The sequence below is a fragment of the Ovis canadensis genome, chromosome 19 (assembly GCF_042477335.2).
Source record: "Ovis canadensis isolate MfBH-ARS-UI-01 breed Bighorn chromosome 19, ARS-UI_OviCan_v2, whole genome shotgun sequence".
NCBI lineage: Eukaryota > Metazoa > Chordata > Mammalia > Artiodactyla > Bovidae > Ovis > Ovis canadensis.
Genome location: NC_091263.1, coordinates 44,022,275 through 44,166,453, shown reverse-complemented (window position 1 = coordinate 44,166,453; position 144,179 = coordinate 44,022,275). Strand labels below are relative to the sequence as shown.

The 144,179-nt window shown below is 48.3% G+C and overlaps 1 long non-coding RNA gene across 1 annotated transcript; it reads right to left on the bottom strand.

The window, feature by feature from the left end:
- Nucleotides 1-29,042: 29,042 nt before the first annotated feature.
- LOC138424320 (uncharacterized) lies at nucleotides 29,043-138,433 on the bottom strand. Its single transcript, XR_011250751.1, has 5 exons — nucleotides 138,252-138,433; nucleotides 137,481-137,566; nucleotides 36,414-36,812; nucleotides 35,549-35,689; nucleotides 29,043-30,301 (listed from the first exon to the last, which is right to left on the bottom strand). It is a non-coding gene; the product is annotated as an uncharacterized lncRNA (long non-coding RNA).
- Nucleotides 138,434-144,179: the final 5,746 nt, after the last annotated feature.

Sequence of the window (144,179 nt, the reverse complement as noted above, 5' to 3'; positions counted from 1 at the left end):
TTAAATGCCAAGTTGGAAAATCATTGACCATATTTATTAAAACTTGAAAAGGCCTAGGTACTCAAAATAACAATAACTTAGAATTTTTTTCTCACACATAAATAAGAGATATCCAAAGCCAGATACTTGAGAGTTACTATGGAAACTCTTGGTGTTATTAACATTAGACAGGCATGCTCCTATCTTCCTGCTCTGCTAAACTCAAAGGGAGCCATTTCTATCCTTAGAGTTACCATATGGTCCCAAGATGGCTGTTGGAGCCCCAGCTACCACACGTGCATTCCAGGCCAGCAATGGATGATGGAGGGAAAGACAAAGGAGTCCGTCTCCCAAGTGCATCAACTTTTTTCACGATTTTTCCCCAAAGTCCTGTACAACATTTCCATAGTCAGTCACACTTCCTAACTGAAAGTAAAACTGGAATGTTGTCTTTTTGTTGGGTCCATTACCACCTCAACTAAAATTGAGGTTCCATCACACTTTAGAGGATTCAGTTCAGTTCAGTTCCGTCATTCAGTCATGTCCAACTGCGACCCCATAGACTGCAGCATGCCAGGCTTCTCTGTCCATCACCAACTCCTGGAGTTTGTTCAAATTCATGTCCATTGAGTCAGTGATGCCATCCAACCATCTCATTCTCTGTCATCCCCTTCTCCTCCCGCCTTCAATCTTTCCCAGCATCAGAGTCTTTACCAATGTGTCAGTTCTTTGCATTAGGTGGCCAAAGTATTGAAGTTTCAGCTTCAACATCAGTCCTTCCAATGAATATTCAGGACTGATTTCCTTTAGGTTGGACTGGTTGGATCTCCTTGCAATTCAAGGGACTCTCAAGAGTCTTCTCCAACACCACAGGTCAAAAGCATCAATTCTTCAGCACTCAGCTTTCTTTATAGTCCAACTCTCACATCCATACATGACTACTGGAAAACCATAGCTTTGACTAGATGGACCTTTGTTGGCAAAGTAATGTCTCTGCTTTTTAATATGCTGTCTAGATTGGTCATAACTTTTCTTCCAAGGAGTAAATGTCTTTTAATTTCATGGCTGCAGTTACCATCTGCAGTGATTTTGGAGCCCAGAAAAATAAAGTTTGTCTCTGTTTCCCCATCTATTTGCCATGAAGTGATGGGGCCAGATGCCATAATCTTAGTTTAGAGGATTAGTGTTTAACAAATCACACTTTGGGAAACTGTGGACACTTTCCTATGGGAAAGAACTCTTCATATTGGCACTACTGACATTTTGGGAGGGAAAATTCTTAATTGCGGTGCTGTTCTGTGAATTGCAGGATGATTAGCAGCATCCCTAGTCTCTACCCCATAACAAGTCCTTCCCTATCCTGTTGTGACAATTAAAAATGTCCCCAGACCTCAGCAAATATCCCCAGGGGCAAAAGTATCCTCACATAAAAACTTCCCCATTTATTAATTTACTTACACAAACTTATAGATTCTTAAGCTATTCCATGTTGTTACACTTGTTTACTATTCATTCAAATGATCCCAGATTTGGCCAGTGGGAACACTGTAAACCTGGCTCCTATGTTCTTTGGACGTGTCTCCATCAGTCTTTAAGTACTTGATTTCAGAACTTTTCATCTGGACAAGTTCTGGAATTGAGAAAATATAGTGACTATTCAAGTGACCAGTCTCTCTTAGAATATGAACACTTAGCCCATTTTTGCAGCCTATCTTAACAACACTTTTCATACTGTTCATGGGGCTCTGAAGGCAAGAATACTGAAGTGGCTTGCCATTCCCTTCTGCAGTGGCCCACGTTAACAACACTATTATTTGTTAAAAGGGATAGTGTTACTGGTGAGGACTCACTTCAAAAATTGAAATGGCAATAAAAGTTGCCGTTTCTATGAGAACTAAGTTATGGGAAGTACAACGATAAGAGAATAAACTGTATGATTTTAATATCTTTAGATGATGAAATTTCTGCACCTTATTATGTCCCTGGATATAGTCCAGTGTCTCCTAGTTTATAGTCTATGGCAACTGGAATAAAATTTGTATCCTACTGTTGTGTGAAAATTGTATAAATCTTAACTATATTGAATTTGTTCATGAGGTATCCAGGTCTACTATATCCTTCTCCTTTTCTATATATTCATTCTATTAATTTTTGAGAGTTTGCTATTGAAACTCCAACTAAAAACTTAATTTATCTACATAAAAAAATTTTTAATATATAGTAGAATTATATGTAACTTTGTTCTGTATTTTCCAAGTTTCCTGTAAATGTGTTATCATATTTTTATAATTTGGAAAAAAAATGGAAATTTATGAAAAGAGTCCATAAATTAAATTTGCTTTAAAAATGTTATGGAGTTAGGTGTAGACAAGATAGCTTCATTATTTTAAACAGAATTTAATCCCCCTGCCAACTCCACATTTGTGCACTGTTTCAGGAAAACACTGACTGTTGAAAGTCAAATTTAGCATTTTTATAGGTTGTAAAAACCCAGCGGGGATCGTCTTACCAATGCCATTCACTAAAATTTTCTTCATTCAGTCACGTCAGCGTTAAACTGTGAAACTTCTTCCCAGGAAGTGTCAGCCCCAACATATTTCAACATGCCTAACGAGAGATCTGAGCCTGGAATGTCTTATTACCCCAGAAAGTAAGGAAGTGATCAAAGATTGACGGAGAAACATCCAGAGAACACAGGAGCCAGAACACTGGCCAAATCCAGGATCATTTGAATGCTAAACAGTCAACAGGAGTAACAGGTAGGATTAAGATGATGAACACAAGTTCACCAAGAATCCATGAACTTGTGTAAGTAAATAAACAAGTGAGGAGAAGGGGACGATCTCCCTTACAAAAAAAAAAAAAAACAAAAAAACCTAATAATGACATCAAAGGAATGATGAATTAGAAAATGACTATTTGGCAAACATGGTAATAATAACTGATTCCATCAACAGTCATCATCAGATGCTGAAATTAGTTTCAGCTTAAAAACTTTTTCAGGTAAATGTTGGAGGAGGAATAGTATTTACAAAGTCCCAAAGTCTCTTATCACAACATAATGAATGACAGAAAGTAAAATGGAACTTTCCAGTGGAAAAACCTGGCAGAGAACATCTTAACCAAGTGATGGAGGTTAACATGACCAGTAACAGGCAAGGGCAAGTGCATCTGGATCTGATATACTAGGAGGACTCGGTATCATTTCAGGGGTATCCCTGCCAAAGGTACATAACCTGGGTTCATTCATGAGAAGACGTCAGACGAACAAAACGAATACACACACACACACACACACACACACACACGCGCGCACGCATGTACATAGCAGGAGAGCCGGAAGTAAGAGCCACAACTGTGATAAAATGTTAAAGTTTGAGCTAGGAAGTCTGAATGAAGTATATAAGAGAATTCTTTGTACTATTCTTACAATTTTCCTGTAAATCTGAAACTATGTCAATATTAAAATTTAAGGAAAGCTGTGAGGTTCAGGACTGGCTTCACCTACCCTTCCCTCTAGACTGAGTTCTGCCTTCTGCTTTATCCCCTTCGCCTTCCACCATGCAAAGACCTTCCTCATCTGTTTTGTTTGAATGGTTTGGTACAGATAGGTTCCTGGGTCCTGCCCCCAGAAACTGTGACTCAGGACATCCTGAGGAGTAGTTTTCTACAATGCCTGAATCCCACCCCTAGAGGTTCTGAATTGATTGGCCTGGAGTATACTCCAGTGCTTTTTCAGTTCCCCAGATGACTCTAATGGGTAGCCAAGGATGAACATGAATATGAGTCACCTCAGAAAAAAAGTGAAACTGAAAGTGTTAAGTCACTCACTCAGTCCTGTCCAACTCTTTGCAACCCTATGGACTGTAGTCTACCAGGTTCCTCTTCCATGGAATTCTCCAAGCAAGAATGCTGGAGTAGTTTACCATTCCCTTCTCCTGACGAGGGATGAATCCGCGTCTCCTGCTTTGCAGGCAGATTCTTTACTGTCTGAGCCACCAAAATGCAGAGTCTGCTTTGCTAGGTCTAGGGGAGCCGGTGCTGAAATGTCTGCGTTTTTGACAGTCTCACTGAGAATGCTGTATGGACACACCTTGAGCAACAATTGACTCGTCTAGAGTACATTCCTGTGGCTTCCCTGGTGGCTCAGATGGTAAAGCACCTGTTTAAAATGTGGGAGACCTGGGTCGATCCCTGGGTCGGGAAGTTCCCTGGAGAAGGAAGTGGCAACCCACTCCAGTACTCTTGCCTAGAAAATCCCATGGACGGAGGAGCCTGGTGTCCATGGGGTCGCAAAGAGTCAGACATGACTGAGCGACTTCACTTCACTTCAGAGTAGATTCCTAGTGTTCTTTGCCAACAGACCTTTACCATCTTAAGTTCTGACAACTCCAAGAGCACAGACTCACCATCTGGCTTATTCTCTGTGAGTATCTAACGCTGGGTGTTCCATTAATAGCCACTGAGTACGAGTATCGATGAATGAATGAAAGTTTCCCTAATATGCTAATCTCCGCTCGTACCTCCCAACCACTTAATATATTTAAAATCATCATATTTTGCATGAGAATTGCCTCCATCAGATTTTGAGAAATCAATGGTTTTTGAAACTAAAGACCGCTTTGGGTCGAGGAGAGTTGCCAAGATATCACTCGCCTTCAGGAATCGCCCAGTGCAGGTGCACGCGACCACAGCAGCCTCTGAGTCAGCTGCTTCCCTTCCTCTCCTCTTCTCAAATCATTTTCGGATTAGCATATCTCTAAGTGCATATAATTTTCACATCAAAGAGAGTAATTTTTTGCAGAAGTGGAGGAGAGAATAATTTATCCACTGAAGTATCTCAAGTAGCAGTCTCTCTAGCGTGACATACAAATTACACAGAAGACAGACGTTTAGGAAAATTTGGTGGCAGAATTTGTATTGCTGAAGTAGATGTGAAGAAAATTCACCCACTGAAACTAACAAATATCTATTTGGGGGACTAAAAGTAGGCTCCCAGTCAGTGATGAGAAGCCAGTCTGAGTTGGTTGCCTGCTTCCTGGCTCACTGAATGGGGAGAGTCCACAGTGGGTCTTTGCTTCTGGGGGTGGGAGTGGGGAGCACCTACAAACATCGGATTCACCAGTCCTGCCTGCATCCCCGGCATACCAACACTCCGTTCAGGATGGGTGCAGCCACCTCAAATCCCTCCCAGAGTAGACCCCATTTCGAGAAACAGTCTTGCCTGGAACAGAAGACATACAGAGAACCCAATCCATTAGATTTTTTGTGTAGCCGGCTAGGTGCTGAACTCACAATCCTGTTCTAAACACCAAGTTCGCAGCACCCTGCCCTTTGCCCCAATTATCCTATAGTTGGATAACCCCCTTCCTTTGCCTGGGTCTAGAACCCTGTCCACAGGGGAGCCCTTGACTCCATACACACACTGAATACATAAACGTACCTAACACACAGAGACCTGTATACAGTCTAACACACGCCTAATATATACACACACCTATACACAAATATACATACCTAATACACACCTCTTATGCATACACACTTCTAATATATAGACACCTAACACACATACACAATCCTAAGACATAAATATACCCTATGCTTACACACACAATACCTACTAGGCCCCCCACACACACCTAGTACACATACCTGTACATACACACACTTAACTAACAAATATACATACACACACTCAATCATACACACATCTACACATAAACACATACCCAACACACGCCCCTAAAACATACACACCTAATACACACACACATATATACCTAAACAAAAATATACCTCTCATACACAGATTTTAGTGAGAGAGAGAGGAGGTTTGTTTCTCTGCCCCTAGACAATCTACCATGCAGATGGCTAGATTTTTTGTCACTTTCAGATATAAAACACTTTAATTCCTAACTTTAAAAGTGCAGTCCAGAACACTGGAATGTAGTCAGAAAGAATGGTCTTCTCAATGGATGCTGGTAGGTCAATTGGATATTTCCAGGAAATAAAAAATCTGTCTTCCCCCTCCCTTAATTCCTAATGGATGACAGACCTAAATACAAAAAGGAAAACAATGAAGCTTTAGAAGACACGGTAGAAAGAACATCTTGGAGAAGGCAGAGAATTCTTCAACCAGACTCAAATATGGGATAAGATAACAATGGCCAGTAACACTACCTGTAAGAGTCCCATTGTGGAAAGCACCCAAATGTCCATCCACAGTAGAAAAGATCATTATGATGTATTCTCACGTTGAAATGTACTACAGAGGAGAGGATGCCCCTCCATAACCGCATACACATAAAAAAAAAAACAGTCTCACAAACAAGTTGTATGAAAGAAATAAGACACACAAGAGTAGATACTCTGTGATTCCATTTATGTAAAGTACAAACACAAGCAAAACTAATCTCTGCTGTTGTGGTCGGGGTAGTGGTAACTCTCAAGCGCTGTCAGTCTGGGAGCAGAGGGACTCCTCCTCCTCAGACACTGGTGGACACGTTGGGCACACGGGTGTGTTTATTTTCTGAAGTGTGCAACACATATTGCACACTTAAAATATTTGGAATTTTCAATGCCTACACAGACTGAATGACTTAAACAATAGAAATTCATGTTCTCACAACTGCGCAGACTGGAAGTCCAAGATCAAGGTGTCAGAGGTGGGGTTTCTCCTGCAGCCTCTCTCCTTGGCTTACACACAGCCACCTTCTCTGTGTCCACACACAGCCTTTCTTTTGGATGTGCACAACTCTAAGTGTCTCTCTGTATATACAAATTTCCTCTTCTTCCCTGGTGGCTCAGATGGTAAAGATTATGCCTGCAATGCAGGAGACCCAGGTTCGATCCCCGGATTGGGACGATCTCTTGGAGAAGGAAATGGCAACCCACTCCAGTATTCTTGCCTGGGAAGTCCCAAGGACAGAGTAGACTGGCAGGCTACAGTCCATGGGATCACAGAGAGTCAGACATGACTTAGGGACTAAACAACAACATAACATCACCAATTGGATTGGCTCTTTTTAACTTAATCACCTCTCAAAAGGCCCAAACTCCAAATACAAGCACATTCTAAAGAACTGGAATTTAGGGCTTCAACACATGAATTTGAGAGGAGACAAAATTCAGCCCATAACACCCTGCCCCAGCTGTATTGCTTGGTTGTCCTGATAGTACTTATTCACACAGGGCAAATCTACAACAGGCAAGAAAGAACTTGGGCTTAAAATCAGAGTGATGTGGGTACTGGAGGTGGGAGAGCTATGGGCAGAACCAAAATGCACCCAGTGGTACATCACGGGGACAGAGGGCAGGTGGGAGAACATTAGCAGCCCCTTCTGTGCCTTTCCTGACCATCTTGTCTAAACCAGCACTTCTTGTCACTTTCTGGCTCTCTACCTTGCTTCATTTTTTTCTTATTTCCTTAATTTTCACTAAGACATAAGATATTTTTACTAAGATATAAATCACATATGATAAACTTCACCCATTTAAAGTTTGCAGTTCAGAAGGTTTTGACACATTCACAGGGTTGTACAACCATCACCACCATCTAATTCCAGGTCATTTTTATCACCCCAGAAAGAAGCCTGTACTCATTAGCAGTCACTGACACACCATATTTTTATTTTCTCAATGACTATCCTCCTTGCCACTAGAACATAAACTTCTTGAAAGTAGACACTCTGATTTGTTCACTGGTCTGTGCTCAACCCTTAAGAAAGGGTACATGGTATCATGTTGGCCAAAAAGTTCATTTGGGTTTTTCCATGACATCTTACGGGAAAACCCAAGTGAACTTTTCAGCCAACCCAATATGTGACAGTAACTCAAGTAAATATTTAATTTGGTTTGATATAGGAACCAGAAACTGACTTGAGATATTGAGTTTAAAAAAAAAAAAAAGACCAGAAATGGTATGTCCTGGGTTTATTCCACCCACCATGAACCTTGTGCTGACGACACAGACAGATACTCCATGGCTGGCCTTTGGTGGCCAGCCAGAAACGCATGAGGCCTCTCTTTAGGGCACTGGCTCCATAAACTGGGTTAGGAGGCTTTCAGATTTAGAGGCCTGCAGTTGAAAAGTTTTCTTTTGCTGTGAGTTACACTGGCTGCAATTGAATTCTTCTCTTGTGTCTCAGTGAATTTTAACACTTCTAAACTTTAGAGTGAGTTGACAAGGTGATGGCTGCTCAGCTTATGAGACAGTACAGGCTCAGCTATCAGCCTGGTCAAGCAGGGCTTTGTGGGGCCCTCCCAGGTACAAAGTGTTTCTGTAGCCCCCATTCCTTATTTGTAGGCCTTCCGCCAGAGTTCCAAAGGGCAGATTCAAGCAGTTACTTACTGGAAAAGAGAGGGAAAACAGAAACAAAGGAAAAGCTGTCAAGAAACAACTGTGCGGTAACAAAGCAGAGTTGTACTTCCTCTTTAAGGGGTGAATAACAACCTGATCCATACCTGTGAGTTCTTCTACAGGAGCCAAGGCCCCCACCCAGGTACAGAACGGGAACTTCAGACTGAACACGGGAGCATTAGGCCTTACACTGGTTGGAACCAGAAGGTTGATGACTGAGATTCCTGAACCCCCACCCTCTTAGCTCACCACCAACCAGTCAGGAAACCTACACATCTGATAGCCCTTACTCCAAAATTTGCCTTTAAAAATTGTTCCCTAAAATCATGGGTGAGTTCAAGTCTTTTGAGCATGAGCTGCCCGTATAGTTGGCCCTTGAAATAAGCCTTTCTCTGCTCCAAACTCTGACATTTCAGTTTGTGTCGCCTCACTGTACGATGGGCACAGGAACTTGGGTTTGACAACAGTGTGACCTCAAAGCCATGTAAGCCACCTCCCTAAGCCTCAGTGTTCCCATCTGTAAAATGGGGTGGGGAAGGGGAGATAACAGTACCATCTTACAGGACTGTTGTGATGGTAAAATGAACAAAAGCTACATGTTGACGTGTAATAAGCATTCCTCGGCCATTAGCCATGAACACTGAATGAGACAATTATAGCACCCAAGACGGGATACGAGATAAAGCACAAATCACACACGTCATTTGGATGAGTCAGTCTCCTTTTTGCTAGACATTCTGAATAGTCACTACATTCTGGGTATCTGGCCAGGAAAACTAAATGCTATAATAATATCTGTTCAAAAGAATATAAAGATTAGTAAATATGCTATCTCTGTGTCCTTGGGCAAATCACTTCTTTGAACTTTGATGTTCTTATCTGTTAAATGAGAACAATCTATACAATGAATGTCCATGTAGGTTAAAAGTGACAACACATGAAAAATGCCTGGGATGCTGCGGGTTTCAACAAATGACAGCTACGAATATCATCTTTATCCTAAGTTTCACAGCGCCTTCTCTAAAGCCCTAGGCCCCAGAACTGTTTAGGGAATCAATAAAGGGGCATATAAATGTACTTTGTGATATTCATAGTGGGTCTAGGGAAGTAGATGATCATTAAACACAGCAATACTTCTGCAGTGGGATCTGTGAAAATTCACAGAAGGGTGATCAATCATGTGGATTAACCAACAGTGCTAGTAGGGAAAGGTCAGGTTTAGCCAAATGACCAGAGGTCAGGGCAGCTTTCAATGCCAAATGAGCAATGAAAACACTCAGTTTTCAGAATTTACAGACTTGCAGAGAAGGGATAATGAATTTGTACTTCTGTCTCAGAGATCAGAATCTTTAGTTTCTCACTCTCTTCCCTGAAAGGGGCAATGGAAACAAACATCTTCATTTCCCAAAGCATGGCAGGCTTAACTATTTTAAAAGGAGGGGAGTGGGGATGAGGGGGTGGGGAAATGATGACACTATCCCAATAAGAATGATAAGTGCAAAAGGAGGAAGAGAAAAAGAAATTGGCCCAAAATGGAAACTAATTTTAGTAACAGCAATGGATTAAAAGGAAGAAAGTCCTTGCTTACAAATTCAAAACCAAAAACTATCACACTGACGTGTCTTCCCAAATTTGGTTGAAACATCCCTCCTGGTTTTGGAGAGGTCTTCTCTTGAGCCGCTGCCAAGAACACATTCCCACGGCCAAGTGAAAGACTTAGAATTGCGGATGCGAATGCACGCACGGAGCAGCCGTCCCAGTAACAGCCAGAGCGTGACTCTGGTGGTCCAGACACCTCCTGGACGACAGAATTAGTTCATCCCGCGAAGGTGTCCCCAGTCTTTAGTTGGGTCCAGAAAGCATTTCAACTGCCAACAGTATATAAGTGCTGCCAATTTCACTGATTTGTTCTGAGCTCCCTGTCAAAATAATTACTGGGCATCCAAAATACAGGGACAGTTTCCATGCACTGGAGCTGAGCATCCTCAGAGAGAAAAGGATGAAGCGCTGGAGCACCAGCTGACAGACAGACCACCTCGGCAATCCGGGCAGATAACAGGTGTCGTGGAAGATGTTGTTCCTACTTAAGGCTCCAATGCAGCTGAATTCTGCCATATAAATTATTAAAGACCGTGCAGAACATTACACAGTTCATGTACTTAATGATTATAGTTCACAGTCTAGGTCAGATATAATTAGATGTTACATTAAAATAGCTTCACAGAGCCATTTATTCTGATTTAATTACTTAAAATGATAGCATAATGAGCATCGCTTTCAAGGAAAAAAAGTACTTTTTTAAAATGGGCTCATTTTAAGTTAATACGAAGAAAATTAATCATTTAGCTGAATGGAGGAAGACGAGTCCACGTCTTCAGTGGCACTGTTTCTGTGTCACAAAGGTTATTTCCCTCTGATGACATGTTGCAAGTGATAGGGAAATAGACTCTTTTTTTCTCGTGGGAATATAGATTCTCATTTTTACCATTCCCTTTAAATCTTCCTCTCTTTCACACGCGCCTTACCACAGGCAACGATGACTTTTAATGCCAGCACTGAGACACAAACATCCCAATGAGAACACCTCTGTGAACTACAGGGAGTTACGAACAACGGTCCACATCTATTTCACAGATTGCATTAGCATTTTGTCAGAAGCAGCAAGAGGCACAGTGGTTACATACCCACACTCTGTCATCAGACAGGGACAGGGTTTAAGGCCAGCTTTGCCACTTACACCTATGAGACTGTTCACAACTTAATATGGCTTGTCTGGGCCTCAGTTTTCTCATCTTGAAACTGGGGATTAAAACAGCACCTATCTCATAGGGTTGTTTTGAAAATCAAATGAGATTGAGCATGCAAAGCACTTGGCATGGAGAAGCTGATAATAATTCTTAGCTCTTGTTATTATAAATAGAGACAACAAATATTTTGCTGGCTCTTAGCCCCCACCCTGTACATACTCCTCAAAGATTTTAGGCTCCAGCTGCATTTTTTCTGGTACAGATTATAAAAGACTTGAAAGAAAAAGATGGGGGCTCCTCCAACCCAACTGCTTCCTTCTGTTTTTAATAACTACAAATGATAAGAGACCCTCCTATAAAGCTTTTGAGAGTAGTATCAGTTAACTCAAAAAAAAAAAAAATCCTACATGGTTTTAAAAACATATGGCAATATTTATCTGCTATTTCTCTGTCCTGAGTCAGGCTTTGTAGTGAAAATATTCAATGCTGGGCTCAGGGGAAATGGGGGAAATTTTTTAAATCAGAAACCTTCCTATGAATACCCTCTTCAGACAGCTGTAAATACTACTCAGGGGATGTGGTATTTATGTGAATCCTGGGACGCTTAGCAAAGGTGATGACAGAAAACACTGGCTTATGGATACAGGGGGCTGTGGCAGCCAAAATAATGTGTCAAACTTGGCCTTGCATGAGTGAACACCATCCAAGAGAGAGCTGACACAATCTCCCAACGTATAACATTCTGGACGAGAAAAACCCAAGGAGCCACAGGGTTTTGAGACCATGGGCTGTCACTTGCTTGTATTCAAAATGAGCTTTACTTCCTTGGGAAGGGGATCTTTGTGCCACTGCTGAGTTGAAAAAGAGAATGATGTAGAGGTTACTCTGAAAGCTGACTCTAAAGCAAATGTTTAGGCACGTGGAGTTTATCTGGGATGCATGATAGCCAGTTTTCTGTGTCGGTGTGGCTAGGCAATTGTCCCTGCTTATTCACTTAAACACTAATTGCTGTGAAGGTATTTTGTAGAAGTGATTAACATCTACAATCAATTGACCTTATACAAAAGAAATTGTCCTCTATTACCTGGTGGGCTCCACCTGATGAATTGAAAGATCTAAAGAGCAGAATTGAGATCCGGGTTCAATCCCTGGGTTGGGAAGATCCCCTGGAGAAGGAAATGGCAGCCCACTCCAGTATTCTTGCCTGGAAAATCCCATGGATGGTGGAGCCTGGTAAGCTGCTGTCCATGGGGTCGCAGAGAGTCGGACATGACTGAGCAACTTCACTTCAACGAAGAAAAAATTCTGCCTGTGACTACAGTGCCAACTTCTGCCCAACGGTTCCCAGTCAAACCCTCCTGCCTTATGGAATGTGAACCAACCACAGTCCTAGTCCGTACCATCAAAATCACATAGTCAGTTCTTGCCAATCAATCTCTTAATATATACAGAAAGAATTTTCATTTCCTTCAATGAGTTTTTTCAATTTTTGGAATGAATTACTTTCTTTGTGTTTGCTCTGGAGTTTGCTATATACATCTGAATTTCTCAAAATCAGCTTCAGATTGCTATTACCGTAATTCCAGTGAGATACAGAAAGGTTATTCCCATATGGCTCCATTCTCCTTTCTCTTTTGGGGGTTATTTTGTATATACTAAGTCAATATGTGTTAGAAATGTGTAATAATGCATTGTTCTAATTAATATTACAATTTTCTCATTCTATAACTTTTATAATTTTATATCTTTTAAGTATTTTAAAGAAACTAAGAAAAGAATGGAGAATAAACAAATATTTATAGTGTTTGTGACATTTGCCTCCTTTTTTTTTTATCATTTCTGGTTCCTTTCATTTGTTCCTCTGGATTTGGGTCACCATCTGGAATCGTTTCCTTAGTCCAATACAGCTTTGCTCTAAACCTGTCTCTTGAGCTATTATTGGCAAATATATCACATTTCTACATCCTATAAGCCCCAACAATATATAATACACACATTGTCTTAGACAATGTCTTTTTAAATTAATAGAGGAAAGGAGATGAAATTTGCATTTATATATCATTTCTTATAAATGACCAACCTAGACAGCATATTAAAGTTATGACCCAACCTAGCCAGCATATTAAAAAGCAGAAACATTACTTTCCCAACAAAGGTCCAGCTAGTCAAAGCTATGGTTTTACCACTAGTCATGTATCGATGTGAGAGTTGGACCATAAAGAAAGCTGAGTGCCAAAGAATTGATGCTTTTGAAAACTGTGGTATTGGAGAAGAAACTCTTGAGAGTCCCTTGGACGGCAAGGAGATCCAACCAGTCCATCCTCAAGGAAATCAGTCCTGAATATTCATAGGAAGGACTGATGCTAAAGCTGAAACTCCAGTACACTGGCTACCTGATGCGAAGAATTGGCTCACTGGGAAAGACCCTGATACTGGGAAAGATTGAAGACAGGAGGAGAATGGGATGACAGAGGATGAGATGGTTGGATGGCATCAACGACTCAATGGACATGAGTTTGGGTAAATTCCAGGAGTTGGTGATGGACAGGGAAGCCTGGCGTGCTGCAGTCCATGGTGTCCCTAAGAGTCAGACAAGACTGAGCAACTGAACTGAACTGAACTGATCATTTCTTATAATGAACTTTACTAGTAGTTTGTTTTGTTTTGTATGTGTGCATTCAAATTACTATCCTGAGTTACCTGAAGAACTTCCTTTAATATTTCTAAAGTGAGTCTCAGTCAGTTCAGTTCAGTCGCTCAGTCATGCCCAACTCTTTGCTACCCCATGAATCGCAGCACGCCAGGTCTCCCTGTCCATCACCAACTTCCGGAGTTCACTCAGACTCATGTCCATTGAGTCAGTGATGCCATCCAGCCATCTCTTCCTCTGTCGTCCCCTTCTCCTCCTGCCCCCAATCCCTCCCAGCATCAGAGTCTTTTCCAATGAGTCAACTCTTCACATGAGGTGGCCAAAGTATTGGAGTTTCAGCTTTAGCATCATTCATTCCAAAGAACACCCAGGGTTGATCTCCTTCAGAATGGACTGGTTGGATCTCCTTGCAGTCCAAGGGACTCTCAAGAGTCTTCTCCAACACCACAGTTCAAAAGCATCAATTCTTCGGCGCTCAGCTTTCTTCACAGTCCAACTCTCACATCCATACATGACCACTGGAAAAACCATAGCCTTGACTAGACGGACCTTTGTTGGCAAAGTAATGTCTCTGCTTTTCAATATGCTATCTAGGTTGGTCATAACTTTCCTTTCAAGGAGTAAGCGTCTTTTAATTGCATGGCTGCAGTCACCATCTGCAGTGATTTTGGAGCCCCAAAAAATAAAGTCTGACACTGTTTCCACTGTTTCCCCATCTATTTGCCATGAAGTGATGGGACCAGATCCCATGATCTTCGTTTTCTGAATGCTGAGCTTTAAGTCAACTTTTTCACTCTCCTCTTTCACTTGCATCAAGAGGCTTTTTAGTTCCTCTTCACTTTCTGCCATAAGGGTGGTCTCATCTGCATATCTGAGGTTATTGATATTTCTCCCGGCAATCTTGATTCCAGCTTGTGCTTATTCCAGCCCAGTGTTTCTCATGATGTACTCTGTATATAAGTTAAATAAGCAGGGTGACAACATACAGCCTTGACGTACTCCTTTTCCTATTTGGAACCAGTCTGTTGTTCCATGTCCAGTTCTAACTGTTGCTTCCTGACCTGCATATAGGTTTCTCAAGAGGCAGTCAGGTGGTCTGGTATTCCCATCTCTTTCAGAATTTTCCACAGTGTATTTGATCCACACAGTCAAAGGCTTTGGCATAGTCAATAAAGCAGAAATAGATGTTTTTCTGGAACTCTCTTGCTTTTTTGATGATCCAGTGGATGTTGGCAATTTGATCTCTTGTTCCTCTGCCTTTTCTAAAACCAGCTTGAACGTCTACTAGCAATTAATTTCTCAAATTTTATCTGGCAATGTCTTCATATTTTGCCTGTATTTTTGAAAAAACAGCTATGCTGGATAAAGAATTCTTGACTGACTGTCTTTTCTTTGAACACTTTGAATATGTTATCCCACTGCCTCTAGCTGCCATTGCTTCTGATGAAAACTTAAGCTATTAATCTTGTTGAGGTTTCCTTATAAGTGATATCATTTTTCTCTTGCTACTTTCAAGATTTCTCCTTATTTTTGGCTTTAAGCATTTTGATTATATCTCTGGATTCTTTTGAATTTATCCTCCTAAGAGTTTGAGTTTCTTGAATGTATAAAGTTTTCTTCACATTTGGGAAATTTCAGTAAGTATTTCTTTGAAAAGAAATTTGTTTTATTCCTTTCACTTCCCTCCTCTTGATACTCCCATTACTCATGTTTGTGCATTTGACAGTGCCTCCCATTTCTGGAGAGTCTGGTCATTTTTCTCATCCCCTTTCCTCCCCCTTCTATTCTTTGGTTTGCATAATCTCTAGTAATCTATCTTCGAATTCACTAATTTTTCTGTCAGTTCAAGTATACAGATGGGCCTTTCTAGTAAAATTTTCATTTCAGTTATTGTATGTCTCAGACTCAAAATTTCCATAAAAGTTCTTCTTTATAATTTCTATCTCTTTATTTACAGTCCATTTGATGTGACATTTCATCATATCTTTCCTTAGTCCTTTCATCATGATTTCCTTTAGCTCTTTGAACAGATTTTAATAGCTACTTTAAAGTTTTTTTAAATCTAATATCCAGTCACTCTCACAGGCAGTATTTTTACCATTTCTTCCCCAAGTATATGAGCCACATTTTCTTATTTCTCTGCATGTCTTATAATTTTTAGTTGGAAATGGGACATTTTAGATTATCTATTGGAACAAGTCTGGCTATGAGTCCACTCTTCTCTAGGGTTTGTTATTATTATTTGCTTGTTTACTTGTTTAGTGACTGGCTGAATTTTTCTAGTTAAGTCTATTTCAGCCTGTACTGTAAAATCTCTAATGTTTCTCCTCAGGGAGAATCTCAGGGGTCACAGCTTAGGGGATGCCCACCTTCACCCTGGGATGCCAAGAGTTTTAGCAGACTCTTTTTAAGTTTCTCTTTCCCTGACCACTGCCGGCTGTGTGTCACTACCGCACCCAGTGGCATTTGCCAATTAGTATTGCTGACTGGGCACTCTATTATTGTCAACAATGCCCCTGGAGCATAAGTTACTTCATGGATTGATTCAATCACATTCCATTTCCTTTCAAAGGATAACTGTCAGGGTCATTGTTTGAGATTTTTTTCAGAAAAAAACTGCCAGCTCTTTCCGTTTCTTGCCAGCAAATTATTGTAGTTTCGGATAGTTTAACTTGTACCTCCAATGAATGGAGAAGGCAATGGCAACCCACTCCAGTACACTTGCGGGGAAAATCCCATGGATGGAGGAGCCTGATGGGCTACAGTCCATGGGATCGCTAAGAGTCGGACACGACCGAGCGACTTCACTTTCACTTTTCACTCTCATACATTGGAGAAGGAAATGGCAACCCACTCCAGTGTTTTTGCATTGAAATCTCAGGGACGGGGGAGGCTGGTGGGCTGCCATCTATGGGGTCGAAGTGACTTAGCTGCTAATGAATCTATCAATCTATCAATTTATCTTTCACCACACCTCTATTTTTGAGAGGGCTCTTTGACATGAACTTTTCCACACTATGCTGCAAATGAAGTCAGTTCCTTTGGAAAGATGTTTGGAGCTCTCTCTTCTATATCTTGCTTTCAGGCCCACCGTCCCACCCCCTCCCACCCCACCCCACCCCGCCACACCCTGCTGACAGGCAAAGTCTCTTTAGCTAAGGCTCTGGTGCTTGGGCATTGACAATCTCTTTGAGCTAGAATTCTGTGGAGGGAGGGCCAGCAACTCCAGGGCACCCTATCTTATCTCTGTCAGTATGGAGCCCATTATCTCACAAGCCAGATTAAGGGCTAGGGCCCCAGTAGCCTCAGTGGTGCTCCATCCAGTGTAGAACCTCCATTCTATGAGAGCTGTCTGGGCAGAAAAACTGAGCTCCCACTGTTACCTAAAGCACTTGGTTTGCCTCTTGGTGAGTATCACGTCAAAAGACACAACCAAGCCAAAGATCAAGAAAAGGATTACTTACCGCTTGCAGCAAGTAAGGAATTATCAGGGATCATCCCCAAAGCAATGTCTCCCTGAGCACCAAAACTGCCCTTTAAGCTAAGTGCTAAGTCGCTTCAGTCATGTCTGACTCTGTGACCTGTAAAGAGTCTGTAGCCCGCAAGGCTCCTCTGTCCATGGGATTCTCTAGGCAAGAATACTAGAGTGGGTTACCACTTCCTACTCCAGGAGATCTTCCTGACCCAGGAATCAAACCCACATCTCTTATGTCTCCCTCATTAGAACATGGGTTCTTTACCACAGGGCCACCTGGGGGGTACATGAGTGTTGATGACAGGGTCTGAGAGGGGTGCCACAGAGTTCAAGCTTTAGTTGACTAAAGACATGATGGTTGGAAAAGGTCAACAACATCATCTTTTAGGTTCCCGTTGATCTGGTCATTTAGCACTTCAGGCTAATGTTTACCACTGAAACAGAACAGGGAGTCTCTACAAGTGATATAACATCTTTTCTTTAACATATTGCTATTTTTTCTTCTCTTGCCTGTTTCCACATTCTTTCACTCCCTTAAGATCATTAATCACTGAGATGTGTTCAAGGGTAAGCACTGTGGCCATGCTTAGGTCACAAAATGGCTTAGGCTAGAAGTGGCTTCTCTTCTGTCAAGAAAATCATAACTAGTTCTCTTTCTCTGGGGACTCCCTGCTCTCTCAGCTTACATCACCTCTCAGCTTCACTTGCCCAAAAGTTTTCTCAGCAACAGGTAGTGGCAGGCAGGCTTCAAGATGCTGACAAGGGGAAGCTCTGTGCTCTTGGCTTCATCAGTCCGGAATGGGATTTCTGTTTCAAGACATCAGAGATTCTCACCATATTCAAGCTCTTACTAAATATTAGATTTTCTTCAATAAATATTTCTTCATTTCCTCTGTGTTCTTCGGGTCATTTACAGAGATGCATTTTTTTTTTCTTTTATAGTTTTGACAAGTTTCACTGGGGATGGGTCAGCAGAGGCTTCTATGCAGTTATGCCAGAAGTCAAAACTCAGTTGAGTATTTAAATATTAATTTGACTCATAATCTTCCTGGAAGAATGACGAGGGGATGTATTCTGAGACTTATTTGAAAGTATATTGCATATCCTGTTTCCACTGGCTCAGAAATTTCAGGCAAATGATTTTACCTCTTTGTGTCTTTGTTTCCTCACCTGTTGTGATAAGAAAAGTTGATCCCTACATGACAGAGATGCTGTGAGAAACTGAAATGACCTATCCAAAGTTTTGGACACAAAATGGGTTTTAGGAAAATGAACTGGTGTTTATCATCATGAGAGTGAGCTCAGAGAAGAAATTGCTGGTCAGGAATACCTGATGTTCTTTGATCACAAATCAACCCTCCCTTGATGATGTGATCCCCCACTCCCCTACTCTCTCTCTGTCTCTGTCTGTCTCTCTCACACGCACACACACGCAGAGTGTACAGTTCATTCAAGCAGAAAGAGAAAAACAACAGCTGACCAATTATTCTCTTTAGGAATCCAGTTTATCGATATAACATGCTCACAGGAAACCCTCCAGTACTCCAGGGACATTTACAAAGTAGATAATGACAATGTTTGAATTATTATATTCATAGCTTATCAACAGAGTGGGAAATTTAGTGGGTGCATTCAATGTACCCCTAAACCAGTGCTAACATGACTAGGTCCTTTCAGCGGTAGTTCTCCAACTGTGGGGAACTTAATTGGAAATGCTCACTCCTGGTCTCCTCCCCTTCTTCCTTTGGAAATTCTGATTCTGGATTTCTGGGTCAGTCTGTGGAGCTGGCGTTACTAACAGTCCCTAGGGGATTCTGATGCAAGTGATCTTGCTACAGTGAGAATCAACCCATCCACTGGAAGCTGACTCAAGCATCTATAACAACATCCAGGATTTTTCTGAACCAAATATGCAAAAGATTCATGTATTGGGCCCCCCTTGAGATGCCTGTAGGAATTCTTAATTAGCTTTAGTTGTTAATTCAAGCCCCTCTCTCAGGAAAATCTGACGGCAGCCCAAAATCCCTGTGCACAACCAGAATAAATCCACATCTTCCTTCCAGCAAAAGAAGAGACAGATCATTCCAGGGGCTGTTTTCAGAGTTGTTTCCCACCCTTCCCCAGCTCTGCTGCATGTATCAAAGGTGCTAACATTTGTAGCTGCACTTCTCAAGTCCCCGGGTCATCTGACTTCCTGCTGAGCTATTTTGCCCAACTGGAGTTACTGGGAGTATCTCTCCCTCTTCACTGTGTCCCAGTCAGCAGCAACATCTCCTGCATGCTCTAGTTCCCATGGGACAGATCCCCCAAGTGCCCACTTTCTGGATGACCTTTGCACCTGGGATCCTGGAACCCCACCTCCTCCTGGGGAGGGGGCTCACCCCCTTTGTCTTCTCAGCTCCTCCAGTTCCCTGCATTCAATGCCCTTCACTGCAAATAGTTGAGAGGGCTTCTGTCTTTTGGCTTAAATCCTGAGTAACACAGCAGGTCTGGCAAATACAGGTGAGACTTACAGTGGGGAGGGGAAGGTATACTTTACAGAAAACAAGGAAGAAGAGGGAGACAACTAGAGCCCTTCACCCTGAAGAACCTTCACTGGTCAACCTCCTGCTTCCCACCTGCAAAAAAAAAAAAGTGGGGAAGGGATATGATAACAAGGGGGCTGGAACTAAAGGAAAGCAGTAAGTGGGTTCAAAGCAGACCAAATCATGGGTCACTTTACTGCAGGTCAACACTTCTCAAGGTTAACTCTACTGAGTCTTGGTCAGCTAGTTCTTTGTTGTGCGGAATATTCCATGCATTATAGAGTGCTGAGCAGCAGCCCTGCTCTGTATCCACCAGATGCCAGTAACAAATTCCCTCCTGAGTTGTGACAAGGCAAAAGGTCTCCAGATGTTGCCCACTGGCAAATGATCTACTCTGCCCACAATTTGGAAACTGGACTGAGACTCAATGGCAGAATTCATGGGCTCCAAAGCCATTCATCTGCCGCATTTCTTGGATGAGGCCGAGAGCAGTCAGCTTAGATGAGGAATAAGCAGTTACTGTCATCTGCTCTAAAAAAAGAACCCACAACTAGGACAAGCACTCAGAGCCGTCACCAGGAAAGACAGCGCCCCAACAAACCTCTCCGCCACATTCATCGTCTTTTTTTCTTCCCCCAGTAAATCCGGTGAAATCAGGTACAAACCAAAGAGCAGACTAGCCTCAGAGACGAGAGATAAAAGAGTGGGAGGGGAGGCAGGAAGATCTTTCCCTTTGGCCTAAATTTCATCAAGATGCCAGGAGTGTTGCCTTTTGGTTCCAGAGCCTCGAGTCTTTTGGGTACATGGAGGCTAAGGAGTCAAATAGACCAAGATTTCAAACCCCAAGCTGTACTTAATTTGGACAAGTTACTCAATCCTCTGAGCCTCAGTTTCCCTACCTGTCAAATGTGAATCACAATACCCTCCTTTCTGATGTTTTCTGGGAATCGAGGGCATGTTTGTCCAGAGCTGCTCTGAGGCACTCACAGATGAGAAGCTGGGGAACTATGGCCCACAGTCACATCTGGCTCACCTAAGGGTGCCAGGTTTAGGAAATAAAATGCTTCATCTGGCAACCCTACCTGCTGACCACATGCTTTCGGAAATGAAGTCTTACTGGACACAGCCTCGCCTGTTCCTTTGCTGTAGCAGGTAGAGTGGAGTAGCTGCGAGGGACCATGCCATGTAGCCTGCACGGGTCGTTGTTGTTCACAAAAGCAGGTGTCCCTGTGCTGTCACATGGAGACATGAGGAGCAGTCCGCAGCGTGATTATGAGCAGGACCCTGCAAGCACTCACATTTCGGGGTTTAAATCCAGGTTCCACCATGGAGCGTTGAGCAAGTGCCTTGGCCTCCTAGTGCCTCAGTTTCTGCTTCTGTCAAGGGCTGCGACATCAGAGCTGTCACAAGAAACTAAAGTGCACTCATGTTGGTTCGTTTTTCTGGGCTTATTCAGATAAAGCTGAGCATCCTCTCATGTGGTCCTTGTGGAGGTTCAACAAAATAATGTAGGTGAAGGTCAAGAGCAGAGTTGGCAACACAGGAAGTGCTTAAGACAGTTTCATCGTTACTACAAAAGTTTGAAAGTTTGACAGCTGCTATTTTAATTACTACCATTACTTTTTCTACTTACTACTACCCTACCACTGCTAATGCTTCACTCTACTATTATGTGGATTTAATGAGCTGTGGGTGGGAAAGTTCTGGCCATAGTAAATGCTCAATAAACACCGTATTTTTTAAGTTCAAAAGATCTCTTCAATCAGTATGAAATAAAATTCTCTTTGAAAAGCATTTATTTGCAGTGTTTTTCTTTCCTAGCACAACAAAACTTTTGGCACATCTCATAGATGACAGCATCTTATGGTTGACGAATTATAGTACTTAGACCCACTATTCTCCTGAGTCCCTGGAATAGGTGTGCCCATCAAATTCAGTGACCTTCTCAGTGGTCAATGTCAGGTAATCAAAGAGAAAATCTGCCCCTAACACCTTCTAAAAATGGATTACCAGAAACACTTAATTACGTTTAGAATCCACACATTTGCTTTATTGTCCTCTTCCATTCTCCTGGGTCCCTGTCCATCTGCCCAGAGCAGGGTCTTGAGCCCTGGCCAGATCTGGCAGCTGTGCTCAAAGACCAGAGAAACTCAGGAGGGTGTCCCATTCCCCATCTAGCTCTGACCCCGGTGGCCCCTCAGTGCCTGGAGACTTCTCCCCCGATCCTATGTAGGTCAGTGCAGCCTGAGGCAGTCACTACATCTCCTTGACTCTCCCGATGGTCTCTCGGTTCCCCAAATCACACCCGCTCACTAAGGGTAGGCAGCAGAAGAGGGGAAGAGCTCTTCCTTGCTCCATCTCGGCCCCTCCCTGGGATGTGGCTGAGAATCCTGGGCCTCTGAGGGCCTGGCAGAGCCCATAGGAGGCAAGTATGCTAATGGTCCCATGAGGAGAGGGCTTTATATCATGTTACCTCAGTTCCTCTTCTTTTAATGAGGCTGGCTCCACCACTGCAGGAAGAGGGGCCCTGACAAACCACAGCCTCAACTTTCAGGCTGTGGCTGTGAAAAGTTAGGAAGAATTTGGTCCTCCATGGGGGTGATGGCAGGCTGAGGGGCAGGAGCCAAGGAGGACCTGGGACAGAGCATGGGAACCCTCACCTCATGCCCAGGGTTGAAGAAGCTACAGTACCTTCTCAGGGGAGGCACTGAAAAGCCAGAGGCATTGGTGACTCTGCCAGGCTCCTGACAAGTGTCCATCTCACCGACCCTAAGTCCTTTGACTCACAACAGACTGGTTCTGACCAGAGACAGGCATGGCCTTCACCAGCCTCAGCTTCTGATCCGTGATGAGACAAAGTTGGCTGGGAAAGATGGACTACACTATGGCAACATAAGCCTCTTGAAGGGAGTAACAAAGGTGTGTCTACACACACTCTTCGGCCTCTACCCTCCCTCTCCCCCACCCCAGGCCTGAACTGCTTCTTCTGCAAATATACCCTGGGGGATGGGGTAGATCCCTGGCTTCAGATCCCACCCCTGCCACTTGCTAGCTGCCCGGCCTGCAGCAGCGGCATCATCCTCTTTGGGCCTGACTTTTCCATCTTTAGAAAGGGGATGCTGATGCTAACAATACCGATGTCATAGGGTGATTGGATTAAGCGAGTGACAAGCATGGCCAACATCCAAGGTAAGCATGGATAAACTGAGACTATTTCATCAGGACAGAGTGAGACAGAGTCATGTTGCCTTGACTGTGGGCTTGGATGCATGGGAGCTTAACTAAAGAAGCTGGAGGAAGTTCAAGTAACCAGCGGGGCTTGAAGGATTGGTCCTGGTCCCTCCCTACCATAAACCCTTTCACCCTAACTCTTTGCCCCTTCTCCAGATACAGCCACAAACACTGATTGACTATGTGCCAGGCACCAAGAGCCGGGGTTCCAGGCCAAGCAAGACTCCTCGCCTGCCCCCCAGGCTCTCCCAGGCTCCCGTCACAGAGGCTCTGAGGAGGGGACAGTTATTCTCAAGGACCTATGGCAATAGGGCAGTGCTGGCTGAGGCAGTCAAGGGCTCCTCAAAGCAGAGAAGGCTGACACACTGGGCTGTATCACATGGGGAGGTGCTAACTGCTACCTGTCTCCAGGGCCCCACCTGGAGGTCCCCCGCTTCTGCCTCAGGCCTTCTCTGGCGCAGGGAGTAGTATCCAGTTGGGGGTGGGTGTCGGTGGATGTGAACCTCAGCTTCCTTGCCCCTCCATGGTGTGCCCTGCGCAGGACCCCAGAGGTCCCAGGGGGATGGAGCCCAGGTGTCCCCAGCGGTATTCTGCTCAGGGACTCCCCCGTATGGATCCGATTTCCTCCCTTCTGTCTCATTTCCCCACTCTCTCAGCATGCCCCCTGGGATCACCTCCCCAGTAATCATCCACACCCAAATGCTGGTGCCAGGTCGACTGTGGACACAGAGCCGAGCCCTCTGTGAAGGGGCTTGCAGGCTTGTGGGCGGCACAGCTGGCCCTCCCAGCTCAGGCCATTTCAGCCGCGCTGACAAGTAGCTGACAAGTAGCGCTGTGCCAAAGCTCCCCACCAGCTGGGCTGAACCCGAGGCCTGTCAGGCAGGCATCACCTCTTGCTCCTCCCTCTCCCAGGTCCTGCTTCCTCCCCCTTCCTCTCACAGGACCTGCTCCCTAATGAACTTCTGGCACCCTGAGCTCCATCCCAGAATCTGCTTTGGGGGAAACCCCACCTACAAGGCTCCCCAAAGGCAAACCTGTATTTCAGATCTCAACCCAGGCTGAGTGAGGGAGAGGGGAGACCAGCAGCCAATGTAACCCTCTAAGCAGAGATGGCAGCCAGGGCAAGCGGGAGGAGAGAGGGGCGGTGGAGCGGTGGAGGGGGTGGGGGGGATACGGGAGAGAGAAGGGGGAAGAGAAAGGGAGGAGGGACGGGGGAGGGGAGAACGGGGAGGTGGGGAGAGAGCTAGCACAAACCGAGGGCTGCTTTCCTGTGTGCTCGCTGAGGCTGACCTGGACCACACACCCTGTCAAGCTGCCAGGTGGGAGGCAGGGAAGAGTTAGGATTGAGGACGGAGAGAGAGATGGCTGGGCCTCTTCCCAAGGGCTACGCTCTGCTCCCAGCACTTTCTGGCCTCAGAGAAGGGAGAAGGAGGGGAGAGAGGACCCTGCCCACAGGGCCATGGGCTTTTCATGCAACGTCCCCACCCCCTTGGAGAAGGTGGCTCAGCGCTTGCCTTAAGGCTAAGTAAAAAGGATAGAGGCACCTTGAAATCCCTCCCTCAGAGGCCACGGTTCCTGATTTTGTCTGTCCCGGAATGGTGTTCTTTCAGCCTGTGAGTGGCTCTTGGAGGTTCTGCCAAACCCAGTAAACTGGGGTCCAGGAGCCTAGCTCCACCCCGGCCTCTGCGTGCAGCATTCGGTCAGATCCCTGGAGAGCACCCGTGTAGCCCCCAGAGACACCTGCCTCACCAGCATGTGCCCGGTCAACAGTCATCATGTTAGTAAGAGAGTGACTGGTCATGTAGGAGACTCAGAGCTGAGCCCTAACCCTTGGCGAGCTTGAGAACTCAAGTGAAGAAATTACACAGACCCAAGTGACTACAGGACTGAGCGACAGATGCTAGTTCAGTTCAGTTCAGTTCATTTCAGTCCCTCAGTTGTGTCCGACTCTTTGCGACCCCATGAATCACAGCACGCTAGGCCTCCCTGTCCATCACCAACTTCAGGAGTTCACTCAGACTCACGTCCATCAACTCCATGATGCCATCCAGCCATCTCATCCTCTCTCGTCCTCTTCTCCTCCTGCCCCCAGTCCCTCCCAGCATCAGAGTCTTTTCCAATGAGTCAACTCTTCGCATCAGGTGGCCAAAGTATTGGAGTTTCAGCTTCAACATCATTCCTTCCAAAGAAATCCCAGGGCTGGTCTCCTTCAGAATGGACTGGTTGGATCTCCTTGCAGTCCAAGGGACTCTCAAGAGTCTTCTCCAACACCACAGTTCAAAAGCATCAATTCTTCGGCACTCAGCTTTCTTCACAGTCCAACTCTCACATCCATACATGACCACTGGAAAAACCATAGCCTTGACTAGACAGACCTTTGTTGGCAAAGTAATGTCTCTGCTTTTCAATATGCTATCTAGGTTGGTCATAACTTTTCTTCCAAGGAGTAAGCATCTTTTAATTTCATGGCTTCAATCACCATCTGCAGTGATTTTGGAGCCCCAAAAAATAAAGTCTGACACTGTTTCCACTGTTTCCCCATCTATTTGCCATGAAGTGATGGGACCAGATCCCATGATCTTCGTTTTCTGAATGCTGAGCTTTAAGCCAACTTTTTCACTCTCCTCTTTCACTTGCATCAAGAGGCTTTTTAGTTCCTCTTCACTTTCTGCCTTAAGGGTGGTGTCATCTGCATATCTGAGGTTATTGATATTTCTCCCAGCAATCTTGATTCCAGCTTGGGCTTCTTCCCGCCCAGCGTTTCTCATGATGTACTCTGCATATAAGTTAAATAAGCAGGGTGACAACATACAGCCTTGACGTACTCCTTTTCCTATTTGGAACCAGTCTGTTGTTCCATGTCCAGTTCTAACTGTTACTTCTTGACCTGCATACAGATTTCTCAGGAGGCAGGTCAGGTGGTCTGGTATTCCCATCTCTTTCAGAATTTTCCACAGTTTATTGTGATCCACACAGTCAAAGGCTTTGGCATAGTCAATAAAGCAGAAATAGATGTTTTTCTGGAACTCTCTTGCTTTTTCCATGATCCAGCGGATGTTGGCCATTTGATCTCTTGTTCCTCTGCCTTTTCGAAAATTAGCTTGAACATATGAAGTTCGCGGTTCACGTATTGCTGAAGCCTGGCTTGGAGAATTTTGAGCATTACTTTACTAGCGCATGAGATGAGTGCAATTGTGCAGTAGTTTGAGCATTCTTTGGCATTGCCTTTCTTTGGGATTGGAATGAAAACTGACCTTTTCCAGTCATGTGGCCACTGCTGAGTTTTCCAAATTTGCTGGCATATTGAATGCAGCACTTTCACAGCATCATCTTTCAGGATTTGAAATAGCTCAATTGGAATTCCATCACCTCCACTAGCTTTGTTTGTAGTGATGCTTTCTAAGGCCCACTTGACTTCACATTCCAGGATGTCTGGCTCTAGGTGAGTGATCACACCATTGTGATTATCTTGGTTGTGAAGATCTTTTTTGTATAGTTCTTCTGTGTATTCTTGCCACCTCTTCTTAATATCTTCTGCCTCTGTTAGGTCCATACCATTTCTGTCCTTTATTGACAGATGCTAAGTGACATGAAAATAGTTTCTAAAGAAAAGTGCCTGTAAGAAACACCTCCCTCAGTTGGAACGGTCAGGAAGCTTTGGGAAGGAGGAAATATGACTTCAAGGACCAGCCCTCTAAGCCAGTGCTAGCCAACAGACATATATCATGGAATACACAGGCACACCCTGTTTTATTTTGCTTTCCTCTATTGTGCTTCACAGATAGGTTTGGCATGTTTTATCATTTTCTTTTTATTAAAAATTTGGGCAACCCTGCATTGTCAGAGTATGTTTAGTATTTTTTAGCAATGAAATAATTTTACACTAAGGCATGTACATTACCTTTTTAGACATAGGTTTTGTACACTTAAAAGACTACAGTGTAGTGTGTAAATATGACTATTACATGCACCAGAAAACCAAAACATTTATGAGACTTTCCATGTTGCGATACTTGTTGTATTGCAGCGGACTGGAATCAAACCTGCAGTATCTCCAAGGGATGCCAGTGATGTGAGCCATGTCTCTAAGTGTTTTAAACTTAATTTTTTTAGCAGCCACACAGAAAAGGGTAAAAAGGAACAAACTGAAATCATTTTAATCATCTATCTTATTTGAGCCCTACATAATTCAAAATACTAGTTCAACAATAATGAAAATATACTAACTGATGTTTGCCATCTTTCTTTCGTACCAAATCTTTATACTTCCAGTACACCTCAGTGCTCACTGAAGCCCCCAGTGGTCACAGGGGTTAGTGACTACAGTGCTAGAGAATGAAGCTTTAAGTACTCACCCTTCAGGGCGTACGCATGGACCAGCTGCGCTGGCATCACCTTGGAACTCATAAGATGTGCAGAATCTCCAGCCCTTCCTGGGCCCCTTGAATGAGAATCTACGTCTAAGAGCTCCATGTGATCTCCCATGAAAAGTTGAGAAGCATAGCTCCAAGCTTTTTCCTCTCCCTCACTCCACACATCCCATCAATCGCCCAGGCCTGATGAGTTTAACTGTAAAATATCTCCTAAATCCATTCTACTTGTCCCCTGGCTCCTACCAACTCCCTGATATAAACAGCCACTCTCTTATTTTGTTCTTGGTTAAACTGTATCTCAGCAAAAATGTTCAAGTCCAAAACCCCAATGTCTATGACTTAGACCTTCTTTGGAAACAGGGTCTTTGTAAACGATGAAGATAGGATATGGTTACTAGGTGAGGTCCAAATCCAGTAAGACCCACACCATTTATAAAGTGTCCTGAAAAGGGGGCATCTGGACACAGAGACAGACGCTCAAAGGAAGAACCCTGTGTGGAGATGAAGGCAGAGATCGGAGCAATGCAGCAGAAGCCAGGGGCCATCAGTGATCACCAGCCAGGCTTTCATGGTGGCTCAGTGGTTAGGAATCCGCCTGCCAATGCAGGAGTCACAGGTTCGATCCATGGTCTGGGAAGGTCCCGTACGCCATGGAGCAACTAAGCCCGCGGCCACAGCTGCTGCACCTGTGTCTAGAGCCTGGGAGCCGCCCCTGCTGAAGCCCACGTGCCCTGCAGTCTGTGCTCTGTATCAGAAGTCCCCGGAATGAGAAGCCCACACACAGCTCACCACAACTGGAGAAAGCCCATGAGCAGCAACAAAGACCCAGCAAACATTTATTTACTTTTTGCCAAAAGTAAATCAATAACGATCACCAGCCAGCAAATCCCCAGGAGACAGGCGAGAGGCATGGAAAAGACTCCCTCACAGCTCTCAGAAGGAACCAATCTTGTGGACACCTTGATTTTGGATTTCTAGCCTCCAGAACAATAAGGTACATTTCTATTGTTTTATGTCATCCAGTCTGTGATAGAGTACCCCAGCAAAGGAATGCACAGCCAAATCTTAGTAGCTCCTAAAGCCTCTTCCCTCTTCCACTCATGCCAGCCTTCAGCCTGAAACCCCGACCTGTGAAGAATGCTCTAGTTACAACCAGAAGGACCTTCTTAAAATGAACATGGGAAAAGATCATTCCCCGAGCCTTGCTCCTTCTGTCACTCTGCATTCCATTTCTGAATGACACCCGGTTCTCAACACCACACACACAGATACACATACACACACACACACACACATATATGAGTCTTTCCTTTCCATGACAAACTATAACTTTTTCCTTCCTCTGGGCTTTGACACATGCTGTTCCCTTCCAGAAACACTGGTCCCTCCACTTCCCCCCTCAGCTGTCTCTACCCATCTTTCGGGTCTCACTTCCACTGCTAGTCCAGTCTGGATAAGGCCCCTGTTACTTTCTCTCCTAATACCATCTCTTGTCCTTAATAGAGACCAGTGCTGGGCCATGAACAGATTGCTTTGTGTCCATATCAACCTATAGAATGTAAGTGTCTAGAAATTGCTATTGCAGATTGACATGGCTGTGACAAGCAAGTAAGTGATCAGTAGACTCAACTCATTGAACAGGCTTTGGATGGGTTCAAGTATGACCCAACTTATATGGTAGGAAGTACACACAAATCATGTACACACAGGAGGGCCATGTATTGATCAGTGATTGACAATAAACAGAAAATGACAGGTCCTTTACAGATATTAGAGAAGTACTGCTTCATACTCACCACTGCTCATATTCATATTCCCCACTTCATATTCACCACTCGACTTTCATACAGATTCTCAATTTCAAGATGGTAGCAACAGAGACTTGCCTGGTGGTCCAGTGGTTAAGAATCTACCATGTAATGCAGGGGACATGGGTTAGGTCACTAGTCAGGGAACTAAGACCCCAGACACAAGGGGGCAACTAAGCCTATACTGCAACTCCTGAGCCCACATGCTGCAGCTAAGACTGTGTATGTGCTTAGTTGCTCAGTCGTGTCCCGTCTTTACGATCCCATGGACTGTAGCCCGTCAGGCTCCTCTGTCCGCGGGAATTCTCCAGGCAAGAACACTGGAGTAAGTTGCCATGCCCTCCTGCAGGGGATCTTCCCAACTCAGGGACTGAGTCTAGGTCTCCTGCATTGCAGGCAGATTCTTTACCATCTGAGCCACCAGGGAAGCCCAAAACTAAGACTAGATGCATCAATAAATCTAAAAAAAAATTTGTCTAAGTATTCTAAAAAAATCAAACCAAGATGGTAGCAACTACTCATTCTGCTCACTCTAACCAAGACATAGTATAGCTCAACAGTAACAACAAAAAGAGTGTGATCAGTCCTGGATCATGATAGGCATGGGTGAGGAGGCCATTCTAGGGCAACGGAGAGTCTGAGGTCAACATTTGAAGGTGAGAAACCACTGGTAAACCAAAGACTGCCTGCAGCATTTTTAAAGCTTGATGACTCCACATTAAGGAATTCCTCAAATCTTAATATGAGGCCCAAGCAGACAGATGGAGAATTCCAGAGGAATGGACAGACTCTTTCGGTCTCGGGGCTGTGTTCTGTTTGCACAATTGTTTCTGGCAGAAGCCGAGAGAAAAACACAAACCAGATGTGCAGAGAGATTTTCTTTGTCAGGAGAAAAAAGAAAAAGTTGCTTGTCCTGCTCTCACACTCCTGCCCCTCAAATGCAGGCCAGATTCCCATCCTTTATCTGGAAGAGCTTCAAGGGACTCCAGAATCTTCTCCAGCCTCATGTGCTTGGGGGAAACTGGGAGGCCAGTGCTGAAGTGGCCCCTGGCCTCTCTCTTGAGCTCTCGAAGCTGGAGGAGCAGATGGAAATGTGATGTCTCTTGCCCCTGAAGAAGAGTGGGCACTGGGGATACATGATGAACTTGGAGCTGAAATAAATAAGGAGAAGGCTTGTGTAAGCAGTTTGGGCAGGCTGCAGGGAATTTGTCTTTCTCTTGGATTCTCCAGAAAACACCATCTCCTGCTGGGGCCCCACTGATCTTCCTCTGGGTCTTAAACATTCTGTCCCAACTGCTGTTGACCTCACCCAGCAGAGCCAGCTTTTGCCAAAAACAAAGAAGCAAGTCAAATGTACCTCTGGCACCCCTGACAAGCCCTGAAGTGGTCCCAAACCTCAAAAGACCTCCTGGCTAATTAGACTGTCCCCAACAGAGCTGCCACCACCCTCCCACCCCCATGAAAACACATCTTACAGGCCATTCCCAGAACATCTGAGAACCTCATTCACGGCATATGAGAAGGGATGCTATGGGGAAAACGTGCTCCTTCGATGCCTCTCAAAGAGTGGTCCATAGGTCAGGGGCATCAGCATCACCTGGGATGTTAGAAGAATTGCAGGTTCTCAGGCCCCACTCCAGATCTCCCATATCCAAGGTTCTGCAGGTGAGTCCAGAAAACTATCTTAACAAGCCCTGAGGGTGGTTCTTACATGCACCCAAGTTTAAGAGCCACCATGCCACTGATTACCCATCCTTAGATTCTGCCACTGAAACCCCTAAGGGGCAAGGCTGTTGCTGCTGCTGCTAAGTCGCTTCAGTCGTGTCTGAATCTGTGCGACCCCATAGACGGCAGCCCACCAGGCTCCCCGTCCCTGGGATTCTCCAGGCAAGAACACTGGAGTGGGTTGCCATTTCTTTCTCCAATGCATGGAAGTGAAAAGTGAAAGTGAAGTTGCTCAGTCATGTCCGACTCTTAGCGACCCCATGGACTGCAGCCCACCAGGCTCCTCTATCCATGGGATTTTCCAGGCAAGAGCACTGGAGTGGGTGCCATCACCTTCTCCGAAGAGGCCAGGAGGGTGATATAAATGACAAAACTAGATCCTCCTGAGTGACGGTCAGCCAGCAAATGCCAACCCAACGGAAGCCAGGTAGAAGGTGGGCCTCATTTTGCCAGATCTTTTCATTCATTTTTCGAGACTGGAGATATGGATTTTTTTTTTTAATCTCCCAGTTTTTAAACACTGGCTTCATTTTTTTCTAGACACAGTGCAAACCTAGCCATCTCCATTAATGACAACTTCATCCTTCGATTTCCATGGACCAAAAGTTAGCCTTGATTCAACTCTCTTTCTCTTTCCCTTCCTCCTATCTTTCAGGACAGTCTGCTGGCTTTATCTCCAAAACGCATCCAGTATCCAGTGACTGCTCCCCACCTCCACCTGTTTACAGTGCTACACTATTCCACCAAGCATCTCTCCCCTGCAAAATGCAAAGCCTCACCCCTGGTCACCCAGCTTTCACGCTGGGCCCTTGCATTCAAGTTGAAACAAGCAGCCAGAACCCTCCTTTACAAATGAAAGGCAGATCACGTGCCCTGCTCACACCTGCCAGTGGCTGCTCATTCCTGTCAAGGTGAAAGCTAAAGTCCTCCAGGGCTCTACATGACCTGGCCCCACAGTCACCTCCCCCAGCATCAACCCTCTCTCCCTGGCTCACCCCATCCAGCTGCACTAGCTCTTGCTGTTCCTCTTTGACCCCATAACATACAATCCACGAATATATTTACTTGATCGTCTGCCTCCATCTGCTAGAATTTAAGCTCCACAGAGGCAGGAATTTCTGTCTGACTGATGGATCCCAAGCACCTTGAACAGTACCTGGCACATGGTAGGTATTCAATAAATGAGTGCTGAATGAATGAATGAATGAATGTAAGATAGAGATGGCCTCCAAGCAATTCTGCATTTACAGTTCAGGAGGAATTCCTTGCAGATTTCCTCCAAGCTCAAACTTGGCCCTTACTCATAAGAATTTCAATCCTGTTGCTGGTTGTAAAAATACAAAGTATTTCTGGGATCTTGAATCAAAAACAACCTCCCTTTCCCGTGTATAGCCCCAGCCCTAAGCATATGTAGATAAGCACTCATGCCTTTGCAGAACTTTTTCATTCTGGAAAGTGACCTCCATGAAGCCTGCACAGTAATTGTTCTCTAAGCCAATGTTTTCCAAAACATTCTTCGCAACATTAGTCCCATGAGATGCTTCAAGAGAAATAAGGTCTGGAAACACACACACATTCTCTCTCTTCTCCTTGGAGCTGAAAATGCATGTTAGCATTTTAAAGGCTTCAAGAGGTCTGGTAGTGAATCCTTTATCTCTCTGCTTACTCCCATGTTTCTCAAATTTGTTGGACCACACAATCCCTTCCCTAGTGAAATACCTATTAATACTCCAGGGCACTACTACTCCAAGCAAGAAGTTTCAACTTCAGCCTCCTGTGCAGCAGGCAGGGTAGGCAAGCTCTAACATAGTATAGTCTTTTTCCAGTTGGATACATATTATGAACTTACTGAGATACAGAGACATTCTCATTCCCATACTTTCAGGCTCACGACATATTTCTCTTTGCACTTCTTTTCCCAGCTGGCACCGTGTGGCCACCCCCTACCTTACTTATATCAGCTGGGGCTGTCACCATTACAAGTGACAGGAAAAAATGACTCAGACTTAAGCAAACAAAAAGGGAATTTACTGGTTCATATAGGTAGGATTAGCTTCAGGTACAGCTGGATCAATGATCAAAGCATGATTTACTCAATTTCTAGCCATCCTCCACTTTAGCCTTACACTCCAAACTCTCCCCTCATGGTGACAATATAGTTACCATGGTACCAACCTCAACTCCACAAGGTCCAAATCCAGCTGGATAGAGCCCAAAACTTTTCTGATACCCTCTTAAAAATTTTTAGTTCTATTGTGATTAAATCTGCTTAGGATATGTGACCATCTTGACCTGTGATCAGAAGCATGGGGAGCATGGACGGGCTTAGGCTTGGGCCCAATATTCCATGCTTGGAGCTATGTTTAGGATCTATAAACAGTAAGGACTGAGAATTAGTAATAAGTGGCTTATCCTTGCCCCCTGAGTGTGTGTTAGTCACTCAGTCATGTCTGACTCTTTGTGACCCAATGGACTACACACCAGGCTCCTCTGGCCATGAAATTCTTCAGGCAAGAATATTGGAGTGGCTAGTCATTCCCTTCTCCAAGGGATCTTCCCGACCCAGGGATGGAACCTAGGTCTTCTGCTTTGCAGGCAGATTCTTTACCTTCTGAGCCACCAGGGAAGCCCATTCCCGCCCCTCATTCCTCCCCAAACCAAGCATTATTACTGGAAGCAGGAGGAATGGACGCTGAGAAGCCAGTGCTCAAATGTGCACTATTCAGCCCTCTGAACGCACATCCATATAGTGTGCCTCCTCCAGGAGCCCCAAGCCAGAACGAAGCATCCCTCTTAAGGAACTGACATGAACAAACACCTGGAGAGCATAGTAGGACATCTTCACGTGCCCAGGAAGAAGCACAGGCAATAGGAGTACGCAAGACCCACAGTCAGTCAGACTGGGACTCTTGGCCTGAATGCACGACCTTCAATAAGTCACTCAAACCTCCCTGAGTTTCAGTCTCTTCATCTGTAAGGATGTGAGATGTTCAGCTGTTCCCACTCATGGTGTGAAATGTGGATGACAGTATAAAGAGTAAACCCAAGCCAGCAGTCAACCCGGGTTCCGGTGGCTGGATCTTGCCCATCTCCCACCTCCAGATCCCACTGTGCTCACGTCAGTCCCAAAAGACAGGGTCATCTCTGCCCCAAACTTCTCCAGGGACCTCTGCTCCCTGGTAGCTTGAGGCACATCTCCCACTCATACTGCTCTGTCCACGTGGGGCTGATCCTGCCTGTTACAATGGAAGTCAGCTCCTGCGTTCTCGGCCCAGGCCTCCCCCACCAGGATGAGATGCAAGACCAGAAGCAGAATATTCCCAGCAGCTGCCAGGACTCATACAAGCCAGGCAAGCTCTGGGATAAAGCAAAAGTAAATACTAGTATTCAGCTTCAAGCCATACAAAAGCCCTACTGACTTGAGATTAAAATGGAAGAAAGGATGCCAGGCACCAAGCCTGCAGCTTTTTTTGTTTTTTTCCATTAGGAGACAACCAGTCACACAGAGGAGAGTAGCAAAGCTCATTCTCCTCGAGCAGAGATGAACCATGGGGATGGGGAGGAGAAATGGAAAAGGGAAAAGGAGACATGAAGGAAAACAGGGGCCAGGGTAGTTGGTCATGGGGCTCCACTTTCACAGGTGGGGCTCGGGGACCAGTGTTTCAGGAGATGGGGGTAACCCTGAGTTTGAGCCTCGGAGCATTGAGGAAAGTGGACACACTGTGGAACTGTCATGGGGGGCTAGATGTACATCCATTCATCTATTAGTCAAACATGTATTAAGCACACAGTGTGTGAGGGCACAGGATACAGGCGAACCCAAACTCCTCTGGCCCTGCCCATGCTAAACTCAATGCAGACAGAAAGACAGGTGATAAACAAACCAATGCTTCCAATAGATATGTAGCTACGAACTGTCATCAACACTAAAAGAAAAACACACTGGAGCCATAAGAAAGGGTAACAGGTGGGCATGCTCAGGGCATGAAGGAGGGGGCCCCCCAAGAAGGTAACTTTTGACATGAGCAGGGAGATACTGAGGCAACAAAGACTGGAGCTAACTTACCATGTGATGCGGAGAAATGAGCAAGGTAGGATTGGAGGAGGAGGGAGGGGCCAGACCACGTAGGAACACGTGGGTCCCGAGAGAGTTCATCTGAACCAGAGGGCCAAGTCTCTTTTCCAAATCACCTCCCTCCAATACTGTCCTATTCATGGCAGCTGCACAACACCTGAGAAATGTAATTTGCATATGGCCTCACGTATTTGGGTGCCAGACAGCACCCACACGGGTATTGGGGCCTTACAGTAATGCCCCCAGCTCTCTCTTGCGGGGAGCTGTAGTCCACAAACCAGGAAACCCCCTGACTTGGAACATATCAAGAAGTCAAGAAACACCCAAGGGACCTCAAATAATCTCTGTCTAGGGAGTTTATGAGAAGCTTCCATGGAAGCCAGCAAACAGCTCTCTCCCACATCCAAGTCCTCTTGCTTAGAACATATCAAGAGGTCAAGAGACACCCAAGGGACCTCAAATAATCTCTGTCTAGGGAGTTTATGAGAAGCTTCCGTGGAAGCCAGCAAACAGCTCTCTCCCACATCCAAGTCCTCTTGCTACTGTAACAAACTACCATGAACTAAGTATCCAAAGCAACACAAAGATATTGCCTTACTGTTCTGGAGGTCAGGAGTCTGAAGCAGATCTCATGGGCGAAAACCAAGCTGCTGGTGAGGTGGTATTGCTTCTGGAGCCTCCAGGCTTATACTCTCCACCTTCCAGGTCTGCCCACAGTCCTTGGGCCACGGCTCCCCGCCTAATGTTTCCAAGGCCAAAAACAGCACATTGGTTTCCCCACTCTCACCTCTGCTTCTACCCCACCCCTTCACATTTAAAGGCCCTTGTGATATCATTGCTTCTCTGGCGGCTCAGCTGGTAAAGAATCTGCCTGCAATACCGGAGACATGGATTCAATCCCTGGGTTAGGAAGATCCTCTGGAGAAGGAAATGGCAACCCACTCCAGTATTCTTGCCTGGAGAATTCCATGGACAGAGGAGCTTGGAGGGCTATAGTCCATGGGATCTTAAAGAGCTGGACACTACGGAAGCGGCTGAGCACACACACAGGAATGTGATATCACTGGGCCCACCCACATATTCTAGAACAGGGGTCCCCAATCCCCAGGATCTAATGCCTGATGATCTGAGGCGGAGTTGATGTAATAATAATAGAAATAAAGTACAAAATAAATTGAATGCCCTTGAATCATCCTGAAAGCACCTCCTCTCCTGCCCTGGTCCATGGAATAATTGTCTTTCATGAAACCAGTCCCTGGGGCCAAAAAGGTTGGGGACTGCTGATCTAGAATATTCTCCCATCTCTAGGTCAGCTGATGAGCAGCCTTAATTCCATCCACAACCCTAATTCACCTCTGCCATGTCACTTGCATATCCACTGATTTCAGGGACTTGGACGGGGACGTCTTTGAGGGCCCATTCCTCTGCCTAATGTAGACTCTGGGGGCCCACTCCAGACTTACCATCAGAATCTGCCTTTTAAGATCTGCAGGTGCCTGAAATGCACATTCAAGTGTGAGCGGCCCCCACCTGGGGCCCAACAGGGCAGACATCTCTCAGGCTCAGGGCTGCCAGGTGAGTCAATCAGGTGTGAGGACCCCTCCTGAGGTCTGGTTTTCTCAGCTCGGTTGCCACAGTTGCAAACGTTTCATCTCCTTGCAGGTGAACCCCAGCCCTTCATGGAGCATGAGGTCTTTTGTCCAGAAACATGAACCGAGGGGCAACCTCTCATAGGTGGTTTGAAGGTTCAGAAATATTCCCCAAGGGTGAGAAAATGGGCTTCATGTCTGAGTGTGAGACTTGCATGCCTCTCTGAGGAATTACAGTTTGCTCTTTGGCTGCAGCTCTGAGAATGGCTGGTCCTGCGAAGAAGTCAGAAAGCTTAATGAAAACCGTGACTCAATACAAACAGTTGGCACCACTGGCCCCCAGAGCCAGGGGAGGGGTCTTGGAGGTTCCCCAGGTGAGGTCACTGAGGCTCAGGGAGTTTGGGACCTGCTCAAGGTGTCACGAGTGAGGACTGGAGAAGCTTGGAGAACAGGGAGCCAAGCTAGTGGGGTCAGACCCACACACCCTGTCTCTAACTGGCTGCTATGTGGGGGCTATACTGCAACTGAGGGCCAACCCCTCACAGGAAGGAGAGAGCAGGGCTTAACATCGCCAGACCACTGGATCCATCTGTGCTGAGGGAAAGTTGATGTTCACAACTGTCTGGACTTGGCCTGATCTGGCCAGTCCCTCAAAGCAGCCAGCCAAACCTGGAATTTTCCAGGCAGCCAGTTAGCTGTGGAAGGGAAGTGCTCCAGCCATCACTAACCTGGGCTCCACCTGAGATAAGGCCTGGGAACGCTGACCCAGGGCACTTCCTCCCTGGAGCAGACCTCTCTGAGCCCCGGCACGTGCCCGTAGCCAGCAGCCAGTGTGCCACGTGCTGCTGGGGCTGCAGACAGGTACCAGGAACGGGAAACTTCCTGGGAGTGTCCACTCCCAAGGCACAGCCTTTCCTCTGCCAGGTCCCAGAGACCCCCAAGGAGCTGACATCTGGAAGCCTCCTTCCATACCCCAGCAATGCTCAACTTCCCTGCACTGCTGAAAAACATCTGGCTGGCTTGGCACCTAAGTGGGGTAAAAATAGCATGCCATCTTGTGAGCGGGCACCACGCCATCTCAGCAGATGGGCACCCACGCTGGCAGCCAAGAGCCCGCCAAGCATTATGGAAGGCATTTGCAGAGGGTAGGACTCACAGCTGGAGGGGGCACAGAGGTGAGTGCCAGGCCCCTAGGGGAGAGGGGCCAGGAGGTAAAACAAGAGGGCCGGAGAGAGGGACAGGACCCCTCTGCCCTTCACAGGAGGGATGTGGCAGGGGAAGAGAGAAAATGCACCTGGACACTGGAAGGCAGCACGGCATGATGCTGAAGGTCTGCTCTTGAAGCCAAATGGCCCCACATTTGAATCCTGCCCCCACCTTCACTAGCTGTGTGACCCTGAGCCAGCGATGAGCCCCTCTGAGCCTCAGTGTGAAATCCACGGTGCAGGGCTCTGGTAAGGCTACTCCTCATTCTTCATTCACTCGTACTGAGTGTCCACTATGGCCTGAGCACTGTGCTCAGAGTGGGGGTGGAAGCGACCAGGTTGCATCGAGGTCTCTTTCCAGCATAGGAAATAGACATTTTTAGGAAAGTGACACAAATAAAAGGCTTCCCTGGTGGTTCAGTGGTAAGGAATCTACCTGCAACGTAGGAGCTGCAGAAGATGCAGGTTTGACTCCTGCGTCAGGAAGATCCCCTGGAGGAGGGCGTGGCAACCCACTCCAGTATTCTTGCCTAGAGAATCCCATGGACAAAGGAGCCTGGCAGGCCACAGTCCATGGGGTCACAAAGAGTCAGACATGACTAAAACGACTTAGCAAGCATACACGCACACCACAAGTAAAAGCAAAATGTCAACAGAGATAAGGCCTCAAAGGGAAGGTGTGTGGTGTGATGAGAGCCTATGATGGAGGGGGGAGCACAGGAGAGTCGGAGCAGATGTCCCCACGGAAGGGACAGTGAAGATCTGAAGGAGGCAGGGAGTTAAACAGGGTGACATGAAAGAGGGGACATTAAGCTCTTAGCACAGTGCCTGGGACCTGATAAATATTGGTAAGTGGAATGATTATTAATGAATATCACTGAAAACAGAATTGGACTGATAGCAATCTCTCCCATCCAGGGTAAAAATGCCAGACTTCAGCTGGAGCAGTTGCGCCAGAAGAGAGGCTGACCTCTTTCTTGTCTCCACTCGGAAGAGAGCCAGAGGCCAGTGGACTTTAAAAATAAAAAGCTATAAAAATAACTCAGACCTCCATTGAAGCCATTTGGAGTCTCTAAACACCACTGAGTTCAAGCAACAAAGCTCCCGGGACCCTCCTCTCCCGCGAGCTTTGGACAGTTTGGCAGGGGTCCAAACCAGGTGCCAAGCTCAACCTCCTCCCCTGCATCTGGAACCAAAGCCAGGCAGCCTGCCTGCCCGAGCATTTGGTGACCTGGCCCAGCCGGCGCTTACCCCAAACACTGTCCCTGAGGACGGCAGGCCCCTGCTGGAGAGCACTGATCTTCCCCCTGGGGCAGAGCCTGCTGACCTTCCCCCCAGGGGCAGAGCTTGCTTGACCAGGGAGCAGGATGCAAATTTCATCCTCTGAGTACGTTCTGCAAACATGCTGCCTTTTGAAGAATGTTAAAGTGCTGGGAAAGCAGTGTGAGGTCCCCAGGGACACATCTGCCACTGAACAGCGAGAAGCACTCTGCTGTGCAGCCAGTCAAAGGTGGTACCTTCCTCATGGGCCAGAGCCCCCACTTGCCAGCATACAGACCCCACTGGGTGAGCCCCAGGCTACCCGAACATCAGGTACTTTGTGTGCACATCGGCCTCAGGGAGATGTGGCTCGGGCAAGTGCCAAGGAGTTTGGTATGGGACACCTCCCGTGCCCTGCCCCACGTTTGCCCCACATCCTTCCCGGCCACCTGTGCCTCCAGCTGGTGCTACAGCAATCACCTGGGCCCAGGTGGACCTGACCACATCTGATCTCAGCAGCAGCCCCTCTTCTCCACTTTCCACCCCTGGGGATTCCCAACTGCCACGTTGTGTAGGAACCCGCACAGTCATTCGGCTATTCGCCAGGCTGGGAAGCACAAGCCTGCCCACGCACCAGAGGCAACCTTGACCCTCGAATGAAAGGCACCAAAGTCAGGCTGGGAGCACTTCCCTCTTCTGTACTGCAGCTCAGCTCTTCTGGGTGCTGTTCTACATGACTCCTCAGAGGATCCTTGCCAGTCGATGGTCGGCAATGATGACTGCCTCAGTAATGTACCCCTACGTTCCCTCATCCCCTGTCCCTAACTCTGTGGGGGTCAGTCCCCAAATTAAACTACCTGCATGCAAGCCTTCAGTCTCCAGCTCTTTTTTCTCAGGGAAACCTGAGCCCAGACAGTTGCTCTCCTGCCCTCTCCCCACCAGCTGGCAGGAGTGGTGAAGCTTTCAGGGGCACGTGTGGCAGTTCTGTGGCCAAAAACAAGAGAGTTTCTGCTCCCCCCTCTCCCAGCTGGAACCCAGACAGCTGGATGGGATGAACAGCTCAGAGTGTCACGCAGGAAGGACTCTTAGCCAGTGCCTTTCACATGGATTAATGGTGGAACTCTTCTGCAAGCAAAACCTCACGCACACAGCGGGTATTTGGTATTCGGTCCTGCTCCTTAAAGAACTTGCTTTACCTCTTGAGAAATACATTGTGCCAATTTGTGACATCTTGGCTGGAAAGACTCTTAAGTGACCCCTGCCCAGTTTGGAATTCTGAGAGGCAATGTCTTTCCTTTCTGTCTTACAAGCAGGCCTAATCAACTGGACATCTTCTTTCGGGAGTCAGTCTTGAACAAGAAACCTAGGGCAGGCATATTGATTGGAAGGCAGTCTTCATGATGGTGGAAAGCCTTCTCAAACTCTCTCAGTTATCATCCCCTGATCCCAAGCCTGGTCCTCCAGACTTACTGAGTCTTTGAATAACTATCCCTGGCTCTAAGATCCTCTTAATACATTTTTCTTTCTCTTTGGCTAGGAGACTCAGCTTTCTGATACTCACAACCAGTAATGCCTACAGATCCTCACCACATCCCAATATTTAAAGTGGATAAAAGTGGAGATTCGCTGTTGAAATGGAGGAGGCTGGGCAAGAGTGCCCCCCTCCTGCACTTGCTCACAGTGGCTTCTGTGTTTTCTCCAAAGGGGCTCTGAGGCCTGAAAGGGCTCTGTTTGAAAAGCCTCCATCTCATCCCATCACTTTTGTACAAATGAGGGAAGCAAGGGGAGAGAAACTCATTGATTTGCCAGGGCCCTGGCACTGCTTGGTGATGGCTGGCAACTCAGGCCATCTGGCCCCCGAGGCAACAGCCTTCCTACCACAGCACAGTGGCAGGCTGTCTAGAATCTAAGAGACATGTAGATGGCAAAATTAAGCTAAGGACCCACGTAAAGATCAAGTGCGTGGCAGGGTCTTTCCTACACTTCTCCAAGGCCACAGTTGACAGGCGCACAGGACAGTTGTGGAGGGCTCCTCCTCACCTGCGCCCTTCCTGTCTGCTGATGAGAACTGGTCCCTACCAACAGATGTGTGTTGCAAAGCAGGGTGCCAGCCTTTCCCAGGGCACAGCTCCTTGAACCCTCATCCTACAAGATGCTGTAGAAAAAAAAAAAATCTTGTGATCCAGTATCTTACTTTCTAGATACTTCTGATGCACTTTCTTATTTTTCACATATTATAATGAAATGAGAGGGACTTCCCTGGTGGTCTAGTAGCTAAGACCCTTCACTCCTAGTGCAGGGGGCCAAGGTTCAATCCCTGGTCAGGGAACTAGATTCTACATGCCTCAACTAAGAGTTCATACACTAGAACTAAAGATCCCACATGCTGCAGCTAAGACCCGGCACGGCCAAATAAATGAATAAAGATTTTTAAAAGAATGAAATGAGAAGTTGTGTGATGAAGGGGTTATGAGCATGTACTCTGAAAATTGACGAACTGGGTTTAATTATCAGTTCTTCCTCCTTCTAGCTGTGTGCCCTCAGTCAAGTAACTTCACCACTCTGAGCCTCAGCTTTCCCACAAATTGAGAATAAAGCAAATGACCCAACTGCGTTCAGTGAGGTTCTGCAAGAAGCAGATGCCAAGATGAGATGTGTATGAGGGAAACAGCTGTGAGAGAGTGTGGGAAGAGGCTGCAGGAGGCTAGAAATGCTGTGAAACCTCCAAGCAGATTGAATTCCTGCAAAAAAAAAAAAAAAGAGAGAGAGAGAGAGAGAGGAAAGAAAGAAAAGACCTCAGATTGCAGGGCCATTCTAAGAAAGTTTTGAGGAGTTCCTAAGTCCCCATCAACTGTGAGGAATCATGCATCACCCAGGAAAGGGCCTGTCTCTATACCCCTGATGCGCTGGGTCACTGGAGGCAACAGCTCGTACAAAGTGAGGTCTCTGCCCAATACAGAGATGGATTCAGAGTCCAGTGGCGGGGGCCCTCAGCCAATCCCACCCCCAGCAGTAAGAGCAGCACATCCCCAAGCCTTTCTGAGCCCTATACCAACCTCAAAAGGTAGGATTAACTTACATAAAACCTCTTAAAGTGGTACCTGGTACAGTGAGAACTTATGTGTTGCCTTCAAACAAATAAACACGGTTCTGAAAGCAGGTTGCTTCTTCAAATCCATTTGTATGCCCGATGTGATAGTTAGCCTTTTTGGTTTTGAATCCTAGAAATCTGTTATTAAACTGCTGATCCATCTTACAATCAGCACATTTTGGAATCCAAGAAATACGTTCAGAAAGCTTTACAAAATGTATATCCCCTCTGAGACTTGCATTGGCACACTAAAGATTTTGAAAAGTTCTGCAATACATAGCCCTATTTTACTTTGCTCAATTCTATTTCCCAAATGGCTTTGCCCACAGATCTAGGGTTTGCATATGCTTCCAATAAATTCCTTTGCTCTTTAGTTAAGAGAAGTTGATTTCTGTTGCTTGCACCCAAATCCCAACTGCTGCTGCTGCTGCTGCTTCTGCTGCTGCTGCTAAGTCACTTCAGTTGTGTCCGACTCTGTGCAACCCCATAGATAGCAGCCCACCAGGCTCCTCCGTCCCTGGGATTCTCCAGGCAAGAACACTGGAGTGGGTTGCCATTTCCTTCTCCACTGCATGAAAGTGAAAAGTGAAAGTGAAGTCGCTCAGTCATGTCCGACTTTTCGCGACCCCATGGACTGCAGCCTACCACACTCCTCCACCCATGGGATTTTCCAGGCAAGAGTACTGGAGTAGGTTGCCATTGCCTTCTCCAAATCCCAACTGAGACAAACTCAAAATAGCAAAGAAGTGAAAGTGGAACTGCCCTGGATGAAGAGGTGAGGAGGAGCTCTAATTTGGGGGAATTCACTCTGGCAAATGTCTGTGCTTTGCAAATGCTGATGGCTGCTGTTTCAGATGATTCTCAGGAATTAGATAGTGAGACTATTTCCCGATATGCACAAGCCACCCCATCCATCCCTGCAATTTTCCCCACAAGGTCCCTGGAGGATGAATTTGGAAAAGGCTCATCTAACCCAGCCCTTTATTGACATTAGCTCCACCAGCCTCACTCAGTGAGCAGAGAATCTTCTCCCTCCAGGCTCCAGAGAGGTATAAAAGCACCATGGATAAGAGCCTCTGGCCACTCCGATCAGAAGCTGATGGCCGTGAACAAGCTCAATGGGAACATTTTCCTCATTTCTCATTGGTTTACTGTCTGCTCTGTGCCAGGCACCACGCTCACAAGTGGGGATTCACAGATGACAGAGACAGCCTTTGTGGCTGGGTGAGACATTTTTTACTCGGTGTCTCTGATTCTTACCATCCACCTTTCTGTCCTGTCCAGACACTTGGACCTTGAACATCTGAAGCAAGGGTGCCTCACTTCAGCACACGGCGGGGGGGGGGGGGGGGGGGGGGGGGGCGGGGCTGCTGTTTACTGCAGGCCTCAACGGCAGCTCTGCCATGGGGCCCCAGGTATGTTTAAGTGCTGCCCCCAGGAGCAACCTTAGCCAATGTGGGAACAGATACTCCCCTCTGTCATGAGTAGACCATGCTGAGGTGCTCTCATCTGCTCCCCAGAGATCATGTGCCCACAGCAGAGGCCTCTTCCAGGCATTCTGGCCTACCAGCCTTCCCTGATGAAGTCTCCAGCCCCCCACCCACACCCTTTCCCAAGAACCACATCATCAAAATACACTATCTGCACACAAGCTCTTATCTCAGTTGATTTAGTCCTACCCAACTCTTTGTGACCCTACGGCCTACAGCCCACCAGGCTCTTCTGTCCACAAGATTTCCCAGCCAAGGATACTGAAGTGGATTACCATGCTCTCCTCCAGAGGATCTTCCCAACCCAGGCATTGAATCCAGGTGTCTTAGGTCTCATGCATTGGCAGGTGGATTCTTTACCACTAGTGCCACCTGGGAAGCCCTCTATTTTTTAGAGAAACCCAAAGTAGGACTTCTTTTTTTTTTTTTTTTAATAACAATAGTACATTGCATTTGTAGCAATTTAAATGGTAATAACTTCTATGAATTCATTTGATCCTCAAAGCAACCAAAAATGATATACAAGCCAAACAGAAAGCTCATTTTAGAGAAGAGGAAAAACTGAAGCTCAGGGAGGTCAGTTAACTTGCCAAATGTTACACAGCTAGGAAACAGTGAGAGTCAGGGCTCCTCCAGCTCAGCCTGAGCTACTTCACTAGAGGCATCAGTTCAGGGCCTGGAACATCAACCCAGATGCAAAGGCGGACCATTCAAATTCTCTTAGGCTGAATTTGGAAGGATACTTATGAATCGGCTGGATGAAAAATGGGATGGACAGAGACGGGGACAGAAATTCTGACAGAGGGAACAATAGAAGCAGAAACCCAGAAGCTGGGGTCATTCATCACAGATGCTTCTGGAAACTGTAGGAAACACAGCTTGGCAGAAACATAGGGTCAAGGAGGCACCTGTGGAATGAGTAAGAAATAAAACAAAAACTCATCCAGGGCCTGTGGACTCAGCGACTTGATTACTGACACAGGAACACAAGGAGGACATGGTGGGGCACAATGCAGAAAGGAGGTGAGGCTCGCTGGGGAGGTGTCACCTGATCCATATTCAGAGCCTCAGCTGCTGGCAACCAGGATTGGCTTGTTTCCCCCAAGAGCTCAGGACTCCATTCCTGAGAGACAGCCCATGACACTGCCCTTGATAGCCTAAAAGAACTCGGTCCTTTTCTCTTGGGAAGCGGCGCATCTTGATTCTCTAATGAGTAAGTAATCAAGGCCAGCGAGAAGCTAGACAGGAAAGCAGCGCCCATGGGTAAAATCAGAATCAGCAGCCACTGAACAGAGTATCATGCCCCTCACAGCAGCATCTTCAAGACATGGTCACTTCTGCGGAGAAAGGCTGAGACTAGCTCTCTACTCAGCCAAGACAGTTGCTGACGACCTCAGACCTTGTCTACACGGAGTACAGAGAACCGTGCTTAACAAGTCATCTCCCCTACACAGACACCCCAGCAGAAATAGTCTCTCAACAGGCAGACGCCATCTTCCTTGCTAGTGGGAGCATAAACCAGGGGGAACTCTCTAGAGAGAAATTTGGCGGTAGGCATGAGAAACTTAACAATGCTCAGAACTTTTATTGCGGCAATTTCCTTTCTAGGAATTTGTCCTAAGGAAAGAGTCAGACAAATACAGTGGGATGCTTGTTCCGGCCTCATTTATATTAGGAGAAAATGAAAATGAACCTCAACGTCCAGCAGTTGGGGCTGGAGTAAATAATAAGCATTGTCCGCTCAATGGAAAATGATGCAGCCATTAAACAGAAAGGAAGTGTGTGTAGAGAGATTGCAAAAATAGCCACAGTTGTGCTCCTCTGTGCGTGCCCCTGGCAACGTGACTCTGCAGCAACTCTCATCAAGGGAGGGGGTCTCTTCTGGACCCTCCTGGCCACCATGCAACTCCCTTTGGTCCACAGAATACAACGTGACAGTGCATCTGTTCTGAGCTGAGCTTAGGTCCTACGAGAACTTGAGCTCTCCTCTCTCCCTGCCTCCCTCCCCATCTCCCTCTCTACCCCTCCCTCTCTGCTGGGCAAGCAGCCATAATGGGGACTACCAATCCATGTGGTGCATTTGGCACCTGGCCAGCCACCCAGTATATCTAGAGGGAAGAGATCCGGGTCTTTGCCTACAGCACTAGAGCGGTGAGTGCAGCCCAGCCCATCCCCCTGCCGTGGCTAGCAGGAGGGACTCACGGCCATGAGACACTGGAGATGCTGAGCTTGCTGCGTTTCTTTGTCCATCTGTGAGTAAAGCATTGCTCCAACCAGCGCCTTGTGTGCAGAGTCCTCCTTGGCAACTCCTAACCTCTAAAGCTCACAGAGGACCACGTCTGTGGGCTCTGACTTCTGGCACTTGGTGTTGCTATGATCTTTGCTATCCTCCATACAGTGGGAATCCTCGCCTGGGGTTGGTGGCCGCATCTTCCTGCTTAAGGCTCTCTCTGCATCTCTGGCTCTCAGGATCCTGCCCCCTCCGTGTGCACATGCTCAAGCTAGCCTGTTGGAATATGAGCAACTGCGTGACAGACAGCCCAGTTGTCTCAGCTAAAGCCATCCCTGACCAGCCTCAAAGCAGGTGACCTTCAAACACAAGAGAGTTTGACCAAGATCAAGAAGGCCGCCCGCCAGCCCCAGCTGATGAAGGACACATCGGGCAAGCCCAGTTAAGCCCTGAAGAACCATCTAGTTGGCCTGCAGACTTGTGAGCCACAGTAACTACTGATTTTTAAATCCAGCATTCCTTAAAGTGAGGTCCAGGGCAGGGGTACCTCAAGGGTGTCTCTAAGATCCTATAAGAGAGTCTGCAAGGTCAGAACTCTTTTTGTGATACCAGGAAGACCTTCTTTGCCCTTTCACTGTCATCCTCTCATGAGTGTACAGAGGGCTTTTCCAGAGGACCCATGACATGTGATGACATCTTCACTTTGATAGCAAGTAGGATGTATGCTTGGGGGCTTCCTAGGTGGCGTTAGTGGTAAAGAGTCTGCCTGCCAGTACAGGAGACTTAAGAGACATGGGTTCGACCCCTGGGTTGGGAAGATCCCCTGGAGGTGGAAATGGCAACCCACTCCAGTATTCTTGCCTAGAAAATTCCATGGACAGAGGAGCCTGGTGGGCTACAGTCCATGGGGTTGCAAAAAGTTGGACTGGACATGACTGAGCGTCTGAGCACCACAATGTATGCTTATGTATGCTTGATTTCAAAATGCTCTTGGTTTTAATTTCCAATATAGGAAACACTGATCGATAGAGCTGACATAAACAAAAGCTCTGTGAGGTCTTTAGGGATTTCAAATATTTGAAAATGCCCTGGGACCAAAAAAGCTTGAGCACCACTGTGCTAAACCACAGAGCTTGGGGGTTAGTTGTTACACAGCAGCAGGTGCCTGACACAAGGTGGGTACATGTGACTGACAAGGAAAGAGGTTGGTACCATAGTGCCTTTTTCACACAATTTCAAGATACAGTTTTTGTATCTTGCTTTTGTTTTAAAGCTTTTATACAGTTCTATGTCTATCCAAAATGTTAGCAGTCACTATCTCTGAAGGATGAGATGATGGGTCATTGGGGTAGAATTTTCCCTCTTTTGTTATACATATCTATGTTTCCTAAGGTTTTGTCAGAAGTCTAAGCTTTATATATATATATATATATATATATATATATATATATATATATATATATATATATATGTATGTATATATATAGCTTTAAAACAAAGAAAAGAGTCTTTAGAAAGAAAAGAGAGCATCCTCTCTTTCTCTGTTGCCACAGCCACACTTACAGGGAGGTTTTGGTGGGAGGACCCCGGAGAAATGAACCGGTCACTCTCTATATCCCTTCTCACGCCCACCCAGGGAGATTCAGCCAAGGAGCTGGAATTTCCACTGCCTCAACTTCTGGGGGCCAATAGACCAGATTTCTCTCAGTGCCCTCTTTTCAAATAAGAGATGGGGACACTTAATGCCGACCCCGCTTAGAGACGCCCCCAAATGAGAAGCGAGCATGGGCGAGCACGAGCCATTTCACGTTCCTGAGCGCAGAGCCCCTAGGAGCTGACTGCATGCCAGCAGCGGTTGCCTAGGGAACACCAGTGACAGAAAGGAGACATGAGGACACTAAATAACTTTAGCAACTATTTGCATTTGGCAGATGCAGCCGGGGGCAGGGCCCTGCGTGCCTCCTTGTGGAAAAGCCACGGGAAGCCCAGAAGGAGCCAGCACCTCCCAGCAGGAGCAGGAACAGGGAGGCCGGCCGCTGAGGGAGGGAGGGGACCTCTGGACTCTTTCACAGTCTCTCCTCCAAAGCCTGCTGGAGCCAGAGATCAGGAGCCGCCTGCGTGTTCTAAAAGGGTCCCAAGGCTCTCTGCGTTCTGAGTGGTCCGACCACAGGCCAGGAAACCCCAGAGAGGGGCAGCCTCTCCTGAGGACTGACTCCCCCCACACACCCCTGCCACTCCCCCAGGCTCCTGCTGCTGCCCCCACCGCCCTGGCAGGCAGGAGACAGGACGGGCTGTGAGGCTGCAGGGCTGCTTTGCTTTGCTGATGTGCTTAATTGGGAGCCTTTTTACCTGACAGGTGAAAAGTCTGGGTGAGGGGAAGTCAGCTCTCTGTCAAACCGGCTCCCTCCCTCTCTTATCTGTCTCCCCTCATTAGGGCTGAGTTAGGCCCCAGTGCCCCAAAGAAGAGCAGGCAAATGAGCCAGGCCCTCCTGCCCTGGCCTGGGAATTGCTGCCACTGTGACTGAGTCACGCAGGGATCCGTGGGGCTCCTTGGCTGAGACCCTCCAGGGCCCCCAGAGCCGCAGGGCATCCCACTCTCTGGGTGGGATAGAGACACAGACCCTGAAGACAGGCCAGAAGGGGCCCAGCCTGAGTCTGGCTTGTCTCACTGGCCCCCCTTCTGAACCTTCTAGTCAGATCGGATTATATCAGAAATGATTGGCTCTTTTATTCTCCCCTTTGCTGGCAGCCCCCGCGCCCCTACTCCTCTCCGGTCTGACCACATCTGTAGACTCCAAACAGAGCCAACAGAAACAAAAACAAAGCAAACCCTGGCGGCAGCCGGTGAGGGCGGGGAGGTGCCACCCATCTGGGCTGGCCACGGGCAGGCGCGGGCTGCCAAGGCAGTCTCCTGCTGGTGAAGGCTCTGCACGGAGTAATCAGCCGATCGGGAGTTGGACGGGCCTCGGTGAGGGAACAGGACCTCGTAGTCGGGCCAGGTAATCGGACAGGAAGGCAGAAGGACTTGCCCGCTGAGCAGGAAAGCGTGTGCAGACTGGAGGACCCTCCTGAGCGAGATGGCCGTGGGTTGGCAGTGTCCCACAATGGGGCTGCCATCATGCATCTTCCAAACTGCTTCCCAGTCTGAATAGCTTCTGGACACTTCAGCTTCTAAGCATGTATGCATCAGGAGGATCCACTTAAACCCAGGCAGGGTATTTTTTTCTTTGTTTTAATTGAGCATGTTCAGGGCTGCAAAAGCAGAAGAGAAATAGGCAATCTAGTAGACTGCTGGTGGGGATGACAAGTGGCTGACATTCTGGAGGCCAGTTTGGGCTCCAAGACTGCTTGTATGTGTCCCTGAGAGAGACTCAGGGACCATGGTGCTGGCAATTCTGGATTTTGCAGCCTCGGAATTTTGTGCCCTTTGCAGTGAAACTGGGTTTCTCACTGCTGGTGCTGGTGAGGCTGAAAATCCACCATCCTTGCAGCCCCAAATCTCTACTGACACCAGTTCCTGGTGGCCAGCAATTCCCACCACCATAGGAGCAAGATGAATGGAATGCCTTTGGTGCTACAGTCACTTGGAAGGATCTCACAGCAAGGTGGTTTACGTCTCCAAATCTTTAGAGTTTGGCAATAGCTCCTCTTCGGGTGACAGCTAAGGCTCCTTTATTCCAGAAAACACACATGCCACCACCAGCTAGGGTAGGTGCTGGTATTCTTTATAAAGGAACCGTATCGCCTCTTCCCTTTGATGCTATGCTCTGTGAGACGTTTGGGGTCCCACACTAGACTCCATTCCCTATGATAAAGGTCCTTGAAACTGTACCACCATCCGAGCTATCTAAATCTTCCAGTCCCATCTGTACCGGACATTCAAACTCAAAGGTGGATGAGACAGGAGGCCTATATCTCTCAGAGATTGTGAGCAGACACCCAGGAAAAGAGTTCTCATCTAAATCTGTTCACCTGGTCATTCAAATTCTGGTTCCTGCTCAGCCAGAACACCATCATGAAAGTGAAAGTTACTCAGTTGTGTCCGACTCTTTGTGACCCCATGGACTATAGTTCAAGGAATTCTCCAGGCCAGAATACTGGAGTGGGTAGCCCTTCCTTTCTCCAGGGGATCTTTCTAACCCAGAGATCAAACCCAGCTCTCCCATATTGCAGGTGGATTCTTTACCAGCTGAGCCACCAGGAAAACCCAAGAATACTGGAGTGGGTAGCCTATCCCTTCTCCAGCAGATCTTCCTGACCTAGGAATCGAACCAGGGTCTCCTGCATTGCAGGCAGATTCTTTACCAACTGAGCTATGAGGAAAGCCGAACATCATCACATGAGCCTAGAAAATGACTAGATGGTGTAGATAAATATCAATAACACATCCAGCTGCAGGGCAGGATTAAACTGATTTTCATCCCTTTGCCTCTTTCTTTGCATTATGACAGACTTCCTGGTCTCCAAAGCAACTGTGAATTTATTATTTCATGGGTCCTGCAGATTACTGGCAAAAATGATGCAGACGATTTCCCTCCCTGTAATCACACCTCTTTACAACATGACTCTACAGGTTCACCCACGGAGAGGTGGAGTTTGTTTCTCCACCCCTTGAATCTGGGTAGCCTGTGACAGGCTCTGACCAAATGAATAGAGCAAGAGTGACAATGTTAGTGGGGCAGGTCATGGCATCAGGAGGCCATGTGCACTTTGCCTTTCTCTCTTCGACTCCAGGCATCACCAGAGCCAGCCATCAGAGGATGGCAAACCAGTGGAGAGAAAACCAACTGTCTCAACTGGGCCAGCCCGGAACAGACGGCCCAGCATCTAATAAAAGGTACTTGAGTGCGTCCAGGCAAAACTGAAAAATTGCCTAGCTGAACCAAACCGCTAAGTGTTATGAGCCACTGTATTTGGGGGGTTCTTTTCAGGCACTAAGGGCTGATCCCATGAGTTCCTAAACAAAGAAGGGTATCAATTTTGTCAGAAAATGCTGGCACAAGACTGGGTATTTCATCCCAGACCCCACTGCCAGGTAGTAACGTGTTTAAAAGTTGACCCCAAGTGTTCTGCTGGTCTGTTTTCTCATTTGTGTTTCCTCCAGAGTAGCAGGTACTTTGCTTCTAGACAGTGGCCCTTAGCGATCCCTCATGAGAGAGACTGCTGCATTTTCCTGAGGACCTGTCCTACGTCACCTGCAGCTGCCCCATCCGACACCCTGCCCTGCCTCCAACCCTCAGCAGGCAGCAAAGCCACACATCAACCATCAGCTCCCTAATAGCAAGTCAGCCGGCACTGCCAGCTCATTCAATTTGCAGGGCTCAGGAGGCTCCCATGCCAGCCGGCATCCCTTCCTGCTGCAGGCAGCAAGGACAGCAGCCCAGCCACAAGAACATGAAAACACTGCTTTTCAACCAGACTGAATGGGATCAGTGGGTGGGCCGGTCCACTTGTCGGCATCAGTTGGAGATCAAAGCAACACAGGAGGGAACAGACCCAGAAGGGAGAAGGAGCAAAAAGCCTCCCTCAACACACTCCATATCCAGCCAGGGCTTCTAAGGGGAATATGTGGGAATAATCCTGACAGAAACATCACCCCTCCCCAAGGAGCCCAGGAGAGAAAGGGTGACAAGGATACAGAATGGGGGTTGGGGACAGGGTGGTGGGAGGGGGGTGGAGGCGGAAGAGGAAGCAACAGAAAATACAAAGGAAGGAAGGAGGGCAATTGGAGGAAGCAACTCCACCCTCTTACAGCTTCAAAGAGGGCCCTTCTCTGTCCCTGGGCCTTCAGGGAACCAAGAGGGCAGGGGGCCCCTGGAGGAGACAGCTGCACGCAGTCCTGGCTGCACGCGTGGCACTGGCTGCCAGCTGCAGGGGAAGCAGGCTCTCCTGGCTCCAGAAGGCAGAGGGCTGGTACTTTTTGCTTTTCTCTGAAGAGTTGGAGAAAACAGAGCCCAGCCCCATGAACCTAGCCAGGTCCAATTTCCTCCCACAAGGCAAATTATTTCCTGTGCTTGGGAAACACACCTGGCTCAAATTCTCAAGCCCCGGGCCAGGAGCTCAGAGCTTTCTCCCAGTAGATGGTCCTTGGGGGAAATAAAATGCTTGGCTGAAGCAGAACACTTTGATGGCAAAAATCCTCAGAGGGAGACAAATAAGCTCTCCAGGGCTGCCCCATCTGCTCTCAGTAGGTAGCAGTCACAATAATGGTCATGGCAATAAAGATGATAGGAATAATGATGGCCACCATTAAATGAGCACTTACTAAGTGACAGGCTCTTTTTTTTTTAATGGCCTCCTCACAATTCGAGGCCGTCAGCATCGGAGACCAGTGCCCCCATCTCCACCCTTAGGTACAGGATGCTCTGGCTGGTATCATCTGCAACCCCTGCGTCACTTTGCTGAAGGCTTCCTCCTACCCCAGCTGCCTCTGCCCACTCATCAGCAGGCTGGAAGTGCCAGAGAATAAAAAATCCCACCCCCCAGAGCAACCTCGGCCAATAAGGAAGGAGTTGCGGGTCGACACTCCAGCTCCTCTGCTCTTTGAATGAGAGAACTCTGTGTGGTCTTCACTGGCTCCCAACTGGGCTTAATCCTGATAGGATGAAACTCTGGTCACCCAGGATGGTCATTTGCTTGAGATCATACCTGGCGTGGGCTGCCTTCCTTTCCTGTCTCACCCACTCTCCAGATCCTTCCTAGTGTTTCCTTGGGTCGCCTTCCCAAGAAACAGCTTGTGCTAGAATCCTTGTCCCAAGATCAGCTTCTGGGGGGGGAATCCAACCTATGAAAGTTATAGGACCATTTTATAGGTGAGAAAACTGAGGTCCAAAGGGTTTAAGAATTCACCTTCTTCTGCCTCACTTAGAGTGCTCTTAATGACTATTCTCTACTGTGATTTCTATGACTTTGCTGAATTCTCTGGGTGCCAAGTAAACTGTAGTTCAAGCCAGAGAAAGCCCAGAGGATGCACCCGCATTGGGAGGCTATGGATCTGCAGTGCCTTGAAGCAGCTGGATCTAGGCCTAACTGGTTAAGAAGAAAGGCTTTGCATCAGGAGACCTGGGTCTCCCTTCTGGAGATGCCACTTAGTTCCGTGGCCTTGAGCAAGTCCTTCAGCATCCCTGAGCCTCCTCGGGAAAGGGAGGCTACAACAGATAGCTAGTGAGGTGAAAATTCAGAGCAGTGGCTGCCCAGTAGGTAGGTGCCCCAGACCCTGCATTCCTGTGAGAACGAGAAGAGCAGTGTGGGAGGGGCAGGGCCAGCCAGGGGAGCCCCATCACTCTGCCTCTTGCCAGCCCTGAGCCTTGGGACAAGTCTGTTGCCCTTTTGTGCCTCCATTCCCACCTGGGTCAGGTCTGGGTATATCGTGTTGTGTGGATGAAATCAAATCCTGAAGGCGGGGTGGGGCACTTGATGGGGGCCCAGATGCCTTCCTGTCTGGTTGTCTTAGGGTTTGCTTTTAACTAGGTTGCTCTGAGCCCGGGGACATTTAAATAGAGTTTAAATTTTTAAAAACCAGTCTGATTCCAGAGCACCTCGTGCAACTCCCAAAGTCCTGAGCCAGCCCAAGGGTCTCCAGAGATGAGCAGCTTCTACAAAGGGCCTCCCAAGCCCAGGAGGGCCAGTCACAGCTGGAAGAACAGTTGTGGGCCACTGGCTAGAAACCCAGAGACCACTTCTTAGAGAAAAGACACAGATACAAAAACCCTCAAACTTTAAGGGGAGATTTTGGATCCCTGAGCTGTAGCTCTCCACTGGGGGAACATAGCTCCCTGGAATGCCTAGGACCCTTAACTGCTGGACCAGTGGGCTGGAGATCTCCAGATCTACCAGGCATATTAGTCCACCTGGCTCCATGCCCTGAGAGATGGCCCCATACGAGCATATCCACAGTCTCCTTTGCCCTCTAGCCTCCTTTTAACACTGGTAGGACTCTGAAGGGTAGAAGGAAAAACAGGCCCATTCTGGGTCTCCCCAAGTTAACAGCATCCTCTGCCCGAGGTCACACCCCTGTCAGGAAGCTTCTTTCACCTGGCCCCTCTCTCCCAGCTTCAGGTCATCACTTATTCCCTTCTCCTTTTAGCCTAGGGGTGTAAGGACTCCAGGCTAGTAGTCTTGGGGCATGACCAACCTCTTATGGTTTCCCTAAGCCCTCTGGCATGCTCAGTCACTTCAGTCATGTCCAACTCTTGGCAACGCTATGGACTGTAGCCTGCCAGACTCCTCTGTCTATAGGATTCTCCAGGAAAGAATATTGGAGTGAGTTGCCATTTCCTCCTCCAGGGGATTTTCCTGACCCAGGGATCAAACCTGCACCTCCTTGCAGCTACGGCACTCCAGGTGGATTCTTTACCCCTGTGCCACCGGGGAAGCCCCAAACCTTCTGGACACCTTTGTGAGTCATCCTTTTAATAAACTCTTCTCAATTACCCTGCTTGAGTATATCATCAATTTCCTGCTGAGACTCAGACACAGCCAATAAATTCAAAGCATCCTGTAAAGTTGGCATTTGCCAGAACTATGCTTATGGATCATAACAAACTGTGGAAAGAGATGAGAATACTAGACCATCCTACCTGCCTCCTGAGAAACCTATATGCAGGTCAAGAAGCAACAGTTAGAACCCTGTATGGAGCAATTGATTGGTTCAGGATTGAAAAAGGAGTATGACAGGGCTGTCTGCTGTCATCCTGTTTATTTAACCTATGCACTGAGCACATCATGAGAAATGCTGGGCTGGGTGAGTTACAAGCTGGAATTAAGATAGGCGGGAGAAATATCAACAGCCTCAGATATGCAGATGATACCATTCTAATGGTAGAAAGTGAAGAGGAACAAAAGAACCTCTTGATGAGGGTAAAAGAGGAATGTGAAAGAACCGATCTTAAAACCAAATAGCAAAAGAGTTAAGATCATGGCATCTGGCCCCATTAATGCATGGCAAACAGAAGAGGAAAAGGTGGAAATAGTGACGGATTTTCTCTTCTTGGGCTCTAAAATCACTGCGGATGGTGACTGCAGCCATGAAATCAGAAGATGATTGTTTCTTGGCAGGAAAGCTATGACAAACCTAGACAGTGTGTTGAAAAACAGAGACATTACTTCTGCCGACAAAGGTTTATATAGTCAAGGCTGTGGTCTTCCCACTGGTCACATACGGTTGTGAGAGCTGAACCGTAAAGAAGGCAGAAGGCCGAAGAATTAATACCTTTGAGATGTGGTGCAGGAGAAGACTCCTGAGGATCCCTTGAACAGCAAGGAGATCAAATCAGTCAATCTTAAGAGAAATCAACCATGAATACTTATTGGAAGGACTGATGTTGAAGCTGAAGCTCCAGTATTTTGGTCACCTGATGTGAACAGCCAACACTTTGGAAAAGTCCCTGATGCTGGGAAAGACCAAGGGCAGAAGAGAGCGTCAGAGGATGAGATGGCTGGATGGCGTCACCAATGCAATGGACATGAACTTGGGCAAACTTTGGGAGATGGTGAAGGACAGGGAGGCCTGGCATACTGCAGTCCATGGGGTTACACAGAGTCAGACACCACTGGGTGACTGAGCAGCAACAATGCTTATATACTGTCACTATGATGTGAACTGATGCTTTTGAACTGTGGTGTTGGAGAAGACTCTTAAGAGTCCCTTGGACTGCAAGGAGATCCAACCAGTCCATTCTAAAGGAGACCAGTCCTGGGTGTTCATTGGAAGGACTGATGCTGAAGCTGAAACTCCAGTACTTTGGCCACCTCATGCGAAGAGTTGATTCACTGGAAAAGACTCTGATGCTGGGAGGGATTGGGGGCAGGAGGAGAAGGGGACAAGAGAAGATGAGATGGCTGGATGGCATCACCGACTCGATGGACGTGAGTCTGAGTGAACTCTGGGAGATGGTGACAGACAGGAAGGCCTGGCATGCTGCGATTCATGGGGTCACAAAGAGTCGAACACGACTGAGCGACTGAACTGAACTGAACTGATGATGTGAATAGGTCTCAATGCCAAATTGAGCAGGTTATATGCTGCATCTGCTAAAATGCCATTGGCTACAAATAACAGAAAACAAGATCCACACTGACTTAAACAGAGGGGAATGATTTTCTCACTTACCAGAAGGCCTAGAGGTTGGTAGTTGCTGACCCAGGTTTTAATGAGCTCAGGGCCAACCACAGCTATTCTCTTGGCATTTCTCTCATGGGTAAATAATGGCTGCTTCAGCTCCAGACATCTCATCCATGTTCAAGTCGAAAGTAAACTGTCCACAGGAAAAATAGATAGCAGTACTCATTTCTGCACAAGAAAGAGAAAGATTTCCCAGCCCGTCCTGCCCAGCATTTTCTCACAGGCTAGAACTGTAGCGGACTGCCCTAGCTGCAAGGGAAGCAGGGAAAAGAATTATCCAGGTTGCTTTCCTCCACACAGGAAAGTAGCAAAGGAAAGGAAGCTGCAAACCAAGTGTGGGTAACTATTCAGCAGGGCCTACCAGGTGCACTAAAGAATAACACAGACATGGCGAGGAATGAACACCACAACTCAGGGTCAAGTCAGCCTCTGCCACCTCCCACTTCCTGTGTTTACTGGAGCAAGCGAGACTTCTGCAGGTCAAGACAACAAATGATCCTATTCAGGAACCAACCCTGTTCCTTCATGTATGCTGCCAAAAACCTAGTATTTTGAAAGTCTAATAGGTCTACAAGAAAGTTAAATCAATTCATGATTTTCTGGTGCTCAGAGTGAAATTCCAAGATCACCCTATAGTTGCACAGCACAGAAGTCTGGGGTGAAGGGCCAGAGCCCTTAAAGGGCAGAAGCTGATTTGAAAGACTGAAAACAGGATCTATATATGGATTCAACCCTCCTAGCTCTCCACTCCCTCCCCCAGAACGCTCCTGTCTTTTAAACCTCCAAATATATCTGGCATTGTTAAGAAATATCATTCTTCTTCCAAAATATCCCTTTCAACTTTGACTTCTGCTCAAATATCTGAGCATAGGACCATGTGGCCATCTCTTGACAGTAAAATGACACCATACCAATTCTTACTTTCTTCTTTGTGTTCATCTGTCCCTTCTCATTTTCTTGACAGTGAACGTGGTTGGTGTGTAATCATTTTTTTCAGTTAGGTTGCTTCCCCCACCACCACCACACAGCATACATTAAACGGGAAATGAAAATACCACCCTAGCAAATTAAACTTTTGCCTCCATTCTCCCACTCCAAGGGGGACTGAAAAAAATACCCCAAAGGGGCATATGCAGCTGCCAATCATTTGCAGTGTTGGACTCAAGTGGCCTTTCAAATGAGTAGTTCAATTCAGTGGACCTCAACCGGCCCCCTCTACACAGCCTGGGGAGAGAAAGGTTAATTCCACGCTGCGTTCGAGGTTTATCAAACATATCAAACTTTCCTTAAACAGTTTCAGAGATGGCCAAGCAACAGAATAACCCCGCAAAGCCCTTTCCCACTTAATTTCAGAGCCTATGTGTATTTTGATGGAAATATAATCCATATGTTTGCTTCATTTGTATATCCTCATCCACTCGACTCTCAGAGCTAGTTGATTGATGTCCGAAAGCCCTCAGAGGCTTTTGGAAGAATTTTTTTGTTCTCTCAAAAAGAGGAAGCTGCCTTTGCTGGCGGCAGCAAGAGCTTGCCTGCCAAACGTCTGAGAGTGACTCACAGCACAGAAGCCAAAGGTCTGGAAAAGCAGATTACAGACCAGGTGTAGTCCTTCTCCAGGAAGGAGGCTCATGGTGATTTTCCATATCCAATATTTATTAATCACCCACTATTTACAGATTGTGGTGCTGGGGGTGGGGAGCTGAGAGACTACAAAAATGAGTCAAGAGTTCTCTTCCATAGGAGTTACCACTGATATACTGAGAGCTTCCCAGGTGGTGCTAGTAGTAAAGAACCTGCCTGCCAGTGCAGGAGACATAAGAGACATGGGTTTGATCCTTGGATTGGGAAGATCCCCTGGAGGAGGACATGGCAACTCACTCCAGTATGCTTGCCTGGAGAATCCTATGGACAGAGGAGACTGGCAGGCTACAGTCCCAGAGTCACAAAGAGTCAGACACGACTGAAGTCACTGAGCACACACGCACTGAGGTCAGCAATTTTTCTGCAAAAGGCTAGATAGTAAAAAGTTTGCCTTTACAGATCAGAAGCCCTGTGTGACAATTCCACAACTCTGCCACTGCAACCTGAGAACCATCAGAGATAGCACGTGAATAAATGCAGAGTGTGGGGCTGTATCCCAGTAAAATGTTTCACAAAGGCTGGGGTGGGACCAGTTTGGCCCCTAGTCCAGGTGAAACCACGTGAAACTTGATATTTGACATCCTGACCTCCAGAAACAGCAGTTCATGTGGTCCCACCTAATGGCTGGGGAGATGAAATAAACACAGATGACTCTATTGTGAAAAAGAAAGTATAAAAGGCCATCAGCACAGTAGAGTTGATTTAATTTGATGGCTTTTCTGAAGCCATCTCTGAGGGAGTTGACAATTCCAGCTGCTGCTGCTGCTAAGTTGCTTCAGTCGTGTCCGACTCTGTGCGACCCCATAGACGGCAGCCCACCAGGCTCCCCCGTCCCTGGGATTCTCCAGGCAAGAACACTGGAGTGGGTTGCCATTTCCTTCTCCAATGCATCAAAGTGAAAAGTGAAAGTGAAGTTGCTCAGTCGTGTCCAACTATTAGCGACCCCATGGACTGCAGCCCACCAGGCTCCTCCGTCCATAGGATTTTCCAGGCAAGAGTACTGGAGTGGGGTGCTATTGCTTTCTCCGGACAATTCCAGCTAGGCGACCCCAAATGCATCTCTCTTCACCCTGCCTGGTGACCAAAATGCACTATGGCATTCTCCATTTCCAATAGGAAATGTGCAACCCTGGTTTTCAAGCAGCATTCCCTTGGGGCTTTCTAGGTTTGACTAGCATTCATGGAAGGGGGAAGATGGGCCTTTCTGATGAGGTTTGAGAAGCAGAGGAGAAACTGTTGTTATCAGGCTGCTGCTGCTGCTAAGTCACTTCAGTCGTGTCCGACTCTGTGCGACCCCATAGACGGCAGGCACCAGGCTCCCCCGTCCCTGGGATTCTCCAGGCAAGAACACTGGAGTGAGTTACCATTTCCTTCTCCCATGCATCAAAGTGAAAAGTGAAAGTGAAGTCGCTCAGTCGTGTCCGACCCTCAGCAACCTCATGGACTGCAGCCTTCCAGGCTCCTTCATCCATGGGATTTTCCAGGCAAGAGCACTGGAGTGGGGTGCCATCAGGCTGGTTCCCTGCAAGTCTAATCAAAGTGTTCGATTTGCCTCTTGAAGACTCTGATGGGGATAGAGCAGGAAACATCTCCCTAACTGATTTGTGTAGGACAATGTTTATTGTGCAAAGCCGTCCTCCAAACTGTGTTCTGGGAACCACCCTGTGGAGATGCTGCATTCTGTTTCAAAGAAGGCCAGTCTCCCCTCATGGCAGATTCCATCTCTAGGGCCCAGGGGACTAAGAACAAGGTGAGTGGAATAAGATGGGTAAGAAGAAGATTCTGCTGTCAGTTTGACATCTGTCCTAGACCCCGGGGGACAGTTTTAACTGGGATGGGTCCCTGAAGCTGCCCTGATGAGATAACTGCCACTTTGCTGCTTTAAAGTAGGTAATTTGACACCCAGACTTGAACCTTTCCGGGAGAATTCCTGTAATGACATTATGACATCTTGTGGCCACTTAGAGGAACCCACACTATTCCCTCTGGGTTTTGATCCTGAAGAAGAGTCCCACTGAAAGGCCACCACCCAAAGATGCCCCAGGGGGACATCTTCCCTTTCCCTGCACCTCACTGGCTGACTGGGTACATCGCTACCATTTATTGTCTTGCTACTCAAAGTGTGGTCCTCGGACCAGCAGGAATGACAGCAGTGCATAGTCTCTGGGCACCCCAGAGCCAGAGTCAGAATTGGCATTCTAATAAGAGCCCAGGGAACTGGTACACGTGGTCAAGTTTGAGGAGCATCACTCCAGCCTATGTTTCTTTGTGGCTACATGCCAAGTTTTGCTTCTTTTTCCAATAATGGGAGGAAAAAGGCAAGCACCAGAGGCCAGAGAACAGAACATTAAGTCAGACGGGTCACTGGGTAGCTCTAACTACCTCATTGTTTCTGAGGATTTCCAAGGGCCCTTGGATAAGATCAATAAGCTTACTTAGCTGTTTTGCTAGTACTTATTGGATTTTTTTTTTTTTTTTGCTGGACCCAATACTAAGCATTCCACAAGCACTATCTATCTTAATTGCCTCCAACTTTGAGGCACAAGCTATAATTAGCCCATTTTCGAGATGAGGAGACAAAGGCTTAGCAGAGAGGTCTACTTCCAGCTAATCAAGCAGATGATCTCTGCCCAAAACTCACCAGAGTTTGTTCGGACAGAGTAATAGCTTACGGTGAACTATGTCAGATTTGTGATCTCTGAAGAAGATTTAGCTTAGGGACCAGGGACCAGGCTTGATCACTTAAGAGCTTTTGTGTAACACAGTTTTATTAAAGTGAAAAAGGGACAGAGAAAGCTTCTAACATAGACATCAGAAGGGGGACAGAGAGAGCCCCATCGCTAGTAGACCTACTCCCACAACATACATCTTAAAGTAACAAGATTAGAACTAACAATAGAAAGGTCTTATCCACCCCCTCCCACAGTATACAAGTTTTAAGATAACAAGGTTAGTCAGAAGGTTCTTCTTAAGAAGAAACATATCAGCGAGCAAGATACATTGTTATTATTGATTCAGTTCAGTTGCTCAGTCATGTCCAACTCTTTGCAATAGACTGCAGCACGCCAGGCCTCCCTGTCCATCACCAACTCCCAGAGCTTATTCAAACTCATGTCCATTGAGTCGGTGATGCTATCCAACTATCTCATCCTCTGTCGTCCCCTTCTCCTGCCTTCAATCCTTCCCAGCATCAGGGTCTTTTCAAATGAGTCAGCTCTTCGCTTCAGGTGGCCAAAGTACTGGAGTTTCAGCTTCAACATCAGTCCTTCCAATGAATATTCAGGACTGATTTCCTTGAGGATGGACTGGTTGGATCTCCTTGCAGTCCAAGGGACTCTCAAGAGTCTTCTCCAACACCACAGTTCAAAAGCATCAATTCTTCGGCGCTCAGCCTTCTTCACAGTCCAACTCTCACATCCATACATGACTACTGGAAAAACCATAGCTTTGACTAGATGGACCTTTGTTGGCAAAGTAATGTCTCTGCTTTTCAATATACTATATAGGTTGGTCATAACTTTTCTTCCAAGGAGTAATCATCTTTTAATTTCATGGCTGCAGTCACCATCTGCAGTGATTCTGGAGCCCCCCAAAATAAAGTCTGACACTGTTTCCACTGTTTCCCCATCTATTTCCCATGAAGTGATGAGTCCAGATGCCATGATCTTCATTTTCTGAATGTTGAGCTTTAAACCAACTTTTTCCCTCTCCTCTTTCACTTTCAACAAGAGGCTCTTAAGTTCTTCTTCACTTTCTGCCATAAGGATGGTGTCATCTTCATAGCTGAGGTTACTGAGATTTCTCCTGGCAATCTTGATTCCAGCTTGTGCTTCATCCAGCCTGGCATTTCACATGATGTACTCTGCATATAAGTTAAATAAGCAGGGTGACAATATACAGCCTTGACGTACTCCTTTCCCAGTTTGGAACCAGTCTGTTGTTCCATGTCCAGTTCTAACTGCTGCTTCCTGACCTGCATACAGATTTCTCAGGAGGCAGGTCAGGTGGTCTGGTATTCCCATCTCTTGAAGAATTTTCCACAGTTTGTTGTGATTCACAAAGTCAAAGGTTTTGGCATAGTCAATAAAGCAGAAATAGATGTTTTTCTGGAACTCTCTTGCTTTTTCCATGCTCCAACGGATGTTAGCAATTTGATCTCTGATTCCTCTGCCTTTTCTAAAAATCCAGCTTGAACATCTGCAAGTTCATGCATGGTTCATGTACTGTTGAAGCCTGGCTTGGAGGATTTTGAGCATTACTTTGCTGGTATATGAGATGAGTGCAATTGTGCAGTAGTTTGAGCATTCTTTGGCATTGCCTTTCTTTGGGATTGGAATGAAAACTGACCTTTTCCAGTCCTGTGGCCACTGCTGAGTTTTCCAAATTTGCTGGCATATTGAGTGCAGCACTTTCACAGCATCATCCTTTAGGATTTGAAATAGCTCAAGTGGAATTCCATCACCTCCACTAGCTTTGTTTGTAGAGATGCTTCCTAAGGCCCACTAGACTTTGCACAGATAGAAAGTGACAAGAGATCTCAGCTTCCTCCTCTTTGCTAAGAGCCTGTGATAAGAAGAAAGGTTCAAGAGGCGCCTGGAGATAGACACAGGGGAGACACTGGAACAGGAGGGTGGGTTGAAGGTCTATTCAAGCTTAGAGCTCCCCTCCTCAGGCCCCAGGGCCAGGCAGGTGCCGGCTCTGCAGTGGAGGCAGAGAAGCTGACTCTCAGGATAGGCTATGCCAGGAACTCTAGCTTAGGGCCAGTGGACCCCACCAGTAGTAGGAGTGAGGAGCTGCGCTGAAAACAGGGAATAAATGAATGTCCATCCACTGAAGAGTGTGGCTTACAACCTTTCCTCCAACTCAGTCCCTATCTCACCATCATCCCACCACCATCTCCAAGACACCCATGCATGTACACACCCGTCATCAGAGGGTTCTTATCCAGGGATCCAGACTTGGCAAAAAACCAACACCAAAAGATTTTGATATTTAGGGTCCTTAGGAAAAAAATGCCCATCAACAGGTTTTGCAATCAGACAACTATACACCCTAGACATTTCAAGAGTCCTTCTGCCTTGACAGAGAGAAACCGAAATAGACACCAAGGGAAAAATACAGACTCAGAAGATGCAAGGGATAGAAGAAGATTCTTAAAAACACCCTAAGAAAGAAAAAATAAGATAGCCTTCAAACAAGAATAGGATACACTCAGAAATAAACAGAAAATGAGAAAGAGTATCTGGAAATGGAAAACAGGATAGCAGAGGGTTAGGTAGCCAAAATGACATAGCCAGTGCAGTCATGATTTCTAGCCCTTGTTTCTTTGCACATTTCCTCTTCCTGTTTAAAAAATGCTCCACCCAGGCCTCCTTTTAATACTGTCAGCAGTTACCCACTTACACAGACCTAGGAGAATGTTATGGGCTGAATTCTGTCCCCCTCAAATTCAAATGTTGAAGCCCTAACCGCAGAATGTGAGTGTATTTGGAGCTGGGGCCTTTAAATCGGTAATTAACTAAAGACCCTTAGGATGAGCCCTAGTCTAATGTGACTGGCGTCCTTATAAGGAGAGGAAATTGGAAAACACAGAGACACACCGGGGATGCTCGTGCCCAGAGGAAAGGCTGCGCGAGGACTCCACGAGAAGGCGGCTACGCGCGAGGCAGAGAGAGAGGCCTCAGGAGAAACCCCACTGCCAACACCTTGATCTTGGACTTCCAGCCTCCGGCCAAAGTTTAAGTCACCCAGTCTGTGGCATTTTGTTATGGCAGCTCTCGTAAACTAACATAGAGGACTGCATTATTTAAATAAGGATTCATTCTCTTGTTCCAGGAGGGGGGAAAAAAACAACAACACAGAACTGAGTCCTGAAATTGTGAATCTTTTCCCAGAGAAAAGAATTCTGTAGGCATGACTGAAATATAAATGGCCTCGACTAGCTCCTCCACCTTCCCCAGAACTGAGGATGAAAGGAAAGAACCCCTTTGGGCCAAGAAGAAGCAAGCATTCCTGATTCAACAGCCACAGACCCACACAGTTCCAGAGTGACCAACTGGCAAGGCCCAAGTGCAGGGAGGGGCCCACTTGGGCCTAGATCCCCTCTACCCTCACCTGCTCGGCATCTCCAGCCCATCCCCATCTTCACCCCACTCCCACCTCCCACCACCCTTGCTAAGCCCCAGGCTCTCTCATACCTTGGAGTCTTCTCCCTGGAACCACCTGTAGCCAGAAGCAGCTAATCTAATCAACCTACTACGTGTTTTCCATACTACTGGATCATGACCCTCATCTGGGACAAATATTAAACAGATAGCATTCTGAGCCGCTCCCTTGGAGACTCTGACTCAGTGGGTTATATTTGGAACGTGTTGCCAAGAAAATTCTGGCAAAGGTACATTTGGAAGCCATTAGACTAGAGCCGAGTTAGGAGGACGGTCCCTCTTCTGGATCCGAGGCCCTTTGAAATCCATGTGGCAGCCCCCAGCCAGAGCCACTCAGATGAGGGGCAGCTCAGATGCACAGTGTCTTCCCTGGGTCGGGCTGAGCCACCTTCAACAGGGATGGAGAGATGGCTTTGCAGAGATGCTGTCTTCAGCTTGATGAAAATTACTCGCTGATCATCAGAGCTGCTGCCCAACAAATGAATGGGGCTCAGAAAAGACGGGTTCTATGGCATTAGAGATGAAGCTCAATGGAGCTTTGTAAATAGAGACTGTTCCTTTGCCTGGCACAGAGGGGCCTGATCTGTGCTTCCCAGAAGAACAATAGGATTGTGTAGAGACTCACCACTCAGATGTGGCCCTGCTCCAAAAGCATCCGCATCTTCTAGGAGCTTTTAAAATCCTTTCTAATCAGACCCCATCCTCCGAAATTCCAGTTTCCCACATCCAAGGTCAAGTCATTGGCATTCATACTTTTGGAATCTCCCCAGTTTATTCTCATGTGAAGTGGAGACTGAGAGCCACAGAGTCAGGGGCACAGAGGGTTCCATCCAGCTCTGTGTTAACAAGACTCTGGCTGAGCCAGTGGGGGATGAACTTGCCAGAAGAGGGAAGAAACATATGTCACCAGCTCCAGTCTCTTTTTCACTTTCTTTTCTGCACGCCTCGGCAGGACTTGGTCTCCCAGCTGCCTCCAAAAGTAATGACTCAGAGAAGTGATGTGATCTGCCCAAGGTTACGCCTCCAATGACGCTGGGCAAACTGGACTTGGGATTCCTGCTCCAGTGCTCTTATAACCTCCTGGGCCACTGAGGCCAGGCTGCAAAGTAGCGAAAGAGGAAGAAGACAAGTCCCTACCCCTAGAGACAGCCTGGCAGCTAAATCAAACCAAACATCAAAATAGGACAGAAGCAAAAAGAATACTAAACTTTTACGCACATACACTGGCCACTGTATTTTCTTTATTTCCATCATATCCTTTCATCTCTGGAATGATGGATCTCATTTGTGACTGCTAGTTGCTATTATTCAGCCCCATTTTACTCGTGAGTAAACTGAGCCTCAGAGCAGTGAGGTCACTTGCCCGAAGCAGCACAGCCAGCTAGCAAGGGAGCTGAGACTTGAACCCAAGTGGGCAACTCCTTGAGAACCTGCACACTTAACCTCTGTGCTCCGCCACTTGCCCCAAAATGTAAGTGTCAGGGAGGGGTTTCTGTGGAGGCCATCAAGTTTAGGAAAGATTTCGTGGGAGAAGATGACTTTGAGCTTGACCATAGAGGTCAAAGCTATGACACTGGAAGATGAACTCCCCAGGACTGTAGATGTCCAATATGCTACTGGAGAAGAGCCGAGAAGTAGCTCCAGAAGGAATGAAGATGCTGAGCCAAAGCAAGCAAACTCTGGGAGACTCTGAAGGACAGGGAAGCCTGGCAAGCTGCAGTCCATGGGGCTGCAAAGAGACAGACATAACAAAGCAACTGAACAACAACAATGGAGGTCAAACATGAGTATGTACGCAGAGCAGAGGTGTGGCTGGGAAACTAAGGACAGGTGTCCAAGCTGAGCCGAAACTAGGAATGAGAAGGGAAAGATGGGCTAGTGACCCTCTTGGCAGATGGGCTAGGAAGGTTTTACTCTGAATCCTAGAGAAAATGCATATGAAGGGCGGAGGGTTGGAGGGGTGTGTCGCCTTTAGACATGAACAGTCTCTGAGCTCCTATTAATACAAGACGGTAGGGAGGACACAGGGGTCGAGGAGCCATGAAGCCACCCATGCTTGGCCCACACCTGGGGCTTCCCGCATGTTCTTTGGTTTGTTATTACCCCCACTCCACTCTTCCTACTTTAAAGGGGACCGAGGCATTGAAGGAAACAGGGCTCAGAGAGATCAGTGTATTAGCACTTGTCCAAGACCACTTAGCTAAGAAGCTGAGCCACAATGGAGACGCAACCTGGCCTCACACATGGAGGAAATGAGACTTCCTGCTAAAAAACATGTGTTTTTCTCTGCTCTTCCCTGAGACTCACTAACATGAGAGTAAAGGAATTGTTTAAGTCATAAAGAAATGTGAGAAGAACAAGCAAAAGATATTTTAAAAAAATAATACATTGGAAGGGGAGGGATGCAGGGAGGCTGAAAAGCAGCTAGATGAGAGCTGAGTGATATATCAGAGCCGAAAAAGCTCCACCTAAGCCCAAGGGTAAATGGTAGGAAGCCAGGTGATCTGTGTCCACAGCACCCCAGAAAACATCAAGAACCAGAAGCACCAGCTAGCCCTGAAAGCAGGAGGCCAGAAAGGCTGAAAGCAAGAGGATTGGTTTTAAAAAAAAAAATCATTAAAAAGAGAGTTTAAATCTCCAGGTTTCTTCCTAGCCTCAGACAGCAAGATAACTAACCAATCCAGTGGAAGAAAAGAAGCTTACTCTCTAGCCAACTGTGGACAAATAGGCTCTGGACAGGGACTTCAGGGTGCTATGGAAGGTCAGATTCAAAACAGGAGGATACACTGAAAGGCAGCGCATTGAACGATGAGAAGCTCCCCAGTCAGGCTGAAACCTACAGGACCCATGGTCCCGGTCTGCCTGGGACTGAGCGGGCTTCCCAGGATGATGGACCATCCGTCCCAGATCACCCAGGGTGAGGTGGCCCCTTCTTAGATCCCTCTGAGACCAGATGATTCCTTTTTGGGAAAAGTGACCAGGGAAAAAATAAACACCTGCAGGCTGAGAGGGAGTAACAGAACGCTCTCAGAAGATGGCAAGGTCCCCATTCCATCATGAAACCAGGGGTCCCCAGGTCCTGCCCTGACACAGAGCATGCGACCAGCACATCACAGGTCAAGCTCAGCGGACAGGGGCTCCGGGGATGCCACCTGGGTGTAACTGAGCTGTCCGCCCACAGGAGGTCTTGGTGCAGAGGCTGCAACCAGGCACCTGGAACAGAATGCAGTCATGTGAAACCCCCCAGGGACACCCAGAAATACCTGGGGGAGACTTTGTGGTGGGGGTTGTCACTGTGAGCACTGAGGCTGCTGAGGGACTGAGGTTATGTGGCAGCATAGTGGGCCAGTGGGTAGAAACCAGTAGATAGAAGCCAGTGGGTAGAAAAGGGTAGAATCAACCAAAACGCCCATCCCTGGATGAACTGATGCCCTGAGGTCTAGTCATAAAACACAACACCATTCAGGCACAAAAAGGAATAAAGCGCTGACACATGAAGTTACGACATAGAGCCTCCAAAACATTGTGCTGAGTGGAACAAGCCAGAAGCAAAAGGTCTTATATGGTATGATTCCACTTGTAGGAAATATCCAGGTAAAATCATAGGGTTAGGAAGCAGATTAGTGGTTACCAGGGGTTGTGGTCAGGTTAGAGAGGTAGGGGAGTAGAATATGATTACTTAATGGATATTTACTTTTAGAGTGATGAGAATGTTCTGGAACTAGATAAAGGTGGTTTTACAATATTATAAATGCACTCAATGCCAATGAATTGTATAATTTAAAACAGTTAATTTTCTATTATGTGAAAGTGTTAGTTGCTCAGTCATGTCCAATTCTTTGCAACTGTATAGCCTGCCAGGCTCCTCTGTCCATGGAATTTGCCAAGCAAGAATACTGGAGTGGGTTGCCATTCCTTTCTCCAAGGGATCTTCTCGACACAGGGATCAAATCCACATCTCCTGCATTGCAGGCAGATTCTGTACGGTCTGAGCCACCATGTCATCCCAATTTCTATTCTGTGCATTTCACCTCGATTACATAAGAGAAAAAAGATCAACCTGGCAAGAACAAAAAGGCTCTTACAACAGGCTCATCTAACCCAAGTTAAGCCCAATATGCATAGCTCAGACTCTGACAGCTGTTCAAAGATTTCCCACCAGGCCCCACTCCCAGGAAGCCCCAGCCAGCCAGGGAGAAGGTGGGACTGCTTCCAGAAAGGCAGTGGCTGAGCCCTGAGAGGCTCCCCTTCCAGCAAGATGCAATGAACAACTAAGCTCCAAAATCAAAGAGGAAACTCACAGAACACGACTCTGATCAGTTTCCTCTCTTCCCATCCCCACTGCACCCCCAGCAGACCTACTGGATCCCAGACACCTGCCTCCACCAACCTATACGGCACTTGGTGAGCCCTGCAGGTCTCTGGCCGCACAAATACCTCCTGCTTGCCAGAATGTTCTCACGAGAAACTGTCGATAATCAGGCACTACAGAGCATGCCTTGTGCAACTCTGCTAAAGTTTAAGAAACACAATTAGGAGGAAAAGGCACACTTTCCGCCCCACCACCACCCCACCCCACCCCATTAAGACCTGGGGAAATTGTTGATATTCATGCCAGGTCTCTGGAGGCCTCACTCTGAAGGAGCATAAATACCCCACATTCCAGCCGCAGGCCACAGATGGACCAGGAGCCAGTTACAGACCAGGAGGAATGTGCAGCCCCCAGCAGTTACCCGGGCCTGGCATAGCTGAGTCTGCTCCACACACGGTCCTCAGGAACTTGAAAACTTCCCATCACTTCGTCCAGTGCTGCAACACTTTTTATTTACTTACTTATTTTTTTTGTGTGGCAACATGGTTTTTCCTTTTCCTCCAGGAATTTTATGCTGGAAGCCTCAAAATACAAGGCAGGCTGACAAGTGGAGCTTCTCTGGTTAGGGAAGAGGCAGGGGACGCTGGTGTCTGACCTTTACTTATCTCGTTGGCATCTACCCTCAGGGACTTCTGAAGACATTCGGTGGTCCCCCAGAGCACAGTTCGGCAACCACTGATCTGGTCCAATGCCCTCACTGCACATGTCAGAAAATAATTTCCAAAAGTTAAGGTCCTGACTCTCACACAAACAGAAAATGGGCATGGGGCAAGGATTTCTCTAACCTTTTAACAGGGGAACCAGCCAGATGGGAAAGTTGGTTCAAAGGCTTATGGGAGGGACCAAAGTTAGGGAAGAACAGAGACAATGCTGGAAAAAGAATGCCAAGCTAGACATGGAGATGATGGATATCCTGCAGGTCAATAAAATCGTTTTCTGTGGGGGTATCTTTTATACTGGGCAGAAATCATTTTCATGACCCCTGGATCAAAATCATTTACAGGTTATCAATCTTCCACAAATTAGCATCACACTTTCCAGAGCCTGGACCTGAATCAGTAGTAAAGAGTAAATCAAACACCACCACATCCCCCTAGAGCAGGGGTCAGCAAACCTTCTCTATAAAGGGGCAGACAGTAAATAATTTTCAGCTTTGTGGGCCATCTGGTCTCTGTTGCAACTACTGGACGCTGCCTTGCTGTCAAGAGAAAGCAGGAGCCGCGATCCATAAATGGATGGGTGTGGCTGTGTTCCAGTGGAACTTTATTTACAAAAACAGGCGACAGTCAGATTTGGCGGGAGCCCTAGAGAGTTAGATAATCTCTGGATGGGGCTGTCAGCTAGTGGTCTGGTGTGGCATGCACAGGACACACTGTCCTTCTACGGCCTCATTGCCAAGTTTGGGAAGCTTTTTCTGAACTTTTTCTTATGGGTATAGAAATCAGAGAAGGAAAGCAACTTGGCCAAGGCGACACAGCCCAGCTCAAGCTGGCTTCAAGTCACAAGTCTCCCATCTCCTGGTTCTTTGGAAGCAGAAACACAGCCTGTCTTGCCCCCCTGGAAGGCAGGCTGGGTTAGGATGGAACTGGCCAAATCACCAGGAAACAGATCCTCTCACTTTCCCCCAGGGACCGGCCCAGAGGGAATTTCCTTCCCTGCCTCTGTGTCTCCAAGAGTAATGACCCCAGACTAAATGAAGACCCTCTTCACCCAAAGCAGACGCTCTAAGACAGAAAAGCACAGACCCTCCGCAGATCTCTGGGCTTCCTCTGGACTCATCCACCCTTCAAACCCAAGTCAAGTAGGAACCGTCTCTGCCTCCATAGTGACCTGGACAGAGAGCGGAAAGAGAGAGCGGTTCATTGCCAGGGTCTCTGGCAAAACACTGAGGGAGAAAGTGAGGAAACGACTTGACACTGAGTCTTGAAAGTATTTTCTCATTCAGCGGGGAAGAAAAGGACTTTGTTTCTTTTTCTTCTCACAATCGGTGCTGCCCCGAGCCCCTGTGCCTCAAATCTACCACAAACGTCTCTCACTGCACTCCAGCAAGGCAAAGAGATTTTTAATGGAATGCTGTTGTCACGTGAGCCCTCGGCCAAGGCCATTTAAGCAAATAACTCATTGTCTGAGGGGAAAGAGGAGAGAGTGGGGAAAAGAATGGTCGGGGCTGCTTTGAAATGGTGCATAAATACGAATGTGAGGAGCTGAATCTGTGGCTTCGGAACCCGGCCACGCCTACATGGCTGATCCCCAAGCTCTAGCTCTGTCCATTTCACCCCGGACCTACTGTGCATCTGCCACCATCTCACCCCTGCCACCGCCCCTGGCTCCAGAAACCCGGCACGTGACAAAGGTCGCATAGTGCATCTGAGGTCCCAGGCCTGAAGAAGAGCATGGGGGTGGGAGCAGAAGTGAGGGAAAGGAAAGAAAGAAGAAAGGAAGGAGGGAGGGAGGGAGGCAGGGAGGGGAGAAGGGAGGAACCCATGAGGAAGGAGAGCTAACATCTCAGAAAGGGATGGTGGCTCTGCTCTGTGATGAACCGTCTCCAGGGGCTGCATGCAAAGCAAAAGCCAAGGAGAATCCACAGTATTTATTCACTCCGTGAACACAACAGAGATCTTGGACAGAGCCCGGATGAACCTCCCCACCTTGCCAACACCCTGAGTTGCCCTGCATGGAATTTCCAGCAGAGAGGTGCTGGGAGTGAGACGCAAGATGAAGAGACGAGAGGGAATGGAAAGGAGGAAAAAGAGGGGAGTGTTGCCCAGAGAAGGGGCCCATCAGAACCCTGGGGCCTGAGCCTGAGCTGTGACAGGCAGGACCTGTCCTCCAGACTGCGGGGCCAGGGAGGCAACGAGCCTCACCTACCAGCCGAGCCTCCAACAATTCACAGCAGAGAGGAAGCCTCAGGCGGGTGAGTCAGGGCACCCTTTGTGCCCAAAGCACCGAATCGGGGGCTTTCCATCATAAGCCCTTCCTCAGATGTCACCCATGCCAGGGAGGGACAAGGGGCACTTGGGGGTGGGGGGAATGCAGCAGGAAGGAGAGAATGAAGTCAGGAGAGGAAGGTGCTCTGGAGGGAGAGACGGAAGGGGAAATGGAGCCAGGGAAGGAGGAGAGAGAAGGACACACAAGGGAGGGAGGATGGGAAGACAGCGAAGAGGAGATGGGGGAGGGCCAGAGGAGGTGGAGCTCCTTCTGAGACTCCTCCCCAGCCTGTCCCCTCCTAGCTCTAAAGAGGATGGAAGCCCACTCACTTCCCCCAGGAGTGCGGTGCACTAGAGCACCCCTGTTCCTCATTATGGGTCTGTCGGAGCCACTCCACAAAGGAGTGGCTAAGACACTGGGAGGTCAGGAGAGTGGGGCTACCCTGGATCTGGGGTTCCAGCCCCCAACCTCCGTTCACTACGTTACCCTGGCCAGCCCGCTGCCCCCCACAACCCAGGGTCCTCATCTGTAAAATCAGGGAGATGATATGCAATGATCTGCTGGTTCTCTCTCGCTCTCTCTCTCAGCCTGTGCTTCTGGAATCAGAATCCACGTTCTCTAGTGCTCTGTGCAATAAATGCAACCCCAATCCTCATCTCACACATGAAGAGAGGAGGCTTAGAACTTAAATAATTTGCCCAAGGCCACTCAGCCAGGAGCCGGCAGAACTGGACAGTGAATCCAGCCTGGACAGCCTGGAAGCTCACCTCCCTTCCTAAACCGCCACACCATAAAGCCTCTCTAATCTGACCATGCTGCAGGGCTATTTAATTCCCCTGCAGAGAACTCCGGAACATCATCTGGGCACCGGGCTGCCCAGGATCAAGGGGACACGCAGAGCTTCTTGGGCAGCGGCGGTGACTCCATCCTGGCCTGCAGGATGTGTGGGGAGCGACAGGTCCGGTCACTGGTCACGCTCTTTAAAGGAAGGGGCTTGCTGCCCCCTCCTTCTCCTTCCCAGCTTCCTGCTATATAGTGTGAGGCTGGAGATAAACCCTCCTGGCAGGGCTGGGAGGAGAGGGAGCAAGGGAGGCATTCAGTCTGAGGGGTGCACAGCACAGACAGGGAATGAATGGCTCCCTCAGTTCTGCACCCCAGGCATCTGGCCCTTGGCTCTAGGATCCTGTGGATGAGGAGCCCTTACTATGAGCAGCACCACCATCTGTATCAACACACCCTAACCATGTGGCAGAGGTGGAGGTGGGGGTGTCCTCATGGAGAAGAGTGGGAAGGGCTGTCTCCTTTGGCATGTCTGACATGCTCTCCAGCCACCTTCTCAGAGGGGCTGAGGCCCTGCGCTCTCCACACACACTTCCATCCCCCAGTTCCTTCTCTGAATCACAGTTGGAACAATCTCTCCAAACAAGATGTGGTCCCATTGTTCTCAGAATAACACACAAGAATAACAAGCAGAAGAGCATCTTTCATTGGCCCACAATGTCCTGCCTGCTTTGGTCACTTCCTTCCTCCACAGCCTTCTCTCACTCCACTTGCTGTGGTTTCGCCTCTAGGCTTTCTTTACTGTTTTTGCAGACCCCGAACTATGGCACATGAGTAGCGCTGTCTTGAACATTCTTCCCCAGCCCCGCCCTCTCTCTGTCTCTTTGTTTCCCATCCTTCAGATCTTAGCTGAAGTGTTACTTCCTCTGGGTCACTCCTCTGATGTCCTGACATGTCAGCATCCTTCCTATGTATGCCCATGGCGCCTGCACCTTCCCCTCATAGTGTTCCTCATGGCTCTAACTGTCCCTCAGAGTGTGCAATTAAATCTCGTTGCTTCCCCTGCAGACTGTGGACACACCTCACCATCCTCCAGGTCTAGCACAGCATCTGGCCCCTGGTGATGCTCAATAAACACGTCCCACATGAGTAGGTGACAGAGGCTCTGAGGCTGTGCAGAAACCCAGGCACCAGTGACTTGTCTAACACAGCAAAAGCCCTGTCAGGGTAGAGCTTCCAAGAAATGGTCCTCACCCAAGTGACACCCTCTGACTCCATCTGGTTTGCCTCTCACAATACTGGTTCCAGGGAAATTACAGGAACGCTTCAGAACTTGCCATGACCCTCCCTTTGTTCCACAGCTTGTGAACTACCTACCTGCCACAGCCAAGCCACACCAAGCCTCGAATCTTAGTTTCAGCACAAGCAAAGTGAAGAAATCCATGGGATCTGCCCAGCCTAATTTTTAAGACTATCATGATAATGTGATCAAGATAACGTGAAGGAATGAGGGATGAATTAACATCCTTTGTCACTGCCCCCTCAAGAAGTAGCGTCAATTTCTTCATCCCCTGAGTCTGGGCTGGGCTGGTGTCTGCTTTAACCAATATAATATGAAAGAAGTGATCATAAGTCAGTTCCAGGTCTAACCTTTAAGGGAACCAGCAGCTTCTATTTCCTCCCGTTTGAAGCTCAGGCTCCATGCTCTGAGGAAGCCCAAGCAGCCTCGTGGAGAGGCCCACAGGAAGCAGAACTAAAATTAGTGGGAGCTCCAGTTGGGCTTGCAGCTGACAGCCAAAATCAGTCTGTCTGCTCTGTGAGGGAACTTTCTTAGAAGAGCCTGTTGCTCAGTCTAGACTCCCCATCAAGCCTTACCAAAATCACAAAACTATGACCAAAAATTGTTTTAAAAAACTACGGTTACTAAGCTATAGCAATTAAAACAGCACAATTTTGGTACAAAAAAAACAGACACAAAGATCATTGAAACAGGATAGAAAGTTCAGAAATAAACCCATGGACTTACAGTCCCCAGACTTACAATCAATCGATGACACAGGAGGCGAGAAAATGCAATGGAGAAAAGACGGTCTGCATTAAGCGGTGCTGGGAAAACCAGACAGCCACGTGTGAAAGAAGGCAATTAGAAAATTCTCTAACATGATATACAAAAGTAAACTCGCAATGGAATGAAGATCTAAATGTAAGACTGGACACTATAAAACTCCTAGAGGAAACCATAGGCATAATTTGACATAAACTGAAGCAATACTTTTTTGAATCCACTTCAAAAAGTAAAGGAAACAAAAGTTTTTTTTAAAAAAATTAACCTAATTAAACTTAAAAGGTTTTTTGCACAGCAAAGGAAACCATGGGCAAAATGAAAAGTCACTTACTGAATGGGAGAAAATATTTGCAGATGATATGACTAATAAGGGGTTAATATCCAACATATATAAACAGCTCATATAACTCAACATCAAAAAACAACAACAGCAGCTACCTGATTAAAAAATGGGCAGAAGAACTAAATAGATATTTTTCAAAGAAGAAATGCCCATGGCCAACAGACATGTGATAAGATCCTCAACGTCACTAATCATTAGAGAAACGCAGATCAAAACCTCAATGAGATGTCACCTTATAACACTCAGAATGGCCATCCTGAAAAAGAACACAATAATAAACACTGGTGAGGACATGGGAAGAAGGGAACTTTCCCACACTGTTGGTGGGAATATCAATTGGTGCAGTCACTGTAGAAAACATTATGGAGGTTTCTCAAAAAACTAAAAGCAGAACTACCACACAGCTCTTGGGGATATATATGAAAAAAACAAAAACACAAATCTGAAAAGATATACGCACCAAATGCTCATAGCAGCATTATTTACAACAGACAAGATACGGAAACAACTGAAGTGTTCATCAACAGATAGATGAAGAAGCTGTGGTATACAAGTATACAATGAAATCCTACTCAGCCACCCATAAAAACCCATATTTTGCCACTTGCAGCAACCTGATGGACTAAGAGGGCATTACACCAAGTAAAATAAGTCAGACAGAGAAAGATAAATACTATAAGATATCACCTATACGTGGAATCTAAAAAATATTGCAAACTGGTGAATATAACAAAAAGAAGCAAACTCACAGACATAGAGAACAACTTAGCGGTTATTAGTTAGGGGAAGATGATATAGGGATGGGAGAGTGGGAGGTCCAAATGATCGGGTATAAGATAGGCCCAAGGATCTGCTGTACAGCATGAGGAATATAGCCAATATTCTGTAATAACTGTAAGTGGAAAGCAACCTTTAAAGTTGTTTTTAAATCACGTAATCCTTGGAATTAAGGCTGTATTAATTAATTAAGTCAAGGCTGTATATTGTCACCTTGCTTATTTAATTTATATGCAGAGTAGAGTATATCATGTGAAATGCTGGGCTGGATGAATCACAAGCTGGAATCAAGATTCTTGGGGGAAGCATCAATAACCTCAGATATGCAGATGATACCACTCTAATGGCAGAAAGGAAAAGGAACTAAAGAGCCTCTTGATAAAAGTGGAAGAGGAGAGTGAAAAAGTTGGCTTAAAATTCAACATTAAAGAAACAAAGATCGTGTCTCATCACTTCATGACAAATAGATGGGGAAAAAGTGGAAAGAGTGGCATATTTTACTTTCTTGGGCTCCAAAATCACTGCAGATGGTGACTGCAGCCATGAAATTAAAAGATGCTTGCTCCTTGGAAAAAAAAGCTACAACAAACCTGCTGCTAAGCTGCTAAGTCTCTTCAGTCATGTCCGACTATGTGCAACCCCATAGATGGCAGCCCACCAGGCTCCCCCATCCCTGGGATTCTCCAGGTAAGAACACTGGAGTGGGTTGCCATTTCCTTCTCCAATGCATGAAAGTGAAAAGTGAAAGCAAAGTCGCTCAGTCATGTCCGCCTCTTCACGACCCCATGGACTGCAGCCTACCAGGCTCCGCCGTCCATGGTATTTTCCAGGCAATGGTACTGGAGTGGGGTGCCATTGCCTTCTCCGATGACAAACCTAGACAGCATATTAAAAATCAGAGCCAGCAAAGGTCCATCTAGTCAAAGCTATGGTTTTCCAGTAGTTGTGTACAGATGTGAGAGTTGGACTATAAAGAAGGCTGAGTGCCAAAGAATTGATGCTTTTGAATTGTGATGCTGGAGAAGACTCTTGAGAGTCCCTCGGACTGCAAAGAGATCAAACAAGTCAATCGTAAAGGAAATCAACCCTGAATATTCAGTGGAAGGACTGATATTGAAGCTGAAGCTCCAATATTTTGGCCACCTGATGCAAAAAGCTGACTCACTGGAAAAGACCCTGATGTTGGGAAAGATTGAGGACAGGAGGAGATGGAGGCAACAGAGGATGAGATGGCTGGATGGCATCACCAACTCAATGGACTTGAATTTGAGCAAACTCCAAGAGAGACTGAAGGACAGGAAAGCCTAGCATGCTGCAGGCCACGGGGTTACAAAGAGTCAGAAATGACTTAGCGACTGAAAAACAATAATCCTTGGAAGGGAGTGAGAAAAGGGTGTTATTACACAGCAATAGGCAGTCAAAACAACGTGTTTGGACTAGCACAGTTCTCAATACTTTTATTTATTTCCAATTCAGGACAGTAGTGTGTCCATGGGGGTGTTCTGGATATTGGCAGGGGGCATATTTTTATTGCCACAATGACCAGGTTTGTGGGGTAGAAGAGAGTGTGCTGTTGGCATTTAATGCCCATGAGCCCAAGCATATTAAATATATTAAATATCCAAAAATGTCTGAGAGAGTTACCTACAGCTAACTGCCCCACATGAAATAATAATAGTGCTCTGACTGTAAAACAGTAAGTCACAACATTAAAGACCTGTATAGAAAACTGGCTTAGAGATGAAATAAAAATATAAGCACTTAATGTAAACTGCTTTCTCAGCAAGGAAAAATAGGATCCATCTTGATGTCAAATTTAATCACTAGAGAGGCTGCCTGGAAGATTGTATTGAGAATGCCTTGGAGGATCATCAAGGAGTGGATGCCCTGATCAACTAGTGATGCCTGTCATTGGCAGGGGAAGGGAGAGTAGTGGCCTTGAAGTAGGGTGATCAAAAAATTTAACATCCAAACTGGAACACTTTGGGGAGTAAAAGGGGGCAGTGTTAGTACACTGGGACGACAGACATAACCTGGGACCATCCCAATAAAACCAGGGCATGCCTTCACTCTACTTCTGCACCGTGAATGTCGTCTCTGGCACGCCCCAATATGTAGCTCAGAGGTAAGCAAAATAGGGGCTTGTCTGGACCTACAAGCCCTTGAGATCTTGAATGTTAATTTCCTTTTTAAGTACTCAGTTTCAGTGTGTGGTTAGGTATGAAGAATTGTTCTAAAGAACGCATTAAAAATTAATTAAGAGTTTCCTCTAATATTTAATCTTACCAGCCATGTACTCAGAGTGATGTATTCCCAGTCAGTGTGTCAGGCCATGAATAATTAAAAGAGAAGGGGAGTGTGATTCAGCCCCTCGATGAGGCTTTCTGGGGTTGTAGATGCCTCACAGAGCCTGGGACTGTATCTCCCAAGGAAAAGTTCTGTATTGAACAGCAGGGTCCAGTCCCGTCCAAACCCCTAACACTGGCATTCATCATGAGTCAGCCTCCCAGGGAGATGGAGATGGATTTGCCTCTGTGGAGCCATCAGCCCCTGAGACATGTCAGCCTTGCCTTCTTCCCAGGAGGGAGGAGGGGGAGTTGGTGGTGAGTTATAGAAACCTTCCCAGGGCTCCTCCACGTGCTGAGAGCTTCCATATTTCCTCACCTCTAAGACACATGCTTCTTCATTTTGTAACATTTTGGAAATCAAGAGGTGACCTAAAATCGATGAGAGGATTTAAGGTGGTATTTCTTGGGAGGTGTTCCAACGTGACAGTTCAGAGCGAGGCTCTGAAGTTGCACTCAGGGCTCTGCCATTTCCCAACCGTGTGGCCCCAAGCAAGCTGCACCCACTCTGTTGCCTCATCTGAAAACTTAATCTATTCCTAACAGTCCCAACTTGATAATAAGTGAAAAAGGGCTTCAGTATGGTGCCCGGCAGATAGTAAGCTCTCAACGTGTTAGCTATTATGCCTGTTTTCCTCCTGCGTGTTGTTATTAAATTGCCAGTGTATCTAGAAACTGAAAGCATTTTCAGTGTTTCTGCAGCACTGTCAGCTTCAGAAAGAGCTCAAAAACAATGACTTCTGAGCCCACTCTATTGTGACACCCAGCACACCTATGGTGGCCTATCTTTGCTGCATCAAGTAGGGGAAATACATATTTGACAGCAAGTGAAAGCTTATTTGATGTCATTGCTATTTAGTCAAATGTAGGAAACGTGAAGATTCTCTAAGAGAGACTCCCTCCCAACTTCCAGCCCTCCTCTTTTCTGAACTTGATGCACTAAGCCCAGGACCAAGGCTTCCTTTTCTTTCAGCAGTGGCACAGTGCCAAGTAGGGTAGAAAGAGGAAGTGGAATCTCCATCTGGGCTTTTGTATCAAAATAACATAGGCAATCAGCACCCATCATGGCCCACAAGGGATGTCATAGGTCTGATGGTTCTAAGAGAAGGTGAAAACCACAAGTGTTATTGTTGATGGGAATGCAAACCGGTGCAGCCATGATGGAAGACAGTATGGAGGTTCCTCAAAACACTAAAATAGAGTTGCCATATGATCAGCAATTCTACTCCTGCGTATATATCCAGATAAAACTATAATTCAAAAACAGATACTTGCACCTCTATGCTTGTTAGCAGCACTAGTCACAACAGCAAGACATGGAAGCAACCTAAATGTCCACTGACAAATGAATGGGGAAAGAAGATGTGGTGTGTGCGTGTGTGTTCTTCCTGAGATGCTGGACCTGTCTTTGAGGGCCATCTAGGTCTTCAAAGTTTCCCAAAGTAGTTGAAGACCAGCTACAGGTCCAGTTAGCTCAGAGGTGCCAACATCTGACCTTCCATCCATGGTCAGGAGGAGAAAGCAGCTGCCACTTCATACCTATCTTTTGCATCTCGCCAAAGCAGACCTGAGATGAGGCATTGGACACAAGGGGCCAGTTTAGGGGCTGATCCCAGGAAACACCCGTAGGAAAGGAAAGATGGGAGGTTAAGTAAAGGGTGCATTGACAGGTCACCATGGTGGGCAGAGGCCACAAACCCTCTGGTCACCTCCATGAGACTGTGGAGCATAGGCCTCAGAATTGTCTCCCCCAGGGCCGAGACATCAGAGCGTCTATATCCATTGACACCCTGCTAATTGCAGGCTGCTCACAGCAGCATTAATTCTTGGACACTTGCAGACGGCTCTGTGCCTGGCTTGGCTGGCTTCTGCATTCAGGGAAAGCCTGCAGGCAGAGAACCATTGGTGCTAGAGGTGAAAGCCTTGCCGTGTGACTAAGGTGTGGGCGACCGCCGAGGTAGCCTGGGGAAGACAGACGGGCACTGCTGGTGTCTGCTATGAAGAGCCACTGAATTAACTTCTGTCACCACTACCAAAACCAGGTGCCTTCAAATAATGGCAATTTATCGTGTCCCAATTCTGGAAGCTACAAGCCCAAAATCAAGGTGTCACCTGAGCCAGGCTCCCTCAGAAGTCCCTCCGTTCAGTTCAGTCACTCAGTCGTGTCTGACGCTTTGCGACCCCACAGACTGCAGCAGGCCAGGCTTCCCTGTCCATTACCAACTGGAGGAGAATGTTTCCCTGTCTCTTGCACCTTCGTGTTTCTCTGCAGTTCTTGGCATTCCTTGGCTTGTGGCAGCTAACTCTGCCTCTGTCTCTACGTGGTCATTTTCTGTGTCTTCAAACTGTGTATGTCTGTCTCTGAGACCCAATCTTCCCCCAGGATAAGGGCATGAGTTACATCGCATTATGCATCCACCTACTCCATAGGAGTTCAACCAGTTACATCTGCAATGACCCTGTGTCCAAACATAGTTACATCCTGGGGCACTGGATAAGCACTTCAACACATCTTGTGGGGGGCATCCAGCTCAGCCCAGGGCAGGCACCTTCTGCATGTAATATCCTCTAATCCCAACAGTAGCCTGCAAGGTAGGTGTCACTACCGCAGCATCACACATGAGGACAGTGAGGCTCTAAAGGGCGACAGGAGCCACTCAAGGACACCCAGCTGGGAAGCCACAGAGCTGGGAGCTGTACTTGGTTCCACATCAGGTGGGCTGTCTCTCAACAGTGGTGTCCCCTGTCACTGACACTAGTTGGAAGGAACAGCGGGTAGACGTGTAGGCGCTCAAATCGGACTACACAAGTTCAAAGGCCGCCTCCACTGCTTACTATTGTGAGAACCTGGCACATTCCTGACCCCCTGTGAGGCTTGCCCCCTTATTTCGAAACCTGGGAATCAGAATAGCTCCCGAAGCACATTCTGCAGGGAGGAGTAATTGGGACAGCAGGTGAAAAGTCACACGCGGAGGGAACACAGCAAGTGCACAGTGACTTCTGGCCACTGTTATATCATCAGGGAAGCATTTAATCCTCCTGAATGTTAAAACATCAATGACTAAGCCTCTGTAAAAAGCTCAGTTTCCAGGCCACAATCCAGGATCCCTTTTGTCTTTTGCTTCTTGTCACAGCTGCCCCCAGGGCTCCCAGGCAGGGACCTGATGGGCTGGAGGGCCGGGTGGCCCCTGCACACTCTCCCTCAGCTCCCAGCTAATTAACGCCCCTGCAACAGGAGACTGTGAGACCAGGATAAACATAGCAGCCCTTAATCTCCTGCCCGTGCTGGTGGCTTTATCTCAGCCCCTCCTCCAGGGCCACTGGGGGCTGGAGGGACAACGGGCAGATGTCCTCCCACCCCCTGCAAGGTGGGGTTGCAGCCAGAGGATTTCCTCCAAGCCTGGCGAGGCCCTGAGGAACGTGCAGCCACTCCAGGCAGACGCGCTGTGATGAACACCCTCAGAGCACAGAGCTAGGGGCACGACTGAGAGTTTCATTTGCACCCGGAATTGCACATTTCAAGGGCAGGACCTGGTGACCCAGTACGTGCATGTGAGCACACACTGGGCTCATAATTCATGCATTTCCCTTCCTCCTATTGAAAAAAAATGTGGCCAGGGATGGGAGAGGGGAAGAATGAGGGTGAAGCACCGGTCTGAACAGGTAGTTATTTTTCTGCCTGGGGCTCAGCCTGGCTGAGAACCAACTTGTCAAAAGTGGAAACTGAAGGCCAGGTAACTTGTTGTGCAGGCAGCAGCCAGCTTGGTGCTCCTGGGAGTGACTTTCCAGAGTGGCCTGTGTTCACTACCTGTGCTCTGAGTGGTCTTTTTTATCCTAGACAGGACAGACTTGTGACAGCTAAAACCCAGAGAGAGGGCACAGGGCCACAGCTACGCGGGCGGGCACTCAGGATGCACGTGGTAGCTGCCCCTCCCAGGGCGAAGCAGGGGCTGGATGAGGAAAGCCTGTTCCCTACCAGTCCCACGGGAAGAGGGGAACCTCAAGGGAAGAGGCTCAAGAGGCTCTGCACACAGATTACCGTAGGAAAACACAAGAGGCAGCCCTAACCCAGCTGGGCAGTCGGGGAAACTTCCTGAAGAGTGGGACATCCAAGAGGAAATGTGAAGAATAAATAGGAGTCAGCAGGGAGAACTGAGAGTATAAAAACAGCTTGGCACATTCTGGGATATTCTGGAACATGAAGTTTCAGGAGACTGGGGGGAAGGGTGGGAATACAAGAAGCAAATGAGGTTTAAAGAATTAACTACAGTGTATAACGGACTTTTGGACTCAGAGGGAGAGGGAGAGGGTGGGATGATTTGGGAGAATGGCATTCTAACATGTATACTATCATGTAAGAATTGAATCGCCAGTCTATGTCTGACGCAGGATACAGCATGCTTGGGGCTGGTGCATGGGGATGACCCAGCGAGATGTTATGGGGAGGGAGGGGGGAGGGGGGTTCAGGTTTGGGAACGCATGTAAGAATTAAAGATTTTAAAATTTAAAAAATAAAAAACTAAAAAAAAAAATAAAAATAAAAAAAATAAAATACTTCTGCATAGAAAAAAAAAAGAATTAACTACAGATTTCAGCATCTAAATCTATAAAGAGGTACCAGCAGCCACAAAGAGTCAGGAGTATATTTTACCAGATAGAAAGTACTTGTGTTTTCTTTCATGCTCTCTCTATTCGTGCAAATGAGTGTTTCCTAAACATCAACTGTGGAGCAGGCCCTGGGCTAATGCTGGTGATTTGAAGGTAGTCCAGTCTTGTACTCAAGGAGCTCAAGGGCCAAGGTTTATTGCACACTCATGAGCCCCAGGCCCTCCATGGGTTTTACCTCATTCACACCTCTCAAAACTCTGCCTCTAGAGGGTGGGGTGGAGTGGGGGGTGGTGCGGATGGAAACTTTCGCCTTCCACAGTCACCCAGGTCTTGAATCAAAAGGGGGTGGGTGGGCTCAGCATTAATGCACCAGAGGGCTTCGGGGTTTGTGAGGTGACAGAAATGCATGGGGTGGGTGTGAGGCAAGATGGAAAGAGAAATGTACAGAGAGAGACAGACAGAGGGCCAGACAGAGAGAAACAAAGATAAGAATGGAAGGAGATGGAAAGGCAGAGTCAGACATAAGAGAAGAAAGACAGTAGAGAAAGAGAGACAGGGACAGGTAAAGACCACGCGAGGGGAACTCAGAGCAGGGCCCAGGATCATCAAAGAACAGGGCGAATGAGAGGCTCCAGCCTGCAAGAGACAGAAGCAGGGAGGGCAACGCCTCCAGCTGAGGTCTTTCCTAAGAAACCCAGGTCCCACGGCAGAGGTCTGGCCTGGCCAGTGCTCTAGGTGTCCCTAAAGCCCACTGAGTCCAGGGCCATGCCAAAGGGAGAGGCTAGGGCCCGAGGGAACAGGGCCTTGAGACGCCCAGTCCAGCAGGGTGCAAGAAGCAGCAGAGTGTGCTTGCAGTAGCTCCCCATCCCTCTCCCAAGGTTCCCACCAAATTCTTCCCCATCCAGCCCCACAGGCGGATGTGCCTTAGGAGTAAAGGTCACTGAGTATCCTCCAGGGCTGCACCCTGCAACTGGCAGCCTGCACGAGCCAGCCAAGGAAGCAGGCCAAGAAGTCTGGCCAAAGATGTAGGCTCCAAAGCCACTCTGTTTGGATCCCACAGGACATCTGGGCTCTCGGCTCAACAGCCACTGTGTATGCTGGGCTGTGTATGCACTGCCCTGGTTGAACAGCCCTAAAGGTCAAGGTGAAAACATACTCCCGTGGTGCCAGGCACTGAATCCCCATAATAAGGCAGGTACTACTAGCAGTCTCTTTTACAGATGTGGAGACTGAGGCCCAGAGAGGTTAGGGACCTGTCCAAGGTAACAGAGCCAGCACACTCTTAACTATTAGGTTCGCTGTTACAATGCTTGTCATTTTTCATTCATGGAGTCAAGGCCAAGGGTCTGAACCTGCCAGCTCCCTGACTTAAAAGCTGAACCTTTGCTGAATGTCGGGCATGTGAGCTGGAACCAGGAGCACAAACCCCCCTGCATGCCCTCCTGGAGCTCAGTGCTGGGTTTGATGGGAAGACCCTCATCAGCAGTGGGTTTGCAACCAGCCACTCAGAAGCTTTCAAAGCAGAGCCTTCTGACAGCAGAATTCATTTAGGAGTCAAGAAAGTGAGAAGCACTGGTTCTCCACCTTGGCTTGGCTGCCCATAGGAACGGCCCAGGAAATTTAAAAGTACTGATGCCTGGGTCTCCCCCAAAGAGATTTTGACTGAGTTGCTATGAGGTGATGCTTGGGCACTGAGATGTTTTAAACACCTTGGGTGATTCCAATGGGCAGCCAGGGCTTAGAATTTCTGGTGTTTTGAGGATGGTTTCAAAGCCCCATTCTAGTGCTCAGGGCACCAGAGGTCCAGTTCTGTGTCTTGGGCAAATGGGTACCTGAGTCAGTGTTCTCATTTAAAAACATTATGGGTGGGGAAAGGGGAGAAATGCTTATTTAGCACCTACTGCACAACAGGCACAGAGTAGGCGATGGCACCCCACTCCAGTGCTCCTGCCTGGAGAATCCCAGGGATGGGGTCGCACAGAGTCGGACACAACTGGAGCGACTTAGCAGCAGTAGCAGCAACATGACAGGCAAGCTACAAAAGGTATTCTTTTTATTCCCCTCAACAATTTTATAAGGCTGGTAGCATTACCCCATGCCTGAATTCACCCAGCTAAGTGACAGCTAAGTGATGGAGCATGGATTGAGACTCCACATGTTTGATTCAGAAACCCTCGCCCATCTGCTATACCACTCTGCTAAATCAGAGCTCCCCAACTTGCCAAATCTTGTTAAAGGTTTAAAGATGTTGTTAAAATGCAAAAATGTTGTTAAAATGATGTACTGATTCAGTATATCAGAGAAAGGTCCCAAGATTCTGCGTTTCCAGCAGGTTCCCAAATTACGCCAGTACTGGTACACCAGTAGCTTGCTTTTAGTAGCAAATGGTTTACAGGTCTTTGTGGTCACTCTGGCTCCGATCAGTCAGTGCCTGTGCCAAGTGGGTTGGTTAACTTTCTTAGACCATTCCCCCTATTCTGATGACAGCAAGCAGGAGGCTGCCCCTTGCCCTGCTCAGTCGCATGGCCTTCGTGAGATTGACACCGCACCCCTTCCAGCCTGCAGCTATTGGCCAGTCTCATCCCTCAGCCAGGCAAGATGGTTCAGGGATGGGCACCTAGCTCAAGCCAAGCAGAATTTCATTCTCTTCCATGGGAGCTCCCCGAGGGGAAGTTCTTTCTTCCCCTGGCTGAGGACTGAAAGGATGCAGCTGCTGCAGCTACTTCCTAGCATGAGGGAAGAGTTCAGAGCAGCAAACAGTAAACCCAGTAGCACTGAGGGTAAGAATGAAGGCAGGCAGAGAACACCCAGGTCCTTGGGCAAAATAGCTGGTTTAAGCCTTGCCTGAAACCCACATCTGGGCTATCGATCCACAAAGGCCATTCAATCCCCTTACTGTTTGAAGCCAAGTTGAGTTGGGTTGTACGTCTCAACATCAAAACTCCTAATACAAGCCCTAGCATCAACAAGACTAGAGTCTGAATTTCTCAGCTTAGCTACTCACTAGCTGTGTGGTCTCAGGCAAGATATTTGGTCTCCCTGAGCTTCAGTTTCCTCATCTATAAAATGGAACTAGTAATACCTATCCCAGGATTGTTGTGGGGATTAGGAGAAACCATGAATGCCAAGAGCTTGGCATCTATGCCATGAATGTTAGCTATTATTATAAAAACTCATTATTAGTCCCATTTTGGTAGGCCCTTCTAAAAACGGTGTATGTCAGCAGTTGTTTCTAGCTGTTGGCAAAAAAATAAATAAATAAATAAAAAGGAAGCAAATTAACCTAAAAGATTGGGGCAGGCAGGGAAAATGGGGGAGGGTGCCTCCAGGAGTATGAGTAACATTAAGAAGGAAGAAAAAAGAGGTTGCATTCTTTCAATAACCAGGAAAGATGAGAAAGCTTGTCCTGGCAAAGAATGCAAGGCTTGCCCAGGCCATAATTGATTTGGTCATGATACCTTCAGACCTTGGCTCCATCCAGCGGAGTATATGGAAGCCACGATCTGCTTCTCTGGATATTTGATGGTCTGATTGGCTCAGCCTTCCTAATTGTGTTGTATTGACAAATATATTTGTTTGGAACAAGCAAATGTATTGCAGGCAGGAAACAGACCAACTCCAAGAATTTATTTTGCTTTTTGGCACGGCTGCACTAAGCTTAGCATTCATTATGTACCCATGTAAAACAGTCTCTGGGAATGCTGGCCTGACTTATCTTTTTAATTATATTTATTTTTTCAGCTGCACCTCAGATCATGAACAGACTTGCTGGTGCTAAACAGGCTTCATTGGATGAAACCTCCTGCCCACCCCCCCCAAATCACACTGCACGGATTAAATGTTCAAAGACACCAGACAAACCTAGGATATTGCCATGGGTCATTATCACTAATGGATCGGAGATGGGGTTAAGTCAGTCAAATCCCTGCTCTGAGCCCAGAAAAGTCCACAGAAACCAAATCCTGGTCACCAGATTGAAATTGAAATCAGGTTTAAGCGGAGAGATGAAGAGATGAATGAAAGGCAGCTGGAGTGGATCATCTGGGGATGCCCATGACCCATTTCACTGTACCCGCTCATCGCAGGGGCACCTGGCAGCCATACTGGAACCCTGGGGCCCTTCTCCCTGGCTGGATGAGGAATAAGCACCCAGCCTCAGAAGGACCAATCAGAGTCCCAGCTGGGGTTACTAGACGGAGAGTAATGGCAGACAGACAGACAGACAGACTGACTCCCTCCATGGCAGGAGCTGTAACAAAACTGGGAGATGCAGGCAGCCATTTTGGATGCCATGTGGACAAAGCTGTAGCAAAAGTTAAAGGAAAGGAACCAAACCATCATAGGGAGGTGCAACAGGGCAGGATCATTACGTAGGGGCTCAGCTTCGCGGCCCTGGTTCCAGGCACTGAGGCACTCTGCCTCTTAGAATGCATCACCCCTTTTTGTTCCAGCAAGCTCAGGCTGTTCTCCCACTTACATCCATACAAGGGCAAACTATGCAACCAACCAAACAATGTTGGGGAAGAATATTTATTAACAGGAAAAATGTACACAAGAATGATGTTGAGTGCAGAGAGCATGTTTCTTTCCCCCCTTCAACAGATATTTACTGGGCACTTCCTACACGTCAGATGTTGCATATACACTGGGGAGAAAGTGTCACAATCACCTACCTACAACACAATAGTGCCAAGATCCCCCTTCCAAACTATTAAGAATTTCCAGGGACTTCCCTGGTGATCCAGTGGCTAATACTCCATGCTCCCAATCCAAGGGGCCTGGAATCGATCCTTGATGGGGGACAGTAGACTCCATATCCCACAACTAAGAGTCTGCATGCTGCCACTAGAAGGTCCTGCACGCCACAACTAAAATCAATCAATCAATCAATCAATCAATCAATCAATCCTGCATGCCGCATCAAAGATTGAAAATCTCACAGGCTGCAACTAAGACCTGGCATAGCCAAATCAATAAAAGTGAATAGGCTAAAAAAAATAGTTTCCACCTTTTCCTATGGTTTCCTTTCTCAAATGCTGCATTTTCAAAACCACCTAGGGATGCATGAGTCAACAATTAATTTTAACAACCAGTTATGTATGAAATCACATATGTTAGTTAATTGCCACAACTCCTTAACATAGGTACTATGTATTTCCCACTTTACAGGTGAAAAGACTGAGGAACAGAGAGGTTAAGCCACTTGCCCAAAGTCACACAACTAATAAGCATTAGGTATTGGATTTAAATCCAGGCAGTCTCACTCCAGAATCAAACCTGGGTCTCCCGCATGGTAGGCAGATTCTTTACCATGTGAACCACCAGGGAAGCCCAACTCTCACAAACCACTAAGTTAAACTACTTGTCAAATGAGTACTGAGCATCTTTGCCACCCACAGAGGTAGAGAGCCCAGTCCCTGGACCACACCCTGCAGCTCGTTCCTGAGCAGATTTTGCTGGGACCTCACACCTGGGGAGACCTGCTCCTTCAGATCAGGGTGTGAAAGCTCCTGAAGTCGAGAAGAGCCCACAGCCATGCTGCCTGAGCTTCAGAATGTAGGAGCCTCTCCATTCACACACCCCCTGTCCTGTGGGGTCCCCACTCAGTGAGGATGGGTTCTGGTATCCACCTAAAACCACACTTGCAAGAATCCTCACCTCCAGCTGCCGGCACCTGGGGGCCGACCTCTGGCTCTGTCCAGGCTCTCTCTTCCCTTATAGGAATCTAGAATTCTGTGGTCCTTTCTGACTAGCTACCCTTGATAGAAGCTGGTTTTTACCTTTGAGTCCCAAGGTGAAGACCAGAATATTCAATTTCTTTTCTTCTCTTCTAGGGAAGTCCTTGGTCCCAGTTGGGGGAAATATTATTAATTTTAAAAGATAAGGGAGTATGTGTGGCCCAGCTCATGCTCTGGGAGCAACAACAGCTGGAAGAAACATTGGGCTGGAAGCGGCCTCCCAACTCTGCTCGCCAATCACCGCCCAGAGCCCAGGACCACCCCTAGCCGACAGGTCCAACCCTAGCCAACAAGTCCAATCACACTCCTGGAGGAGTGAGGATGGGTACCACTGATGGTCATCTAGAAAGGACCAGCTCAAGTTGTTAAAATTAAACTATTCTGAGTCTGGTTGATCAAGGTTGTTGCCTGAGCCTCAAAGATCACTTGCCATCCCACCGGCCCTGGCCCCACAAGCTGGACCTTAGACCTTCCCATGACCGGCAGCTAGAGGGTTAATGCCTCGTCCAGCAGGGGTCCCAACCCAGGCACCCCAGACTCTGATGGACCAGTGTCCATGCTGCCCAGGTCTTGAAAGACACATACCAACTTGCTGAAATAGTACTTTTCTTTCGGCATTAGGATGATAGGTAGTTTTACTTCCTTCCTTTTGCTTATTCATGTTTTTTAACCTTTCTACAGTAAGTACAGTTTACCTTTGTAATCAAGATTAGGTGGTGCGACTGGTAAAGGACTCGCCTGACAGTGCAGGTAGATGTAAGAGACAAGAGTTCGACCCCTGGGTCAGGAAGATTCCCTGGAAGAGGGCATGGCAACCCACTCCAGTAGTCTTGCTTGGGAAATCCTGTGGACAGAGGAGCCTGGTGGGCTATAGTCCATAGCATCACACGGAGTCGGACATGACTGAAGTGACTCAGGAAGCACAGCACACAGAGTTAAGTATGGTTTACTAAAGTAAAGATCCAGTTCAGTTCAGTTCAGCCACTCAGTCGTGTCTAACTCTTTGTGATCCCATGGACTGCAGGACAACAGGCTTCCCTGTCCATAACCAACTCCCGGAGCTTGCTCAAACTCATGTCCTTTGAGTCGGTGATGCCATCCAACCATCTCATCCTCTGTCATCCCCTCCTCCTCCTGCCTTCAATCTTTCCCAGCATCAGGGTCTTTTCAAATGAGTCAGTTCTTCACATCAAGTGGCCAAAGTATTGAAGTTTTAGCTTTAGCATCAGTCATTTCAATAAATATTTAGGACTGATTTCCTTGAAGATCGACTGGTTTGATCTCCTGGCAGTCCAAGGGACTCTCAAGAGTCTTCTCCAACACCACAGGTCAAAGCATCAATTCTTCAGCGCTCAGCTTTCTTTATAGTCCAACTCTCACATCCTTACACAACTACTGGAAAAACCATAGCCTTGACTAGATGGGTCTTTGTTGGCAAAGTAATGTCTCTTCTTTTTATTATGTTGTCTAGGTTGGTCACAGCTTTTCTTCCAAAGAGCAAGCATCTTTTAATTTCATGGCTGCAGTCACCATCTGCAGTGACTCTGGAGCCCAAGAAAATAAAGTCTCTCACTGTTTGCATTGTTTCCCCATCTATTTGCTATGAAGTGATGAAACTGGATGCCATGATCTTAGTTTCCTGATTGTTGAGTTTTAAGCCAACTTTTTCACTCTCCTCTTTCACTTTCATCAAGAGGCTCTTTAGTTCTTCTTTGCTTCTTATGACACACCTTATGGATGGTGTCATCTTCATATCTGAGGTTATTGATATTTCTTCTGGCAATCTTGATTCCAGCTTGTGCTTCATCCAATCCAGCATTTCTCATGATGTATTCTGCATATAAGTTAAATAAGCAGGGTGACAATATATAGCCTTGATGTACTCCTTTCCCGGTTTAGAACCAGTCTGTTACTCCATGTCTAGTTCTAATAGTTGCCTTTTGATTTGCATACAGATTTCTCAGGAGGCAGATCAGTGGTCTGGTATTCCCATCTCTTTTAGAATTTTCTGCAGTTTGTGGTGATCCACACAGTCAAAGGCTTTGGCACAGTCAATAAAGCAGAAGTAGATGTTTTTCTGAAACTCTTTTGCTTTTTTGATGATCCAACGGACGTCAGCAATTTGATCTCTGGTTCCTCTGCCTTTTCTAAAACCAGCTTGAACATCTGGAAGTTCATGGTTCACATACTGTTGAAGCCTGGCTTGGAGAATTTTGAGAATTACTTTGCTAGCGTGTGAGATGAGTGCAATTGTGCGGTAGTTTGAGCATTCTTTGACATTCACTTTCTTTGGGACTGGAATGAAAACTGACCTTTTCCAGTCCTGTGGCCGCTGCTGAGTTTTCCAAATTTGCTGGCATATTGAGTGCAGCACTTTCACAGCATCATCTTTTAGGTTAACACTTTAACAGCATCATCTTTTACCATCATCTTCAAGATTACTTTTTTTTTTTAACTTTATTTTGCTTTACAGTATTGTATTGGTTTTGCCATACATTGACATGAATCAGCCACAGGTGTACATGAGTTCCCAAGCCTGAACCCCCCTCCCACCTCCCACCCCATATCATCTCTCTGGATCATCCCCATGCACCAGCCCCAAGCATCCTGTATCCTGTACAAGATTACTTTTTAAAAATGTTAAAGATAATGGTGTGTTTTGAATTTCCTGAGATGCAATGGAGTGCCCAATTTTTACTCCTTCATTCCCACCAGGAATGCTGGCAGGCCACCATTACAACACAGCAAGCAGGGTCAAGGTTGGTGTTAAGAGACTCCTGAACACAGCCTTGAATCTCTTCAGAAGAAAGGCCCACGCCCTGGGTCTCAGGAAAGAAGTCTTGCACCTCCCTGGCCATGAGCCCACCTACTGCCTCTGGTCAGCATGACTAACCATCTAATTCTGGAGAAATGGGAACTCATTGAGTGATCTGGCTTCCTCCAGAGAGCAGCCCATTCGTTTCCTGAAGTGACTGGTCCACTGGGAAGCGGGCCAGGATGAACCTTTGAAGTACTCAACAGCGAGAGGAGTAGAAGGAAGAGAAAGCACAATAGAGCAGCCAGGGGCTAGGAAAGGGATGAAAGACTTCATGTCCTGGTTAAGAGCAAAGATTAGATCAAAGCTAGAGATACACGGCACACATACCACTATACTCATCTTCCACTCAGGGCAGACATTGCCAATCAATCAGCACTTTATCCTCATTGAGACAGAGCCTCAGAATCCTTCCCAGTGCAGCTCTAGGCAACCTCCAGGCAAGCGTCTCTAGAGCTGAATCTCATTTCTGATCCCTGGAGCGCTGGGGCTGGTGATGCTAATCCTCCAGATGAGTCCACAGGGACATCTGGGTGCAGGGATCATGAGTTTCTCCTGGATCTGGAGTCTGCACTGATCGTTGCTGGAAGGTCTGTTGTTGTCAAGTCCCTCTAACTCATGGAGACATCACTCTTTCTAGCATCAGGGAAACACCCATCTGGGTGTGACTCTACCTGCTGCCAGATGGGACATGAGAGGTCATCTCCCCATCAGGGCCTCTTGAGTCATGGAGCCCTTTCTTTAAATCACAACTTAGAAGGCCAAAGTTCAAAACAAATCGAGGTGGAACTCCTGTGGTTGATGTGGCGGTAACAGTCTCAAGCCAGAGCCAGTCAACACCTCCTCAGCTGCTGCATAGCCACAGAAGGACTTCCTGGAATCTTGGGCTTGGAGGGACAGTGGAATATAACTGATCTTATAAAAGTCCAGTGTTATATAGATGGCGAGTCTGATGCCCAGAGAAGAGAAGTAAACTCTCAGGCCAATAAGCACCAGACAAGAACCCAGGAATCTCCTTGCTCTTAATCCAAACACCCAACCCAGTGTCAAACGTTAAGCCCCTTCTTTCCTCAGACGACACTGTCTCACTGAGCTACTGCAGCCACTCCCTGGCTCCCAGTCTTGTTTGTCTGCCTGCACCTCCCATGTCTTGCTGTTGTTTAGTTGCTAAATCATGTCCAACTCTTTGCAACCCCATTTGCCAGGCTCCTCTGTCCATGGGATTTCCCAGGCAAGAATACTGGAGTAGGCTGCCATTTTCTTCTCCAGGGGATCTTCCCAACCCAGGGTTTGAACCCATGTCTCTTGCATTGGCAGGCAGCTTCTTTACCATCTGAGCAAGTCCTCAGCGGGTGGAAGGATGGATGAGAAGAAGCAAGGAGTAAGGGTGAGGGAGAGAAGTGGGGGAGGAGAGGAACTAGGAAAGACAAGGCTGAATCAGGGAAAGAAGGCCACATCAGTAAAGAAAATGTGCTCAGTACAAGCTGGGCCACTCTCTGGACTGCAGTGCCTGGCACAAGTCTGGCTCAGCCCTGCAGCTGCTGGCCACTGGCTCCCAGCCTGAGTGACACCCCTGCCTGGCAGGGCCCCGCTGTGCTTGGCAGCCCAGCAGCCCAACCCTTCAGTGCTGCAGGGCATATGTGAGCCAGGAACCACCTCAAAGACTTGACTCTCTGCCTTGGGGCCTCCTTTTACCCTGCAAAGCCAGGGGTGGGATCAGCCCTTGACAAGCTGCCATGTTAGGGCTGTTAGGGAGCGTCTGGTCAGCCCAGAGAAGGGCAACTTCTATCCTCTTGATCTAAAATAACAACTCTTCCGTTTTTTTGCCTTGTTTTCCTTCCCAGCACTCACCATTGCCACTCTATTCATTAGAGGCAAAATAGCCTGGGTTCGAACCCTAGTGCTACCCCTTCCTGGGCTTCCCTGATAGCTCAAATGGTAAAGAATCCACCTGCCATGCAGGAGACCCAGGTTCAATTTCTGGGTTGGGAAGATCCACTGGAGAAAGGCTAGGCTACCCACTCCAGTATTCTTGAGCTTCCCTCATGGCTCAGTTGGTAAAGAATCTGCCTGCAATGCAGGAGACCTGGGTTCGATCCCTGGGTTGGGAAGATCCCTTGAGAAGGGAACAGCTACCCACTCCAGTAGTCTGGCCTGGAGAATTCCATGGACTGACCATGAGCGACCCTGGCTGACCAACCTTGGGCAAGTTTCTTAACTGCTCTGTGCAGCTCACTTTTCCCACTTGTGGTGACAGAGCACCTGCCCCACAAAATGACCACGAGGCTCAGAGGAGATGGTGAATATTGCGGGCGTCCAGCAGCACCTGGCACATAGTAAGTCAACCAACTGGTATTAACTGTCATCAGTATTGACACCATTTCCCAGCCCAGAAACATGCTGGGAGCACTGTGTGTTCTTTCCCGGCCACTCCCAGAGCCAAAAACAGCATGGTGAGTTGTAGGCACTTGGTTTCTTTGAAAAAAGGGTTTGATGGTTGGAAAAAGCCTCAGAGAGGTCTAGCGACTCACGCGATGTCACACAGCAAATGGAGGCAGAGTTCCCGTCTCCTCTAGCTCTATTGCTTCACACGCCTTCTCGGGGAGGTCCACCGGGAGCAGTTGTAGGTTTTGGGAGGCAAAGGCCAGAGCTGCAGGATCCAATTTGGTGACCACCGGCCACTCATGAACCTTGACAATGTGATACTAGTGTGGTTAGTGAACTGACTTGTTCCTGTTAGTTAATTTTAATTAATTTACATTTAAACTGAAAAATAGATATGAGACAGGAAGCAGATGGGCACCACTGCCCTCCAAACCCACCAAGGTAAAGCTATTGGAGATTCATTGCCTATGGACCAAAACTCCAAGACAGAACAGCGGGGCAATTAAGGGAAGAAGCTGGGCCCTGCTCAGACCACATATTTTTTGTTCCCGAAGTCAGGAGACCTCCCCATCCACGCATAGGCAGAAGGGCTCCTTGGAGGTCAAAGGGGAGTGATGTTAACTAATGCCAGGCTACCCTTATGCCTTTCCAGTAAAATCCATCTTGGCTAAGAGATGCATGCACACACATGGAAGGATCCTGAGATATACCGAATAGGGACTCTGAACCAGGCAACTCAAAATGATTGGCCAAAGGAAACCAGGAAGAAATACTCCATAAAAGTAATTCAAAGTGCCGTGAGGGTGCAACTCAAGGACTCTCCCTCTGAGTGTGCCTCTGTGTCTAGTCACACATACTGTGCTCTTTTCCTCTTAATAAATACTTCACTTGCTTCACTACTTTCCATCTTTGTGGAAATTCTTTTCTGCATAGTTGAAGGGCCAGGGCCCTTGTCACTGACCTCTGGTCTAGCAGCTAGGATCTGGTACTCTCACCACCAAGGCTCAGCCCAGTCTCCGGCTGCGAACCCAAGCCTCGCTCCAAGCCATTGCAGGCCAAGGCCACCCGAGATCAGATACTTGATTCAGTTACTGGAAAACTTTTCTCTGGGTTTGAAACAACTTAGGGAGGTGAACTGACTTTTGCAACTACTCATTTTGTGAAATCAAAAATACAGATCAAGTATTCTCAGAAAAACTTAGCGTCTGAATTGAGATATGATGTAAAACATAAAATGGACACTATGTTTGCAAGGCTTACTAGGCGTGAAAGAACACAAAATACCTTGCTAATGATTGTGCATATTGATTCTGTGTTGAAAAGATCACATTTGGAATACTCTGGGTTAAAGAGTGAGTTATTAAAATTCCATCTGTTTCTACAGAAAATTGAAAATTATTTTTTTAAGGTTTTTTTTTTTTTTTTGATGTGGGCCATTTTTTAAGTCTTTGCTTAATTTGTTACCGTATTGCTTCTGCTTTATATTTTGGTTACTTGGCCATGAGGCATGTGGGATCTTAGTTCTCCAGCCAGGGATCAAACCCACACCACCCACCCCCCAACCCCAGCACTGGAAGGTGAAGTCTTAAACACTGGACCACCAGGCAAATCCCGGAAAATTATTTAGGTGACTCACATTATATTTCCATCGAAAAGTGCCAGACTAGAGGGACAAAGATGAGGTAAAGAGAAAGGTGGCTTACTGGCAGCAGGGATGGCCCCAGGACTCCAGGACAAAGATATGTGAGGCTGGGCTCGGGAGCTGGGCTGGGCTACTTGGGAGGCCTCAGGCTGGCTGGCTCCCTGCTCCTCACACACTCCCCTGACATGGCCGGGGAAGCAGTGCTCAGGGATTAACGTTAATTCTTTCCCTGGAGGGCAGATGGGGAGAAGGTTAAGTGCGGAGTGACTACAGCTGCCCAATTAAGCCCTGGGAGAGGGATGAGGGCGGAGGAGGAGGCTGGGGAATGTTCTTAGGGATTCCCAGGGAGACAGGAAGCAGTGAGGGCTTGACCTCCTTTATCTCATTTCCCCTTCTGCAGTCAGCCGGCTTCCCCTCCAGGCTCAGCAGGGATGGTTCACTTTCCCAAGACCACACAGCAGGCTCAGGCTTGACCCAGACTCCCTTGTCCCAGTCCCTGCGCTAGCTCTTCAAAGAGCAGCCCCAGGTTCAAAAGCAGTTGCCTCTTTGCTGTTGCTCTGGGAAGGCGCTAGATGCGATGGGACCGGAAAGATGGGAGAGGGATTTGGCAAAGATTGACCAGTCATCCTGGGCCACATGGCCTGCACCGCCTCACTGAATTCTCCTGACTCTCCTGTGCTCTCGGTACTGGCACTGTCCCCGTTTCCAGATGAGGCTGTGGAGGCTTGGAGAGGTTCAGCAGGTTGCCTAGCTGTGTCCAGGCGGATGGTCAGGAAGCAGGGGATCTCTACACCAGGTGGCCCGGTCTGACCTGAGCTCTGAGCTTAACCTCTGTGTTAACCTCTTCTCCCAGAGGTCTTGCCCCCAAATGTCAGACTTGTCAGCAGGGAGGTCAAAGTGGTGGGACAGGTGCCTGCCTAGAGTCTTCCTCTGGCTATTAGATCCCTGACCTGGAGATGAGGCAAGAAGGAACTCATGATACCCTAGCTACCTCTTACTATCCCCAGCTTAGATGCCACCTCCTCCAGGAAGCCCTCACTGACTCCCCACCACTTTCCTTTCAGCCTAGTTACCAGTCCCTCCTCCCCACTCCCTCTGCTCTCCAGAGCTCTATATTCACCCACAGAAAAAAAACAACCAACATGAAGTATTTCAATTTACCCTTGTGACAATTTTCTGTGTCAACTTGATGGGAACTGGGGGTGCCCAGGTTAAACATTATTCCTTAATGTCCCTTTGAGGGTGTTTCCAGAAGAGATTAGCATTTAAATCAATGGACTGTAAAGCAGTCCAATCCCCGAAGGCTTGAAAAGAACTGAAAGGCAGAGGAAGGGGGAGTTTGCTCTCTGGGCCTGACTGTGGGAGCTGAGACCTTGGTCTTCCCTGTCTTAGGCTAAGGCTTACACCATCATGGTCCCCAGTTCTTAGAACCACTGGCTTTCCTGGGTCTCCAGAATGCAGCTGGCAAATTGTAGGACTTTTAAGTCTCCATAATTACAGGAGCCAGTTCCTTATAATAAATCATATATATGTCTATATTCTATTAGCTCTGTTTCTCCAAAGAACCCTGGCTAATCCAACCCTCACAACCATCCAATTAAGAAGGTACTCTTATTACTTTTCATTTGACAGTTAAAAAAAAAAAAGAGGCCTAGAAAATAGAAAATTAATTGTTCATGGTCACAGAACTCATAAGTAGTCACAACCCAGATGTTTTCAGCCAAAGTGCCCACTCCGAAAGCCACACCGTGCTTGCTTCCTACACAACATCCTATCAAATTATCGGTTTTCTTCTCGGTTTCAAAAACTACACTGATGTTCACAGGGGCGTTATTCATAAGCCAAAATGACACAGTGCCTACCAACTGATGAACGGATACATGAAATGGGTATATCCATACAACAGAAAGCTATTTGGCCACCGAAAGGAACAAAGTCCTGGTTCGGACAATTAGCTGAATCTTGAAACAGGATGCTAAGTGAAAGAAGCCAGTCACGAAAGCCCACATGTTGTAGATTCCACTTACAAGAAACGCCCAGAGTACACAAATCTATAGGGACAGAAAGATCAGTGGTTACTGAGGGGCCGGGGAGGAGGCAGGATGGGAATGAGTGGTCGAAGTTTCTTTCGGGGATGATGAAAATGTTCTAAAATTAGATTGTGGTGACAGTTATACCACTCTGTGAAGAAAAGGAAAACCCACTGAACTGTACACTTTCAATGGGTAAGTTTTATATGTTCATTATACGTCAATTAAGCTACTGGTTTAAAAAAAAAAAGAAGAAGAAGCAGCAGCAAAAACAAAAAGAATCCAAAAGGGGTGGAAGATCTGGAGCAGAGTAAGCAAGAAAAGAGAGAACATGGAACAGGTCCCTGAGGTTCTTATAGCTTAAAAATGTTGAGTTTTATTTTAACTGTGAATAGAAGCCACTGGGGGTTCTGAGGAAGAATCTGGTCCTTTTTACATGTTTTAAAGCTCGTTCCTTTGCAGGCAGCATCAGGGTGAACAGCATGGATCCTGGGGCCTGGATTCAAAAACCAGCTGAGCCCATGTTCCCAGCTAGGTGACTGCAGCAAGCTATGTAATCTTTGGGGACCTCTGTTTCTCAACCGTAAAATGGGATGATAATAGCATCTCCCCCACAGGAGACTTAACTACTTGAATATTCATGAGGTGCTCAAAATAGCGCCTGGCAGGTGCGCAGGTCCCTGTAAGAATTTGGTGATATACGTAAATAAGAAGGTCCTCACCAGGTGATTCTCACCCGCTTTGGGAGGGAGTACGGTCAGTTGAGATACGCTCTCAGCTCTGCAAAGCTCTTACCCAACAGGCTCCATCCAAGTAATTGCTCCTGAGGCTTCATTCCAAATGGGCCATAAATCAGAGGCCAGGGGCTCCTGTTACCAGCGGCTGGTGGCGCAGTCCCTCCCCGGGGTAATGGGAAGCAGATGCTGCCAAATCAGTCTGGCCTCCAGAGGCCTGTGTACCTGATCTGCTCTCAGCACACCAATACAGGCAAGAATTTCCACCAGCCCTTAAGGCGAGGGTTGTCAAAGAAACAGCCTCCTAGGGCTTCCAGATGTTCAGCGGCTTGTTTCAAGCAGGAGGTGGGCAGCTCATGGGGGTCCCTAAGGGCTCAGGGAGGAAGGTAAGGTCGTGGCTAACACTGGGTTCCTTCCAAAGGCCTGACCAGGAGGCAAGGTGTGGGGGCCAGGAGGTGGCAAGCTGTGAAGGGACCAGTGCGAGCTTTGCAGTGTGAGGAGCCTGTTTAAAATTCTCCACTTCTCACTGCTTCAGCCTGAGCTCTACAACCACGGGTGCTGCCTTTCCAGACCTCTGTTTCCTCACCTGTGAAATGGGTGTGATGTTACCTAACTCCAAGACATCTGAAGGGTGGGAAGTCATTTAAGTGAAATTCCCAGTACAGTGTCAGGCATATAGTGACCTGGACACATCTCTCCTTGAGCAACAAAATACAAAGAAACAGTATGGGACTAAAAATAGCTGCACGCATGCACCCCTGGGGGCAAATTCTGAACCCTAAAGATACAAAGAGACCAAAAATTCAACTGCCATTTCTGAAGAGCCTGGAGCAAAAGCAGAGTACTGCCCCTGCCGGCTGCACACACCACCACTGGAGGGGTGGGCACAACGCCTAAGCCAGCCCTCCAGCCCGCCCCTGGATACACTCCAACCCTCATACCTCATGAGGAACAATCTTGATTTCCCCATCTCACTCCCCCACCCCTCACCCCACAAGCCCCCCGCAGAAGGAGCCAGTCAGCAAGGGAGCCTGTTGTTTGCCGTAGCAAGGGCCCCAGTAAAGCCTTGCCTGAATTTCTGGTGTGGCCCCTGATCAACTTCTATCGAGAACCCTGACCTGTAACAACAGTAGACACTCAAAAGAATAAAAACAATTTGTTATAAGGGAGCTAAGCCCAGAAACTTGCTATCCAATAAACCTTTATTGTCTCGGACACAGCACAGTGTCAGGGCCAGAGGAAGCACAGGACACCCTCAGGAGGCTTTCTTTTCAAGCTTCCGAAGTCCAAGACTTTGAGAAGATTCAGAAAATTTCCTGAATGCATAACACGTTCCTTAGGAGTTATGCAGCTGTAGGTCCAAAGATAATTTGGCTTTAGGTAAGGTTGAATCAGGGCCCATGTGGTGTCACCAGGAGCCAGTTCCTCTTTAGTTTCCTCTGATAAATGGCCAGATTTTAACAAACACAGAATGTCAAGAAGCCTTTGGGAACTTTCAGTGGGAATGTAAATTGGTGCAGCTGCTATGGAAAACAGTATGGAGGTTCCTCAGGAAAAAAAAAGCAAGCAAGCAGGGGACTACCCTTGTGGTTCAGTGATAAAGATTCTACTTCCATTGCAGAGGGTGAGGGTTTGATCCCCAGTCAGGGAACTAAGATCTCACATGCCACATGCAGCCAAAAAAGCAAAAAATAAAAAGCAGACGAACTACCATAAGATCCAGCAATCCAGCAATCCCTCTCCTGGATGTGTAGCCAAAAAAACCCGAATATATTAATCTGAAGAGACACATGCACCCTAATGTTTATAGCAGCACTATTTAAAACAACCAAGATGTAGAAACAACCCAAACGCCCATCAACAGACAAAGGGATAAAGAAGATGAGGGGTGTGTGTGCCTGTATACACACACACAATGTATATATTTAAAAAAAAAGGAATTCTCTCATTTGTAGCACACACATGTACCTAGAGAATAGTAAGCTTAATGAAACATCAGATGGAAAAAGACAAATACTATATGATATCACTTGGGTTTCCTAGGTGGCTTAGTGGTAAAGAACCCACTTGCCAATGCAGGAGACTCAGGAGACACGGGTTCAATCCCTGGGTTGGGAAGATCCCCTGGAGAAGGGCGTGGCAACCCACTCCAGTATTCTTGCCTAGGAAATCCCATGGACAGAGGAGGCTGGCGGGCTACAGTCCATGGGGTTGCAAACAGTCGGACACGACTTAGCAACAGAGCATGCATGCATATGTGGTATCAGTTATATGTGGAATATAAAAAATAATACAAGGAAACATATACACAAAATTGACTCACACATATATACATAAGAAAGCAAATTATGGTTAGTAAAGAGGAGTGGGAAGGAGAGAGGAACAAATTAGGGGTATGAGATTAACAGATACCAACTACTACATATAAAATAGATAAGCAACAAAGATATTTATAGCCATCATCTTGTAATAACTTTAATGTTGTACAATCTGTAAAAATACTGAATCATCATCTGTATACCTGAAACTAATATAGTATTTATTGTAAATCAACTGTAATTCAATTTAAAAAAATACAGACGGCCAGTTTAATTTGGGTTTAAGATAAACAAGAATTATTTTTTTAGTATAATATAAGTGTGTACTGGTCAGCAGTGCCTGCCACAGGGGCAGGGGTTCTGGGTGCAGCAGACGTGGGTATGGCATAGGCCCCACCATAGAGCCCCCAGAACTTACATAGGGCTGGGGAAACAGATTCTTAGAGGGCACAAACAAAACCTCATGCACACCAGGATCCAGGAGAAAGGAGCAGAGACCCCACAAGAGACTGATCCAGACTTGCTCATGAGTGTCCAGGAGGCTGAGGCGTGGGTTGGCTGTGGCTTAGGTCAGGGCAGTGAGTGCAGCAAGTACATGCCTTTCAAAGGAGGTCAGCCACTATCTTCATTGCCTCCACTATAGTTTGGCCTCAGGTCAAACAACAGGGAGGGAGCACAGCCCCACCCATCAACAGAAAATTGGATTAAAGATTTACTGAGCGTGGCCCCACCCATCAGAACAAGACCCAGTTTCCCCCTCAGTCAGTCTATCCTGTCAGGAAGCTTCCATGAGCCTCTTATCCTTCTCCATCAGAGGGCAGACAGACTGAAAACCACAATCACAGTAAACTAATCAAACTGATCATATGGACCACAGCCTTGTCTAAATCACTGAAACTATGAGCCAAGCCGTGTAGGGCCGTCCAAGGCAAGCAGGTCATGGTGGAGGGTTCTGAAAAAATGTGGTCCACTGGAGAAGGGAATGGCAAACCACTTCAGCATTCTTGCCTTGAGAACCCCATGAACAGTATGAAAAGGCAAAAAGATAGGACACTGAAAGATGAACTCCCCAGGTCGGTAGGTGCCCAATATGCTACTGGAGATCAGTGGAGAAATAACTCCAGAAAGAATGAAGGGATGGAGACAAAGCAAAAACAACATCCAGCTGTGGATGTGTGACTGGTGATGGAAGAAAAGTCCAATGCTGTAAACAACAATATTGCATAGGAACCTGGAATGTTAGGTCCATGAATCAAGGTAAATTAGAAGTGGTCAAACAGGAGATGGCAAGAGTGAACATTGACATTTTAGGAATCAGTGAATTAAAATGGACTGGAATGGGTGAATTTAACTCAGATGACCATTATATCTACTACTGTGAGCAAGATTCCCTTAGAAGAAATGGAGTAGCCCTCATAGTTAACAAAACAGTCCAAAATGCTATAATTGAGTGCAATCTCAAAAATGACAGAATGATCTCTATTCGTTTTCAAGGCAAACCATTCCATATCACGATTATCCAAGTCTATGCCCCACCAGTAATGCTGAAGAAGCTGAAGTTGAACAGTTCTATGAAGACCTACAAGATCTTCCAGAACTAACACCCAAAAAGATGTCCTTTCCATTATAAGGAACTAGAATGCCAAAGTAGAAAGTCAAGAGATACCCGGTTGCTCAGTCGTGTCCGACTCTTTGCGACCCGTGGACTGTAGCCCACCAAGCTCCTCCGTCCATGGGATTCTCCAGGCAAGAATACTGGAGTGGGTTGCCATTTCCTTCTCCAGAGATACCTGGAATAACAGGCAAATTTGGCCTTGGAGTACAGAATGAAGCAGGGAAAGGCTAACAGAGTTTTGGCAAGAGAATTCACTGGTCATAGCAAACATCCTCTTTCAACAACACAAGAGAAGGCTCTACACATGGACATCACCAGATGGTCAAAGCAAAGTCAGATTAATTATATTCTTTGCAGCTGAAGATGGAGAAACTCTATACAGTCAGCAAAAACAAGATTTGGAACTGACTGTGGCTCAGGTCATGAACTCCTTATGGCCAAATTCAGACTTAAATTGAAGAAAGTAGGGAAAACCACTAGACCATTCAGATATGACCTGAATCAAATACCTTACGATTATATCGTGGAAGTGACAAATAGATTCAAGGGAGTAGATCTGATAGAGAGCTTTAAGAACTAAGGACTTAGGTTCATGACATTGTACAGGAGGCAGGGATTAAGACCATCCCCAAGAAAAAGAAATGCAAAAAGGCAAAATGATTGTCTGAGGAGCCCTTACAAATAGCTGAGAAAGGAAGAGAAGCTAAAGGCAAAGGAGTAAAGGAAAGATATACCCATGTGAATGCAGAGTTCCAAAGAATAGCAAAGAGAGATAAGAAAGCCTTCCTCAGTGATCAATGCAGAGAAATAGAGGAAAACAAATGAGTGGGAAAGACTAGAGATCTCTTCAAGAAAATTAGAGATAAAAAGGGAACATTTCATGCAAAGATGGGCACAATAAAGGACAGAAATGGTATGGACCTAACAGAAACAGAAGGTATTAAAAAGAGGTAGCAAGAATATACAGAAGAACTACACAAACTTCATGACCCACATAACCATGAAGGTGTGATCACTCACCTAGAGTCAGACATCCTGGAATGCAAAGTCAAGTGGGCCCTAGAAAGCATCACTACGAACAAAGCTAGTGGAGGTGATGGCATTCCACTTGAGCTATTTCAAATCCTGAAAGATGATGCTGTGAAAGTGCTACACTCAATATGCCAGCAAATTTGGAAAACTCAACAGCGGCCACAGGACTGGAAAAGGTCAGTTTTCATTCCAATCCCAAAGAAAGGCAATGCCAAAGAATGCTCAAACTACCGCACAACTGCACTCATCTCACATGCTAGCAAAGTAATGCTCAAAATCCTCCAAGCCAGGCTTCAACAGTACGTGAACCGTGAACTTCTAGGTGTTCAAGCTGGATTTAGAAAAGGCAGAGGAACCAGAGATCAAATTGCCAACATCCACTGGATCATCAAAAAAGCAAGAGAGTTCCAGAAAAACATCTATTTCTGCTTTATTGACTATGCCAAAGCCTTTAACTATGTGGATCACAATAAACTGTGGAAAATTCTGAGAGATGGGACTACGAGACCACTTGACCTGCCTCCTGAGAAATCTGTACACAGGTCAAGAAGCAACAGTTAGAACCAGACATGGAACAACAGACTGGTTGCAAATTGGGAAAGGAGTACATCAAGGCTGTATATTGTCACCCTGCTTATTTAACTTATATGCAGAGTACATCATGTGAAATGCCAGGCTGGATGAAGCACAAGCTGGAATCAAGATTACTGGGAGAAATATCAATAACCTCAGGTATACAGATGACACCACCCTTATGGCAGAAAGCGAAGAACTAAAGAGCCTCTTGATGAAAGTGAAAGACGAGTGTGAAAAAGTTGACTTAAAACTCAACATTCAGAAAACTAAGATCATGGCATCTGGTCCCATCATTTCATGGCAAATAGATGGGGAAACAATGGAAATGGTGAGAGACTTAATGTTGGGGGCTTCAAAATTACAGCAGATGGTGACTGCAGCCATAAAATTAAAAGATGCTTGCTCCTTGGAAGAAAAGTTATGACCAACCTAGATACCATATTAAAAACCAGAAACATTACTTTGCCAACAAAGGTCCATCTAGTCAAATCTATGGTTTTACCACTAGTCATGTATGGATGTGAGAATTGAACTATAAAGAAAGCTGAGTGCTGAACAATTGATGCTTTTGAACTGTGGTGTTGGAGAAGACTTTTGAGAGTCCCTTGGACTGCAAGGAGATCCAACCAGTCCATCCTCAAGGAAATCAGTCCTGAGTATTCATTGGAAGGACTGATGCTGAAGCTGACTCTCCAGTACTTTGGCCACCTGATGCAAAGAACTGACTCATTTGAAAAGACCCTGATGCTGGAAAAGATTGAAAGCGGGAGGAGAAGGGGACAACAGAGGATGAGATGGCTGGTTGGCATACCCGACTTGATGGACGTGAGTTTGAGTAAGCTCCGGGAATTGGTGATGGACAGGGAAGCCTGGCATGCTGCAGTCTATGGGGTCAGAAAGCGTCGGACATGACTGAGTGACTGAACTGAACTGAAACATGTAGTGGGACATACTTATAAAAAAATTTTTAATCACTATTTATCTGAAAATCTAATTTAACTGGACTCCTGTATTTTCTCTGGCAGTCCCTTAGGCTGAGTCCACTGGGGTAGCAATTGAGCGGCAAACCTCTCAGAGCGTCTCACTGGCTCAGACTGGCTCAAGCCGAAGCAATCAGTGTGGCCCAAGGAAATTTATTCACTGGGTGCTATCACTTAGTTGACCTGCCCCATCCTCAGACTCTGTAGTGCATCTCAAGCTTCTATGAGGGTGGTTCCCTGAAAGCAAAGTCCAGGCATTACAAACACACTGCATTTAGAAGTAGAGATGGGGTGGATGAGAGGCAAGAAAGATATAAGCTGCTGTGAGCAAGTGCAGAGAGAGGAATTCCTGAGCTGGAGGTGGAGAAGTAGGATCTCCCAAGTGGTGGGGTCACCAGATCAGTTGGGGTCAGGTCAATTCAGTCGCTTAGTCGTGTCTGACTCTTTGCGACCCAGTGGACTTCAGCATGCCAGGCTTCCCTGTCCATCACCAACTCCTGAGGCTTGCTGAAACTCACATTCATCGAGTTGGTGATGCCATCTAACCATCTCATCCTCTGTCATCCCCTTCTCCTGCCTTCAATCTTTCCCAGCATCATTTCCAGCAGTTGGGGGTGCCGGGAGACAAAAGTGGGTCCCTTAGGGTAAAAAAAAAAACCCATGTTGTGCCTGACTCGGTTGTGGCATCTTTGGGTAAACCTTACCTCTTGGAAGGTTCACTTCACCTTCCCTAATTACTTTTCTTATTTGAGCCTCAGTTTGCTCATCAGCAAAATGGGGTAAGAATTCAGACTCTTTGGAGTTGTGAGGATTACCTGAGGTTCAATCAACCCCTGAATTGGGGCCCAGTTTTTTCTTACATCATGGTCACAAATTCAGTGGGCCACTCTCAAAACTTCATTCCCTAAGGATAGATTTTCACAAAGTAGGCTTCCTGTGTTAGAGATCTATTCATTCCTAGAAAACAGCAAAATGAATTCTGCTTGTTGGATTATTCTTGGCTGTGGGGGCCGTTCTGTGCATTGTGTGATGCTTAGCAGCACCCCTGGTTTCTCTACCTACTAGGAGCCAGTAGCAGCAGCCCCCCCACCCAGCTGTGACAACAAAAATATCCCCAGACAAATGTCCCCAGAGGAAAGGGAAGGGTAAAGTCCCTCCCTCCACTGAGAATCACTGTGATAATGGAATAAAATACAAATATATGCTCATATAAACAACTTTCAAGCTGTTGCATCAAACGTATATTGTAAACCCTATATTATACATGTCCCATCAGGGAGACTTATCTACAGTGATTGAGCTCGCTGTAGTCCCTGCAAATCAAGACCCCATAAATCGGAGTGAAGACACCACTTCCTGAAGTAAGCAAGCCTGAATATTCTTCCTGCCCCCAGGGACTTTCAAACTGCATTGGAAATGAGAATCATCTGTCTAAAAAACGTTGGCTTGTCAAGTTAATTGAATGGGGAAGGCCAGGCACAGGGCATGCCCAAGCCTCTCTTTAGCTTCCATTTCAGCACAAGCCAAAGGGCTGCTTGGAACAACATCGGATTTGTGTTGTGTCCCTGTCTTACAGTCAGGCTCTGCTTTTCACTATCTTTTTAAGTCATGGAAATCAGGGTCACAGCCCAGCTTTCATCAGCCACTGTGTGTGGGCGGGAGAGAATGCAGGGTGCCTGCAGGTGAAGGACAGGAGACAGCAAAATTCAGCTGAAACTATCCGAGGCCTTGCACTGAAACCTGGGCTTCCTTGTACAAGCTACGTGTTCCTAAGCTTCGGCCTCATCTCTCCCATAGGTCTGGCTTCATGGGCCTGGGTCCTGCTCAGTTCATCCTCAGAAGGGCCCCATGCTTGGTTCAATGCTCTGAGATGCCGGAGACATGGGTTTGATCTCTGGGTTGGGAAGATCCCCTGAAAGAGGAAATGGCAACCCACTCCAGTGTTCTTCCTAGCAAATCCCATGGACAGAGGACCCTGGCCAGCTACTGTCCATGGGGTCACAAAGAGTCGGACATGACTAAGCTACCGAGCACACATCACTGTCTTGAATTCTTGGTCATTTTTGAACAAGGGCACTGCATTTTCACTGTGCACTGGGCCCCGTAAATCACGTGGCCCCAGCCTGCTCTCTGAACTCAATGTTTGCATCTGTAAAAGGCAGTAACAATGCCCTCCCAGGTTTACACACCAGTCCAGTCGCTGACAATACAGGAAGCTTCCAGCACTTGCCTGGCCATCCCAGGTGCCCAAGGAACAGGGGATGCAGTCAGTTTCAGGACCTATCTCAGAAGGAAGTCTTTAACTACAGGCCCGAGAACATGACTTGAGGCTTCCGGAACCTCTGAAATTCTGTTTATTATTTTTGAGATCCCATCTGTTTCCTGCAGCAATGAGCTCTTCAAATGAAAAGGCCTGTGAACTAGGGTTGGGGTGGGGAGCAGGACCAGCTAGGGCCATTGGGGGACTCCACCCCTTGGGCAGCCTGGCTGGGGAGGAGAGGTCCCAGGGGAGAACGGCAGAGGCAGTCTGTGAGAAACACAGACTGCATTCCCTAAGCTTCTGCAAAGGAGGAAGGCAGAGGGACTTCTCTCTTACATTTGCACCCCATTAAGGCTTCCCTCATGGCTCAGACATGGAGAAGGGCACGGCAACCCACTCCAGTATTCTTGCCTGGAGAATCTCTTGGATAGAGGAGCCTGCTGGGCAATAGTCCATAGGATTGCAAAGAGTCGGACATGACTGAAGCAACTTAGCAGGCAGGCAGGTATGGCTCAGATGGTAAAGAATACCATTAAAGGAGTGCTAGGTTCGATCCCTGGGTTGGGAAGTTCCCCTGGAGAAGAAAAATAGCAGTCCACTCCAGAATTCTTGCCTGGAGAATCCCACGGACCAAGGAGCCAGGCAGGCTACAATCCATGGGTCACAGAGTCAGACACGACTGAGCAACTAACACGTTCACTTTTTGCAAGCTTCCCAAAGAGAAGCAGAAAGGGTGGAGTGCCAGTTGGTCCTCGGGGATGTACATAACCCTCAGCCTTATCCCTTATCCCTCCTCCCCATACTATGATCAACAAGCTTCCAAGAGGCCCTGGCTGTGCCCTGCCCCACTCAGCAGGAACATCTTGGCAAGTCCAGTTAGGGTGGGGGGCTGGAGTGATGAGGGGTTCTGTCTGTCCCATCAATCACTCCTGCAGGTGCCCAGGGCCTGCCTACCTGTATAGTTTATGCTTCTCGACCACAGGAAGAGACTGCGGAGCTCAGGGGTCCTGACTGGGCTCCCTTGGGCATCCCTGGCTAAAGATCTATGCGTTCCCTGCCCAGGGGGGCGGGCAGCATTTGGAAACTGCAGCCCTTCCTGCCCATGAGGTGCCCTGTCCGCTCTCCTTTATCATCACATCCCCTCCTTCTCTCTCCCATCCCCCAGCCGGAGGGATCCTTTCCTTCGGCCAGGTTCAGAACTCTCCCTTCCCTCACATCTATTATTTAAGCCTGCCAGTCCCTCCCATCCCCCTGAGGCCTACGCTTTTGAAACTCCAAAGCCAGGAGCTGACACTCTTTGCTCTCAGTTTCTGCTGAGTCATCCCCTCCCCGAGGCAATAAGTACAGAGTGCACGAGGGTAGAATGGAAGAGGAGGTGAGGTGGAAACACTGGGAGCAAAGAACATATCGCTTCCCACCCCACACTCTCTAACAGTTCTGTCGAGAAGTAGAAAGACCGTGTTTGCTTACTTGTTTCACACCAAGCAGAGCTATGCCTGTGGGTAACTGTCACCTTAGGAAAACCATCTCTCAGGTGACCAGATGCTGGAGGAGGGCATGGCAGCCCCCACAGAGAGAAACCCAAAGCCCAGCATTGCCTGCATCGGTACCAGTGTCTCTCAGGTTGAGACTAAGTGGGGCTTCTCAGCCCCCTGCCCCTTCCCTTCTCCCCTCTGAGGCCTTCATCCTTAGGAAAGTCACTTGATCTGAGACTGTGGTAGTCACAGAGTTTGTGATGGAGACCACGGGAACAGGTAGGGCTCTAACGCTCAATCAACAAGGAAGCCCACTTACAGGGAAGTCAGAGGGGCTTCTACCCGAGCTTCTGAACAGGAGCATCGTTTCCTCAAAGAATCTTAATAACGCCATCAATTACCATACAGACATTTTGGAAAAATCATCACCCCCTTGGGGAAGACCACCAGCCAGGTGATGAGGGGAACTCTTCTCTTTTCCCCTGGGTGAGTAGAACCAGCCGCCGATAGTTCACGGTGGTCTGCAATCTTGGTGACGGCAACCCTGCCAGGACAGTCCCGAGGAGGAAGAAGCCTGTTCAGGGACTAAGCTGGAGAATTAAGCACCTCATCCTAATTTGGAAGACATTTCCATCCATAACTTCACTAAAAGGCACTTCCTTTAGTTGCTCCATGCCAAGTCAACTCCTTTTGAGACAGGCTGGAGCCTGGGACCCTCTGCTGCAGTGCTTGCTCCTGGACACACCTCTCCTTAAGCAAAGAAATACAGAGAAACTACATGGAACTAAAAATAACTGCACGCATGCGCAGCTGGGGCAAATTCTGGACCCAAAAGATACAAAGCGACCAAAAAAGCCAACTGCCACTTTTGAAGAGCCTGGAGCAGAAACAGAGCTCAGAGAGTGAATGCAGCGTACTAAGCGCGTACTAAGCCTGCCCGCTGCACACAACGCCATGAAAGGGGTGGGCAAATACCTAAGCTACCTCTCAAGCCTGACCCCTGGACACACCCCAACCCTCACCCCATGTAAGGAAGAAGCTCGATTCCCCTCTCCCCGCAACTCCCTGCTGCCCTGCACAGGAGCCAGCAAGGGAACCTGTTGTTTGCTCTTACTCCCCGCCTGGGGCAGCAGGGGCCCCAGTAAAGCTTGCCTGAATTTCTTGTCTGGCCTCTAGTCAATTTCTATTGACTGGGGAAGCCCTCGAACCCTGGTCTTTTGTAACACCTTCAGCACGTGCACATTCAAGTTCAGGGTGGGAATGGGTCTCTTGAGGTCTCTGAGGCCGGAGGATAGGAGGGAACCAGCTGTGGTGAGATGGAGTTGCCACCACAGAGCCCACTGGGACCCTTGCGTAATGTTGATCCTCAGTACAAGACCAAGTCACGGAGTTCCTCTGCTGAATTCGTCCCAAAGTTAGTAGCACTTGTTCCTTCTGAGTTCCCGCACGGTGCTGGTGGAGAGGCCCACTGCAAACCAGCCAGCTGATCTCGGGTACATTTTAATAATCCTTCAGAGTCCATGAAGAAAATCTGCCCGTGGAATTCTCCAGGCAAGAATACTGGAGTGGGTTGCCATCCCCTTCTGGGGATCTTCTGGACCCAGGGATCAAACCTGGGTCTCCTGCGGATTCTTAACCATCTGAGCCCCCAGGGAAGCCCTACTGCACACTTAACAGACTATAATCTAGTGTAAACGCCACTTTTTTTTCCTTGGCCACCCTGAGGCTTGCAGGACATTAGTTCCCCAACCAGGGATAGAACCCGTGCCCCCTACAGTGGAAGCAGAGTCCTAACCACTGGACCATCAGGAAATTCCCAAACATCACTTTTACGTGCACTGGGAAAAGGAAAACTGTGTGACTCGCTTTCTTTCACTATATCGCAGTGGTTTAGAACTGAACTCACACATCTCCAAGGTCCACTTGTGCTTAATCCTAGCTCATTTGCTTTCCTTTCTCTCCCCTCCCCAGTCCTTCCCCGTTAGTTAAAAAAAGTACAGCCTGATACATGGGAGAATGTTCCATAAATGTAAATGTAAATCAGTTTTGTCCAGAGCACCTGCAGATCCCTCTCCTCCCCCAGAATCATTGGCCATTAACCTATTCAGGACACAGTTATTACAAGACTTCTCTGCACAGGCTGAGGATAAAATAATGAGCAAAAATAATTATTATCCAGCCCTTATAGTCTAGGAATATAGTCAAACCTGCTGGGTATCTCTGTAAGCAAAATGTATTCTCTATACCTTACCTGAAACCCTGCCCAGAGTTTATTCATTCATTCTTCAATATTTACAGCTTTTGAACTAAAACTGGATTAGGCTGAAAGCAACATGAAATCCAAATATAATTGGCTGCCTGAAACTATAAAGTGTTGCTTTCTTCCCCTCTTATATGACATCATGTCTAGTGGCAAATTGTTTTCTAGGTAAATGCTGTCCGACCAGCAAGAAATCTTAATAGTTCTGTTGGTCCTTTCCTCATGGACATAACATGACTGTCCCAGCTCCAGCCATTAAAACTATATTCTAAGCAAGAGAAAAGTGGGAAGGTCATAAGCAAAAGAGCCCTTATCAGGCGAGTCTGGCTCCCTTTTGTGGGGCTTTTCAGGAGGTTCCCTTTAACCACTTACACTTCTGTAAGTGACACTGTTGGTGCCTGCCCTTCTCATGTCCCCTGGACACTCGTCAGTTGGGTACCACGGAAACTACTTCTACAAACATTTTCCTTCGGCCCCAGTAGCTTGTTCAGGTCACCACATAGAGCAGACCTGAAGTCAGAGTTAATGGGGCCCAGGAGCAGCCTCAACCAATGACAGACAGCAGATGGTGGACAAATACTCCAGCTTTCTCAGCCTCAGAGGCTCCCAGGATAACAGAGCCCCAGCTGCCCCCTTGCTTACTCACAGGGTCTGCACTTGCCTTCTTCTCCCTGTCTCATTTCTCCACTGCCATACAAATCCTTCCTGGAATCATCTTCCAAATAAATCGCTGGCTCTTGAATCTTTGCCTTAAAGAGTCTGCTTCTGAGAATGCAAACTGAGACAGCCTGGCTGGTTCGTAGCCACAGCATCACATGACCACTCTGGCTGCCAGAGTCTGGAAGGTGTGACCAGTTAGATGGCTACAAGAGGCAACATCTTGGGTGAGATTATCTCTAGCAGTCTTTACCATAGCTACATCAGGTGACCTCTAGATCAGGTCCAGAATTTCCCAGTTTGCACCAAGAACCCTCCCAGAACCATGCCATGCCAAGCATCCTGCTGCGCACAGCACAGGGTTCCAGTGGAGGCCAAGACAGCCTCATCCCTCAGGGGCTTAGAGTCTCAAGGGGGAAGCAGACAAATAGCAACTATAATGCATCCTGAGAGCTTTATATGCATGATAATATCTAACCCTCCAGGACTATTTTCACTCTTCATTCTACAGATGAAGAAACTGAGGATCAGGGAGGCTGAATAATTTGCGCAAGAACATGGACTAGAGCATGTCAGATTCCAAACTCAAAACTCAGCTTGTCTGACTCCTGGAGGAGGTGATAGATCAGCTATGCCTGGCCAATGTGCAGGGAGACAGGTGGAAAAGGGGGTGAGACAGTTCCAGGCAAGAAGAAGAGCATGTGCCAAGGCCAGCGGGCTGGAGATGCTCAGGAAGGTTGCCAGGCCTCAACCGACACACTCTCTCTTATACACAAACACACCCTCTATCTTTTGCCCTACACACACACCCCCTCCTACCTTTTCCCTCCACATAGCCCTGCCATGCTCAGCACCTCATGGGGACCTTCGCCAACGTGCCAGCCACTTGCTTGAAGCCCACTTTACACTGGCTCCCTGTCACCTCTAGCTCAGGTCCACACATGTATATATAAGCTGCCGAAGCAAGCATGAGAATTCACTCACATGTGAATCAAACTCTCCAAGTATCATTTTCAAAATTAGAGTCAGGTGTTCAAATCCCAGCTCTGGGTTAGCAATGGGAAAATTACAGAATCTCTGTGAGCCTCAGTTTTCTCCTCTGTAAAACGTGAACTAAAATACCTAACTCACAGAGCAGAAGTAGGGAGGACCATATGAGATTATATCTGTAAGTTTATAACACAGTGTCTGTACATGTCAGTATCTTTTTGTTATCATTATCATCACCTAGGCTAGTACATTAACATCCGTTCCTGTGTTGGATATTTCCTAATGCTGCAAAGCACATTCCCACCTGGGTCTCCTTTGCTCCCGCTGTTCCACCCACCTGGAATGCCTTCTTTTGCCCTCTGTCTATTTAGCCATTCCCTCATTAAGGCAAGGGAGTCTTTGCCCTCCAGCTATTTCTGCTCTGGCTCAGTGGGTTTCAACCTTGGCTGCAGATGGGAATCACTGGGGAGCTTTTAAAAATCCCCCTGTGAGACCTGGAGGGCATTATGCTAAGTGAAATAAGTCAGATGGAGACAGACAAATACTGCATGATATCACTCATACATGGAATATAAAAAACAGAACAAAATAAACAAACCAAACTCAACAGGCAGATACAGGGAGCATAGTGGTTCCCAGGGGGAAGGGGCAGGGAGGAGGGTGAAATGGATAATCGGGACCCAACAGTATGGTGAGAGATGGAAACTAGACATTTGATGGTGAGCATGCTATAGTGTAAACAGAAACAGAAGGTTGTACACATGCCACTTTTATAATGTTATAAACCAATGGTACCTTTATAAAAAATAAGTTCAGAAAAATCCCCAAGTCTAGGCCTCCGAGGGACAGACTGCTTCAGAACCAAGCTGACAGGACCCGGGCATCACTAGGTCACCAAGTTCCCCCAGGTGATTTTGATTTGCAGGGGGTATAAGAGAACCAGGACACTGATCTCTTCTTTCTAGAAAGGCCTGGGACTTCCCTTGGCTGTCCAGTTAAGACTCCAGGGGGCAGGGGTTTCATCCCTGGTCTGGGAACTAATATCCTGCCCACCATGCCAAGAAGTATGACCATAAATAAACCATTAAAAAAAAAAAAAAACCAACATCTTTAGAAAGGCCTGTGCTTTGACCCAAACTTACCCAGTGGCTTGCATTATTTGATATCTGACTTGTGTGTCTTTTTGTCTCATCTGAGCAAAACCAAGTTCTGGCCAGGAAGTACCATGTAGAACCCCTCACGGCTCCCTGCAAGCCAAGTGCTGATTCTCCTTTACACAGTCAAGATGCTCGGCCGGACACACAGGGGCTCATTTATCTCCGTCTCTCTCCTCCCCTTGGGCCCTTCCTGCTCAGCGGCGGCGTCACTCTGATCCCTCAGGAGCTGGCCTCTGCCTTGTCCACATGCGGCTCTCGGTGGGGGCTCCTCAAAGCGCATGCAGAGGGCCTGCCCTGCCCTCCAGGCAACCTGCCCCTGACACAGGCGGGTCAGGGGGCCTGGGCGCTGGCCTGAGCACAGCCGGCCTATGCACCCCCAGACTGCTCCCAGCCTGTGCGACCGCCCTGGGGCCTCTCCCGCCGCTAGCCGGTCCTCAGAGGAGGCCTGCAGAGAAGAGAAGCAAGCAGACTGCTGCAGAAAAGTCTCTCCCAAACGGCCCCGGAAGGAAGCATCTCCCACTGCCCACGTTCTTCTCCCCATGACATCTTGCCCCTCCACCATCAAGGGGGAGTTCACATCCCTCCCCTTGAACCTGGGCAGACTTTCGTTTCTGTCTCCACCAGTAAGTACGGCGGAAGTGACCCCACAGGCTAAATGGTAAAGATGATCCAGCTTCCTCCTGGTTCCCCATCTTGGGACCCTTGCTCTGAGCATAATTCGCCCTGCGATGGGGAAACAGGGGCCCTGGAGAGGCCACGTGCAGATGTTCTGGCTGGCAGCCCCGGCCGAGACCTCAGCTGACAGCCAGAGACCGCAGACGTGTGGGTAAAAGAACCTCAGGGATGACTTCAGCCCTGGCCGCCACCAGCTGGACGGCAGGAGAGACCTGAGGGGTGACCGCTGCACTGACCCTGCCAGCCCCAGCGCTGTGAGAGGTAATAACAATGGGATGACTGTTTAACACCCTGTGGCTTCTTTTACAGCAATGGAAAACTGACATACTGGTCTGGCAAACGGGCTCTGGGCCTCTGATGTAGGGGCTTCTGGGGTCGCCAGGGGTCAGAGGCTGGTCTAGAAGAAGGGGTGTGAGCTCTGGGTGGGCAGACACCTTGGCCCAGCAGACCCTCCTCTTCTTCATGGGCAGGGGGACAGCGGGAGGTGACCCTCCGAAGTGTGGGGCCAGTGGGGCCCTGATCATCTGATCAAAGGGTACCACTATTCCCAGGTTCCCAGCCCAAAAGTGGCCCAGAGGTGACCGTCTGGGCTGTGGGCCTTAATTCTCAGTGATGCCCTTCTGCATGGAGGAAGTAGAGGGCCAGGCAAACAAGCTGGGCTCTGCGGAGGGAGCAGAGTGATCGCCTGAAGCCATGTTTGACTTGGCTCCCACTGTGTTTTTTTAAGAAAAGGAATGTGTTGCCAACATTTAAAAATTGGAATACTTCAAATAAAAACCTGTAGATACATAAATATGGATATTCCTCCTGATTTGAGAAATAAGCACGCCAAGATTTTCTCTTGAAAATCAGACAAGCCGGCCCCACTGGGTCCACATTTCCTGGTGGCAACAACTATCTTGAGCTGAGCATTAGACAGGGGTTTCATCTCCAGTGTGCCCTAGTCCCCGCCACTCCCTACTGCTTTACACTTACCAGGCCTCACTCATTACATTAAACTGCCCATTCCTTGTAGAAACTGGGCATGAGAATCGCCAAGGTTCATACACTCCAGCTGGACACCCAGGTTCATCACTTACTAGTTGCATGACCTTGGGCAAGCTTCTTATTTCCCTCTCTTCTAGCTTGTAAAACTGACTTGATACACCTGCCTTGAAGAACCAGGGTGAGAACTAAAATTGAAATGCATGAGAAAGACTTATCCCAGCATAGGACACAAAGTAAAAACTTTATAAATAATTGCTAGTCTGATCACTATAGTTATTTTTGTTATTTGAGGCCTTGGACCTGATTCCCTGTCCACCATCTCCCTTGGCTCCTGTTCAGCCCGCAAAGGCAGTCACCCAGCACCCCACTCTGTAACTCCATCCCCTGGGCTCAGGAGAGCCAAGGGGATGGGAAGCAGCCCTTAGCTGAAGCCTTGCCTTTGTAAATATTAGTGTTGGCCCAGCCTGGAGGTGCTGTATGCAGAAGGGCCCCAGGCAGCATGTCTGCCAGGAGTTGCCAGGCAGAGGGACCCCTGCCACCCTAGCCTGGCCCTCCAGCACTCTGGGTTGCTTACAGGAGGTTGGGACCCCCACCCAACATCAATCCCCACCAGACCTAGGTTCTCTGACTGCAGGGTGACAAGAGCTGTTGCTGGGGTCTAGGACTCTGGCTTTGACATTGATCACCCCAAAGCGGGCAAAGCAAAGATAAAGGCTTCCCTGGGGAGGGGCATGACCAGGAGGGAGGCGAATGACTTTCACAACTCAACCTGAGTGATTCACTTCTGCAGCAGTGATCTGGCTATTTTAGGCTAAAGCTAGCAAACCAAAAGCCTTGGACTTTGATCAGACTGCTGACCAAAATCAGAGCCCCCCTGGCTATATAAAGCTACTGAGTGTGCGTAGGGAGGCTTATTGTCATATGTGGAACTCTATGAAGCTCAGGACAGAGCCTGTCATCCCCGATTCTCCTGTCTTCCTGATCTTCTCCTGCAGAGCAGGCCATCTAGGGAGGTAGTAGTTATGAGGGTGGGTGGCCTTTGGGGCCAGTCAGACCTGGCTTTGATCCCAGCTCTGCTATATGCTAGCTGTGTGATCTTGGGCACAATTCCTAACTTCTCTGACCCTCAGTTTATGCATCTGTAAAATGGTGATAATGGTACCTACCTCATAGGGTTGTTTTGAGGATAAATGAGATCCCCCACTTCCTCACAGCAAAGGGAAGAAGTGTATCAGTCCTGAGGTGAGCCTATGATGCCAGCTGGGCAAGGCTTCATGCCTGACACCTCCTAAATTGTTGACCAGCCCGTGGACAATCAGTCTTATGTCCTCACTGCTTTAATCAGGGGCCACCTCCTCACCATCACAGAGACAGCATCACAGACCTACAAGGAAATAAGAGGCAGCAGCTGGAAAAGGAACAAGACCTTCCTGCACGACCTGATGAAAGATGAAGCAGCCCCTCTGGACAGGCTAGTGGACAGCCAGGATGGTTGAGGAGTACAGTTTTCTCTGCTCATCTATCCCTTCCCTGTTGTGGCAGGCTATGCCGGTGGATGCCCAGATGCCCATAACCTCAGCTGGGCACAGAGACCCCAATGACTCCAAAGCCCTATATGAAGCCACTCCCTCCTCCCAGCCTTCAACCTTCTGTCCCCAAATCTAACAACAGCATCCATCATAAATAACCATGGACATGCTAAGTCTCTGCTGGGGAAAAACTCCTCCTTTCCATTCGCTTCCAAGCCAGGCGAGCGCTCCAAGTCGACAAAATTATCAGCACTGAGCTAACAGAGAGAGTGGGACCGAGAAGTGAGTGGGACAGCCCGCAAACAGATCTATCTTCCAGCTCTGAGATTCCATCTGGGCTTCCCCCCAGCAAAAGACAACTTCTCTGCACAAGTGTCTATGAAACTTTGTGGCTGAGTCAATTTCCTCCCCCTGGGCCTTTGCTGAGCGGCTGAGGGAGGGAGCAGGAGGAGCTCTGGCAACAGACGCATGGTTGCAGTACTGAGCATCTTCCTCCCCAAGGAAGTTCTCCTGCAATCCTGTCCAAGAGGCCACTGAAGGACCAGGGGGATACAAAGAGTCTGGAGAACGCAGTTCTTTGGTGAAAAGATTGGCTGTTTGGGGGATGAATGGAAAATAGTCATCTTCAATCCAGTGGGAAATTCTTCTTTCCCCAGGCATTCTGTCTGATGAGTTTTCTCAGCCAGTCTTGAGCCCCCGGCAGCCCTCTAGGGATCAGAACTGCTTGCGCAGGGGCTTCGGCGCCTGCAGGGAAAAGTCTCCCAGGGCAATAAAACCTCAAGGCTCTCAGTCCATAATCTGGCCTCAGATAGGCCAGGGGGTGCCCAAACATGCAAAACCATGGGGATTGTGGACCCCTCAGGCTGTTGCTCTGAGCAGAGGGGAGCCAGCCCCAGGAACCCCCCAGCCCCCCACGGGCTCCCCGGATGAGTTGCTAAGTGACTTCACAAGCTCCATGCCTAGACAGTCCCACCCATCAAATGAGAAAGAAGACACCCACTCCTACCAAGCAGGTGTTGGCCTAAGGATCCTGGTTTATATGTTTTGGTGTGCAGTGTTTCGGGAAGCTGGACACCTGGAAATAGAAGGCCGGGTCCAAGGGCATGTCAAGAATTATGTTGATAGATGTTCAAAGCTCTTCCAGTTTTCATTCCTGGGTCAGGCATCCTCTCCTGGGTCACGACCTTGAAATTTCAGCTGCACAAAACAACAAGCATTTATTTTCCAGCTCATTTACCTGCAGTTCAGCTGGGGTTGGGCTGATATGAACCATGTCTCCCATCTCCTTGGATCAGTAGCTTCCTGGGGAATGTCCCTCATCTAGTGATGTCATAAGGACAAGAGGGACAAGTAGAAACATTCAAGGCAGGACAGGAAGGCATCTGCGTGTCACAGAGTTTGGAATAAGGGAGGAGTGAATACATGCTGAGCAGTGATCTGGACTGCACAACTCTGTTACACATGTGTGTTGGCTTATGCTCACACTCTTGCACAAAGAGGCACGGACAAGAATGTCTGCTGCAATACAGGTTGTGCTGTTAACAGCTAGAGACACAAAAGTGTCCATCAACAAGGAGTGATTAAATAAACTATACCACGTGGATATGGTGGAATACCATACAGCAGTTCAAAAGAAACAGGACCTAACTCACGAACAGAAAAGGCAAGAGGCCCTAAGATGTGATAAGTGAGAAAAGAAAGTCACAGAAAAACAAATTTAGTGTGACACCTTTGAGGGGAGAAACACCCACCTGTGTGTCTACGTGAGTGTGTCTGCATGTCTATTTGTGTGTCTGTGTGTGTGCATGTTTTTGTGCATCAATATCTGTGTGTATGTGTGTCTGTGTGTGTCTCTCTGTCTCTGTGTTTCAATGTCTGTGTGTGCACATGTGCACGTGTGTCTGTGTGTGTCTGTATGTCTTTGTGTATCAGTTTCTGTCTATGTGTGTGTCTGTGTGTGTGTGTGCGCGCGCACACAGAGGGGGCGCTGAGGCGAAGGCCATGGGCCATTTTACCTGTAGAGAAAGCCTCCTGAACTATTTTAATCTTTTACACAGGAACTGTGTTCATATGTTATATATGAAGTTCTTTTGTTTTAATTAGAATACCAGAAGAAAAAAATAAGAAAATACCATTGTTAGGGGCTTACAGCTAATTCGATGCAAATGTCTTAGGAACTCGGGAATGCAGCAATCCTGCCAAACCAGAGCCACTGGCTCTCCCCCGCCACACACACTTCGGTCCCACAAAGTCCCTTTGGAAGACAAACTCACACGAGAGATCAGGAAAGAAAGCTAAAAGTGCCTTTTTTTATTATGAGTTGGGCTGGTGCCCGGGTAGGCAGAGCCTACTGGGTAGGCAGGGAACTGAGCTGCAGCATAAGGCCCAGACCCATAACCTACACGGGACCCTCCGCTGAGCCCGGCTGTCTTCACGTCCAGCTGTCTGCTGGGCCAGAGAAGACCCGGATGTCAGAGATCCTCCCGGGAAATGGCAAAGAGGGGACCAGGGTGTGCACGTGGGCCCCAAGGAGGAAGTCCAGCCTCTTCTTGGCCATCCAGCCCTGAGAGGAGGGAGCCATGGCAGAGAAGAGCAGACTCCTGTCTTTATACCCATGACAGTTTCTTCCAGATCTCTAGACCTACCCTGGCAACTCAGGCAGCTCCTAACCCCAGGAGGCCACTCACATTTCAATTCAATTAAATGAAGCATCCTGCTGCCCAGCTGCACTCAACACACCTCACCTGCTTGGTAGCCACGTGTGGCCTGTGGGTGCTGCCATCGATGGTGGAAAGTCCTAGCAGGCAGTGCTGCTTCTGGCTTTCACAGTAACTCGGTGGGGAGACCGCAGTGTCCACCCCAGACTGGGTTGGTATGGAAATTGAAGGGGGGAGCCACAAACCTTACTCTTCTGTTGTGAACGTCATTAACATTTAATTTCCAAATGCCTGAGAATCGCAGTACTCCAGGAAGACTCTGAAGGTGCCCTTCAAGCGGGTGTTGGGGGCACTGGCCTCACACTGGCTGGTTTGTCCTGGCCCCATCCTCTCCTAGGGGCAGCCCCTGTCTGAAGCAAAGAAACCCCCATCTGTGTCTCCCCTTGGTTGACCCTTGTATGGAAGGTGGAAACCTTTTGAACAGAAAAGTGAAGTCTGACTTCTGCCCCTACCATTCCACAGACCTGCTGTGTGAGGCTCTGCTGTGATGCCCTGAGGGCCAGGTTTCTAAGATTCTTGGCCCTCACCTGAGGGTCAGCACTTCAACCCACTGCCTAGAGCACCCCAGCCTCCTGTGCCTTTAGCCAGACAACACCCCCTGAGATTGCATGCCCCAGGGACTGCCCCCAGCCCTTTCCCTCATTATCTTACTCCAGAGGTTATCAGTCGAGTGCCCATGGGCTGAATCCAGCTCATAGACGTGCACTATTCGATCCATATAGCACTTTTGCAAAGCTTGCATAAACTCTTTCAAAACAAGAGTAAATTTCCCATGAAAATCCAGATTTCTGGCCTCCTTCAACAAACCGGAAGCTCTTACAATCCCAGACCTGTCTTCACACCTAAAAACAAGCCAGTGAAAACCCCGCGGCTCCCTCTTCTTCCAGCAGGGATATAGGCGCTTCTGTTCGCCACAGCCCCTCTTCTCCATAATGTGACCCCCGGCTCCCATGGGCTTCACAGTGGGGGGGCCTTGTCCTCATTGTTCTTTGTCCTCACTGTCTAATCCCTCTGGGTTCCACCCTCTTGGGGTTCCCAGGATTCTTCCATGCTGGGCTTTCCACCACATCCCCAGTCTTCATTTCTGTCACCCACCTAGAGCTCTCCTGGACATCCCAGCACCACTTTCACCTTGTCCCATACCAATATGGCCTCATTCCCTCTGTCCACAGCTGGCTCCTGCCACCGCGTCTCCTGGTGGGGAGCTCGTCGCATGGGCCAGAACACCAGGCGTCCTCACCATTCCCTCCCTCCTCCACCAGATTCCACAGATTCCTCATCTCTGTCCTCACTTGGAGTAGCTCAGTAGCTTCCTACCTGGTCCCCTTGATAATAACAGTCAACAACCATTCATTTATCACCTACCAAGCATTTATTGATAACACACACACCTCTTGTGTGCCACACTCTCCCTCAGGGGCAGTGATCAAAACAAAGATCTGTGTTTTTGTGTGCCCCCCTTCTAGTGGAGTTAGATAAAAGAAACAGGTTAAAGAGAAAAAATAGACATCAGTGTGTTAGGTGGCGACAGGCGCCATGGGGAAGAATGAAAAGGGAGAGGAGGGGAGAGAATGGGGCTGCCATTTTAAATGGGAGGTGAGGATTGGTCCCCAAAAAAAGGTGACATTCAAGCCACGGTCTGAAAGAGGCAAAGAAGTGAGCCATGTCAAGATCAGCAGGCAAAGCAGTTCTGGCAGAGAGAACAGCAGAAGCCAAGTCCCGAGGTAGGGTGTGCTGGCTTGCTCTAGCAAGGGGCTTGTACCGTTGGAGTAAGTCCTTGGGGGCCAGCGGGCATCTCAAGAGATGAAACAGGGAGGAATGTGATGAGAAAGGAGATTGTGCAGCACATTGCAGGCCATTGAAAGGACTTTGTTTAGGTAGGTATGGACTGAGAGGTATGGGCTGTTCCCTGAAGGCCTGGGGCAGAGGTGAACAATTTGACTTGGATTTTATCAGGATTTCTCTGGCCATTTTGTTGAGAAAAGACTGAAGAGGCCAGGATGGGAGGAAGGAAGAAGGAATGACTTTCTGGATCCAAAGAAGGTGGCACTAAATGGGTCTGTAGACACGTTAGGTATGTGATGTGGGAGGAAGAAAGCAATGTGAGGATAAGGACAAAGTTTATGTCTGAGGATCTGCAAGGCTGAAGTTGATGAATTTAACTAAGATGGTGCATTTACTATGTTCCAAGCACTGAACACAATGCTTTACTCAGATTATTTAACTGAATCCTCTTCCAAGCCTCCAATGTTGAGACTAGTCCATGCAATGGGTAGAGTAAAGAGGCAAGACCATGAAGGCAAGTCTGGACTACTTTACAGGGTAAGTGTGTGGCTCCTGAGCCCATCATCTAGGACATTTCACCATTGTTTCTGTTACTGCTACATAAAAGCCTCTCCAAACTTCACAACAGTCATTTTACTGTTATGACTCGTGATATGGGGTTGGACTGGGCTCAGTTGGGTGGTTCTCCCTCACAGTCAATTTTGCAGCTACGATCAGGCATGGCCTGCGGATAGAGTCACCTCCAAGTCTTCCGCACTCACGTGTCTGGTATCAGGGCAAGAAAGATGCAGAACTGCTGAGACTGGAATGACTAGAGCACTTCAGACCTCTCTCTACATGGATGTGGTCTCCCCACAGGGGCTCTCCCTCCAGCCCAGTGGTTTCAAGGCAGCCGGAGTTCTTTAATGGAGGTTCGAGTCTCCAGAGGCATGTGTCTCAAGACAGAGCCAGGAGCAAGCTGTGCCACCATCCTGATCTAGTTTCAGAAGTCACATAGGCCATCTCTACCTCATTCTGCTCTGCATAATCAAGTTGCTAATCCCAGGTCAAATTTAAGGGGAAGGGAATTAGACTTCACCTCTTGAAGGGAACATCAGAGAATTTTCAAGACATGTTTTAAAACCTCGATAACAATTTCTGTCCCTCAGTTTCCCCAATTGTAAAATGAAGAAGATAATGATAAAAGGGCTATGGCAAGGATGAAATGAGATATTTCAGGTGAAGTATTTATACACTGGCCCATACGTAGCAAGTACTTTTTTATAAAAACCACAAGGCTAATCATTTCATTTAGATCAAAATCAAGTATCTCTTAAGCCAATAACCTGCATTTTCATAGATTTTCAGACAGCCATCTGGATTTGGGCTTAGACATTCTGAATTCTTTTCGGGTGCCTGCCAGCCCTGGAAGGACCTCCCAGCCGAGCAGCACCTGCCTGGGCCTGGGAGCTGGGCCTGCCAGGTTCTGCTGCACACCTGGCAGGTCGGGGTTAATTCACGTCTGGCTTGTTAGTGAATTCAATTGCCAAGCACAGGTTCCCGGCTTCCCGCCAAGCTCCCCCACTCTCCCCCAAGGAGCCATGTCAGAAGAGGGAAAATAATTAGTCATTAAAACAAGTGATTCGGGAACATGACAAACGTCAAGACCCAGTCTCACAGCTGGGTGACATCCTGACATTTAAAACACTTTCACAGCCCCCTTGTGACACTCATGATGCATCATCCACCTGGCTTCCCAAGTCATAGCTCGTGGCGCAGAGAACCCTCCGGCTGCCCTGCTGACTGCAGACTCCACGTGCCCTGGGGTTCCATGCATAACTCACTCTTTGTCATCTACCTGGTGGAAGTGGCATCACGCAGAGAGTACCTATGCTGACAAGGCCAGAGTCATGGCCGTGTCTCCCACCCCCCTCCTTATCTAACCATGCACCCACCAACTCACCCACCTACTTCTCCAACTATTTACCCATCCATCCAACTATACACCAATCCACCCATCCATCCAGCCCCTCATCCACCCACACATCCATCCAGGTATTCACCCACCCATCTCTTCATCTATTTATCCATCTACCAACCTACCTGGGTTTCCCTTGTGGTTCAGCTGGTAAAGAATCGCCTGCAATGTGGGAGACCTCAGTTGGGAAGATCTCCTGGAGAAGGGAAAGGCTACCCACTCTAGTATTCTGGCCTGGAGAATTCTATGGACTGTTTAGTCACCAACCTACCTAACTGGTTATCCATTCTACCATCCAACCACCCATCCATGGTTCTGCGAGTCCAACCCATCCCTGCACCCAGCCAGGCAACAGACACTTCGTGAATACCTACTAGTCCTTCATGCATTCATTAATATATCCAGCAAGCATTTTCGGTAGCTACCATCAGTTCATTCATTCAACCAACCAACATGTCTAGAGAACTGAATGAATGAATAAGCTCATTCATTTATTCCAGCAATGAGCACCTACTGTTTATGCATTACCTGATGAGTAATCAGGCAGCAACGATTTGTGCATTCACTCAACAAACATTTAAACAACCATTATTCAGTCAGTCAGCCAGCAAATGAGCATTTATTGAGCACTTATTAATGCCAGACCCTGTTCTAGGCACTTGGGATGTTATGAGTCAGGACAAAGTCCACACCTTTAAGCAACAAACCACCTAAATCAGGAGACGGGCTCATCAAAGGGTCACTATTGTACAAGGCTGCTAGTGCATTAATAAAGACACACAGGGAGTATAGGGGGACTCCAAGAAGGTATACAAAATCTAGTCTAGAAGGTTTAGGGAAGGCTCCCAAGGGATGCAGATGAGCTGTGACTTACGTATGGGCTTAAAATTCAGACCAGCTTAAACCCCAGCTGTGTTCTAGCTCTGTGACTTGGGGTTATGACTTGCCATCTGAGTCTTGGTTTTCTTATCACAGGATGGAGATAATGACAGTGGACAGAATGGAAATAAAAGCAATGTTTACCGCACAGCATTGTGAAGAGGGAGGACTCTGTGGTTCCTGATCAATAAGCAATCATTTTTACTGTAATTCTTACACTTAAAGTGTGAGGTAGCCAGTGAGAAGTGGGAAAGAGGGCAGCCCAGGCAGCAAGATGCAGATTCAGGCCAGAGAGCCTTACTGAGGGTACAGCCAGGGCACAGAAGTGACATGGGGTTGCTCTAAGATGAGAACAGAGAAGGAAGGGAAGTAGGGATGGGGGGAAGTGGAGGGGATGGGAAATATGGGCCACAGCATCTAGGGCGGTGGTTCTCAAAGTTTGTTCCTTGGAGCACAGCACCAGAGTCTTGTGGGAACTACCTGGAAATGCAAAGTCTTGGTCCCAACCCCACTCCTACAGGATGAGAAACTCTCAGGGCTGTGACCAGCATCAAGGGATTCATGAACCCTCCAGGTGACTGTGAGGCACTCAAGCTTGGGAGTCTCATGACCGGTCTAGGGAACTGGGAGTTATCTTATACTGGGGGGTTGGCGGGGGTGGGGGGGTTCGGTGGGGGGTGGGCAGGGAGTGGAGGAGCCTGGCAAGATTTCCATGAGGGAGTGTTTGTCCACAGATTCACTTTCAATGCCAAACAATAGAATACCTTTAGTTGCAAGTCGTTGACAGGAGAGCAAGAGGTAGAAAGTGTAAGGACCAGGAAAGAAAAAAAAAAAAACATCATTCCTGCTGGCAAAGCAGTTTCCTGACTGCTCCTGGGTAGAAAGATGGGGTCAGAAAATCCAGGCGTGAGGAAGCTCTTGCCTTGGGGTCCCCTTACTCCTGAAGGCGAGGAGCAGCTTCTGGCTCAGACTCCAGGGCGCCAGGCCATGGGGTCTGCCAGCTGCGGGGGCTCTGCCTCCCCCACGGCCTCGCCCTCCGCCCGTCACACGCGGGGATGTCACAGCAGACAATGTGCTTTTTGCTAGCGCCCTGGCTGCGTTGGCAGAGGCCTGGCGTCAGGCATCACAATGACTCTCATTTCCTAGGAAACAGGGAGTCGCACTTGTACCTTTGCTGGGAGCCTCCGCATTTGGAGCTGTCATGTGACTCGGGGAGCTATTTTTAGCCTGCCCCAGTCCTGTGTTGTAGGAAGAATGATTTGATGAAAATACTAAACTCATTAAGAGCCTGGGGGATGGGGAGTGGAGGAGGGGTTGCTAGAGCAGAAGCTGCAATCTCTAAGATTCTGGCCCGAGGTTGAGCAGCAGGAGGGAATGACAGCTGGGACCTGGCATTTCCTTGGCGTCTGTGCCCTGGGGGAGGTGGAAGGGGGAGGGACTATTGACTCCAGTACCTGGTACTACTGGTATGTACTGTGGGCCAGGCACTGGGCTCAACAATTTACTGCATCATATTATTTCCACCTCACACTACTCCTAGAAAAGAAGAACTAACAACATCCCATTTTGCAGATGAGGAAACTGAGGTTCAGAGAGGTTAAAGAAGTTACTCAGGGTCATTAACTAGAAAGCTGGGAGCCCAGGGTTCGAACCCAGGTTATTTGGCCCTGGAGCTTGCCCTGTACTCATCCTGCCACAGAGAACCCCATCTGTACCCACTAGCTGTTGGCAGCAGGGGTACAAGGCCAGGGACTTTGTGGGTGTGTGGTCCATGTAGTCACCCAGGCCCTGCACTTAGAAGGGCCACACATTCAGTTTCATACCGAATTGTCACCACCTTGAAATTCTCAAATCATTTTGGAACCAGGGGCTCCATATCTGCAGTTGGAAAGTTGTAGGGTTCAACAAGTTACTATAGCTGATCCCACTGGAGAGCTCCAGCCCTCTTGGCAAATTCCTCTGATCTGCATGCTAGACTAGTTCGTCACTTTGTTTTCCTCCTGTTTAGAATAAAGCGAGACTTTCTTTTAGTTGTGTTTGTGGAAAACATCCAGATTCTACAGTCAACCCCCAGACATGAGTTCGAGCCCAAACTGCCAGTGATAAGCTGTGTGTCCCTCACCCCACCCCCACCCCAGGAATCTACTTCTCTTATCTGAGCCTCCATTTGCTCATCTATAAAATGAAGACAAAAGATAGTTTCAACCTCATTCCGTTGCTGCTTGGATAAAATAGGATTTTTTTTTGAGGCAGGCCCTCCGCATGGGGCCGCGCATATAGCAAAGGCTCAATCAAGTTTCTGTGAGTAAAGTCAGCAAGCATCGCATAGCCCTGCCTCCCCTGCACGCACCAGAGTCCTTTCTTCCTGGCCCCATTTTCCCTGGGTGTGGTGAGTTTTCCAAGGTGTGTCTCACTCAGTCTTATGAACTCACTGCCTCCAGAGTTTGCCGCAGACACCCTCTCCTCTGCAGGCTCTGCTCCATCAATCTTCACTGCCTGGAATTGGTCCTCATTCATGTCCCCAATGCCAAGGTAGCCAATAGCATATATGCCACTCTGGATCCTCAAAGGCTCAAATTCTCCAAGAACACACCCCTAGAGCTCTGGTTTCAGGCTGCAGTGGGGGCCGCTCTTCACCCCACTTTATCATTTACCAAGTACATGCAGGTCTAGTGCCAAGCTCTCATCGGCCCTGTGAGGCAGAAGTGAAGAACTGACCCCATTTTACAGATGTAGAAGAATAAGCTTGGAGAACAAAGTGACATGTCCAAGGTCACCACCAGACATTGGCTTAGCCAGGAATAGAACCCAAGCCCAACATAGAGTGCAGTGTCAATGACAGGCCCAGCTTGTCCCCTCATCCCGCAGGGAAGGGGACCTCAGTTTCTGCTGCAGCCCCTTCCTGCAGAGGACTCGGAGCCAGATGTGGAGCGGCAGGGAGGGGGCGGGGAGCACCAACAACAGGTCAGCGGTTCACGCCCAACCTCCAGACACCCATGCAGGAAACTTCCCTGCTTCTTTAGCCAAATATGTTTTAAATGTTCTCATGCAAACCAGCTCCTCCCAGACCTATCCACCAATTTCCCAGCCAGCCGCAGCTCCTCAGAGTCTCAGGTCAGATGACCTGCTTTAGAGGCAATGGGGAGAAAAAGCCCGAGAAGATGCCAGCAGGAGGAAAGTTCGTGCAGACAAACACCCATTGTTCTATGGGAACATTCAGAGTGTAGGGGAGGGCGGAGGGGAGACCATGTACAGAATCATGTGTTGCCTTTGAAGGACATCCAGAATCAGGGAGCCCTGAGACCCCAAACTGAGTTTCTAGGTCCTTCACCTACATCCTTGTTCTCTGACACCCAAAGGCTTCTCAGGCAAGCACCTGGACAGCCCTCATCCTTGGGAGCCCCTGGCTTCAGGGGTGAGCCTGACCGGGCAGAGCTTGTGCAGTAAACACCCCAGGAGCAACCTCAAGCGAAACAGTCAGGAGGTGGGGATCAAACACCCAGCTTCCTCGGATCTCAAGCAGGACAGTTCTCCCAGGGGACCCAATGGCACCAAGTCCCAGGTGCCGAAAGCAGTGACCTGTTCGTTAATACACACCGTCTTGGCTGCTTCCCTGCCCTGTCTCATTTCTCTACACACCTGCCTGTGTTTCCTAGAGTCCTCTCCAATCTTTGCCTCAGAGTCTGCTTCTGAAGGGACGCAGCCTAAGACAGAAAGCGTTCACTCATTCGGTCGTGTAGGTTACAGGTTCCTTACGTTTCTGCCATCGTATGGCCACAAACAGTGACTTCATGGAATACCTTTGTGGGTCCCACCTCTGACACCAGCTCCATTTTAGGAACCTGGGAAGCAACGTTTATGGGAAAAAAAGACGTTAATGGAGAATGTCATGTGCGCTTTCTTCTAAGCAAAGACCTGCACGTGCATCTTCTCCTTTGCTACCCACAATGAGGCATCCATTCTCAGCCTCCTTTTTCAGACAGGGAATTGAACCCCTGGGGAGGTGAAGTGCTTTCCCAAGGGAACACAAGTAAATGGCACCTTCAAGGTGTGGGGGAATATTGAGTCTCTGGAAGCCTGACCTGACCACCACGCTACACTCTTAGAAGCCAGTTACCATGCTGTGAAGAAGATCAAGCAGCTCCAGGGAGAGACTCACAAGAAACACCAAGGTCCCTGGCTCATAGCCCTGGCTGAGTGCCCAGCCCACAGCCAGCATCTGCTTGCTGGGCACATGAATGAGTCACCTTGACTCATCCTCCAGCCTCAGTCTGAGCTGCTTCAGCTTTTGTCACATAGAACTCAAAAAGAGCTCTCTCCACTGAGCTCTGCCCAAATTGCAGACTTATGAGCGAAGTATATGGCGGTTGTTGTTTTAGGCCCCTAAGCCTGGGACGCTTTGTCTGCTGCAGTAGATAACTGACTCAGAGAGGTAAAGGGACTTCCCTAAGGTCACACAGCTGGTCAGTGGAACTAAGCCTTGAGCCCAAGTCCCCAGCATCCTGGAGCCACGCTTTTCCTTTTCACAACCCTCATTTAACAGATGAGAAAAACAGGGCTCAGAGACATGAAGTGACATATGCAAGGTCACAGAGGAGGGTTGCGGGTTGAACTGTATCTCCCCCCAAAAAGATACCTTGAAATCCTAAACCCTGCTACTGCTAAGCTGCTGCTGCTAAGCTGCTCTAGTCGTGTCCAACTCTGTGCGACCCCATAGACGGCAGCCCACCAGACTCCGCTGTCCCTGGGATTCTCCAAGCAAGAACACCGGAGTGGGTTGCCATTTCCTTCTCCGATGCATGAAAGTGAAAAGTGAAAGTGAAGTCACTGAGTCATGTCCAACTCTCAGCGACCACATGGACTGCAGCCTACCAGGCTCCTCCGTCCATGGGATTTTCCAGGCAAGAGTACTGGAGTAGGGTGCCATTGCCTTCTCCGTTGTGGCTCAGCTGGTAAAAAATCCTAAACCCTAGTACTTCAAAATACAACCTGAATTGGAGAAATGCTTTCTACAAAGGGAAAGCTCAGATGAGGTCATTAGGGTGAGCTCTAATCAACATGACTGACTGTTGTCCTTATAGAGACAGGACGTTTGGACACAGAGACATCACACAGAGGGAAGACAATGAAGAGGAACAGGGAGGAGGGCCTCTACAAGGACAGGAATGCCTGAGGCTCCCACGAGCTAGGGGAGAGGCAGGCAACAGATTCACTCTGTGGACGCCCTGATTTTGAACTTCAAGCATAATTCTATGACAATAAATTTCAGTTGTTTGAATCACCCAGCTTAGGATGCTTTGTTACAGCAACCCTAGGCAACTAATACAGCTAGTGAAGTTAGAGTCTAAACCAACTGTGGCTGAACTCCTAACAGTTATGCTCTACTGACTCTCCTCTGAGCATTAAGGAAAGGCTTCCTGGCGGAAGTGATGTCTAAGTCCTGAAGGATGCATAGGAGTTGGCCAAGAGGTAATGGGAGGGAAGAGTGTTCTCTATAGAGGGGCTGGTTTGGGGTGCCAGGAGACCTGTTCCAAAGACTAAAGACATTCTAGTGGCTGGAATTGGCTACAAGTTACAACGGCACAGGCTGGAGCAGTGCCCAGGGGTAGGGTAAGGATGGCCTTTGTGAATCCAGCAGGCAGGCCATTTGGATGTCATCCCAAGGGCAGTGGGGAGCCATCTGCCTTTTTCTTCCGCCTTGTCACCCCAGCAGGACTCCTCTAAGAGCATTTCACACTGTGGCCTGGCCCTCCTACTTGGAACCCGAAAGTGAGGAAAATGCTAGGTTTGTGCTCAGCAGGGGAGGAACTGTCATTGTGGGGAGGGACTGTCTTTGCGAAGCCCCCTCGAGTCTCAGAATTAAGGGCTTCTGACACTGCCTTTCACCCTGCAGGCCCCTCAAAAAATATCATCACCACCAAGCATGAATCGAAATAAAGTCCTCCACAGAGCCGCTGGGGATGAGAGCAGTGTCGCTGGGAGGCGACCAGAAGGTCCCTTACAGAAATCTCTCCTGCAGGGCAGCTGCAACTCAGGAGGCGCTGGGTGGGGTCCTAGGGCTCTTACTGCTAATGGGAAAGTTTATAGTTTAAGACACAACCCTCACTTCCTGCAAAACTGGGGCCAGTAAAGAGTTGCTTTTAAGATCCCTGTTATCTGGACCAAGACTCAAAAGATGTGGAGATGCATACACCAGAGGCCTTTCCCCTACGGCCTCCCCCATCCCCAAAAGATAGCGTCTAAGTGCCTCCTAGTCTTTGCCCACATTCCCTTCATAGCCCAACTCCTCAGCCAAAGCTTCTGAAGTGTCCGTGGGGCTGCCATGCCCTCCTCCCCAGTCTCCTGAGGGCCTCTGCCTCCACCGATATCCACCCAACTGATTACCAACCTCAGGTCAGCACATGTTAGCAGCAAACAGCCTACCAGGTAATTACGAGATGGAGCAAAAGCTGGAGTGGGTGGTGGGGGCGGGTGGGGAGGCGATTGTACCTGGGATAAGGAAAACACGGCACCCAACCCCTCTTCAAAGGCCTCAGCACTCTTTCCCAAGGTGCTTGAGTTGTCTTTAAACCAAAAGACTGTTCAAGTAGAGGCTGTCAGGAGAGCCTAGAGTGGTGATCCTGCTGGGAACGTGGTTGGACAGTCACTCCCACATGGGCCTGATGCACATCCACCCCCAGGACACAGGTGTGCAGCCCCCCAGCTGGATACAGGGCAAGGCTTAACACAGGTCAAGGGTGTGCAAAGCAGTGACTTGAGAATACAGAGAATGGAGGGGGGCGTGGGGGCAGGTGGTGGTGAAGGGGCGATGTTTAACTGAGCCTTTTGTTGATGTGTGTTTGCTTTGCCTTTGCTGCTGGGGAAGAAGCAGAAAGAAGGAGAGCTGTTTGTGCTGGCTCACGGAGGCTCCAGCAGGGAGCCAGGCCCTTCGGGGTTATTGCAGGGTTTGGAGATAGCCTCTGGCTGTTGTGAAATCTAGAAGATTAGTCTGGGCTCCCAGAGGGAAGAGAAGGGAACATTGCCTAGGAAAGGGATAGAACTTTAAAGTGCTCAGGGCACCCTCAGGGCGGTGGGTGGGGCTGGGGAGAGTAGCTGATGGCTCCTCTGTGGGATCCCAAGGAGGCCGATCCCCCATATCAGATACGGAAGAATGCCAGATCCAAGTGTGGCTTAGAAGGAGCAGCCCTGGGAGACTTCAAAGGATGCGCTGGACTTGGCAATGAGGCAGCAGCGAGGGTGGGGAAAGGCTGAAGAGGTCCTATCCCTCAGGCAAACCCTACAGGAAAGACGTTGGGGAGGCTCCATGGGGACTGAGCCGGATAAGCGGGAATCTGGCCCGCCAGCACGAGGGCTGGGCTTGGAGTCAGGGTCGGTCAGCTTACAGAACATTGCAGACACGGGGGCAGCTCCTGCAAACCTGAGTTCAGGAAAGGAGATTCACCGGAGGACGAAGGAAGGAAGTAAGGGAAGGTGGGGGCAGGGAGGAAGGCAGGGAGGAGAAGCCGACAGACAGACAGACAAAAAGAGACCTACAGACTGAGGGAGGGGGCGAGAGGGATGTTTAAACTGACAGCCCCCTGGGAATGAGATGGAGGATCTACCAAGTGAGAGAGACCCAAAAGGAGAGGAAGAGATGGGGTGGGAGAAAGGAGGAGGGCTGAGTGTGGAGGAGGGACAAGGAAGCGGGAGAGGAGGAAGGAGCCGGGAGAGAGGGGAGCAGGCAGAGGAGGAGGAAGGAAAATGGGGACAGCTGAGAGGTGGGGAGCTGGGAGAGAGGCTGGGAGCTGGGAGAGAGGCTGATCGGGGAGGCGGGTGGGGGAAGCTGAGTAAGGATGGTCACAGGCCCCAAGACAGCCGGTCCTGGGGTCCCAGGCCCAGAGACCCTGCCAAACGTTCCACAGACCACTGATTGCTGACTCCCCCTTCTCCCTCTATGCCTGGGGCAGAGCCCAGGGCTGGGCCTGAGGGCTTAGCCCCCTCATACCCCACCCCATGCCAGGACTGGTTTACAGGGTGACTGAAACCCCAGTGTGCACTCTGTCCCCGGCAGTGTGCCCTGACACGGGTCTGCAGCCTCCTCGACACACAGCCAGCCACCCTCCCAGCCCTAGGCCACGGGGCCTCATCTACCAGGAGACCACCAGCAGCTTTCTTCAATTCCTAGAAAAGCCATCCCGGCAAAGAGTAGCCTGATTTTGCATCCTGTCAGCCCAACCCAGGCATAAACACAGAACAGCAGGGTCAGCTGCAGGAGTGTCCTCTTTATCCCAAGGGAGCATGCATCCACCTAACATCCACCTAACCTAATTGGAGGTTCAGTTTCTGAAGAAGGAAGAACAAATATTGAGGGGCATCAAGCAGAGAGTGGAGTTCCAGACAGTAGGAGCCAGAAGGGGAGGCAGGAAGACAGGGAAGTGTAAGACCATGGAGGAAAGACTGAAATGTTGCCAGACAGGGCATGGGGTGCACATGTGGCTCTCAGAACAAGGGGAGGCGTCCCCTGGCCTTAGCAGTAGACAGTTCTGGCTCTGCCGCTTAGCACCATGACTTTGGGCAAATTACTCCAACTTCTGGAAACTCAATTTCTTCCTCTGTAAAATGGGCACAGCGAAAGCACAGACTTCACATGATTACTGTAGGAGTAAAATGTTGACAGCCCATCTAGCGTCACCGGTGCACAGGAAGCCCTTAGCGACTGGAGTTGCTGGCAGGGCCGGGTGTGTGTGGAATCAGGTTGAGAAGAGTCATGGGAAGAAGCTTCCATGAGCCCCTTTAGCCTGGACCATCAGCTTGCCTGCTTAGAAAAAATTAGCCCCAAGTCAACAGGGACCTAATCCCTTTCGATGCTTTCTTAACTTCTTCCACACCTTGAGCCTAGGAGTTAGGATCTGAGGCTCAGAAAACCAACCACTGTGCCCACTGTTGTCACAAGTGGGTGAGTCCCCATGCCAGAAGGGGCCCATAGCCCCTCTGCAAGGAGCAGGTCCATTTCAGCCGGAGGCAGCCTCAGTGCCTCTGAACAGTGCTCCCCTCAGGATGAGAAATCCCCACTGACTCCCCTGCTGGACTGGAGCCTGTTTGCCCCATGATGAGAATTCCTACCTGGCTCCAGAGAAATCCTGGGGCCACCACAGGAAATCAGGGAGATGGAGACCACCCTCCCAGGGTTTTCCCTGTCATCCCTCTCCTCCAGAGAGCTGGGAGGAGGGGGTGTTGCAGCAGGAAAAGCTGCATCTCCTTTTCATGCCCCTTCTCAAGCCAGGAGTGGGTCCCCTAAGGGCATCGCTGGGCAGTGGGATTCATGAGGGCAGAAAGGGGAGACAGGGCACAGAGGGGGCCTGAGCGTCCCCCTCCCCAGGCTGCTTGGATCAGGATGCTCTGAAATGAGGAGGTAAGTGAAGGAGAGTGGTGTCCATGCATATGTGTTGAGGAGGTGAACAGCACTATGGGATGCCAAGGACAGGATCTGAATAGACAGGGGAGGGTTGGGTGCAGATCTAGGCAGAGCAGGTGGGAGGTGAGGATGGAAGAGGGAGTGGAGAGCAAGAGGTGAGAGGGGGCACGAGGGAAAGGAGGATGCCAGGGGCTTCTGGGGCATCCGGTATGCTCCCCACCTTCTTCCTCTGTGAAGAGCCCTGGGTGGTCCCTGCTCTGAGAACACCACCAAGGGCATATAGATGGTGTGGGTAGGAAGCTGTCCTGGGGTCTCCTGCCCTGTTCTGGTGGTCTTCACCCTCACTGGCTGACAAGTGAATTCCGCTGGAGTTGTAAATCGACTTACTTGCCCCTCACCCCGACTCTTCCTGACAAATCAGGAGCAAAGCCTGATTTGATGTTTCTGGACACTGCTGAAGGGGGTTAAGGCATGTCTGGGGTTTGATTTAGGATTTCTGTCCTGGATTTGCTAACGATTCATCTGCTTCTCTAAGAAGCCAGCCTGAACCTTGGTGCGCATGAGGTTAGATGAGTGACTGACTGATGGTGGCTGGTTGGCTGTGACTGGGTTGGACCTGGCCTCAGACTGTGGAAGCCTGCAACTGACCACGCTGACTGGACTGCCTGAAACTAGGCTGATGGGTGGAGCCTGACTGGCCAAGGGACTGGTTGATCAGCACACTAGCTCACGGAGTGGGTTTGCATGACCAACTGGCTGACTGGTTCATGACAATGGGCTTGGTGGTAGGTAGTTGACTGGCTGTTTGCCTAATTAAGACTGAATGGATACCTAGGAACTTACCGCGACTTACTTTTTTCGCCTGACTCCTGTGACTAATTCAGTGGGGCTGGTGGCCGATTCAGACTAACTAGGTAACTGGGTAACTATGACTCCCAGTCCAACAGCCTCGAGTGGTGATATTGCCTGAAGGACTAAAGCTGGGGGAGGGGTTGCCCCTTTCAGACTGACTGGATGACCAGATGTCTGACTGCAGCCCCAGGGCCTCAGCTGCCCTTGGTGCCTGCACCTGTGACTCTCTGAGAAGGACCAACTGGCTGGCTGGTATTACCTTGTGGCTGGGACTGACCTGGACACAGCAGCTCGGTAGAAAGACTGGTCTGACTGAGTGGACTATCTGCCTCAGTCACGGAAACTGACTGTCCGGCGGCCTTGATGACCATGGGGTGCCTGAGACAGACCGGACTGATGGATGATCACCTGCCTGACTGGCTGACTGGGCCTGTGTACCTGCGTCTGACTGTGAGACGACATTCTGCCAGCTGACTATCTGCAACATGTTGATCGGCTGACTGACTGATGGGCTGCTAGGTGACAGGACAAGGTGCTTTAGATGACTGGGCGGCTGCTGGAGGTGGGCTGACTGACCCGGCCTTGACTGACTGACTGACAGATTGTGACTCACCAGTTGGCAGGAGGCATGTTGACCGTGGCTGTGACCCACACTGAGTGGCGGGGCTGGCAGTGTAGCCCTGAATGTGCCGCTGGGTCTGACTGTGAGACGGTGACTGAGATTGGCTGGATGACCTGGTGACTGTGAGCCCTGGTGTGAACAGCTGTGACTAGGTGTAACCAAGTCCATCTGTGAGTCAGTGGCTAACTGCCCGGCTGTCTGACCCGTTGAGGCTGGCCAAGCGACCGGCTGACCACAGCTGTGACTGGACTTGTGAGGGGCCCTGCCTCACTGTGTGGCCCAGGTTGTCTGTCGGAGCCTGACTGTGAGACAATGACAGACTGACTGACTTTTCCTGGCTGACTGCCTGCTGGGCAGCCTGCAAACAGAGTGGACACTTGTCCCAGAAGAACCATTAGAGGCCCTGCAGGGAGCCGGCCCAGCCTGAGGGGACAGAGCAGCTTCTGTGGAGCAGCAGGAGGAGGCAGGCAGGAGCTGCCAGAGGGAGAACGGGAACAGGCCCTGCCCAGGGCTGGGCCCACATGGAAAGTTCTCCACCTCACCCTCACAGGGGCTGGGTCACTGGCACACATGCTCTGAGCTGTGTTTTTGGCTCAAGTCGTGCGGCTCCTTTATTCGGGGGCAGCAAGGAGAAAGGCGGCTGGGGGAAACCTATAAAAATATTGAGCCAATAACTCACAGACAGGACTCCAATTATAGGAGCCCGGTGTCGGGGAGGGGAAGGAGGCAAGCCCGGCGGGCGCGGGGCAGGGCCCGTGACTGCCAGATACGGAGCTTGGCTGCGGGCCAACCGCAGCTCTAGAAAATTCAGGCCTTGTAACTCAGGGCTGAGGAAGCCTTAAGGAAGGAGCCTGTGTCTGTCAGGCACACTTCTGTTACTGCTGCCATTTTATAGCTGAGGAAACAGAGGCCCACCACCCTCAGGGCCCCGGGGCATTTCCCAAAACACAGCCCTCCTGGGGCCACCCCACCGGAGTTCAGGAAAGCCGTGAACTCCAAGCTGGTCCCACTCTCCCAGGGGGCACTGAGCAGCAGGTTGTCAGGGGCAAAGTTAATGACCTTGGGCAAGGCCCTCCACCTCTCTGAGCCTCAGTTTCCTCAATGTGTTCAACTGGTATTTCTAACCAGAGGCCGTTTAGCAGAACTCCAGTTGGGTTCACAGATATGTGTGCCACTTACCCACCCACCAAGGGAATGGTGTCAGTAATGGCTCTTCCTCCATAAGCTTGTGAGAAAAATATATAATCCAGATAAAGACTGCAGCTCAGTACCTGGCACCTGGTAAAGGACCAATCAGTGTGAGCGCTCATGATATTCATATTCATATCAAAGGAGATGCTGGGATTAATGAAGATCTTTGAAAGGAAGCCAGGAAGTTCACGCAGCCTCAGAGTGCTGGGAGCAGCCACTCAGCCGGGAAGCAGCCCCTTGACTGAGCCCCACCAGGCCCTCCCAGCCGCCCTGAGGTGCCCCCGGGCCCCCAAAGGATCCAACAGACTCTCTGCAGACACCACAGCCACTGGCCTGGCCCCCAGGGGATAGGGAGGCAAAATCAGAAGGAAAGTCTTAGAGGTTCCCCTGGGAACAGCCAAGGACCCAGGGTTCTTGAGTAGCCTTGGTGGGGCAGGGGCCTCTTCCAGGAACACCCACTGTTCTGAAGTCTCTCCAGGGCCAGGAGAAAAGGCCAGGCTCCCGGCTTCGCCAGGGCGGGCCAAGGGGTGGAATTTCCCCAGAGGGCTGAGAACCTGGGTGTGGAACCCAGAAAAATCCCTCCCTCCCCCCCCCACCCCCCACAGCAATGCTGCTGCCCTGTTCTCAAAGGGCTTCTGAGGACAGATTAGATGCTCAGAGCCACCTATAGCAGCAAATTATCACAGACCAGGTAATGAAGCATCCCCAAGGTCACAGCCAAGGAACTGAAGGCCGTCTCCTGATTCATTCCTTCCTTATTCCTGAGGCTTAAGACCTCAGGCTGACCAGCACTGGAATCCCAGCTCAGTCGGTTTCTAGACCTGTGACCCTGGGACTGCAACTCCTCCCCTGAGTCTTAATTGTCCCATCTACACAATGGTGGTGACTACAGCATCAGTCTCAGAGTCATGGAGAGGGCTGGACAAAATGCTCAATCGATGCTTAAAAAATAAAAGGCGCAGGGAACTCAGAGTCTGTCCCTTCTGTCCCAAACTTGCTTCCTCATTTGCAAAATGGTCTTAACTTTACCCTGGGGCTCATTGCGAGGAGGAAACGAGCACTTAGCCGAGTGGTTGCCACCTTACACAATTCTACAAGGTGCTCTTCACATTCTATGTGATCAGCCACAGCCTCTGCAGCTCTTCGCAAGGACCCTGACCGCACACAATGAGGACTCATAAATAGGAGCCATTTGTCTTTCCCTGAGAGAGAAAAACAAAGAAGAAAATAGGCCTTTAAATACCAAAGGCGTGCTAAGAGCTAAGCTAAGGACAGAGGAGGGGATGAGAAAGGCCTAAAGGAGTCACAGACATCGAGGGCTAGCCCAAGGCACAGAGGGCACCGGCTGGGGCACTCCAGGCAGAAGGGAAGGTCTGTGAGAGGCCGGAGGTGGGAGAGAGGGGAGCGCCTGGGGGCACCCGGACGGCTAGTGGAGCCAGAGCCATAGTACCAGGGTGATGGGGCAGGGGAAGCAGCCCCAGGTCTGGGGCTGGGGACAGTCGAGGCAAACTGAAGACCTCCCACTCCGGGCTCCCAGGAATACTCAGGGGAGGGAGGGATCCCTTCACCGTGGCTGAGCTTAAAAGAAAATTGAGGTATCAGAACTGAGCTCTTTCTGATGTCTTCAGCTGAGAAAGTTGTTTATCCTAATTTCTAGAGGCCACTACCTCCCCTGGTTTGCGGCCCTACCTTTGATCACGGGACCTCTTGCTTCCCTTTTCACATGGTCTTCTAGGCCTCCAATCCCCTGCCTCCCTCTTAAAAAAAGGCCTTTATGATTACACTGGATTCACCTGGGTCATCTCCCATCTCAAATTCCTTCTGTTAATCCCATCTGAAAGTCCCTCTAGCCTCAGGGCCTTTGCACTTGCTTTCTTCACTGCTTGGAATGCCTTTCCCCCAGAAATCCATATGGCTTATTCCTTCACCCACGTCAAGTGCTCCTTATTCTTGTACCCGGCCTCATCTTCTCTCCATTCCACTCATCACCAACTGGTGTATTGGAAATTCATGTATTTGTCTTGTCTCCTCCAACTAGGATGTAACATGCACAAAGCCTGGGTATTTTGTCTGCCTTGCTCACTGCCACGTCCCCAGCACCAATAATAATGGACAAACGGGGCACCTGAAGTACAGAGCAGTAAAGTCACTTGCCCAAGATCACCCAGCCACTGAGTGGCAAAGCTGGCGATCTGAACCTAGGCGGGTCTGACTCTCACATGTTCACAGTTTCGCTCAAGGATGCCGGTCAGCCTCTTCAAACGTACTTATGTGGGTACCAGGCCATCAGGTCTGCCCTCTGCCTTCTCCTGGCTGATGATGGGGTAATGGCGGCACTGCCGGGTGACTCACCCTAGGAAATAACGAGAGGAGTAAAAATAGTTTCTGTTGGCCCAGGGCATTAGATTTCACAACAAACTGAGTGTGCCGTGAGAGCAGGGAGCATGCCTGTTTCACTTGGCATTGTGTAATCTGGGCCAGCCGATGGCCAGCACATTGTTGGTGCTCAAGAAATCTTTGTTGATGAAGGAATGGCTCTCACTTAACTGCAGAGAGAAGACATGCTCTGTATCTTAAGTATGTATGTGCCAGTGTGTGTGTGTGTGTGTGTGTGTGTGTGTGTGTCTATCTATCTCTGTACCAATTTATCCATCCATCTGTCTTCTCTTTCTGTCTCAGGGTTTGGGGATCATCCATTTCTCTGCCCTGAGGTCCTGGCCACATTCCCTGCCTCTCTGTGCATCCCCCTTGCCTCTGCCTCCTTGAGTTTCACGACAGGGTCCCCCCCAACGCAGTACCTCAAGAGGACCTCTACCCTCCCCTGAAGTACCTGCTCTCCGAGCTCAGTGCCTGTGGTAATGACCCCAACAACGGGGAAGCATGGCAGGAAAGGTCCCACATGAGCCTCCTTACCTCTCCTCCCAAGCTGTTCCCCCAGGATCAGCCGGAAGCTGAATGAGCTCAGACTCTCCCCAAAACTCTCCTGTCTCGCCTCCCTCTTCTCCAGCCAGAATGCCCAAGAAAAACAGAAAACTTACCTTCCTGCGTAGTTTCCTTCCTACCAAGCCAGAAAAAGAAGTCTCCAAATCGCCCATGGTGGGAGAGGGAAGAAAAGCCACAGGAAGGTGTAAGCCAGCATTGTGTCATTAAGCCCCATCTGCAGCCCAGAGGGGCAGCACAGTGGCATCTGTGGCTGCAAAGACATCTCCCCAAAGAGGGAAGAGAGTGACAGGAGGAGGAGCTGGGCTGGCCAAGGCAGGAGGTGAGGAAGTGGGGAGGTGAGGCCATAGTGACATAGTGACGAACGGGGAGGAAAATTTGCAGACTGTCAGCCCGACTGAAGCGGAGGCTCTAATCCATGGCACTGCTGGATTCATGCAATTCCATATGCAGGCATTTCAATCAGCCGCCAAAGCACCGTGAGGACCAGCATGTGTATGAGGCTACTGACCCCATGCTTTCAAGTCTTTTCTTTGCACATCCAACCACCCTGGTTCAATGAGATAAGAGAGGGGCCACTGGTGTGTGGCCACCACGTGTCCAGCTCCGACCACAAGCCTGGCTTCTATGCTCAGCACCTTCTCTCCATTAATACTCAGAAATATCACAAATGTCTCTTTGAGGTAAGGTGTGCCTACTCTACAGATGAGAACACTGAGAACTCCAAAGGCTAAGGTCACTCACTCAGGGCCATGGTGCTCCTCTCATTTCCAGCTTGGTCCCCCAGCAACAGGAATCAGCAAGCCACTGACTGCAGTCAGTGCTGCCCACAGTCCAAGAGCTGCCCAATTTTATAAAGTATTATTGGAACACAGCCACACCAGGTTGCTTACGAATTACTTCTGGGTGCTTTTGTGCTACACAATAGCAGAGCTGATTAGTCAAGACAGAGATTTGATGGCCCCCAATAAAGCCCAAAATATTTACTATCTGAGCATTTACAGGGAAAGGTTGCCAACCCCTGCCTTGTCTTGTTTTCTGCCCATTCTCCAAAGGGAACCTTCAAAAAGCTAATTCAAGGCATGACACAACCTATTTGACATCTTTGGAATAAAATCCAAATTTCCTCCTACAGCTGACAGGGCCAGCAGGGACTTGGCACCTGCTAACCTCCTTCCCTTTCACTCCCATAGATTACATTCCAACCCACTGGACATTTTTCCATTTATCTGATGGCTGGGCTCTTTCTAACCTCAGGACCTTTGCACATGCTATCCCTTTGTCTGGAATGCTTTTCCCCAGTTTTAAGTCTCAGCTCAAATTCCATTTCCGCTGCAAGGCCTCCCCTGTGGTTAAGCTCCATCTCCACACACAGTCTGTTTCCTTTCTCGCAGCGATAATGGCTTGTCATCGTTTTATCTACAGGCTCACTTTAACCCTCTCTTTTGCCCTAGGCTGCCAGTCCTATGAGGGCTGGACTGTGTCTGTGTGGCTCACTGTTCTCTCCACTGCCAACAGGTGATGTATGAATGTTTGAGACAGCAGCACAGACACATGGGCGTCCAGGCCTGCGGGACCCCTGTGCCACATTCCTCATGCAGGTGCTCCTTTCTTCCTTCCCACAAACATTCAGAAAGTGACATTTGGGACTTTCCTGGTGGTCCAGTGGCTAAGGCTCCACACTCCCAACGCAAGGGGCCCGAGTTTGATCCCTGATCGGGGAACTAGATCCTGCATGCCACAAATAAAGATCCCACATGCTGCAACTAAGATTGAAAAAAAAAAACAAAGAAAAGAAAGTGATACTCATAGAAGTCTGCAGAGGGACACTCCAGAGAAGTGGACAGATTCCTTCCTCCAGTGAAGTTCCCAGGGGCCAAATCCTCCCAGTCGAACACCCTTCTCCTTGTTCAGAACTGCTGGCCAGGGAGGGGGGTCGCACGGTGGCTGCCTGCGAGTAGCCCTCCCCAGGAGTCTGCCGCTCCTCCCTCAGACTCCATTAAGTGTCCCCAAGGATGTCACCCCTGAGAGGTGCTGGGACACAGCTGGGCTTCCCTGGAGAAGGCAACACGCAGGACTGGGGTTGGTGCTCCACAGGTTCCAGACCCCCGGGTATCATAGGTTGATCTGGGACCACCAAAGAGAGTCTTAAACCCCGGAACCTTGGGGGAGAGGGTCTTTGCAGATATAACCAAGGCACTGAAGATGGGCCCACCCTAGATTTCCAGGCTAGGTCCTCAATCCCATGACCAATATCCCTTCTAAGACAGCAGAGAAGACATAGACACAGAGAAGGCCAGAGACTGGAATGATGTGGCCACACGCCCCTGCATGCCTGGAGCCCCCAGGAGCTGAGAGAGGTGAGAAAGGGCCCTCCCATGGAAGCTTTCAAGGGAGTGTGCCTCTGCCCACACCGACAGTTGGGTCGCTGTAAGTCAGCCAAGCTGTGGTTAATCTGTTATGACACCCACGGAAACTAATATACCTGGGAAGGGCGTGCTCATTTCTTGCTTCAGCCCACAAAGAACCACAGGCGATTTTGCTGGCAGGGATGTGGGGTCTGAGTCACCCGGCACTGTTTGAATCCAGGCACCCAGGCTCCACGTGACCGCTGCTTCCACCTCCACACATACGCTGCCCCTCATCCCTTAGTATTTATCTTCAAACCGACCTGATGTTGTCCAACTCCAATGGATTTCCAAGGAGAACTTGATCTCTGAGTGGGGAGAAACTGCACCGCTGGCCATACATTCGCCCCAAAATTTTATTTCCTGGTTCAGTCAACCAAACACTGATGAAGCGCTGACTATGTGCCAGGCAGTATTCAAGGCTCTGGAAATGGCAGTAGGGACAACGCAGAAAGGGATTCCTCTCCTGTGGACCCGGCTTTGTCCTGTGGAAGGGGCAGGGGATCACTGTCCAAATGAATACAAAGATGCTAAAATTAAAAACACTCTCTGGCATGTGCCCTAAAATCGAGTGACTGCCCGCCACGTGGGCATGTGCTGAGAAAGTCCCACACCTCCCCTCCCAGGAAAGGAGCTGAGGGTGGGGATCAGGGCGAGGCGGAGAGCAGGGTTTGGATTCTGGGTGTGCCACCTCCTGGCTCTAGCAGAGCCCCCTCCGAAAGCCTCTGTTTTCCTTCCACCAAAGCAGGAGGAGCTCCCGGGGTCCCTGGTTCCCGTCTCCAAGAGCTTGTGATTCTGGAAAGGGAGGAGGCTCCCCCCAGGCGCAGAGCCAGGCTGGTCTGTGGGACTGGCGCAGCAGTATTTCCAAGGTGCTGAGCCCTCTGGGCTGGGAGGATGGGCAAGAGGGAGGTTCTGGAAGAGAAGGTGCAGGCCTGCCAGAGCTCAGAGCCCATGCCAACCCCATCGTCCTGCGGGCGACAGGAAGTGCTGTCGCGTGACTTGTGGGATCTGCGGACAAACAAACTGTGAGGCTGGATCCTGGCCCAGGGAGGACAGGAAGCCCGCTTCTGAATCCTCTGGTTATAGTAAACATCGACCATTCACTGAGTACCTACAACTGGCCACATCCAGAAAACCTGTTTTATATAGTTGAGCAGCACAACAGTCATCAAAGAGAGTACTATTATTCCCAGTTTACAGATGAGGAGGCTGAGGCTCCACCAGGGCATACAGCTCTCAGGAGCCGGGCTAGGATCTGAGCCCGAGGCTGGTCTTGGCCTTCTCTTTCTACTACCATCAGCTCTGGTTCTGAACTAGTTAAGGAGTTTTCAGTGGCAAGATCCAATTCAAACTGGCTTAAGCCCACTTCCATTCCTCCAAAGACTTTGCTGTAGAGTTTTAGGGCTTTCGGGTACAGCTGGATCCAGATGCTCAAACAATGTTCTCACAATTCTTTCTCATCCTTTGGCCTTGTTTTCCTCAGCATTAGCTTCACCTTATGGTCCCCAAGGTACAAAGATGGACGACTACCCGAGCCTTCAGGCTTCTACTCTGCTTCACAAAATTTCTAGATATGTGACACTCTACTCATAGTTCTAGCACAAGAAAAAGAAATCCATTTTTGGCCTATGGGAATACTGTATCCCCTTAACCAGACAGCTGGTTCTGGTCTGGTGATGTGACCCAAGCTGGGCCCACTCAGGCCTTGTACAGGTTTTCTCTTTCTGTTTTTTCCTTGCTCCTTGAAATCACAAATCAACTTACTTATTTTAATCATTCATCAGATAAAAATAAAACAAAGATGTGAGAACAGCAGTTGCAGCATTTCCTGCAACTTTGGTCCATGAGAAAGAGCCACGGCAGGAAGAAAATTCACAGTTCCATCAAGTGCACACACACTGAACTCTCAGGCTTCCTTTCCATCAGAAATTTACTGTGAGGTGGGATTGCCATGCCAATGGACAAACCGGGCTTGATTGGGCCTTCTTTAGGCTCTGCCTTTGGGGGCCTCCTGTACCCAGCCCTGCAGTGTGAGCCTGAGAATGAAATAACGTTTCCTGCGAAGCGATGGCATTAATAGCTGAGCAGTAGCTAATTCAGGGCATGCCAGGCAACAGGTGCAGAGTTACAGACTCCGTGTGAGGTCTCACTGTGATCTCACTGCATCCTGCTGGGGCTGCTGCACATTTTATCCCAGGTAAGGAAACTGAGGCTTGGGACTCCAACTGACATGCCTACATCCATCCCACAGTCAGTTGAGCACAGCCCCAGTTTTAGAACTCAGCCCTGATTCCAAAGCTTGTGCCCCTGGTTTCCACTTTAGGCTGCACTTCGTGGTCCTGGGTGCACGGCCCTGGTCCACTTCAGGGAGAGATGGATCCAAGGCTGTAGCTCCTTCAAGCCCCTGCCTGGCCACATCCAGGAAGGACATTCTCCGAGCCAGAGCAAAATTCCGATCCCAGGCCGCTGAGGCAGGCTGCCTTTTCTACCACAAAGGGCCCTGAAATAAGAGGCTGCAGGCCTGCCTCCCACTCAGGGTGACCTCTTCACAGCTGTGCTGCTCAGGCACTCATGAATCTCCCCAAGCCTCAGTTTCCCCATTTGTCAAAGTTTTCTCATCCCACACTTGGCTCAGTGGTTTCCAAACAGTTTCAGGCAAGGACAGCATGAGTAAACAAGCACGCAGACCCCCACATGAAAGACTGCTGAAAGAGCGGCTGTTCCAGAAAACTGAGGCCTGGGTCTTGGCTCTCAGAAGTCTTGGGGGAGCTGTGTGCACTTAAGTCTACCAGCTCAGCCCCAGGGCCCCCAGAGCGCTACTGGTCTGGGCCTTTCAGACCCTGACACACGCCCCGCCCACTGCCATCCCCCTCTCCATAAAGAGTTTTCTTCCCAGATGGGTTCATCAAGACCCTTGGGGTCCAAGTGATGAAAACTCAACTCAAACCAAGTTAGGCCAACAGAACCATAGGCACAGGGTCCCCAGAATTCTTCAGCTTCTCTCAAATTTGGCCCTCTCTGGCTTTAAAGGTTTCTTGACCTAGCACAGTCCTAGGGAAATTATGAACGCCTTCCTTTAGCCTGTCTTTCCCCAAGGGGCCTGGTCCCTGGTTCTCACTCCCATCTCATTTGGAGCCTTTTTCTCCCTCCTCCGGGCCTTTGCACATTCTGTGTCCACCAAGAACGTCCCCACATTCTTCCTTACGCGACTTATTCTCACCATTCAGGCTTTAGCTCAAGTATCACCTCTTCAGAGAGGTCTTTCTTGTCCACTCCAACTTAGGTAGCCCCTAACCTCTCCCCATCACCGGGCCTGGTCTCATTTCCTTATCATAGTTCGGAACAGCCTTATCATCTATGTGCTCCCATGCTTGCTGTCTATCTCCCCATTAGAATGTCCATTGCTTAAGGCTCTGCGTTACTTACTGCCGTGCCCTGGCCTCCAGCACTGTGCATGCTGTGGACAAGCACTCCATAAATAGCAGTGGAACGAACAAGCACACGATAGACAGCAACTCTTCATGCTTTATCAAGTCCAGACTCCTCTGCCTCCAATTCAACATCTCACCACCAGCCAGACCCTCCTGCTCCTCTGAGGGAAGCCGCACCCTCCAGCAG